This window comes from Talpa occidentalis, unplaced genomic scaffold, assembly GCF_014898055.3.
Source record: "Talpa occidentalis isolate TD23 unplaced genomic scaffold, MPIMG_talOcc4v2.1 talOcc4.11, whole genome shotgun sequence".
Lineage (NCBI taxonomy): Eukaryota > Metazoa > Chordata > Mammalia > Eulipotyphla > Talpidae > Talpa > Talpa occidentalis.
Genome location: NW_023601104.1, coordinates 11,481,781 through 11,591,935, shown reverse-complemented (window position 1 = coordinate 11,591,935; position 110,155 = coordinate 11,481,781). Strand labels below are relative to the sequence as shown.

At 49.5% G+C, this 110,155-nt stretch overlaps 2 protein-coding genes across 2 annotated transcripts in view; both read left to right on the top strand.

Moving 5' to 3' along the window:
- The first annotated feature begins 4,826 nt into the window (after positions 1–4,826).
- On the top strand, positions 4,827–79,373 carry EHD4 (EH domain containing 4). Its single transcript, XM_037502283.2, has 6 exons — positions 4,827–5,072; positions 21,386–21,562; positions 30,304–30,401; positions 60,133–60,545; positions 69,624–69,788; positions 76,946–79,373. The coding sequence occupies exons 1-6, from the start codon at positions 4,837–4,839 to the stop codon at positions 77,480–77,482; spliced, it is 1,626 nt and encodes a 541-aa protein (XP_037358180.1). The 5' UTR covers positions 4,827–4,836; the 3' UTR covers positions 77,483–79,373.
- A 4,431-nt stretch (positions 79,374–83,804) lies between these two features.
- SPTBN5 (spectrin beta, non-erythrocytic 5) overlaps positions 83,805–110,155 on the top strand; it is a 49,005-nt gene continuing 22,654 nt past the window's right edge. The window contains exons 1-23 of the mRNA XM_037504142.1: positions 83,805–83,915; positions 84,171–84,338; positions 92,571–92,687; positions 95,261–95,418; positions 96,573–96,801; positions 97,594–98,225; positions 99,795–99,933; positions 100,015–100,247; positions 100,456–100,609; positions 100,687–100,887; positions 100,975–101,184; positions 103,492–103,692; positions 104,333–104,485; positions 104,716–104,846; positions 105,083–105,322; positions 105,580–105,867; positions 106,891–107,131; positions 107,297–107,436; positions 107,593–107,692; positions 108,332–108,502; positions 108,948–109,112; positions 109,537–109,751; positions 110,124–110,155. The exon at positions 110,124–110,155 is cut by the window's right edge and continues 155 nt beyond it. Of these exons, the coding sequence (XP_037360039.1) occupies positions 83,805–83,915; positions 84,171–84,338; positions 92,571–92,687; positions 95,261–95,418; positions 96,573–96,801; positions 97,594–98,225; positions 99,795–99,933; positions 100,015–100,247; positions 100,456–100,609; positions 100,687–100,887; positions 100,975–101,184; positions 103,492–103,692; positions 104,333–104,485; positions 104,716–104,846; positions 105,083–105,322; positions 105,580–105,867; positions 106,891–107,131; positions 107,297–107,436; positions 107,593–107,692; positions 108,332–108,502; positions 108,948–109,112; positions 109,537–109,751; positions 110,124–110,155 (4,429 nt within the window). The remainder of the gene's footprint in view (positions 83,916–84,170; positions 84,339–92,570; positions 92,688–95,260; positions 95,419–96,572; positions 96,802–97,593; positions 98,226–99,794; positions 99,934–100,014; positions 100,248–100,455; positions 100,610–100,686; positions 100,888–100,974; positions 101,185–103,491; positions 103,693–104,332; positions 104,486–104,715; positions 104,847–105,082; positions 105,323–105,579; positions 105,868–106,890; positions 107,132–107,296; positions 107,437–107,592; positions 107,693–108,331; positions 108,503–108,947; positions 109,113–109,536; positions 109,752–110,123) is intronic.

Here is a 110,155-nt window from a genome sequence, read left to right as displayed (position 1 = left end):
GGCCAGAGGTCCGGTGGCGTGAGAGGATTCACCAGAGATAGAGTGGGGAGCAGAACAGGCGGATCTACTGAAATACACTGCTGAAGGGGGAAGCGGGTGAGACAGGAGAGGTCTGCTGCACCGTGTGGGTCACCTCCCTGGCCAGAGATCAAACCCATGCTGCGGTGGCTGGCGATAGTTTGACAGTGCTGAGACTTTAACTCCTGTGCCACCAGGGAGGCCCCAGTAATGATTTTGATTTTTTTATTTCAGTGTCCAATTGCTCATTTCTAATATTGAAAATGTAACAAGATTTTTGTATATATATTTTATATCCAAGCAAATTTATTAAACTCATCTATTAGTCCTAGTAGCTTATTTTGTAGATTTCACAGAATTTTGTATCTGATGATCATATCTTCTGCAAATAAAGGCAGTTCTACTTCTTCCTAGCTAATCTAGATACCTTTTCTTTTTCTTGACTTGCTGTTCCAGAGGCTAGAACCTCTAGCATGATGTCAAATAGAAGTGGAGGACTAGATATCTTTACTTGTTTCTGATCTCAAAGGAAAATCATTCAGTTATTTCACCATTAAGTAAAATGTTGCAGAAGTCTATTCTGGGCATTTTCATGAATTTTTTTTTTAAAGATTTATTTATACAAGCACTGGGTACAGCCAGAAGCGCGGGAGGGTGAGAGAATTTACCAGAGCCAGAGTGGAGAACAGAACAGGCAGAAGGACCGAAGTACACTGCTCAGGGGAGCAGCAGGTGGCAGGAGAGGTCTGCACGCCATGTGGGTCCCGCGGCTGGGGATTGAACCAGCGCTGCAGAGGCTGCAGGTAGCTTTGCAACCCGGAGTTTAACCGCTGTGCCACTGGGGAGGCCCCCATGAATTTTTTTTAATATTTATTTATTTATACAAGCACTGGGTACAGTCAGAAGTGCAGGAGGATGAGAGAATTCATTGCACCATGAGGGATCCTCAACAGAGGCCGGGGATCGAACCAGCGCTGCAGAGGCTTTGCAGCCCAGCACTCAACCACTGCGCCACCAGGGGAGGCCCAATTTTCATGATTTTTTGATCAGTATGAACTCCAGAAAAGTACCAGCTTACACACCATCATTAGCATTATGTGAAAAGGTACCTTGTTCTATATCCTGACCAACACTAGGCATTTCTAGAAAAATGAGTCTGCAATTCTTAATGTTATCTATTTATTTTAAATTTATATTTATTTTATTATGAATGGAGGTCAGCAACATTTAAAGTTTATTGGCTAATTGTATGTCTTTTATTAGTAACCTAGTTCTACTAGTCCTCTGCTTATTTTTCTTCTTAATTTTGTAATAATTTTTTAAATGTCTAGTGTCCTTAATTAAATATATCTATCATATGTGGCTCTCAATATTTTTCTTTTTAATTTTTTTAAGTTTATCATTTGGCATTTGTTGTCTTTTAAGACTGCCCAGCTGTGTCTATGCAGGTGTTTCTTTTCCCTTTTTCTCTTTTCTTTAATAAACTTGCCATGTGCTGATGAATGGGAAAATCTGTTGAATTCTTTCTCAGATGGACCCAAGACACCCACATATGGAATCTCATCATCTGAACACCATTAAAGGCTCACTATTCAACTTGGAGTCAACAATGGTAACCTACTCAAACCTGTTTCTCTGAGACTTACTGAAACTGTTTCTCTAAACATTCAATTTATGAGGAAGGATGTTCTGATTTTTTAGAAAACTATTTCTGAGTAACTTGTATTCAAAATTATGACAAAAGACATAATTATTAAAAAAATAAAAATAAAGTTTATCGCTTGCCTCATACCTTTGTTTATAGATTTGTTCTTATATATATTATTTTAAAGAGATTTAATTCATTTTTTTAAAGATTTATTTATGCATACAACAACTGGGGTGTAAGCCAGGTGTGTGTGTGAGAGGATTCACCAGAGACAGAGTGGGGAGCATAACAGGCAGATCTACTGAAACACACTGCTGAGGGTTGCTGTGGGTGAGGCAGGAGAGGTCTGCTGCGCCATGTGGGTTGCTCCCTGGCCGGCAGGGGATTGAACTTGGCTGCAGTGGCTGGCAATAGCTTGAAAGCGCTATTTTTAACCCCTGCGCCACCAGGGAGGCTCTTACGGAGATTTTAAAATCAGTCTTAGGTTCATAGCAAAATTGAACATAAAGCAGAGTTTCCCCTGCCTCCCTCTAACACACAGTCTCCCACTATCAATATCCTCCATCAGAGTGGCACATTTGTATAATCAATGAACTTAACCTACACTGGTACATCATGATCACCCCAAATCCATAGTTTGCATTAGGAATTATTCTTGGTAAATTCTAAGGGTTTGGAGTAGTGCATGATGACAAGTATCCACCATTATAGTATCATATGGAATAGTTTCATTGTCCTACAAATCTGTGCTTCTATTTTCCCTTCCTCTTATCCTAACCCTTTGCAATCACTGATCTTTCAAAAGATACCACAGAAGAACCGGGGTATAGGCCAGAGGTACAGGGGGTGAGAGGATTCACCACAGAGAGTAGGGAACAGAACAGGCGGATCTCCTGAAACACACTGCTGAGAGGGGTAGCAGGCGACAAAGGAGAGGTCTGCTGTGCCATGTGGGTCAGCTCCCTGGAAGAGGGTCCAACTACGGCCAGGCCAAAGTGGCTGGCAATAGCTTGATAGTTTTGAGACTTAACTCCTGCACCACCAGGGAGGCCCCATAGATTTGCCTTTTCCAGAATGTTATCATTGCAAGCCTTTTCAGATAATCTTCTCTGGATTCCTTCTCGTCTTTTTAGGGCTTGATAGCTCATTTCTTTTTAACAGTGGATAATATTCCATTGTCTGGATGTATCACAATTTATTTATCCATTCACCTACTGAAGGCTATCTTGGCTGCTTCCAAGTTTTGTCAATTATAATAAAGCTAGAAATATTGGTGGGGGGAGGGTTTGACTGGACATAAATTTGAAACTCCTTTGGGTAAATAGGAGTGCAATTTCTAGATCTGATGATAAGAGTATGTTTATGGTTTGTTTGTTTTTAAAGATTTATTTATTTATGCATACAAGAGCTGGGGTACAAGCCAGAGATGCGGGGATGAGAGGATTCACCAGAGACAGAGTGGGGACCAGAACAGGCAGACTGACTGAAATACACTGCTGAGGGGAGCAGCGGGCGAGGCAGGAGAGGTCTGCTGTGCCATGTGGATTGCTCCCTGGCAGGCTGAGAATAGAACTTGTGCTGCAGAGGCTTCAGATTGCTTCACAGTGCGGTGCTTAACCCCTTGTGCCACCAGGGAGGCCGTGGTTCGGTTTTTACGTGCTTGTAAAAACATAGTTTTAAGCTTTTACTTTTTTGTTCTTAAATTGATCAAACTTTTGTTTCATGATTTCTACCTCTGGTTTTGATTGGAAAGACTTATCCCTTCCAAAATTTTAATCTTCACCTCTACATTCTAATAGAAATCCGCTTGGCTTTCTTTTCATATCCCTAGTTATATAACATTCCTCTACATATTGGCTCTACACCACAACTCCAAAGGAGTTCCCATCTTACAAACAAGGAAGCAGGCAGAGGTAACTCATTGCATTTAAGGTCACATAGCCATTAATTGATAAAGTTAGGATTCAAACCTTGGTCTTTCCTTGTCCTCCTGTCCTCGCTTTACCTCAACCTTCCTGCTCAAAGTATGGGCCCTGGAGAAGCAGTATTAGCAACACCTGGGAGATTTTCAGAAACGCAGTGACTTCAGCCCCACCCCTGAGTTTCTGAGTCATCATATGTGTTTCTAATTACTGTTGTGCATCCCATTTCCCCAAATTTAGGGTATTTCAGAATCACCTGTTGCTCTCCATCCCTCCTCAATATTTTAAGTCAAAAATTCTTGGGCGATGAGCATCCCAGGTTATTCTTATGTAGGCGGCCCCTGGGAAGCCACTTAAGAAATGCTCTAAAACGATTGAGAAATATTCTAAACTGCAATCTAGGACACCATAAATGATGGCTGATTATTTCTCCCAGTCTCAATTTAAAATGTCCTTTTAAAGAGAAATCAGTGCGGTAACAATAACTCTTTCTTATGTCAACACATGGAAATTATTTGTCATGAGAACGATTAAACCCTGAATTTTACAGAAAACCACGAAAAACTGAGGGCAAAAGCCCTTCCATCTATCCAGATTTCAGTGCAGGCGGCAGAGAAGTAGACCGCAAGGAGACTGGCGTCTAATTCCCTCCTCCAAATTTTGTCTATTATGTCTGCGAGTCCAGGTCTGTTCACCAACAAACACCTGCCAGTGGGAAGCCAGAACTTGCTTGTCAACTTTCTGAACTTTTGGACCCAGTATCGCTGCCCATAGGTAAACATGCCGGTCAAGCACGCTCGTACTCCTGCCAGCTCAGAAGTGCCGGGAAGCCGACGCCACCCGGCCAGAGGCGGGGCCCGGGCGACCCGCGCCCTCAGCCCCCTTCACCAGCCCGCGCCCCCGGCCCGGGACACACCCTCTCCCCCGCCCCGTCCCCCGACGACTCCGTCATCAATAATTCACAAGAGCCCCCTCTCCATTGGCTGACACCCGCCGCCGCGCCGGCAGAGACCCAATGAGGAAAGAGTTGAGCGAGCGCTTCTGAATAGTGAGCGCGCTCCCGTGACGTAGAGGCCGGTGATTGGCTACGGCGGCTACGGGGCGGGGCCAGGCCGGGCGGCGGTGCGCGCGGCTGGGGCGGCTCAGAGCGAGCCGGGGCGGGCGGGACGCGCGCGGGTCGGCGCGGCGGGGTGTCGGGCGGGCGCGGACAGGAGGGCGCGCGGCGCGGGGCGGCGGAGCGGCGGCAGAATGTTCAGCTGGATGGGGCGGCAGGCGGGCGGGCGCGAGCGCGCGGGCGGCGCCGACGCGGTGCAGACGGTGACGGGCGGCCTGCGCTCGCTGTACCTGCGCAAGGTGCTGCCGCTGGAGGAGGCGTACCGCTTCCACGAGTTCCACTCGCCCGCGCTGGAGGACGCCGACTTCGACAACAAGCCCATGATCCTGCTGGTGGGCCAGTACAGCACCGGCAAGACCACCTTCATCAGGTGAGCGCCCCTCCCGCCCCCGGCCGCCCACCTGAGCGCCCACCTGGGCGCCCACCTGGGCGCGCCTCCCCACGTGCGCGCGTTGTCGCCGGCGCTCCGCGGGCCGCGCGCCCCCGCCCCGCGGCGCCCCCTTACTTGTGCCGAACCCCTCGGGGCTGCTTCCCGCACCGCCGTCCGCGCGGCCCCAGGTGTGTCCTCCCCGCGCGGTGTCGGGGCGCCCGCAGCTCCCCCCCCCCGCCGGGTCCGCGGCCGCCCGGTGGGGACCGCCTCTGCGCTCGCGGGCTGGGGGCTCCCCGCACCCCTTGTCCACTTACACCGAGCCCCGAAAGGCGTTTCTGACCGACTTTTCCCTGCGCCCCTGGTTTGGGGACCCGGGAAGCTAGCATCTGCCTTATTTTGTTTTTTTCCTTCAAGGTTAACACTTTATTTAATATATTTTAGTTTATGTCATTCTTACATCATTTTTGCACAATGTATGCATTTTCATTTTGGTTCTGTTCCCCGAGCTGGAAGGGATCATGCTCGGCGAAATAAGTCAGAAAGAAAAAGAAAAATACCGGATGGTCTCACTCATAGCAGGAATCTAGAAAACTTAAACAAGGGACCAGGAAAATGAATAACTATAAGAAAGAAAAAATCAAAATCGACAAGCAGCTATGAACCAGAGGCCTCTGCCTTACTGGTGAGCGAGGCCTGCGGCCGGGAATGGGCATAGAGTTATGGGGTTCTCCTGAGTCTCAGGAGAGTTAAGCCCATAACCCAGTTTGCGGAGCACAGCTGTTAATAAACGGAATGAATGGATGAATGAATGGATGGACGGAGTGGAGGACAGTGCCCAGGCGCCTTTCCCTTCAGGTGCTTCCACGTTGCTCCCACCTCCGTGATCCCGCGAATCGGTAGAGAGGCCGCCTTCATTCAGCTCTAGCCCGACCTCCCCGCTGCCCGCCTGGGAGTTAGCTGGGTGGCGGCTGCTCCAGCCTCCTGCGGGTGGAACTGAGGGGAGTGTCGTATTACTGTTGGTTAGTTTCCATTTCCTAGGTGGGTCATTGCCTACTGCTCACCCTTGACAACTGAAAATATTTGTCATGTTCCCTGTGTCTCCGAAAGCAAACAATTACTGTATGTGCCCTAAGGTTCAAGTCATATAGTTTCTTCGGGAGTGAGTGGCTTTTGAGGGAAGATAGTTTACTTCGAAATAGATTGCTATTTGAAGAGACTGTTCTACTTTTTTACTTCTAACGCCGTTGGCATAGTAAGACTCATTTCTTGGATTAGGAGACTTGTTTGCTTGGGGTAAGCCTTGTGTCACTGAAACAAAGTGAACCATCATTTAAGGATTTGTTCTAGTGTTTTGGAGATCATAGCAATCTCTTCGTTGATGTTCAACAGGTGTTTAGAAAACTGCATCTATATTTGGATACATGCCATTTCTATTAAGTGGAGACCTCTTTTTCTACATGCCAGTGACCTAAATAGTTCCTACAAATAGAGTAGTTGTCACTATAGGATATATGTTCAGTCCATGCCTGCAGATATGCTGTGAATGAGTTCAACAAAGCCAATAGTTCTAGACAGTAAATTGAATGTGACAGAAGACCAAAGAAAATAATAACTTTAAGATTGCCTCATTTGGACCTCCCTGGTGATGCAGGGGGTTGAGCTCCTCACTGTGAAGCAGTCCACAGCCTCTGCAGCAGGGCTTTGATCTCAGCTGGCCAGGGAGCTACCCACATGGCACAGCAGACCTCTCCTGTCTCGCCCCTCGCCCGCTGCAACCCTCAGCAGTGTATTTCAATCAGTCTGCCTGTTCTGTTCCCCACTCTGTCTCTGGTGAATCCTTTCACCCTTCCGCATATCTGGCCTGTGCCTGGGTTCTTGTATAAATAAATAAATCTTAAAAAAAAATTAAATAAAATTGCTTCATTTGATGCTTGTTAATAAACTGAAAATAGTATTAAATGTGTCATTCCAGACACTCAAAGTCAGCCACAAGAATAGTATAGTAATTGGTACCTTGAAAGATGGCAGGCAATACATTTAAGGTCTCAGTGATACTAACCATTTTTTAAGTGTAAGAGATAACAAGAGTAGGAGGTGGACCTTTTGACACAAACAGATAAAGGATAAGAAGGGAGTATTTTTATAATAGCTCAGGCATTCACTGTGGTGTGTTCACAGCACTCCAGGCAATTCCTCCTGTCTGTCTAGGCCATGAAGGCTTTATTGTGCCTGTGTGTGGTTAGGGAGCTTCTGTTGATGCTGCAGCAACCTCATGTGCCCTTCCCTGCTCCTGTGGCCTGAGGCAGGAGAACACAACTCAAAAGGACATGAATCAATCTTTTATTCAATTTACTATTTTATCTTATTTTTCACTCTTCGCTATTTCATCATTTGAAGAGAACTTTGTGGAATAGATTAAGCATTGCTTTAAGAAGGATGTTGAGATTTTACTCCTGCTGGCTTCATCCAAGTGGACCACTTGTCAGTAAGCACTGGAGCCAAGTGCAACTCAAGGGTGAGGGAGGAGTCACTTTATTAGGATTGCTCTTGATCGTGAGAGCTTCCTTGTCTAAGTGCCTTTGTCATTAGGCAGCAGGCCCAGAATGGACTTGTGAGGTTGGAGGAAAATCAGGGGAAATGGGAAGCTTGGTGTGAGGTACAGGAGACCTAAGTTTGGTTTCAGAGTGGGAGGTAGGAGGAAGAGATTTAACTCCTGGAAGGGAGACCCCAAACAAAAGGGCAGCTACCCTTTAGAGTTCTGCACTGGGGAGCAAAGGAGTTGACCCCGGAGGCTGATCATCCTGTATCCTGCCTGCATCCATGGCTGTTTTCTCTGAGGATAGTCAGTGTCTGGGTTGAGCACTAGAAGCTCATACTTGGACTGCGGGTTGCACCTGGCCTTGTGGTCAGATTTTTATTCACCTGGCTTCCTGCACTTCCCAAGGGGTCACTGGTGACACTGGGAGAGACCTCTCATTGTAAAGCCAACCAGCAAAGTCTTTGGTGTGCGTCCGTACTCATTCTTGCTTTGGTCTCATGCTTGGGAAGAACTGGGATTCCCACTAATGCATGAGGAACGGGGACATTTTTAGGAGTAGAGAAATAAGTGTGTGCCCTGTTATAATGAAAAGGTGTCTTAGGTCGGGTAGATGAAGAACCTGGGTGTTAAGAAAATATACTCACTCCTGCATAGACGATCACCATGAGGAAGAGGATGAATAGGAGAATCTTGGACCCTCCTCACATGGATCAGAGAGAGACTTATAATGTGAAGGAGATTTTCCTCCAGGTCTCTTGGGAGTGGAGGCAAAGTGGCTGATAAACCTATTGACTCTGAGAATATTACTTCTCAGGAGACAGAGGCTGCGTTGAGAGGAACTCTTGGTGCTCTACCTCTGACTTGCAGGAAAGAATTGGCCAGAGAAAGAGCAGAGATGGACACAGGGAAGTGGCCAAATCATCTTAATCATCTTAGACTCTGTAGATATTGCACTCACCAGACTTGGATCCTAACCCTGAGGAAAACACTTTTCACAGATTCCTCCGGAAAATCCCTGGGCCCAGGTCTGTGAGCAAAGACATTTTCGCTGAGGGGATGGGAAGCTCACTGAAAATTTAAACTACAGGATTGCAACTTTTGACTTTAAGAGCTCCGCTTTCTCTCTTCCGCCTACATGCTGTCCCCTTCACTCTGTATATTTATCCTAATGAGGAAAAAAAGGGGAAGCCACTCAAGAAACTATAATCTTTAAAAGAGCAGGAATCCAGGCATTTAGGCAAGGAAAAGAAATAGAAGGCACCCACTGGAAAGAACTATCTCTCTATTCAAGACGACATAAATTTATTTTCAGTCTCCCAATACTGAGCATCCTATGATTTATTTAAATGGCCATAATTCTGCGTTTAGTGACAGTCAAGTAATTTCTGCATCTGATGCAATAACTTAAAAAACGGATGCCAAAAAAAGTAGAAATAAGCTAATAGAGTGCAAAGGCACAAAGAGAAAACATGAGAAAAAAGGAGCATAAGTAGCCGTCATATAATCCTTATCAGGCTTATTTCCTGTATATTCCTGTCAATGTAGAAACATGTTTATTTTTCCTAGCACTTGAACTTGGTAAAATCAAGGTAAGATGCTTTCCTAGAAAATGCTTTATAAGGGCCTCCCCGGTGGCGCAGCGGTTGAGCGCTGGGTTGCGAAGCTGCCCACGGCCTCTGCAGCGCCAGTTCGATCCCCAGCTGCTCCCCGGCCACCGGAGGAGGGTCCCACATGGCACGCAGACCTCTCCTGCCGCCCGCTGCTCCCCTCAGCAGTGTCCTTCGGTCCTTCTGCCTGCTCTGCTCCCCGCTCTGGCTCTGGTGAATTCTCTCACCCTCCCGCGCTTCTGACTGTACCAATATCAGTGCTTGTATCAATACATAAATAAATAAATAAATAAAAATAAATTAAAAAAAAAAAAAGAAAATGCTTTATAAGGTAATTACATTTGTAAATTTTTACAAATGCCATTTAAATATAGTGTTCCTAGGGAAAGGGGGGGCAGTGGGGCCGTAATCAGGGGAGACGACAAGGCTTGTGGACAGTGTGAGGATAAAGAAGCTGGAGGGACAGCTATCAACAAAGATAAACTCATGCCATTTGCAGCAACATGGATGGAACTGGGAGGGATCATACTCAGTGAAATAAGCCAGAAAAAAAAAAAGAAGAAAAATATCGCATGGTTTCACTTACCGGAGGAACATAGGGGAACTAAATAAGGGATCGGGAAAAAAATTATAATTAAAAAACAAAAGTAACAGGCAACTATAAATCAGAGACACTGCAGGGGAAGGGGCGGGAGAAGGACCCCAACAGGGGTGGGAAGAGCACAAGGGACTGCGGTGATGGTGACAGGTGCACGGGTGGTGGGGTGCACTGGTGGTGGTATTCAGGGGCTACACCTTTTTGTATACATTGTACAAAAAGGGAGAACGATGAAAAATATATATAAAATAAAAAAGCAGCAGCAGCAGCTGGAGTGAACGGACTGAGAGGGCAAAAATGCCTCAGACAATAGAAAAGTCTTCATAAGTTGATTAAAACAAGACAAAAGTGCCAGGAAGTGATAGCCCCCTTGGGCGCTCTTCCTTGGACATTTATAGAAAGCAGAACTACGCAGCTATTCTTTTGTTTCCTCCTTTTCTTTCAGAATCATCCAGAGATGGTAGGAGGGAGCCCAGCCTTGCTAAGGAGGTTCGCACCGGGAGGATGGGAGCTCCCCAGGGCCTGGCACAGACAAGGCGCAGTAAATACCTGGGTGGAGAGGTGTCAGGGAGGCCAAATAGGAAGGACCTTGCAGTTGTGCTCAACAGACTGCATTTGGTGGTTTTTAAGAAACTATGGAGAATATGAAAAGTGTCATAACATTGGAAATAGGCAGATGTCCCAGTTTTTCCAAAAGGGGGGGATGGACTCTACTTAGGAATAAAGCCCTGTTTCATCCTTTAATCAGCTCTATACTCGTTTATTAAAGGCAAGTGAAAACGCTTACTAGGAGGCATCATGGTTTACCCATGAGAAAAACCCCCTTAGGGAAGCACTGTGGGTCTAATGTGCTGGTCCTCACCCTCATTTGTGAGGAGCCCCTGAAACTCAGAGTTGTGTGTGCCAAATGCCAAGCCCTTTGCAGATCGCCTGGAAGACTGAAATACTGCAGTCTGTATGGCAATATGAAATGTACCTATAGACCTTAGTGTCATTATTCAACTAACAATACTGCACTCAGGCCCGGACCTGGCTATGACAGAACTTAGAGTTTCCTGGAGAATATGGAAAAGAATCAACAAATTATGAGAGCTCTGGGTGACCAAGTCAGGCTGTGACACCAGAGGCACAGAGAGGAGGGACCCTTCATGCGGCCTCCCTGAGCCGTGAACAGTGAACCTGAATTAGCTGCCCACAGAGACTAGAAAGCAAGCGCAAGTGTCAAGCGATGAGGCCCGGGTTTCTTGGATAACCAGATGGGTTAGCGCGATCACTGAGCTGGGGACACAGGAAGAGAAAGAGTGGGGTCAAAATTAGGAGTTTGGATTTACACACCCAGGTGGCGAGTCCACTAGAGGTGGTCAGACATGGGTTAGTGGGACATCTTGGCCAGCTATTGGTTTAAGAGTGTGTGTATTTGGTAGTCAAAGCTGGGAGGTAGAAGGTCTCAGGGTCATTTGAGGGAGAAGAGGAGCTTGTGGAAACTGAGGGAGAAGTCACCAGAATAGAGTGATGGCCAGGGCAGAGGGGATGGAGACTCCTAGGGCTCTTTGCTTATAGGTAACAGAAATCCAGCTGAAAAAAGGCCTAAGTAAATGGTGCAACTTTCCTCATAAGACATATCAGACCAGGGTGGGCTGACTTCGGGCATGATCTGGGACCCCAAGGGACACTGTCAGGGCACACTCTCAGCTCTGCTGCCTTCTTCATTTGGTTTCCTTCTCGGGCATTTGTCCCTCATGGGGTAGGCAGTTGGTCATCTCCAGTTCTGCCAGCTCAGCAACACCAATGGGAAAAAAGAACCTTTTTCCCAGCAGTTTTCAGCAGAAGTCTCAGGTATAAATCTCACTGGTCTGACTTTGGCCATCTGCTACCATGAACCAATCCCTGGAGCCAGGGGAAGGAGAGGCCCGTAGCTGAGTAGTATGGTCAGCCCCATACCCCTTACCAAAAATGGGGAAGTAGATGCTCGACAGGTGAAACAGCCGACAGCCCCCACAAAGACCAGGTTGGGACATGAGGGCCCGCGGCAGTGAGATGCTTCTGGGAAAGCATTCAAAGGGAACCTGTGGATTAGCCACCAGGAACCAGGGTGACCTTGGCAAGAGCATGTCAGTAAGTGGTGGTGATGGAAGCCAGGTGGCAGCGGGTTGAGGAATGAGTGGGAGATGAAGTGTCAAATATAGAAAACCCTCAGCGACTGGGCACTAAAGGGGAGGCGATGTGCCCTGGCCACAGACATTCCAAAGGCTTGATTAAAGATGAGCACTGCTCTGCAGAGTTAAAAGTGGATGGGAGGGGCCCATGGAGGAGCAGCTGGTGTGTCAGAGGACTCAGAGGAGGCAGGACTCAGGGCAGGACTGAGCAGGGGGTGGGGTCCAGGGAAGGTTAGGGGTGGCATTGGTGGTGGCAGTCGGCACAGTGAGAATGCAAACTTGGCCTCTTGTCCTGTGTTACGTCATGTACGTCATGTACGTGACAAATGGCAGCAGTGCCAAAGGATTAGGAGGAATGCGGAGGCAGGGGTGGTGGGGGTGGGGAGGAATTTTTTATGATAAAATTCTCTTTCTTAATGAATATCTGAAAGCATACTTTTAAAACACAGTCAGTATACTTTTCAAACTCTTGGAAAATGATGAACCAGAAAGACATGGGTGTTGGAACTGGCTTTGGTCAGAATCACCAGGATTCCTTCAGAAACAGATGTAAGAGCCTCATCCCAGACCCCCCAAGCAGGAATCTCTGTGGTCAAGGCTCAGAAATCTGTTTCTGTTTTGACAACCCACTTCTCACAAAGGTTCTCACACAGCCTTGTCCATGAAACATTTGGGTGCCCCTGACAGGTGAAGAATCAGTGGATGGAATCATGACCACCGAGCCATCAGCTGAAAGAGGGAGGCTCACTTAAGTGGCTCTTCCAAGACATGGGGTCTGCTCACATTTTTAGGAAATGACCTAGATGAAGACAGAAGACATGCTTATAAAGCATGGGATTAGGCAATAAATGCCATTTAAGCAACCTTTTTTCACTTAATGTGATGTGAATTTTTCTCATATTATTAAGTAATCTTCAAAAAATAGCTTAAATGACTGTATCTTATTCTTCAATGGCTCAGAACATTGCTTCTAATGTTAAGCTGTTATGCATAATGGTACGATGTCCATTCTAGGCTATAAATCTTGGCATGTTCAGTTTTTTTCTTAGAGAAGCTGCTTGAGCATGAATTACTACATCAAAAGGTATAAATATTTTTCAAGTTTATATGTTCTGATTATTACATACTTCTGAGTGTGTGTGTGTGTGTGTGTGTGTGTGTCTGTGTTCCTTTTATCCTGAATGTATGTATTTCTTTTCAGAAAAATTATTCTAATATGAATAACTTTTTTCACTAAACTATCAATAAGGCTGAGTACTATTACTAAAAAGAATAAATATGATAGGAAAAATGTTCTTTTAATTTGCCTTTTTTGTTAGTAAAGTTGAACATATATTGTCATCATCTGTATTCTTTGTGACTAGTCCGTGAACTTTACCTGATTTTCTTTCTTTTTTTTTTTTTTTTTGGTAGAAAAACTGGGGTGTAAGCCAGAGGTGCAGGGAATGAGAGGATTCATCAGAGACAGTGGGGAGCAAAACAGGCAGACTGACTGAAGTACACTGCTGAGGGGAGCCGTGGGCGAGATAGGAGAGTCTGCTGCACCATATGTGGGTAGCTCCCTGGCCATGGATAGAGCTCAGGCCATAGTGTTGATAGCAGAGACTTAACCCCTAGGCCACCAGGGAGGCCCACCTTTGCCTGATTCTCATTTGGAGTGTTATCTTTATCACGTAGCTACTATTTAAATATTTTACTCAATAATCCTTAATCCTTTGTCATAGTGTTATAAGTATCATTCCAGTTTGAGGTTTGCCTTTTTGATTTTCATTTTAATTTTGGCTTGCAAACATGAAAATTTATGGTCAAATCTTATCATTTTTCCTTTTTATGATGTACTTATGCCTAGAAAATCATTGTTTTTGCTACTAAAAAGTCTTTAATCCACTTGAAGTAAAATCTGTCTTGAAAGTGTTTGTCTTTTGTTTTTTGCTTTTTAACACTTTATTAAATAATCCTGTCTTTTCCTGCTGACGCATAAGACTGCCTCATATGCTAATTTATCAAATGTTAGGATCCTTCGGGACCTTTCTCTCTTGTTCTGTTAGTAGATACTTAAACCAGCACCCTACGCTCTTAAATGTGATTACTTTGAAACATACTTAGTAAGTGGTAGCCAGTGGCAGTTCCTCTGATGGTTTTTCTTTTTTACAAATACTGTTCACCATCGTTTCCTGTTATTCAGGGGAACTGTAAAGTTGCTTCATTAGAAGCTTCCCAGAAAATGCCATTCTGGGTCCATTTGTGTTGGAACTGCATTAATTTTTTAAACCCTGTCTTGTATTCTCTCTTCCCAGTCAGGAACCTCAGCCTTGCTTTTATGCAGACCTTCATTTATATATTTATTTATAAAATCAGAAAAGTGGTTGATCTAGCCATACAATTCTATATACTCTTTTTACTTTTTATTCCAGGTATTTTATACCTCAGCACTCTTATGAATTAAACTTTTTTTCTCTTTATTTTCTAGCTGGGATACCATTACACAAGCCGTTTCTCTAGATGTTGGCTTGAGAATTTTGAAATAATACTCTTAAAAAACCTCAAATATGTGCCATAATGCTTTTTAGAGTGCCTAATAATTGAATTCCTGCTCAAAAGTCTTAGACTGGTGTATTTGTTAGGAGTCTCAGAACACCTTTCTGTAAATGCTCCTATTGGGAGGCTGACTCGACCTCTCCAGCTCTGATTTAGGGCGAGCAGTGTTCTCATAGGACTGGAAAGAAATCCTAGGTCCTGATAAGCCCTTTCAACGACTTGAGCCTTAGTTTTTTTATCTGTATAATGGGGACAGAGTCCCTAGCATGGCAGGTCTACAGGCTGAAGTATGTTCAGTCGTGTAAAGACCAGCACCTAATGAGTCCTCAAACAACAGGCATATTGCTGAAATAAAAGGTAATGGATTCTCCACTATTCCAAGCGCAAGTATAATCGTCGAACCCCAGACATGGTGCACAGATGGATGCCCTGAGAAGTCAAAGTTTGCAGCTGGAGTTTTGGGTGTCTGTCATTATGCCTCTTAGAGTATTTGTAGTCTTTCTTGAGCCTAGCTTTGAGAAGACGGTGCTTGAGTTTGTTGAGGGGCTTTTAATTATCTGGAAGGTTTTTTCTTTCCCTTATCACAAATGACTTTAGTTTTTTATGATTTAAAAAAAATAAGCCTAAGCAGTGGAAGAAAATAGGCACTGTTACATCCAGCCGTGCATGGAAGCAGTCCCTGAGGCCGCTGTCATGCGCGGGAGCCACCGGGACCAGGCTAACCCGGGGCCCTGGTCTCCCATCCACCCCACCCAGCTGCTTGGAAGCCAAGTGGCTGTCCCTGTTTCTGTTGCTGGCTCGAGACTCTTGGAGCGATGACTGCTAGAATTGGCAGCCCCCTCTGAGAACACAGGAAAAGGGGAGCAAGGTGGAGCCGAGGACAAACCCAAGTCAAATACACAGGATGCCTGTGAGGCAGGCTTGCCAGCTCCGAGCCCTGGTGATTCTTCCCTACGGTCTTCCTGTGAATTCCTTTGAATTCTTCTCATTACAGATAACACCACAGAGTCCCTAGAATTCGTGGCTTTGAGAAAGCCTCTGAGGTGTGGGAAAAAACAGTTTAACACACTGTTGGTGCTTGCGGCTATGTGCTTACCTGTTTTTATTCCCCAGACCGCAGGACCTGCCCCAACTCTTCCTTTCAAGGTTGCTGGTTTTGAACCTTGTAACATACTTCTCACTCCCTTCATGTCAGATCCTCCGTTCTGGTTGTTCTCAGCTCCCTCCCCGCCTTGGCTCGTGCCTGCCTGTCCACCCCCAGCAGTGTTACCTAAGTGTGTCTGATGTTCAGCAATCCCCCATGTCCAAACTCTTCTGGGCCACTGGCTAAGAGTATTTTATATATATATATTTTTTTTTAAAGATTTATTTATTTATTTACACAAGCACTGGGTACAGTCAGAAGCGCGGGAGGGTGAGAGAATTCACCAGAGCCAGAGTGGGTAACAGAGCAGGCAGACTGATGAAATACATTGCCGAGGGGAGCAGCGCAAGCCAGCAGGAGAAGTCTGTGCACCATGTGGGACCCTCGCTGGCCGCCGGGGATCGAACCGGTGCTGCAGAGCCTGTGGGCAGCCTCGCAACCCAGCGCCCAATCGCTGTGCCACCGGGGAGGCCCAAGAGTATTATATATTAACTCATGTATCTGATGGGTCCCTCGTAGGGTGCCAATGAGCTGGGGACTTTGTGGGGACCCAAAACTTCGAGCTTTGTAAGAGCAGAAGCCTCTGGCCAGGAGGGAGGAGCTCAGGTTCTGCGTCCTGCACAGCCACTAGCCGTGGTCGTTTTCCTGCCCTAACCCACACTGTAAAGACTAAGAGACTTTGGGGCTCTACGCTTCTGAGTATATGGAGAACACCCTGCAGGAAATGACAGCCTCTCAGAGGAGAGGAAATTGGCCCACAAGGATCACCAGTTGCTCACCAACATCCAGGGTTCCAATACTAGAAGCTCCACAAGAAAAGGAGAGCCAGGGAGTAGCCACTCAAGAGAGGTCTTAGAGTGATGAGGGAGGACTGCCCTGAAGGAGGTGGCATTTTGTAAAGCGACTTAAAGAATGGATAATAGAAATCATGAGACATGACTCCCCACCAGACAGAGGAGGTGAAGAAGTGAAGACAGGAGCATTTCTGAGACTAATCAAGGAGGCAAGAGGTCCACGCTAGGGGAGGAGCAAGAGCCCAGACCACTAGGTAGAAGGGGGTGGCTTATGGGGTCCACAGGCAGAAGTTTCATGGGCAGGACTGGGTTGTTAGTGAAGGCCAGGTGATGAAGGTGGTGCTTTACCAAAAGAATCTCCACTTCCAGGGCAGGTGGAGGACAGGGAGGCTGGGAGGCAGCTGGGCAGTGTGGAGCCAGCAGAGCCCACATCTTTATCACAGATGAGTGCTAAAGAGGTGGAGAGGGAAGGAGGGCAGAACCTGACTGACAGAGAGAAAGTCAGCCAGTCCAGAGACGAGTTCTGCATCTCCTACGTGCCCGGCACCGTTAGATGCACTGGACACCCAGTGGCGAGCCAGGCAGCCGAGGGCCCCTCTCTGTAGGTATTCCCGGCATTCTGGGATGATAACAGGACAGTCATGTGGGATCTTTCAGAGACTAAGTGCCAAGAGGGGTTGAGGGGAGGGGGGAACAGGGGCGTCAGACAGGCTGGAGAGAGAGCTCTTTTGTCAGGATGCTCCAGGGAAGGTCTCGCTCAGGAAATGCTGTTTGATGTGCAGAGGTCTGGTGCCAGGCAACCCCGAGCTGGAATGGCCTCGGCATATCGGAAAGGCAGTGCAAAGGCCAGTGTGCTTAGACACTTACATTATTGCTCCAAGTGCTTGTTGAGCACTCAAGACATGTGCCCAAGGTTGTTCCAAGCACGTGGAAAGCATCAGTGAGCAGAGAAGACAGAAAGTCCTGCTTCCCAGGCTTTACACTCTACCAGGGGAATAAGTAAGAAAAGTCATAGATTTCTGAATTATAGGATGGTACTTTTATGTTGTGGATAGGAACTCTCAGAAAGAGAACATGCATTTTTCTCCTGATTTTGTTCAGATTGAGGTAGTGCTGCAGTGGATATCTTCATGCAAAAAAAAAATTGGGTTATCCAGGATTTTTCCTATGGATGTATTTCCCCAAGTAGAATTACTCCCATTTTAAAGGCTTTACACGGCGTATCACATAGCTTTTCATTGAAGTTACACCAACTTAGTCTTCCACCAACACAAGGACGCTTATTTCACTGTCCCTTCACCAACATTACTACACAGTTTTAAAATTTATTAATATGCTATCTCTTCAGTGGTATTACTTTGATAATGAAATTGAACATTTAATTTTGGCTTTTTAATTCCTGTGGGAGAAAGTTTTACTAAGCAAAGTCATCATGCAAGCAGTCTATATGATCCAACAATTCATCCTCATTCTGGTTATTCTGTGGCTGGGACCCAGAAATTGAATGACTTTCCAGGGTCACGGTTCAGGGACATCTTTTATTTCAAACTGAGTCACATTAACAGCCTACTTTAAAAATAATTATTAGTTAAAGTTCTGTCTGCCAGGGTTGCTACTTAGGGAATTTTAGCTTCTATTACAGTAAGAGCTGGAAAGAAGCACCTGTTCTTCTTTAAACAGTTTCATATTTTAGGGTTTTCATTGAAACCCACCCTGTTACTCCAAAACGAGTTGGGTGTGCTGTGCTTCTATATAAATGGTCAGAAAGCAATTCAGGCATTTCTTGGCAACAGTGGCCTACCTTAAACACTTTACTTGGGAGTTTTTGCCCTGCGGGGGACTCCCTGCTTAAATACAGCATCCACACCCCTACACCCTTGCCGAATCCCCATAATCACCACCTCACACCTGGGACTGGAGGGCTCCCCTGCCCCCAGAGCCGGTGAAGGTGCTGGGGAAGGGCCTATTGCAGAGAACAGAACGACCCAGCAAGGATCTCAACACTGAGCTCTTTCCCCCGAAAGTTAGTGCTACAGCTCTTGTCTGGCCCCTCCAGTTCACTAGTGTGTGACCCTTTGTAGGCTGTCTTAGCGAACCAGGTGTTGCTGTTAACATTCATTCTACGTGAAAATGCTTGTCAGCTTTCAAACCAACACTTGACCTGAGCCTTCTGTGAGTGGAGGACAGTGTGCTACGGGAAGCCTGCTGACCTTGGCTGCCGTCCTTCCGCACCCCTCTCCCCACTGTCTTCATTTCCTCCGACTCTCCCAGGGGCCTCCTGGCATAGCCTGGCCCAGGGTCCAGGTCGCGGAAACCACCCTGGATGTGGGAGGATTGGGATCTGGATCTGAATCCTCGTTTTGCTGGCGAATGACTCCAGACTTGAGATCCCACATTTACTCGGCTGTAAAACTTAATCTGCCCATTCATCTGTGAACATGAAACCCACACACACGATCTGCACTCTGTGTGCTGGAGATTTGTAAAACGTGAGGTGCTCTCGCAGTATTTTACCCAGTATTTCAAAGATTCACATGGAATATCATAAGAATTTGTAAACATGAACATTTCTGCTTGTGAGGGTACTAGGTGCCTGAAAACGTTTTGAAAGTGAAAAAAAAAAAAAATTGAACATGTTTTGATCAAATAACCTCCTGTCCTCGGCTTTTCTCAGGGAGGATGAGAGCTGGCCCTTCGTGTGCAGGGCAGCCCAACAACTGTGAAGGGGGATAGTGGAGGCTGTTCCCTCACTTTTGACAGAATATGGGGCGTGCGGCCTCCTCTCTGGTGGTCCTGAACTCTCCTCATTTCTGAGCAATCACCTGCTGAACCCGGGTTTAAACGTATCTGGAGACAGCACAAGACTTGGGATCCACTGCCCATGTTCCATTTCCAGTCGAACACTGTGTAACTGTGGGCAAGTTACTTAGCCTTTCTGATGCCTCAGTTTCCCTACTGTAAAATGGGAGTGATGTTAGAACCTGCCTCTGCGTCTTTGGGGATTCAAGGAGACAGTCATGCATGAAAAGGGCTTTTCACCATGTCACGTAGTGAGAACTTGGAAAATGCTTGTGTTATCTGATTTTTCTCCACATTTACTACTCTAAGTCATGTTTAAGTGCTGTTTCTCTTCTGGAGCTCCACAGCTTCACAGAAATGAAGAAACTTAAGGCGAAGTTAAAACTAACAGTGAAAATAGCTAAAGTTTTAGAATATAGCCTGCTAAGGTTGCTAAACAGTTTCAGTTTTATTTATGTAGAAAACAGAGATCTAAAGAGTGGCTTCATTTCGTACTCTTCGAAAGATAGCAGGGTTGTGTGTGGCAATTGAGAGTTCATCCTAGTCCCTCTCTGCCTGGAAATGGAATCACAGATGCTGGGCTGTGGTCAGTCAGGGCATTTTAGAAACAGAGATACAGTTTAGGACCAAACAGAGTGTTAGCTTCAGGAATGAGGAACTAGAGAAAGTTGTGCAGGTTCCTGCCTTTGAACCTCTTCAGCAGGGTGGGGGGTCATCTCCCTTCTGGGCTGGGCCTGGCTGTGCCCTAGTCAGCTCAGACAGGGATTCTCTCCTGCTCTAGGACCTGTTCACAGTCACTATCAAGTGTTCTCTGAAGGTGTTGGTTTTCCACCTCTTGTTTGGCTGTGGGTGGGATATATTCCTTTCTTTATGCTCCCTTGGTTGCAAAGGAAGGAGGAAGCCATCTTTGCCCCCCACTCCATATATACATAAATAAACATGAGCGCAGGTTCTTGCATTATGGGAAGGAAGTCTTGGTGGAGAGGGATGGGCTCTGCATGACCTCAGCTGAATGACATGCTGGCAAGTGCTGCATTAAGACTCAGACACAGAAAGTAGATTTTCCCTCTGCTTTGCCTCTGGCTCCAGTACCCCATCCCAGCCATGTGAGTCAGGGAGTCTTAGCCCCATATCACTTCAGTCTGTCTCCTCAGATCCCTAAATAAGCACTTTCATGGCATTTGCTAGGGCTACTGTATACAGTTGTGCAGATTAAACTACATAAGGCACCTGGGCTCGGTGGGGAGTGGGGCGAGGGTGCGAGGATGGATAAATAAAATCCACCTAGAGTCCTACTTGCCAAGGGGTGAACCGTGTCTGCCTAGAGGAAGGAGCATCTTTTTCCAATTTGCACGAGGGCCAGAGAAGACCCTGGCAAATCTAATCTGAGCCCCTCCCCTTCACCTTAATCCCCTATCGCACCCTCTGTTGCTGCTTAAGACAATCTTTGGAGATTGTCTTCTATGGTCATGACCTCCAGGAGCTCAGGGGAAGCTGTAAAATGCACAAGGGAGTACATGCTGGCCTTACTGATTGTCAGGGAGTGACAAGGAAGGAGATCATTCATTGTCCCACGCACCACACTGAGCACCTCCTGTGGCCAGCACGGTGCTGCGTGCTGGAGGTGTGCATGTAGGCAGACATGGGCTTGCCTGCAGGGGCCCATGCACAGAGAAGTGCAGGACCCTGGTGAGCACATCATGGCCTTGGGATCACAGAGGAGGTGGCCCCCAACACTGGAGGGACAGGTCAATGGTGGGCCTAAACAGGGTCTTCCAGGATGCGCAGGAGCTGGTAGGGTGCACTTCCCTTGGGTGTTGGGGGTCTGTTGCACCAATGGAACCATGAACAAGCATTGCCTGGATGAGCAGTTTCAGAAGGCCCAGTAAGTCTGCAAAAAGCCTGAGCTTTTTCACCAGACTATCTCCACTGGGGGAAAACATAAGTCCATAGATTTTAAGTTTTGAAAATTCTATATTAGCGAAAATATTAATAACAATGCCAATCATTATCCTTTATTTGAGGTTCTGTTTCAAGGTTTTTAAATAATTATGTTCAAAATCGGTGGCCTCAGGAAACTTTCTGGCCTCTTGCTTTGTGACAACATGCTAAGCTTCTTTTTTCTTTCCCTCCCCCAGATACTTACTGGAGCAAGATTTCCCAGGCATGAGGATTGGTCCAGAGCCCACCACTGATTCCTTCATTGCTGTGATGTATGGGGACACCGAGGGCAACACCCCAGGGAATGCTTTAGTCGTGGACCCCAAAAAGCCGTTTCGAAAACTTAGTCGCTTTGGAAATGCTTTCCTGAATCGGTAAGGACCAGCCAACTGCCATCTTTGGTTGGATTATTTAAACCCTTTCTTTGAATTCTTGCCAGTTACATGTAAAGGTGCAAAAACAGAAGATCAGAGTATGTGGGTTCTAGAAGAAGGAACTTATAAAGAATATGCTTATCATTGTCAAATACTTGCAAGAGTAAATAGCATAGAAATGATCATTTATACCTATTCTGAATGGCTTCAGTGGGCAGAGCTAAGGCCCAGGATTGAACATTATAGGCCCCCACAGTATAAAGAACAAATATCTAATATTCTGAGCTGCATAGAAATGGATCCAATTGCCTTGTGAGCATTGTTAAGTGGTGCTGGGTGGCCACAGGGTCAGTGTGCTGGAGCCTCCTGCACAGACAGCTTAGCCCAGCAGCCCCTGAGGTCCCCTGACACCCAGATTCAGTTTGTTTATTATGTCAGGTCACCTCACCTCCCTGGCTGTCCCTTAGGCTTTTTACTGCCATGCCTTCAGCTGCTTCCTAATTCATTAATGCAGAACAGGAGAAAGAGAGTCAAAACAACATAAAAAGTTAATATTGTGACACGGTCATGTGCAGTTGTAGGATATGAGGTTCTGTCTTAATTGGAGATGTTTTATTTTATCACCCAGTAATCTTTCACCGGTTCCCAGAGAAACAGAAGGGTATGGGATCAGAGGACAAGCCTGCAGCTTCTCTTTCAGACAAAATCTGCACCTCTTATCCCCCCTAGCCTCTTTTTAAAGTTCTTTTCTCTTTGGTTTCTGCTCTTCTGTGAGTCTCTCGCTTTAGGCTGGTGGGTTTGGGGGAGTGGGAGGAGCCAGGGAGGGTTCCTCTGAGCCTCCTTCCAGAAGAGGTGGGACGAGAGCTGACAGAGATTTGAACCACACGTCTCCTCTTAGATGTATTAAAAAATAAGGATGGCTCCTCACAGCTGACTGCCATCCCCCCAGAGGCTGAGGTGCCTCACTGCACAACTTCAGGAGGTGCCGCTCACACAGAACGTGGAATGAAATAGATGCCAGTGTGCTGTGTGGTGGCCCTGTCAAGGGTGGCCCAGGAGCCTCCACAGGGGTACTCAGGGAACTCTCCAGGGATCTGGAATCTTCTTTAGGGGCTTTTTCATGCTTCTGTTGCAAATCAAAGAAAGCATCCAGATGGCAGTAGGGTAAATAAAGAGGCACAGGTGATGCAAGTGGAGTTACAGAGGCAGCCATCTTATTGCAGACAGTGATTTGCAGAGTATTACCCAGATGAGCATTTTCATTTTGGGTTTTTTTTTTTTTTTAAGGCTTCCTCAAATCACTTCCTTAATTTTTTTGTGGTGTTTTTTTTGTCTTCAAACTTCTTTAAAATTATGTCTTTTTTATTGAGGTAACATTGGTTTACAACATTGTATATGACTTCGGGATCTAGGGTTACACCTCCTCAGATGGGTTACACACTCTACCCACCACCACATAAACCTCCACCACAGATCACCAGATGAGTTTTCAGCCTTCAGGGTTCTCTTCTTTAAGAGTTCACTCCTCGACTCCAGAGCATCTGGGTTGTTCCAGAGTGTCCCCTGTGAGAGAACGACGGCTTGAGTCCGGGTGGGACAAGTGAACCACAGGGGAAGTGGAACAAGAGACTGCCTCTTCAGGGCCTCCCAGGGAGGGATGATTCCTGGGTAGGCAGCAGCCAGACTTCCAGTCCCAAGGCTGAAATGTCCTGGAGGTGTTGGAAAATGCAGTGCACAGGACCCTTCTCCATGAAATGCTGCTTAGAATTTTGTGGCTTCATTACCCCTGCCCTTAGCCATAGGCTCTTCTTGCCTGACAATAGTTTAAAAAAGAAGGTGCCACTTTTTTCAAGTTCCCATTTTGTGAAGTCCATATTTTACACAGAAAGAACCAGAAAGAGTGACCATTGGCTTGTTTTATTTTGGCAGATGATTCGCTTTTCTAACAATCCTTTCTTTTCACATCTCAAACACACAACAGATGAATATTTACTGTATCAGATACTATTGTAAACTTGTATGTTCTCTGTGAATCCTCACAAAACCCCTGTGACCTGTGCCACTATTATCCCCATTGTAGAGAGGAGGGATTGATGCCTAGAGAGGTTAATTTCACTTCCACAGACTCTCTCAGCTGATAAGTGGCAGCGTTGAGATTGGAACCCGGGCTCTGCTACAGTCCACTACACTGAGCTCAGTGTGGACGAAGAACCATTGCCTGCTGCCTTCTGTTTAACTTAACAGGGCTCGCCTTAATCCACCTCTGTCTCCAACAGTGATGAGGAGGAGGATGATTATATCCCAAGTCATAGATTAATAACTGCATATACACTATGTTTGGGGGGGGTTAATAAGACAGACAGTACTGTGGCCACTTAACAGATGAGAAAACTGAGCACAAAGGAGTACAGTGACTCTCAGGAAGCTGCAGATTCAGGACTAGAGTTAAGGTTTCTTCTTCCCTTCTGCCTACCACCATGCAGCACCTCACAACTCACTGGCACAGAGTTCTGTCCTGACCACTGTGCATACGTGACACACACATATAGGATACAGAGCATGTAAATTAATAGTACACTTAAGAATGAAGTTGTTGCCTGATGAAGTTGTTTCTACACGTCAGTGCTGCTGTTTTGCCCAGCCTTTATGTAAGGAAGGGTGTCCGTGTAGGGCGCGCAAATGTGTGCGTGTAATTATAGCAGCCCTCTGGGAACCGGCGGAGTCAGCTCTAGGCAGGCAAACTCTTTTTACACAGCATAATTTTCTGGGAACTAGGTCAAAATACAATACTTAGTAGGAAAAAGAATTGGTTGTTTGCTATAGAGAACTTTTTCCCCTGGGGTAACCACCAGCCACCCCTGGAATAGGTATCATTACCCTGGCCCTCTCATTACAGGGTATTGGCTTGGGCATCTGCCCTGAGGGGCATCTTTAACATAGTTTAGTACTTTGCAAGATGGTGATGGTAACATAGCCTCAAAGCATTAGGCAAACCTGTGGAGCCTGACTTCTCACCAGCCTTAGAAACCAAGGCTGGTTTCTAAGAAAATAACAGGAAGTCTGTAGTGCATTCTTGGAAATGAAGATAAATTCCCCCAAAAGCAGCTTCAGATGATAGAAATTCCATACTTGAACTTTAAAAGGAGTTGAGTCTAGAACAAAAGCAGTCTATGGAAATGACTCGAGTGTGACATTCTGAAACTCCAGCATGCTTCTTGCCTTTGGAGAGGAATTCCACAGGCTGGCCTGACTTGGAGTTCCTCCAAGGGGAATGTGGTCGTCAAGGTTCCAAAAGTTTGTTATCGAGAGGCAGTTCCATCTTAGAGAGGAGGAGCCGGACATACCCAACAGCACCCTAAGGGCACAGGTCCTGGGGGGGCGCCTGCATAATCTGGTTAATTCCAAGAATGTCTGTGATGGCTTCTGACATTTCCCTCTGTTTTTCAATTGGATGTTGTGTTTTCCTCTCAATCTACTTTTCTAAAAATGGTAGTCTTTTTTTTTTTTTTTTTTTGTACTTCAGATAGTTACACTGGTTTTGGTTTAGAATCTAGTATAATTTTAAATTGTAGTATTCCATTCTTAATCTCATTTGCTTCTTCATTGTCTCTTTTATTTTTTGAAAAATAACTTTAATCACTGACCCAAGGAATTGAAATTTTGAAGTTTCCTCTAGAGTTTGAGGAATCTGAACAGTATTTCTGTTACAGGGCAGGGAGAGGGACACCCCAGAACCCTCAAACCTGCCTGCTCTAAATAGGTTCTGCCATCCACCGCATTAAGACAGAACATGGTAAGACCTTTAATGGAAAGGAACTTTAATACAGTTAGTGTGCAATACAGAAAAGACAGAGAATATAGTTTCCAAATCAAGCGCCCAAAATTAACCATCCCCTCATGGGTAAAAGTCCAGCCAAACAGGATTGGCCCAGAGTAAGGCCCAAAAGCCTGCCACAAGTCTAAAAAGCACCTTCTGGTGGGGACCCACAGAAAAGGGCCAGAAAAAGTCAGACAGGTCTGGGAGGAGAAGAGCGAAATCAAAATAAAAGCTGCCATTGTTATCCTCCCCATGAGCATCTGTTTCAACCAGTCCAGGACCAAAAAGCAAGTGCAGCTTCTTCACATGTCTCCCTGCTCCATGTGCCTCCTCCAGGTCTCCTCATTGCTCTCCATCCTGCTTCCTCCCTTCCTCAGTCTCCTCTCTGCTCAGCTCCACCCTGCCTTGGGCAGGAACCTTTTCCTAGGGACCACTCTGTTGCATTTCCAGCATTCCTGTCATTTGAGCCAGGCAGGAATGACGCTGATGCTGGATCCTACCGCCTTAGGTTTCAGTAAGGATTTAGCAATGAGACTCATGGTTATCCATTGGGACTTACATTTCATTTGCTACCTCTGTGTTTGTAATTAAATAAGGCTTCATTTGGAGTTTTAAGTATTACATAGTCACCTAGTACTATTGGGAATTTTTTAAAAAACAAACCTAATATAAATACACAGCATCAGTCCAAACACCTGCAGCTATTTTAGTTGCAGAGATAAAGGAAAATAGCTCTTGTCAAGAATCACTCTTGATTCACCAGCAAAATTGTTTGTTTGTTTTTTATCTGAGAGAGTAACTTTTTTTTTTTAATGGTGTGTTTATCCATAACAAATTCCCTGAAGTGCATCTCATTAATCTTTAACCTCAGGATTTGTGGAGGGTCCCAGGACATGAAACATTGTTACTTATTGGCAGCTGCCTGTTCCATCCTGGCCCGGACAGTCCAAAAAACTGCTTGATTCCTGGACTCAGACAGACACCTTGCACCACTGTGCTGCACCCAGCATCCCCAGGGCAGTGGGAAGAGAGAGGCTTGATGCAGAAAAGTACATATATAGGTTGAGCAAGATACAATGCCAGTATTCATCTTTTACCTGTAAAAATGGTAATTTTATTAGGATCCCATCTAAGTGGTCACCGTGAACTTAATTTATACTAGATGTGGCGTTAAATTCTTCCTGGGGAGTGGAAGGTTAGATCGGTCATTTATGGTAGGACCAGGTGATAATTATCAAAGTTCGTGGAAAGAGGTGATTTGAAACATACCCTCTGCATCGCAAGCATAGGTTTATTTGAAGCTAATGGCAAACCCGGGGTCCTTGGGCTGGTAGAATTGCTCAGAAACCTGCAGTCTCCCAAGGTGAGGGAGCAAGGGCAACAGCCCAATCTTCACCTCCTGGTCGCCGCTTCACCTGCCCCAGGAGGTAGAAAGCAGGTGGCACAGGGGAGCCTCCTTGGTGGGAGTTCCAGGGACTCCGCACGCCGTTCCTCTGTTTAGATGTTGCCCTCCTGTGAGCTCCACCCAGGGGCAGTTCAAGTGCAGGAAATGGTAGCAACAGCTTGGGGGACAAGCACCTGGGTGCTGCCCTCAGGGGTTAGCACCCCAGCTCCCTCACTTACCTGCCATGTAACTTAGCAAGTTGTGGGGCTGAGCCCTCTGTCTCGTCCTTTGTAAAATGGCAGCACACAGCCCCCCGCTGAGGCTGTGGCCACGATTCAAATAGTTCATGTGTGTGGAGATGCCCCATACCGTAGCTCGTCACTCCGTGCTCCTGCTCCTATGTTATTTTTATTAGCTATCCCTGCATTGTTTGGAAATGAAAAGCACTAGTAAGGTACTGCCTGATTGTTCTAAAATGCCCATCATTGAATGGGAATGTTAGTGTTTGGGGGCAACCTCAGCACCCTCTCGCTCACCTCTCTTTTATTATGCAGAATGACACCCCCCAGTTTTCCTGAGACCTTGTGGTATGGACCACCCTTTCCCCACCACCGTGTTCTACCCCTGAGCCTTCCTTGCTTATGGGGGCGACATGGAATGGGGGTCTAGTATAGGGCTTGATGCCCTTCTCCCCTCCTTTCATCAGAAATAAAAGGTAGTAGGTCATCTCTAGGTGAGGAGACGCTTCCCAAAAGCTAATGTGAGGCTCCTGGGCTTCACCAGTGCAGGTCTTGGTACTTCACGTGGCAGGTAGAAGCAAGTGTGTCCCGCCCTCAGGGGGAGCAGGGTACCCGTCCTGGGACAGCAGACACACTAGTACATGGGAAGACCTGACCCCAGACTGACTGCCATATACCCAATAAAAAAACCTAGCTCTTCACCCTCCTCTCTTCCAGCGTAAAAGTTAAGTGCAGCAGCAGCATCCTAGGGTATTTTTTCTGATTGCAGTATAACTGTAAGTACGTGTGGTTCTAACTGGAGCATGAGCTGTGCCCCCACTTGGGGCCAGAAACTGACTGTGCTCTGTTGCTCACCTCCCAACACCCCCCAGCACACTTTCTGTCAGCAAGTACAGCCCAGCTTTGCACACACAGCCCCGCCCACCCTGTTTTGGGGTGCCCCTGGAGAATTCCCCACTCCCTCCTCTCCCTCCCACTCCCGTGCTCCTCCACCAGCCTCCTCCTCTCCCTCTTGGCCTCCTGCTCGCCCCTTCTCTTTTTGCAGCTGCCCTGGCCCCCGGCCTGCTCCTTGTCTGTTGTGTGGTAACATCCCACATCTTGTCCTGTGTCTCTCTCTGCACAGAGTGAACAGACAACTCCTACATTTTGAATCCTTCTGTGAACTTCACACTGGAATCCAGGGGTTTTGTGTTTTGGAATAATTGCTATTGAGTGTAACTTTGTGTTTGTGAGGAAAGGTTAGCCTCTCAGAGGAATACTTAATGTAAAATAGTTTCACATTTGAACAATTTTTCAATATTGCCAAATGTCTCAAGCCATCTGGTAAAAAGGATGGGGCCTGATGAGACAGAATCACTACTGACATGAGCCCCAGAGGGCCTCGGAACTCTGTCCCTACCCCAAGTCTAGAGAATGGAATGTGCGATTTTCCCTCAGGCACTTGCGTAGAATGCCTAGTGACCCTCCTGTGCTCGTAGACCTACTCTCTTGAGTGTTGGGGAGTGGAGGGGGTTTATTTAAAGGTGAGGGGCAGGAGAAAATTAAAAAATGAGGGGCTTTTCTTTTTCTTTTTTTTTTTATAGAGGCATGTTTTATTTATTTATTTGTTTGTTTGTTTTGTTTATACAAGCACTGGGTACAGTCAGAAGTGCGAGAGGGTGAGAGAATTCACCAGAGCCAGAGCGGGGAGCAGAGCAGGCAGAAGGACCGAAGTACACTGCTGAAGGGAGCAGCGGGCGGCAGGAGAGGTCTGCGCGCCATGTGGGACCCTCCTCCGGTGGCCGGGGAGCAGCCGGGGATCGAACCAGCGCCGAAGAGGCCGCTGGCAGCTTCGCAACCCAGCGCTCAACCGCTGTGCCACCGGGGAGGCGAGGGGCTTTTCTTATATTAGCTTGACCATGTATTTTTAACATTATGAGGTATTTAAATTTGGGGGTTGTGTCTACTCACCTGACATCAGAAATCCCAGTCGTGGTCAGTGGCATGACCTAGAGACGTCATCACTATTTGGTACTCCCAGCTTTTCCAGCTGCAAAATGACCGTGCTATTTCTTTTCTTGCATCTCCCTGGGCTGACTTGAAAATTTAGGAGTGTAAAGCACCTTCAAAGAAAGTTACTCTGAAATGTTGAAATTGCGCCTTTTGCTGGGGGGGGGGGGGCCTGCCCACTGCTGCCCCTGGGGCCACATGGGCCACATGTGGCTGTGAAGGCCGGGCAGTCCTGCATTCCGAGCATTCTTGCTTTCTGAGTAATCCCCACCAGTCCCACTGAATGGAAGAAGTGAGTTTTCACCAAGCATTCTGAAGCTCTCTGCCCGCGTAGATACAGAAGTTGGCCATTTACAATACAGGAAAAGGAGAGCCATTATTTTTTCCACCTTGAGACATACACAGGGCCTAACAGAGCTCCTCCTCAGCTCTGATCCTGGGTGGAAGTCACAAAGTATCTCCTTCTGCTACTCTAGAGTGACACGGTGTTCCAGATAAAACAGTCCATCATCCTTCCCTGAGGTGTTGAGGGGGTGAGGAGGGACTTTCCAGATGCACATAACAACATACTAGCAAAGTCTTGGGGGATGGAGGGGGGCAAATGAGAAGGCATCAAGCAAGTAATAGAAAAGGCAGAAGACTTGGAAAAGCTCAGCCCTGCTCCTTTGTCTGCTCTTAGGGCACCCCTAAGACACTGAAGCACCTGGAAGATTTGTAGTATTGCCCACAGTGCTTGCTCCAACCTGGCCCTGAGGCCATAACAGGCCCCAGGCTGGATGCTGAGTCCCTGGGGCATCAGACAGTAAAACCAGGTCCTGGTACCTCCGCTGTCATACTAGGGATTAGGCAGGAGCTGGATCCTCCAGCCCAGTGAGGCAGTCACCCCAAAAGAGGCATAAGATCCCCTGGGAGGAGAAACCTAAGCTGCTTGGCCCAGGAATAGCATGGAGGAGAGGCAGGTGACATTGATGGGCTTTGGAGTCAATCCGGCCTGGGTTAAGGCCCAGCTTTAACCTCTCTCAGGCTAACCTTCCTTATGAGATTACTTTGAGGAACAAATGGAATGATGTTTGTAAAATACCTAAGTGCTCGTTACATGTTAGCTGACGGTAAGTAGCTGGTGGCAGGTAACTGCAGGTGCCAGGGCATCATCCATAGACCAGTATCCAGTGTCCACAGCACCAGTGGAGGAGCTGTCAGGCTCATTCCATGAGCGCCCAATGTTACAGGCATGTCGTAGCAGAGTCACGGCACTCCTTAGAGCACTCTGGGGGGTGCTGCTTCTGATCCTCCTTTGATCTGTTCCTTCCAGGTTCATGTGCTCCCAGCTGCCCAACCAGGTCCTGAAGAGCATCAGCATCATCGACAGCCCCGGCATCCTGTCTGGGGAGAAGCAGCGCATCAGCCGAGGTCAGTTCCCACCCCGCCTCCACCTGACCGAGGCTCTTCTTGATGATCACGGAAGGTTTCTGTCCCTCTCTACTTCTCTCCTTCCGCCTGGACCTACCCTGTGCCCCATGGCAGCTCCAAGGTCCTGAGCTTAAGTTGCTCCAAGAAACAATCCAAGGTCATAACACCAGAGGTGCTGCCATTTCAACTGGGAAGCTTTCTGTAGTCTTGGCCATAACCTTTTCATCCTTTTAATCACTGTCATCTGCTACCTGTACCCACCTCAGATCAATGTTCAGAGGTTAGGAGGGGGCATATCACCTGCCAGCCATTCACTTAGGGACACATGATAAAAGTACAGGTGGCGCGCTGGTCAGCCAGGGAGAGAAGCCCTCTCAGCTGCACTTCCTCCTCCACATCGCTCCCCCGGCCACCTCTGCAGCATCCTTTCAGATAGCAAGCCTTTGTTGGCATCAAGTTGGCACCAGACCCTGAACTGCACTCTGGGGATGCAGCAAAAACACGTGCAGTTTCTGCACTGGAGGAACTAACATTCTAGTCAGGAAAAGAGGCATTAATCAAGTCGTCAGAGAAATAAATGGAAAATGAGAGTTGGGATACTCGCCCAGACACGCAGGCCTTATGACATGGGACTGTAAAGGGACCCAGCCTGGCCTTGCAGGGTGTGAAAGGCTCCTCAGAGGAAACACTTGAGCCAGTATCAGGGGGTTAAGTAGGAATTACCTGAGCTCGGGTGAGGAAAGAGGGACTGTAAGGCGTTTCAAGGAGATCTACAGAGAATAGAAAATGTTTGTAAAGAAGAGACACATCTGGATGTCTTCAACCTTCAGAAAACAAAGCTGAGGCAGTAACTGTTTCCAGAACCCCTTTGTGGGTAAACGGATGTGCCTGCTGTCTCACCCTCCTTCCTGGAGAAAGGGGCCATTGGTGCAGACCAGAGGACATAGTTCACTTAGAGAGAGGACATTCCTGACCGGGAGCGCATTAGGATGGAGTCCGGTGTTGACAGAGAAGGTCAAGTTCCCCTCACCCTGGCCCTTGAGGGAGTTCTGCATGGCTTTGCTAGGAGGAAGACAATGAAACTGTGAATTGCTGTCAGTTCTCCCTGATAACCCTTTATAACCCCTTGAAAAGCAAGTAAGAAGTAAGTCAAGAAGTTCTGGCGTGTCATTGAACAGTGACCTGGCTGCCGTCATGGCCATGGGTTCTGGCCAGACTGCCCTCCCCCAGCGCTCCTGAAGTAGAAGTCTAGTTACTCAGGCCATCGGGACATGAGCATGCACTCCAGAGCAGGAAGCCCATGACAGGGATAAAGATGTGGGCATTTCAGAGATTCAGACTTAGCAGCCTCTGGGGACTCATTGGTGCTTAGGTCTGCCTTGCTGTGTTTTCTTCCCCCATTCCATCAGAGACTCAGTGAGCCATTAGGCCGCCCCCCAGGCTTCCATGGATATTGCAGTTCTAGAAAAGGGCAGATTAATACTATTCTTTGCTCATAATTATCTTTGTTGGTTTTATTTTTCACTATAAAATTAATAAAAATGTTTGTTATAAAGGATTCACACGGTAAATAAGGTATAAAAATCTCTGTCACAAATAACATTTATCAGTGGTTTTCTCGACTCTCAAAAAGTCTTCCTAGGCTTTGTCTTATACACATACAGATATACCATTTTTAATAGAAATGGAATGAGAATTTTCATCATGACAGTTGACCACAAGTGTCCTGTCATTCATTTTAGCAACTGTGTGGGTTCTATCAAAGGGACATAATGTGGTTTAAGTAACTTGTGGATACTGTGCTTGTTAGTAATTACTCACTCTGCAAATACAGATGGACATCTTTGTGCCTTAGTGCCAGCAGACTTCTCCTTTTTTTAAGGTTTATTTATTTATTTATGCATACAAGAGCTGGGGTGCAGGCCAGAGGTACGGGGGGCAGTGGGGAGGTGAGAGGATTCACCAGAGACAGACTGGGGAGCAGAACAGGCGGATAGTAGACTTTTTTTACAGTCAGTTTGGGGCCATTAATTTGGTCTTATAAAAGTTGGTCTGCATGTAAAATATTTTGTTATAAAAGGAAAGTAAAGCAAACGCATGTTCCACAGCGTTTTCTAGCTACTCCTCTTTCTCTGCTTCTACATCAGACCAAAGTGTGTAAGATATATGTGGTTGATAACAAGTCTTTCTTTTTCCTTCAGAATCTTAAGACATCTAGATTTAGCTTCAACCTTACTCACTTCTTTTTCCTTGGGAGGCCTTTGGCCAATTCTAGTCATCCATTGGTCAGAGTTTCTCCTTTGCTTTGTAATTACAGGTTTCTTTCAAACTGCAGCTCCTTTGCAGCAGGATACCTTGGCATAAGCTTTCAAGGTGCTTTGAAGATCAGTTCCTTTTAATACTTTATAATAATGTGACTCACATCCTGGTCTGACTTAGCATGGCATATGTTACTCACATCCTATGCACAGAAATAGCACATATGATCCCAACTAGTGGGCTGGGCCCTGCCTTCTTGACAGACAGAGCAGCTGGTGGGGAAGGACGGAGAACCATGGCCATGGATCCTGAGCTTGGGTACCATCCAGTCTTTGGGGCACAGTTTGTGGTTGGAGTCACTCAGCAGAGAGACTCAACACATCACCACCTAAGAATGTACATTAAAGCTGCTTCGACTTAAACTGCTCCATTCCCACATGTGCTCATATCTACCTCATCCCTTCATTGTGGGAATCACAGCACCACCTTCACCAGTGATTTATGTCAACATTGGATGATGTCGTAGATACAGATGTGGCCCCCAAAGAATGCTGGAAACATCTGCCATTGACTTTGTTAGTGGGGCTTTGCCTTCTTTACACATATCTTGTCTTCTCCTCATGCCTGATGCTGTTGATGGATTAGCCCTCCATTGGCACGGTCTCATTAAGCAGGTCCCTCTTAAACATTTAGTCTCCCACAAGTTTGTGTCCACCATAGCAGCCTGAGCGCAGCTGCCATTTACTGAGCACTGCTGCCTTCACCGTGCTGATCCTTCAGAGTTTCTTCTTCAGTGAAACCTGCACATGATCACTCGCACACTGACGCTTAGCCCTGGCCAACAAAACCTCCTTTGCCTGCATTTCCCCAGGAGAGTAGAGCCTTCCAGGCATCATGGGAATTCTTGCCCAGCTGCTGTCAGCTGGGTGACAGAGCTTAACATCTAGGAAATGGAAAGAGCAGGAACTTAACAAGGTGCTACTTCTAGAGAGCAGGCTCAGAGGGCAAGTGCTTCAGGCAGTCGCCGAGGGCTGAACCTGCCCTGTGGCCCAGTCCACCCTCCAGCCTGCAGGACTGGACAGCCCTGTCTGAGAGCATTCTGGAGAGAGGTGTAGCTGCAGGAGTGAGTGGTGAGTATGTGGTGACTGCTGCTGAGCTCCAGGAAGGCCCATTGATTGTGCCACACCCAGAGTTCTCCCCATCAGCATTGGACAAGGCAGATGGCAGACTGCTTTGCTGGGGATCTAAAGGAAGGAGGACACTGAGCTGGATGGCTGGCCTCATATTGCCATGGGCAGCCCTCTGCTCCTGGGGCATTGCTCAGCTGTCCCAGAGCTCTGGGGACTAGCTGACCTAGGACGGTGTGTCTCCAGGAAGGAATCCTGGTGGCTTCGTGGGGAAAGCAAAAATGGGGACTCAGAAGCTGAGGTTCAATTACATGCCTCACCCCCTCTGTGGCCCATTCTTCCTTGTTGGTTCTTCTCTCTCCTGACATCATAAGTCTGCCTCCTTTTTCCCTGTGCTGAGCGGAGGGGACCGCTATGATTCTAGGAAGAACATGGGCATTTTGCAATCATTGCTCTTCTAGGCCAGAATGATCTGGTAATGAGAAAAAACACTGGACATTTCTGCATGGTAGTTCCCATTTTGTGGTGTTAGGTTTGAGGAAAACCCACTCTTAAGTTAGAAGTGACCATCACCAATTAGAATGTGTTTTAACACAGCCTTTTCATCAGTGGACTGCTAACACTGACTCTTGACATCAGGTCACTGTACCCCTTGGCCCCCTACTCTGTGTTTCAGAGTAAAACAAGAATGCATAGTCAGCATTTGGGGAAGCGATGTTTTCTAAATCTGTTTGGGAGTACTGTAAATAAAACCCACCGGGATAATTGATTTTGGAGCAATTTTTAGTATACTACTTCATATGGAAACTTTTACCCTTCAAATGTTCCTTAGTTTAATTTGCTTAGCAGAAAATCTTTAGGAACAAAAGATTGAGCTTGGTTATTAAATTGTAGCTTTCTTGCCTGCCATGAAGAATTCCCATCGAGTAGGGATAAAATGTTGATATATTTTTATATACTTATATATTCTCATCAAGTACTACCTAATAGCTACCCAAAGCTCCCACATACTTTTTGAGATTCTCTTCAAATTAAGAGATTAAGATTTTTTAATTTATTTTCTTGAAGTGGGTGGGTCAGATCTGATGTGGGACACTCTTGAGAACATCTTTTGCCCCGATAATGGCATCCAGATTTTCCACCACAATGAGAAAAGAGGTCGCATTTATCTGCACATCCTTATTTGGCTTCTGAACTGTTTGCTTCCTAAAATATTGTTTATTTCATGCTGAACCTAAACATCATCTAGGGTTTATTTCTGGACTTGGCAGGGACACCAGTGCATTCCCCAGCTACACGGTGCAAACCTCTGGGCTCTGGGTTTATAATGTCCCTGTCTGAAAAGGAGAACACTTTGAAAAATTACAATGCGGTAACTGATGTACTCACCCATTCACCTAGCACATAAACCTTGGAAAGGTTTTGTCTTGGTAATTATTTCCATGGTTTCAAAGAGTATGAGGTTTTGTGTAACTTTTAGCAGACTTGACTTTAGTAATAAAAATAGTACCAATTCTCTCTTTTAAAATTTTTAATAACTAGAAGAAAAAAAAAACACTTTTGATCTGAATCTTCCAATACTCTACCTATTCTCCCAGGACCAATAGCTGTCAAATGGAAATGCAAGAACATCTTCTGCTGATGACAAGCCCTTCTCTCTGTAAGCTTTTTGCATTGTAAGTCAATGAATAGAATTGAGAAGATTGAAAAATGAAAGGGCAGAAAATTTCCTGTCAGTGAAAGCAATAAACAATGGTAATATGTGAAACAGAAAGGCTCTAACTGCACTTCAAATAGCGTAAGGACAGTTTTCAAAATAATTGCTCAGTGTTCTAACATTTACATACAGACCTTAGGTTCTCCTGATGTTGACAAGTTCTCAAGAATAAAAACAGCATCTGAATACTGACAGGTAAATGGAAATAGCCTGTTCCAGGGGTCTGCCCACACAGCTCAGGCCTCCAAACGTGATACAATGAAAGAATTGGCAGCCCTGGGGAAAAGGGCCTGGGAATTCAACCTGTCATCATTAAGGGTACAGAAAAAATAAAGGAGGCCTAGACAGACCCTAATTAGGGAAGTACAGGCACATTTACTTGACAAGTTTTTTGAACTTTAAAGACAAAAGACCGGATTTTGAAGGCTGCCTAAGAAAGGGAGAGAACTTTAGAGATGTCCAGATAAGACTGGCTTCCCCTCGCCGGCTTTGGGAAGGAGAAGGCCTGGAGAGGAAAACACACATGTACACAAAGCAATGAGTCTTTTCCCCTAAAAGAACAGGAGGGCGTGGAGCAAGGCTGTAACCAGGCTCTGTAGCAGCAAAGACCATTCTAACAACCCCAGGAGGCCCAGGGCTGAGGAGAAATAAGAGGCCAACAGCCCCAGGCAGACCTTAGGGTAGCCCTCACCTCCAGGGTGTAGGTGTGAGCACTGAACTGCAGGTAGCTTCTGAGAGGGGCCTTTTAATGCCTGGAAGCAAGGAAGTTCAGGCCTTTAATATTACATATTTCTATATGTAGTTTATATATAAATATATAAACATATATATATAAACAGATAAGCCATCAAGTCAATGAGAAGGGGTCAATATATACATATGTAAGTATTTATATGGAGAGAAAGGAATATAAATAATAGAAGGAAATAATAAATATAAAGGGGAGTGAGGCAGCGCTGTTCCCCCCAGCCCCTTTATTCTGCTCACCACCGAATTCCAAATACAGCTCTGGACTCCCCCAGCTTTCCAGCAGCACTGTACACTGCAGTCACCTGAGTTCACCCAACATTAGGACCTTACTCTAGGTGCTGTTACCAACCCTGACTCCCCATCCTGTGACTGGTTCAGGGTTTCTTGATTAATTTTGTTTTGTTCACGCTCACTTAATGACTTTCCCTCTCTGCCATGGCATCCCCAGGTTTCATCAGCCTGCCCTTGTTCTTTCACCCTTGGATCCAAAAGTCCAGCAGTCAGGGCCCAAACAGACTCTCAAGGCACACTAGTAGAGACTGAGGCAAGGTTGGCAGCACTCTGAAGGATCAGGGTCAGGTGAGGTGTATTGATTTCCTCTGTGCTGGTGTCAGCTGGGAACTGGAATGTCAAGATGAACAAGGTACTGCCCCTGCCCAGGAGTTGCTACAGCCAGCCTAGTGTGGTCACACAGCCAGTCATTGGAACACCAAATTGTTCCAGAAGAAAGAGGTCACCTAAACAGATTATTATTCGGTCATCAAACACTAGGCAAAAAGATGACGTGGTTCCTGGTCTTAACAGAATTTACGTCCTAATAGGAGATTCAGACAAAAAAGCAAGTAAACAAATGAATTAAGTCATTGTAAATAGTAATAAGTAACACAAAAGAAAGAGTTAAGACATTGAGTTTAATGAGAAGGGGTGAGGTGGGACAGCCACACACTCAGAAGGCTCAAGGTGCTGGCCTTGCCCAGGATAACACTTCAATAAATGTTAGCTGTTATTCCTTGCACCATCTCATTGTATTGTTGTTGAAGGCCAAGGAGTTTTCAAAGACTGAGTTTTATCTTCTGTTTATATTGAGTTTGTGCTTCTTCAACAGAATTATGTTGAGAAGAGAAGAGAAATACGAGTTATTTGAAATACAGGATTTGTTGTTTACGGCTGAATAAGTGGAGAGTGTTTCTACCTTTTTATCACGTATCTTGGTAATTTTATTGAAGATTAGCTTTTTAATTTTGAAGTCATGTCTCTAGAGGTAGAAAAAAACACACTAGATCATCCTGTTTAAAAATATTTGATGGAGAAAGAATTTTTTTAAAAAACAGATATTGTGTGTGTGTGAGAGAGAGAGATACCTTTTGGGCAATCCTGTATTTTAGAAGTGTATAAAAAAAACTATGGGAAATATTAGGAGTATGCTAGTGACTACTCATTCAACACACGCTTAACTTATACTGATTACCTGCCAGGGGCCAAGCACTGTCCTGGAGGCCCGAATTTAAAAAGAGCAAGACACAGGCCCTGGTCAGCATGCTCCCATTCAGGTGAAGTGGATGGGGCTTCAGATAAGCCACTCTGCCCCTGTGTCTTAGGAGTTCTAATCAAGAAGTACAGTGGGTAGGGAAGCCCAGGTCTGCTACCAGAGGGAGTGCCTCTTCTCTTGAGATCTCAAGAGAAAGATCTCTCTCTCTCTGATTCAGTGGTTTTTAGTCTACTCACAAAGTCCTACCACCATTACCACAGTCAATTTTAGAACATTTTTGTCACCTTATTAGTAATCACTTCCCATTTTCCCTCTCACCCCACCCAGACCCTGAACAACCACTAATCTACTTTCTGTCTCTGTGAATTTGCCTGTTCTGGATATTTCATATAAATGGAATCATCCTTCCATTCGTGTAGCCTTCAGGGTCCATTTTCTTTCAGTTAGCATATTTGCAAGGCTCATTCATGTGGCGTATATATTGTATTGTTCCTTTTTTTTTTTTTTTTTAAAGATTTATTTATTTTATACAAGGACTGGGGTACAGACCAGAAATGCAGGAGGGTGAGCGGATTCATCAGAGACAGAGCGGGGAACAGAACAGGCAGACCACCGAAATGTATTTCTGAGGGGAGCAGCAGGCAAGACAGGAGAGGTCTGCTGCGCCATGGTTATCTCCCTGGCCGGCTGGGAATCGAACCCACACTGCAGAGGCTACAGACAGCTTCACAGCACTGTGCTCAACCCACTGTGCCACCAGAGAAGCCCTGTATTGTTACTTTTATGGGTGAATAGTACTCCCATTGATGGCTAGCCCACATTTCCTTTCTCAACTCTTGGGTTGTTTCCACCTTTTTTTGGCTATTTTGACTAATGCTGCTATGAACATGCATGTACAAGTGTATGTGAAACCATCTATTTTCCTTTTTTTTTTTTTTTTTTTTTTGATAAATACAAATGAATTTCTGGGCTATGTGGCAACTCAATATTTAACATTTTGAGGAACTGCCAGACTGTTTTTCAAGTGGCTGCACCATTTTATACTCCTGTCAGCAGTTCCTCAACACTTGTTATAATATAAGTAATACATTTTGACTAGAGCTATCCTAGTAGCTGTGAAGTGGTATTTGTTGTGGTTTTGGTTTTGATTTGCATTTCTCTAGTGGCTAATGGTGTTGAGCGTCTTTTTACATGCACTGCGTATCTTCTTCAGAGAATATCTATGCAGATCCTTTGCCCATTATTTTAAAATTAGGTTGTCTATGTATTGTTGAGTTGCAGCAATATTTTACATATCCTGTTTACTACTCAGATATATGATCTGCAAGTATTTTACCCCATTTTCTGAGCTGTCTTTTTACTTTCCTTATGGTATCGTCTAAAGCACAAAAATTTCTAACTTTAATGAAATTTAACTTATCTATTTTAATTTCTGTTACTTGTACTTTTGGCATATCTAAGCCTGTCCTCATGAAACCCAACCTCATGAAAATTCACTCATTTTTTTCTTAGAACATTACGGTTTTAACACTTACATTTAGGTTGTTGATCCATTTTAAGTTAATTTTTTGTATATGGTATGAGGTGGGGGGTTCAGCTTGTGCGTGTGGATACACATGTTGAAAAGAAAAAAATATTCCCCCATTGCATTATCTTGGCACCCTTGTTAGAAATCAGTTAGCTAGGGCCTCCCCGGTGGCGCAGCGGTTGAGCGCTGGGTTGCGAAGCTGCCCGCAGCCTCTGTGGCGCCGGTTCGATCCCCGGCTGCTCCCTGGTCACCAGAGGAGGGTCCCACATGGCGCGCAGACCTCTCCTGCCGCCCGCTGCTCCCCTCAGCAGTGTACTTCGGTCCTTCTGCCTGCTCTGCGCCCCGCTCTGGCTCTGGTGAATTCTCTCACCCTCCCGCGCTTCTGACTGTACCCAGTGCATGTATAAACAAAACAAATAAACAAACAAATAAACATGCTTCTATAAAAATTAAAAAAAAAAAGAAAGAAATCAGTTAGCTATAGGAACCTCCCTGGTGGCAGAGGAAGTCTCAGTGCTATCACCACTGCAGCCTGAGTTCAATCCCTGGCCAGGGAGCTACTCCACATGGCGCAGCAGACCGCTCCTGTCTCACCTGCTACTCCCCTCAGCAGTGTATTTCAGTAGATCCGCCTATTCTGTTCCCCACTCTGTCTATGGTGAATCCTCTTATTCCCTGTATCTCTGGCCTGCACCCCAGTTCTTCTTTGCATAAGTGAATAAATAAAAAGAAATCAATTAGCTACGGATATGAAGATTTGTTGCCAGATTCTCATTTCTCTTCATTGATCTATATGTCTGTTTTTATGTAGTGGCTCTTCTTGATCAAAGCCTCTGGATGAATGGGTAACTTCACCAGCTGGTGAGACCATGGCCTTATACGATGGAGCGAAGATAAAGTGAGATGGTGTGATGCTTTTATAACAGTGCCTGTCTGGTATATAGTCAAAGGCATAATAACCGCGGCCACCCTTACCATTGTTATGCTCTCCTAGGCGACAGGAAGTATGTGTGTGAGCTCTGGGCTCTTTGGGGAAATGCAAGTGTGTGTGACCAGAACATTGTCAGGTGCTGGGTGGGATACTAAGGGTATGCTGTGGGTGATGACATGGCAGAGATTTCTATGTAAGTCCCCATGCTCAGGCCATGAAGCTGTTTTTATATTTAGAGCTTGAGTTCAGTGACTTGTCTCTGAGCTGTTTAAATTTGGCAGCAAGAGCAACGTGTCCATCCCCAGGGGCTGGGCCGACCCCTGATCATTCCTTGGCAGATCCTGTTTTCTGACAAGGGCCGAGGTTGAGTTGTGAGGTCCTGGACATCACTCGCTTCTTGGGCCTCCAACAGGAAATCCTGCTTTCTTTTTGTTTGGGGGAAGTTTGCTGACAAACATATTCATAGCTCCTTATCCGCCAGTGCCACGGGAAATTCCACACCACAAGTGTTGCTGCTTCTGCCCCCAATGTGAGCGCGTCATCACCATGATTCAGAGTGGCATCGCCAAGGCCTGGCAGCTATTTTTAGTTTTTGTTAATATTTTAAATGCATCCTTGATCATGAGGAATGACTGTTTTTCTAAACTTTAAATCTACCTAGACTTTTAAATGAAAAGCAATTTTTTTTTTTGGTAGGGAGAATGGTTCTTCTCTTACTTTCCCATATAAAGCAGCTCATGATTATAAAACATTTCATAGGTACTGTTATTAATGAAAGATTTGCTCTTTACTCTTTTAAGTAATAATAATAACAGCCAATACAGATACAGTACATTGTTATATTGTTAGGTGCCTTCCATATATTAATTCATTTGCTCTTTACAAAAGCTCTTTGAGGTAGGAGCCATTATCCCATTTTATTTTTTTTTTTTTTTTTTTTATAGAGGCATGTTTTTTTTATTTATTTATTTGTTTGTTTGTTTTGTTTATACATGCACTGGGTACAGTCAGAAGCGTGGGAGGGTGAGAGAATTCACCAGAGCCAGAGCGGGGAGCAGAGCAGGCAGAAGGACCGAAGTACACTGCTGAGGGGAGCAGCGGGCGGCAGGAGGGGTCTGCGCGCCATGTGGGACCCTCCTCCGGTGGCCGGGGAGCAGCCGGGGATCGAACCGGCGCCCCAGAGGTCGCGGGCAGCTTCGCAACCCAGCGCTCAACCGCTGCGCCACCGGGGAGGCCCCATTATCCCATTTTAAAGGAGAGAAGACTGAGGCACAAAGAGGTTAAGTGTTTCACCCAAAGCCCTAGAGCAAGTGTGTTAGCTAGTCTCAAAGAAGCCTCCTCTTCACACCACTGTGAGCCACACCTCCCAGGGTTTCATGCCCTGCTGTGGTCGCCTCCCCTTGAATCTGTGATGGCCATCTGATCTTTTGGCGAGTGGAATTCAGCAGAACTGCTGCTCCATGACTTCCCACATCTAAGTTATGAGAAGCCCTGCAGGCCCCACCTGGATCTTTGGGTACAACTGCAAGAAGCCATCTGCTGCCTTAAAAGCCCAACTATCCTGGACCACCACACTGTGAGGAAAACCCCTGATAGTTCCATGGAGAGGCCCGGAGGCCCAGGCAGCCTCCAGCTCTCCCAGCCAGCCCTGCTGAGGAGCCAGTGAAGAAGCCACTGGGGACCACCAGTTCAGGGAGCGTTCAGGGGACTCCTGCCACAGCTGCCGCCTGACTCTCACCTCGTGACACACCTCAAATGAGAACCGCGCAACTGGGCCCAGTCACCCACCCCTCGACCAGAGAAACTAAGTTATTGTTTAAGCCACTAAGTTTTCAGGTGACTGATAACCAAAGCAGCTAGTAAGTGGCTAAGCAGGATCACGCCAGACGCCTGTCCAGACCAGCTGCTGTGACCACAGTGAGAGATAAGGAAGCAAACTAGGGTAACACTCCTGCTACTCCTTTTCTCCCTCCCTCTCTCCCTCTCCCCCCCACACATAGACACACACACAGACATACTCACACACTGAAAAGGCAGCACTAGGGAAGGATTTCAAGGGGGGCAAGTTTCCATGTAATCAACGCTTTTCCTCTACAAAGACCAAATCTCCTGGACTTTTTCCTGCAGCAGTTTTTTTTAAAGATTTATCCATTCATGCATGCAAGAGCCAGGGTACAGGCCAGAGCTGGGGCGGGGTGGGGAGGGGGGTGAGAGGATTCACCAGAGACAGAGTGGGGAGCAGATCAGGCAGACTGACGGAAATATACTGCCAAGGGGAGCAGCCAACGAGACAGAGGTCTGTGTGCCACGTGGGTAGCTCCCTGTCTGGCTGGGAATCGAACTTGTGCTATGGATTGCTTCATAGTGCTGTGCTTAACCCTTGCGCCACGAGGGAGGCCCCTCCTGCAGCAATTTTTGATGGTAATCTTTGGCAAGACACTGCCCTCCATTCTTATGCAAAGGACAGTGGGAAGGAGGTCTTCTCACATTGACTATGCCACACACCACCCTCCACCAGTGGCCTCCTGCTTTCTTTTCCTAAGCACCTGTTATATGTCAGGTACCCAGTGCTGTTATTTTAACAGCAGAAAGCTGGACCCTGCCTGTGCCTTCCTGGAGCGTCTGGAGTATATGATGGAGGAGGGAGGTGGATGCGCCAAAATACAAAACAGGTGCAGGTTGAAACAAAAACTCAAAAGGAACAGTTGCCGAGTCCCCAATATGGGGCGTCCCTACTTTAGACGGGGCATAAAGGGTCTCTCTGGTTTTTAGGCTCAGGCATATAGATTGAACGGACTAGCCTGGCAGAGGGTTGGGGAAGGACATTACAGGGAGGACATTGCACTGGTGAAGGCCAGACAGGAGGCAAGACCTGGTGGGCTCTGGGAAGGTTTGCGGCTTGTGAATAGCCTGGAAGTTGTGGGCAGTAAGGTGAGAGGTGGGAGCTGTTGGCCTTAGGAAATCATGTAGGTTTTGTTCTCCAAGGAACAGGAAGCTACTGAAGGATTATCTTTTTTAACTTTCTCTTGATTACTCAGACTTATCATTATGACATCCGGGTGTCTGTGGGTCTGCTGCTCCATTTCCCAGGGTTCGTGGTGGTTTGGTTTTCTCTTCCTTTGATTCCAGACTGCATTCTCAGATCACCCTCTCCCGTCACTACCCACTGCCCAGGAGCCCATGAGGCCATGAAGGGCTCCCTGAAGCCTGCGGCAGTGATTTTGGTCTCATGGGAACTTTGTATGCGCTGCTGCCTGGTCTCAAGCAGACAACTCAGGGAATCTGAGGTGGGACCCCTGAAGCTGCCGACCAGGGGTTTTGAGGCAGGAGTTCCCCACTTTTAGGAATCTGGGGTAGCACTTAGCTCTGCTCCCTTCTGTGCACTCTGCCACCCCCAAAGCAAGTGAAAGAAAAGATGATCACAAACTTGGAAAACCTGCTAAAATGGACGTGTCTCTTTTTCAATGCGTGACTGCTGCCCCCTCAGTGTTCAGAACAAAGGATATAAGTGAGGGGGAGTCTCTGGGTGGGGTGAGGCGCAGCCCAGCTCTGGACTGGGCTCTCTGACTAACCAGCATCCTCCCAGGAAAGGGCTATGAAAGAAAACAAAGGTAACTCTCCCCCACAGCGGTCACAGGGGACTGCTGTTGCTTCAGCCTCGTGGGTATCTGGCGGTCCTGGCCTGCTGCTGTCCTCTGCCTGTGCCTTTACTCCATGTTGGAGCACCCCCAGACCCTTCTAGGCCTCTCTGAAAAGTAGAATTTTTTGAAACCTTTGAAGAAAAATACAGAAGGTACTTTAAAAAGATTTCTCATTTACATTTTCAAATGTTTAATAACTTTATTGCTATAACAGGGACATTATCTTGTTATACAGCCTCAGTCCCTGTTGTGGCAAAGCCCTCTCCCTCCTAATCACTGTCCACCAATGGCGGACTCCCAGACTGGAGGGTGGGAGTGATAGATTGTAAATGCAGACTTCTAGCCAGAAGAGGAGCAGCATCTTGTAGCACAGCACAGGCCTGAGACATTTTCCCGTAGCGCTGATTCTTCTACTTACAACTGGGTGGCTATTTGTTCCACCTCTGTGAGCTTCGGTTTCATCCTCTATAAAATGGGAGGAAAAAGTACTTTCCTGCCCAGGATTGGATCTTGTGAGGGTCTGAATAATCAGTGTAAATACTTTGGTGCTCCATAGATATTAGTGCTGAAGCTAGCATGGGGTGAGAAAAAGAAGAGACAGGCTCCCAAGATCCACAGTGTGGATGGAAGTCAGGCTTCGTCCCTTCGTCCCTCCGTCCCTTGGTGGTCATTTGGAGCCAGTGGATGTAAAAATATACAGAAAATAGCAGTGATGTCAGATCATCAAGAGGTACATGAGGAGATATGGCAAATTCACTCTTGGCCCCCAGGGAAGCTGACCTCCTGGCCCCCATTCTTCACTGTGGGACCCTATGAGCCTCAGTTCATACTTCGATAAAGTGACTGAATTCTCCCTCCCAGGGTTGCTTGACGATAAGGTGACATAACGTGTGTAAACAATTTAATATAGTGTGGTGTGGAATACCTGGTGGACAGTGGTCTTTGTTTATTTCGGGGAACTGAAGTGACCCCAGAATACACTCATCAGGATCAAAGGGTAAGCTCCGCCAAGTGCTCTGGAGCTTTCCAGGGGAGAGTGGGTAGTATCTCAGCCCTGGGACTAAGACAAGGACCTTGTTCTTCCAAGGTCCCCCAAAAAAGAGGGGAACAGAAAGAGAAAGTATTTGGACTTGACTACTTAGGTGTGGAAAACCAGGAGAATGCAGGCCAGGGCTGAGGTTGGGGGACCCAGCTGAAGAGAATGACCCAGAAGGTGTTCTGTGGTGTTCTAGTCACTTTCCCAGTTCTTTTTGCCATAATCCACTTTCTTATATCAGGGGATATTTCTCACACATGCTGTGATGCAGTTTCCTCAAGAAGCCTCCAGTTTGCCTGGATTCCTTCAGTCTCTCTCAAAGCCACCTGCTGTGTGGGTCCAGGGCACTATGCAAAGCACTAGTCAGTGTTTTGATCATTTCACCTTTCTCAAGTGCTCTTCGGTAGTATCGCTGTTTTGTGTACGTGCTTGGGACAAAAACTTTGAGTTACAAAATGCTGGATAGTGAAGGGCGCCTGTCCCACCCACATCCCCATTCCTCTCCCAGAACAAACTCCGTCAGCAGTCTCAGCGTTCCTTCCAGAGTGGGAGGGTCTGCTGCGCCAAGAATTTTCCGCTTAGCAATAATTCTTGGAACATGACCATGTTGGGACTTTAGAGCTGTCTCCTCCTTATTCCATCATAGCGCAGTGCCAGAATTAATAGCTGGCATCCTTTTGATGGATTACATTCAGGTTGTTTCTAATCATTTGCTATTATAAAAAGTGCCACGGTGAATATAGACTGTTTGCTCATACAGCAAAGGTATAGTTTGCATAGAATGTGCTAATGAAACTATGAGATACACTCCTAGTAGTGGAATTGCTGATTCGAAAGGAACTGTGATCTTTTGGCTGGTGCCAGAATGCCCTCTCTAGAAGGTGTACCTGTTTCCCTTCTCACAGCAATACAGAAGTGCCTGCCCCCACATATCTTCCCAGTCTAGGGCAATACCAGTTTTCTTTATCTTTGCGTTCTCTGAGAGGTGCACGCCATTTCCTTCTGATTCCACTTACCATTTCTCATTGTTAGCTGGTTACGTGTGCTTATGGATCTTTTACAAAGTATTTCCTTTCTGGAGGCATTTGACCATTGTGAAATACTACTGGTAACTACGTGGACTTTTACTTAGTAAAATAAGTAAGTCATTTTATTTTTTTTTAAGATTTATTTATTTATGCATACAAGAGCTGGGGTACAGGCCAGAGATGCGGGGGGTGAGAGGAACCACCAGAGACAGAGTGGGGAACAGAACAGGCAGACTAACCAAAATACACTGCTGAGGGGAGCAGCGGGTGAGACAGGAGAGGTCTGCTGCGCCGTGTGGGTTGCTCCCTGGCAGGCCAGGGATCAAACTTGTGCTGAGGAGGCTTCAGATTGCTTCATAGTGCTGTGCTTAACCCGTTGTACCACCAGGGAGGCCCAAGTAAGTCATTTTAAAAAAATAAAGGAACCCAGTGTGGATTCACGTCATTCCTACTGACTTGGTCTGTCTTTCCATCTGTGACATAACCTGGAAATAACTATCTCTGAGTAACAGTTTGTCTTCAGGGCTGTGTTAGCTGATAACTGTCGCTGGGGCTGGGTTTCCCGCCTGGCTGTTGTCCACATGCTCGCAGAGCTCGCAGACAAAGCTGGGAATGTTTGAAAGGAGGAATAGGGCAGGGCAGGGGACAAGGGCGCAGAAATTGCTTTTAAGCCCTTCGCTGATCCCAAAGTTGTCATCCTCTTGGTTTAGCATTTCTTTTTAAAAAATTATGACTTGAAGACACATTGTCTTTTTGTCCTCCTGAACCGCCAAATGACAAGCAGCATTGTCAAGGTTGAAGTCTTGTTTGTAAATATTTGCCCTCATCACACTTGGGTGGAGTCTGTATTCCATTGGCATTTTGCCTCAAGAAAAACCAATACAAATACAAACTGACTGTCTGATTTATAGACATATTGTATGCCGCATTCCTGCCTGAGGTACACAAGGCTCATTTGAAAAATGAGAGATGGGCTATTTCCATGTGCGTGACTCTCCATTCCCAGGTCCTATTAATTTTGATATTAGAATGTAGAATCTGATGACCTCTTATGCATCTTTAAAAGTCTCAAATTCTGTGACTTTTCCTCTAATAATTTTTGCAGCCTAGTTGTTTAGAATTAGATGACAAGAAAGTTAAACTTGCAAGGCAGCTATCTACCCCCATGGAGACATGCAAGGACATTCAAATCAGTTCCAAATGCTGCAGCACATGAGTCTAGTGGAAGGAAAATAATAAAAATAATAAAATGAACTTGTTGCCTGATAATTTTGTTAGAGTCACTCATCAAGTATTGCTGAAGCCACCCAAACAGGTTTACATTCTTATGCTGGTTCTAACTAGTTGCTATCTATACTATGCAGACCCTGAGGGAAATTGATTTTCCCGAGAATTTGACTTTTTATTTCAGAAAATCCTTAGAAGTCAGAACTTCCATCTATAGTTGTAACTCAAGATCTAGAAAAAATTCTTATGGACCATCCGACCCATCTGATAGATGCAGCAACGGAGGCCCAGCACGGTGAAATGGCCGAGTCAGGCTCCAAGACTTGCAGGCTTTTCTTGGTAGATTTTCACCAACTTCTCTCTCCAGCAAAGAGCTGAAAATGCTGTGTAATTTTGCTGTCTTTATCCAGAGCTCAGTCCTCTTTAAATGGACCTGCTTCTTTTTTTTTTTTTTTTTTTTTTTAAGATTTATTTATTTATTTATTTATACAAGCACTGGGTACAGAGAGAAGTGCGGGAGGGTGAGAGAATTCACCAGAGCCAGAGCGGGGAGCAGAGCAGGCAGAAGGACCGAAGTACGCTGCTGAGGGGAGCAGCGGGCGGCAGGAGAGGTCTGCGCGCCATGTGGGACCCTCCTCCGGTGGCCGGGGAGCAGCCGGGGATCGAACCGGCGCTGCAGAGGCTGCGGGAGCTTTGCAACCCAGCGCTTAACCGCTGCGCCACCGGGGAGGCCCTGGACCTGCTTCTTAACCTAATTTTTAATCTGGTAGAAAATGAGATATGAAACCCGATTTTTCCCTTGACATGGTCACATGACCAGAAGCAGCGGCATTAATCAGGCTAAATATTCAAATAAAGCCATTCTCTGTCTCCCATCCCTGGGTGGTGTGACTCAGTGATGCATGGGGACTTTGGGGTATTGTGGCCCCATCTGTTCCATCATTATCTTCACAACATCTCTCTAGGAAGGAGATACAGGCTGTGAGGTTAGCTTATTTATTTTAGGAGGAAACAGACACAGGCAAAATAATTCACAGGGTCTTGGACTAAATTCCAAAGGGAGGACGGACTGCGGCGAGGAGATAAAGGATAAACAATGCCAAGCCCATCCAAGGACAGATTCGACCTTGGTTTTACTTAAGCTGTGGTATGTTCAGTAGCCAAGCCCCCTCAGGCTGGGCGGCGAGGCAGGAACTCTGTAACTGCAGGAATTTTCCCAGCCGATGACATTCTCCCAAGAAGTGGCTACAGCCAAGGTATGCATGTCCCGGGTGAATGTGCTTTGAATCTCTACAAAAAAAAAGCTTCTGCACAGATACAGAGGCTGCAGTGTGTCCGCTCTGGGCAGTCTTGTTGAATCTCCAGGTCAGGGTTTAGTACCAGCCGCTCCCCACATTCAGTAGGAGTCTGGGTGCCCCCATCCCCACCCAATAGCCTGTTCGGCTGAGAGGAAGAGTAAGGGGCCAGAGAAGAACAGAGGGGCAGAAAAGGCTGTAGGTGTGAAACGTCTGTGACTTACTTTCACACAGGCTGTACCCATTGTTCTGGCAAACAGATTGGGGGTGGCCTTCCCCCCTGGGGCTATGTAGTTGCCCTTGGAACTTCTTAAGGCGGTTATAGAAAATGCTAGAAAGGGCCTTCCTGGTGGTACAAGGGGTTAAGTCTCAGCACTGTGAAGCTATCACCAGCTGCTGTAGCACTAGTTCGATCCCTGACTAGGGAGCTGACCCACATGGCAGAGCAGACCTCTCCTGTCTCACCTGCTCCTCCCTCAGCAGTGTATTTCAGTAGATCTGCCTGTTCTGCTCCCCACTCAGTCTCTAGTGAATCCCCTCACCCCTGCCCCCATACCTCTGGCTTACACCCCAGCTCTTATATGCATTAATAAAATAAGTCTTTAATAAAAGAAAAAGAAAATGCTAGAAAGCCAGAACCTAGGTATAAACACCATTATAGAGTATAGGAACATCCTCATCAATAATATTGTCAGCCCAGTCTGGGGAACGTGATTTTTACGATGTGCTTATCTTTTTTCATATGAAAATAGTATATGTGTGTTGTAGAACACTTAGGAAACTACTGTTAAAAATCAGTAAAGAGAAACTAGAAATCACCTTGAGTCCTACCAGCCTAGTAACTTAGGGTCCAGTGCAGTGAATAAAAAGCACAGGCTTTGGGATTAGGATGCCTGGGCTCCCTTGATAAATAGCTCTGTGACTCTGGGTATGATAATAACCTCCCCGAAGCTCTGTATCCTCACCTGGGATAGGAACAGTCCCTGCCTGAGGATTATTGTGAAAATCACAGTTGGTTGTATTGATAAAAAGCACTCGAGGGCCTCCCCGGTGGCGCAGCGGTTGAGCGCTGGGTTGCGAAGCTGCCCACAGCCTCTGCGGCGCCGGTTCGATCCCCGGCTGCTCCCCGGCCCCGGAGGAGGATCCCACATGGTGCGCAGACCTCTCCTGCCACCCGCTGCTCCCCTCAGCAGTGTGCTTCGGTCCTTCTGCCTGTTCTGCTCCCCGCTCTGGCTCTGGTGAATTCTCTCACCCTCCCGCGCTTCTGACTGTACCCAGTGCATGTATAAACAAAACAAACAAACAAATATAATAAATAAATAAATAAAAACATGCCTCTATTAAAAAAAAAAAAAACTATAAAAAAAAAAAAGTACTCGAGGCGTGGTGGGAATGCTGAGAGAGCTCAGCGTTTGCTGTAGTTATTTATAGCTGTCATCCTGTACCTAACCCCAGTAACATTGTCAGAAACAGTCATTTCCAGTTGCAAAGTAAACTCAGCCTGGAAACAATACAAGGACGCCTTGCACAGGTTTAAGTGAAGTAGCTGTTATTGTTAACTCAAGAGACTATTTTTGAAAATACATATTTAACACCTGAGCAAGTCCAGATATTTGATGTTTATTTTAAGATTATTTGCACTTCCTACAATTAATAACAGTCCTTTTTTAAAAAGAAACTCACAGCACTATTTAAGCTCATACTTGCTAAAAATCAGTTACACATCTTGTTCAAATCAATTTACTGCACTAAACTAAATTTGTTTTATTTATCTTATTGTGGTAAGAACACTTAACGTGATTTTTACCCTCTTAAAATTTTGAGTGTACAGTGCAGTATCCCTAACTACGGGCACAATGTTGTGCAGCAGATCTCTAGAACTTACTCCTCTTATATAACCGAAGCTTTGTGCCCACTGTTTAGTAACCCCCCCTTTTCCCCCGCCCCAAAGTCCCTGGCAGCCTCCATCCCATTCTCTGAGTCTAGTGAATTTCACAATTTTAGATTCCTCATATACATGATACCATGCCGTATTTCCCTGCTATGACTGGCTTGTTTCAGTTAGCATAATGTATCAAGTTTCATCCATACTTCCTATTGCAGAATTTCTTTTTTAAGGCAGTATAATATTCCATTGTATCTATACACCATGTTTTCTTTCTCCATTCACCTACCAAGGGACATTTAGGTTGTCAACACATAGTGCTGGGGGTACTAATATCTCCTCTGGCTCCCAATTTAAAGATCTTTTGGGTACACAGTGGTGAACAGAATGAGAAGTGGAGGGCCTCCCCGGTGGCGCAGCGGTTGAGCGCTGGGTTGCGAAGCTAACCGGCCTCTGCAGCACCAGTTCGATCCCCGGCTGCTCCCCGGCCACCGGAGGAGGGTCCCACATGGCGCGCAGACCTCTCCTGCCGCCCGCTGCTCCCCTCAGCAGTGTACTTCAGTCCTTCTGCCTGCTCTGCTCCCCGCTCTGGCTCTGGTGAATTCTCTCACCCTCCCGCGCTTCTGACTGTACCCAGTGCATGTATAAACAAAACAAACAAACAAACAAACAAATAAATAAATAACATGCCTCTATAAAAAAAAAAAAAAAATTTAAAAAAAAAAAAAAAGAATGAGAAGTGGAATCTCTGCCTTCAGACAATTTCTGTCTTACAATCACCAAATAGGCACATAATTTGAGTATAGTGGTATGGGAAAAAAATCATCAGCACTATGAGAATATATCACAGGGAGCCTGGCCTGGTATATCTAGTGAAAAGCATTCTGTAATGGGCTTGGGATTCTGACATGAGAAAGACTTGGCCCCTGCCCTCAGACTGCTTTTATTCTAGTCTGGTGGAGGGACTATGACAGGAAACAGAACTTCTTAAAGAGGATTGGGCCAAGAGATTCATTTCCTCCCAATGGGGAAGACCTTCTGGAGGAAAATGACCCCGGAGGCTGGGAAGTTGGAGAGGGAAAGAAGGGAAGGCTACTCCAGGCCGGGGGAAACCCCGGGCGCAGATGCAGAGGCAGCAGGTGCAGGATGCTTCTGAGGAACAGCCACGAGCCCGCTGTGGTGTATGGGGTGGGAAAGGTGGGATTTTGTAAGAACTGTGATTGAAAAAAAGCTAGAGAGGTAGGTGGGGCTAATCAAGGAGAATTTGTTCTGTAAACATTTATTCTAGAAATAATCAGGGTACTTGCTGTTTGGGACATTATCTCTGAGTTCTCAGAAAGGATGTGGGTCATTTGAATGCTGATTGGAGCCAGTTAAGGGGCATCTCCAGCAATCTCTTACGGCCTCTCTGGACAGTCTGTGCTGGACAATCGACTGGGTGCTAGAGGGACACAGAGATGGACATGATGTCTAGGAGACCCCCGGGAGAGAGGCTGCTGTGACCCAAACAAATTAGCACAGTAAGAGCTGGGGTAGGACGCAAATGCCCTGGCATGGAACAAGAGCTGCCAGTGCCAGGACAACAGAGGTCTGAGAGAGTCTTGGGCCACAGCCCTCCCTCCCCAAGAATGGGTGAGGGGCGTGGGCCAGGAGAACTGGCACTCAGTCCTGACTGCTTCTGTTATCTCGAATCCTTTTATTGATAGGCATCTTGTTTAAAACTCATGTAATTAGAAACTTGGCTCTGGAAAGAAATTTAAGTATATTTTTTCTATTAAAAATAGACTGCCAAATTTGCTTCCTCAGGGCTCTCGCCCTGTATTTACCTGAGCCAGGGGACACTGTTCTAACCTCAGTGCCATTTCCTGGTGGGTTTCCCTTCAGAGGGCTGGAGACCATAGTTTCCAGGGGACTGTGACGGGAAGCCCCTGATTGGGTGGAAGGAGCCCCTTCCTTCCTGCCCCCTCCCTTTGTTCCCAGAACATGGAGCCAGGAATGCCAAACTGAGATCTTCCGCAGTTCCCAAAGTTACACAGCTTTTGGATTCTTTGCAAAGATAAAAACTATGTACCCCAGTTCTTGTATGCATAAATAAATAAATCTTTAAAAAAAAAAAAACCCAACTATGTTTTTAAGCATTTGAACTGATTAAATCTCAGTTTTGTTTCAGACCAATAGAAGTTCTATTGGAAGGTCTAATAGAAGTGTCTATATTTGAATGAATGCACTTTAAAAATATATTGAATACCTTGGGGACAGTTTTGTTATTGTGTTGATTCCCCTGCCCTTCACACATGCATACATGCACTGCACCCACATGCATCTCATGGGCGTGTACATGCTTGTACACATCCTTATTGCCCCAGGCTGTGTTACATTCTGCCTGGTTGGAATCAGTTCTCATAAATGCAGGGCAGTCTTCTCCCTGCTCACTGACAGAGGGTCTCTTACCCACCTTGGCCTCTAGGTAGGATGCTTGTGAGATGACACGACTCTCAAAATTCTAGTAGAGGAACCAAATTATACATTAACCTCTTCAGTTCAGCCTGATTTAGAGGAAAGTGTAGGGCTCCTTCCTTAACTAAATCCAACTCCTTATCAGCCAGATTCGTCACATAGTTGCTTTGATGAACAGATTTCAGTTCCTGGTCTAGTGACCGGTCTGTGAGATGTGTATCTTTAAACAAGTTTAACAGCCTTGAGTTCTTGTTTTGTTTCCTCCCTCGTTCCTTTTCTTCCTCCCTCTCTCCTTTCTTCTTTCTTATCTCCCTACTTCTAAGTCAATTTTATTGTATAGCATATAGCATATATTAATGCATTCATTTTAATTGTACAGCTCAATGAGTTTTCACAAATTTGCGCATTCTGTAAACACTGCCATCACCAAGAAATAGAAACGTTAAGCCACCATGAGAATTTCCTTCTTTGTGCCACTTGGTAGTCAGTCCTAATCCCACCCTCAGCCAGAGGCAACACTGATCTGCTCTCTATCACTGTAGCTTAACTTCGCCTGTTCTAGAATTTAATATAAATGGAATTGTACGGAATGTACTCTTTGGTGTCTGGCTTCTCTTACTCAGCAAAAGGTTTCTGAGATTCTTCCATGTGGTTGTTGGTGTCAGCTCATTCCTTTCAATACTGGGTGGTATTCCACTTTAAAAATACCAGTTTATTCAGTCACCTGTCGAGAGACACTTGAACTGTTTCCAGTTTGGGGGTATTAAAGGTAAATCTAACAACCTTAGTTTTATGAGAGTTATGTACCTCAGCTACAGTTCCAGCCCATCCTAGACTCTTGGTAATTACTGTTTTTTTCTGTCTTTTACTTTTATAATTGAAATGTCTTGTTATATTCTGAGAGGTTTAATGTGAATCTATTTTTGTGCAGACTGAGAGGTACCCTGAGACCCCCAACTTGCACGCTCTGAATGGATTCTGCCATTCACCATGTAAAGACAAAGCACATTCTTAGTGTGAAAGATCTTTAATAAGATTAGTGCACAAGAGAAGAAAGGATAGTAGTTTTCCAATAAGACATCCTAAGCTACCCATCCCCTCATGGGTAAATACCTAAAAAGGGTTGTCCCAGGGGCCTCCCTGGTGGCTCAAGGGGTTAAATCTCAGCACTGTGAAGCTATTGCAAGCCATTGCAGCACAAGTTCAATCCCCGGCTAGAGAGGTGACCCACATGGCTCAGGAGACCACTCCTTTCTAGCCCGCTACTCCCCTCAGCAGTGGATTTCAGTCAATCCGCCTCTTCTGCTCCCCACTTTGTCTCTGGTGAATCCTCTCACCTCCCGCATCTCTGGCCTATACTCCAGCTGTTATATGTATAAATAAATAAATCTTTTTTTAAAGGGGCGGGGGTTGGCCCAAAGCAGGGCCACTGGGGCCTGAAAACTTGCCACAAGTCTAAGGCACCTTCTGTCAGGGAACCACAGGAAAGGAGCAGAAGGGGCCAGACAAGTCTGGGACAAAAGGCTTCCAGTTTCCAGACAGATATGTTCCAAAATACTATTTAATGCCAGCCCTGGGAATTTGAAACACATTTTCCCACAGATAATTTAATCCTTCAGGAAATATTGACTGAGGTGAGGCCTGCACTTGGTGAGTGCTATTCCGGCCGAAAGAACAAGCAGGGTGAGGAGGACGTTCACAGCCCAGTGGAGCCATACCTGTGAGCTCACACAGCACTGTGGGACCGTCACCCTGTAGAGCATGGGGAAGCTGAGCGCAGCTTCTCAGAAGACACAGTTTGGCCGCAAACGCTAAGTCAGAGCATGAAGACCACTCAGAAATGGGTACCAGATATTGGACACATGTGTCCTGGGGAGTCTGTGAGACCCTAGTGCGTGTCTGGACCAACGACAGGCAGCTCAAAATTAAAGACACCATGTAAGCCAAACAAAACACTGCTGAGGGGAGAAGTGGGCGAGACGGGAGAGGTCTGCTGCGCCATGTGGGTTAGCTCCCTGGCCGAGGAGCGAACTCAGGCTGTAGAGGTGATAGCGCTGAGTGAGACTCAATCCCTACATCACCAAGGAAGTTCCAGTTGTTTGGGTTTTTTACCTCTTTTTAAGTGGTATCTCCGATACACAATACTTAGCAGGGTTAATATGGACCTGACAACCCTCTGTAACAGAATCTTTGGGGAAATGCATTGTCCCTTCTCCTGGTGTGCAAATGTATGCCTTGAGTTATCCGGCCAATCTGTATGCCTGGGAAGTGTCTGATGAGAATCATAGCTTTATTTTAGGCACACTGGGATCTTTTAAGACCAAGGGAGGACTCCATCCATTTCACAAGCACGAAGAAAGCCTTTGTGCATGCACTAGCTCTATTTATAAATACATGTAGTTCTCTATTCAGTCTCCATTGGCTTTTTACCGGCACTCGTTCTTGACTTGGCTCCAGCATCATTGTATTGTCACCTTTACCCTAATTAATTTTAAGAAATTTGGCCCTGGCCAGGCATCCTACAACAAACATTTATCGCATCCCCACCTGCACCAAACACTGGATCAAAGATTCTGAAAATAACGAGTAGGTAACATTTTGCAGAGTTTTCTAGGTACCAAGATGTATCTAAATGCTTCACATATATTAACTGCACAGTTTCCTGTGTATGTAGACATTAGCATTAGGCTCATTTTACAGATGAGGGAATGAGGCACAGAGTTGTTAAATAACTTCCCCAAGGTCACAGAACTAGTAAGTCATGGAACAGGAGGAAAGCCGAGGCAGCCTGGGGCCAAGCCTACCTGTGCATTCATCTGATTATAATACCCTGTGCAGAGTGGTATGAGAGGAGAGCAAGAAAAAGGTTCTTGATAGGCCTCCCTGGTGGCGCAGGGGTTAAACACACGCTATCAAGCTGTCGCCAGCCACTGCAGCACGAGTTTGATTCCCCTGCCTGGCCAAGGAGGTGACCCACATGGCACAACAGATCTCTCCTGTTTCACACACGGCTCCCCTCAGCTGTGTAATTCAGTAGATCTGCCTGTTCTGCTCCCTACTCTGTGTCTGGTGAATCCTCTCATCCCCTGCACCTCTGGCCCGCACCCCAGTTCTTGTATGCATAAATAAATAAATCTTTAAAAATAGAAAAAAAAGAAAAGGCTTTTGAAACTCAGAAGAGACTGGGTTGAAGTTTCTTAAAATTAATGAGTGGCACTGGAGCCAACTTTAGGAAGTTTACCCATGGAGGGGAAGGAGACAAAATTGATAATAGTTTACACTTATTAAAAATTTAAGAAGTTGGGCCTCCCCGGTGGCGCAGCGGTTGAGCGCTGGGTTGTGAAGCTGCCCGCAGCCTCTGCAACGCCGGTTCGATTCCCGGCTGCTCCCCGGCCACCAGAGAAGGGTCCCACATGGTGCGCAGACCTCTCCTGCCGCCCGCTGCTCCCCTCAGCAGTGTACTTCGGTCCTTCTGCCTGCTCTGCTCCCTGCTCTGGCTCTGGTGAATTCTCTCACCCTCCCGCGCTTCTGACTGTACCCAGTGCATGTATAAACGAAACAAACGAACAAACAAACAAATAAATAAATTATTAAAAAAAAAAACATGCCTCTATAAAAAAAAAAGTTTAAAAAAATAAATAAAATAAAAATTTAAGAAGTCACAGCATTGTATTGAGTATATTTAAAGCATTTTCTCATATGACTCAATAACCAATTTTAACAGTGAGGAAAATAGGAGCTTAAAGTAGTTACATAATATATGACTTAATCCAGGTTCACCCAGGTGTTAGGACAGTGACAGGACTTGGGCTAGATCCTGGGTCCTAAACCAGAGGGAAAGGCTTGCCTGGCCCAGCAATGAGCTAAAAAAAGGAGAGCTTTCTTACGTTGTAAAATCCATCTTCAAATAAGCGGATTCAAATTGTTTCCTCATTTCTAAGATTAACATCTCGCCATCTGTTGGTAAATTTTTTGAATAAAGATAAACTAAGTGTATTTTATTTTGTTTTGCCAACCAGAATTAACACTCATATCTCACTCTCAGCACCTGTGATACTATACAGGCCAACCCCTGACCCAAGTGGCTCTTGAAGGAAGGGGTGTGCCTGCGTAACTGAGTTTACACCCGTGGTGACAGCTGTGGGGGTGGCAAGTGTCTTTGGACTCTGATTGTAAAAAGCATCCAGAGTTCAGAATGTTTAAACGTGGGAAAAATTATTTGCCAATCGTGGTTCTTGGTAGCACACCAAAAAAGCTAATTCAGGCTAACATAAACAGAAGAGGGTTTTTTCAGAGATGAGGTTGTTCACAGAATTGGTAGGAAGGTCAGAGAACTACTTTCAATAGCTGGTTAGGAAACCACCACCACTAAATCCTCAACGATTTGTGCCATCAATGGATTCTCAGTTTCCCTGTTCCTATCTCATCCTCCTCAAGATTCAGCACCCTGTCCTGGTGGAAGGAGATGCTTTTCTGATTGTGGATCTCTCCCCTCACCCCAACCTGCTAACAAATGGGGCAAGGACTCTGCCACACCTATAGCTTTGATGGCCCACGAGGCACCCCCTCCCCAAACAGAAAGGATGTTCAGCAAAATATAATTTGTATCCCCAATAGAGCATCTTCTTTCATCTGTTTCTAAGCCTTCAGTTACCCAATTTAGGTCACAAAGGAGACCAAGTCTGGGTCAGGGAAATAAGAAGAAAATCCCCACTGGAAAAGCAAGTCCAATGCAGATGGTGGGTGTTTACAAAGCGCCTCCTTGTTTCCCTGAGGCACAGTGCCTTCATCCCCCGCCCCCTACCCCTTGCTGAGGAGCTGACACCTGAGGGCAGCCTGTACAGTCTGGACGACAGAACCACCTGCTATTGCCTGGGGCAGCAGGTTTTTCTGGCCTTCCAGGGACAGAACTCAGTGCAATCTTGACTCTAAATCTTACGATACCCCTGGTATGGTCCCTGGGAGACTCGTTCAGTAGGTCTTTCCTCTGTACTAAACTGGCTGCAGTCATGAAAATAAAGTTCTGGCCATGTTATGAGAACTGCCTTTGTCCTCCTTGTCCCCAAGAAATCAAGGAGCGCCACAGTGAAACAGAATAGAGAAGAAAAAGCACAAACTGGAAGCATACAGACATGACCATAAACACATTTGGGCCGTGGGTTCCTCTGGGGAGGAGGTTGAGGAAGGCCTTGGGAGGGGGTGTCCAGGGGTGTCAGAATCTCTGAATCTACTGTCTTTGTTAAAAATGCACCTGAATCCAGTTTGTTGTTCAACTACTGCCCTTACACCTGTTCTTCAAATTCATGGCAACTTTAGTCCATGGACCCTCCCCTTTATTTTTATTTATTTATTTTATATATATTTTACATTGTTCTTCCTTTTTGTACAATACATGGTTTCTCCTTTCAGGTGTAGTCCCTGCAAAATTCTTATCACCTATTCACCCGTGCACCATCGCCATAGAGGCGCAATCGGTGACACGCAGTACTTAAAGACCCCCTTTATTTTTGCCTGTTGGATTCTTCTCTAGACACCTCCTCATCTACCTTAAATCCCTCACTCCCTCCACCCCTGAAGTCAACCGGTACCCCAGAATTAGTGTTAATGTTTTTGTGTGTGTCATAATATGCATCCAGAGTCTGTTGAGTATTGGCTTTGTTTGTTTGGTTTTTTGTTTTTTTTTTTAATTATAAATTTTATTTTTATATTCCCCATACAATTGCGACCCCCTATTTTGACCCCAATCCCTCCCCTCCCTGCCACCCCACCCCTCATAGAGTGTCTCTGATTCATAGTTGTTTGTTGATTTTGATTTTCACTTTCTTATAGTTATTCTTTTTCCTGGTCCCTTATTTAAGGTTTCTAGATTCCTGCTATGAGTGAGACCATCCGGTATTTTTCTTTTTCTTTCGTATTTCACTGAGCATGATCCCTTCCAGCGCCATCCATGTTGCTGCAAATGGCATGTGTTTATCTTTTTTGAATGCTGAGTAATATTCCATGGTGTATATGGACCACATCTTCTTGATCCAGTCATCTATTTTTGGGCATTTGGGCTGTTTCCAGAGCTTAGCTATTGTAAACAGTGCTGCTATCTCTTTTGAAATGGATTTTTTACTCACCAATCTTTTTGAGATTTACTTGTGTTGGCAAATGAGAATCCAGTTCATCCTCACTGCTCTATAGTATTTGACTTCATAAATAAACTACACTTACATTTATAAAAGTACCTAAGCAAGAAAATGTATATTCATGCACTGGAACCCTAATCAGCATTAAAGGGACAAACTACTAATACATGTAACAACATGGATGGATTTCAAAACATTACATTAAATAAGAGTAGTGGGGGAAAAAAGTACCTAAGACCATTGTGAAAATTTATTAAAAGTAGGAGGTAAAAAAAAAAAAAAAAGTAGGAGGTAATCAGCATTCATTGTATTATTCTCTAGACTTTCATTTATGTTTGGAAGTTTTTGAGATCTAAAATCAGCTGTGTGGGAGTCACAAAAGGCACCATCTCTGCTCTGATGGGGCAGCACTGAGCCTTTGATTCCACAGCCAATCAGACTGAGAGTGTAGAGGAACCACATGGGGGTGGCCTCCTCTTGCTTGCTGTTCCTGGGAGCCGGCCTCCCTGGAGAAATGCCTGAAAGCCTTGACCACAGGCTGAGAGGAGTGTTTATCTAGCTGCGCAGTTCGGGGCCCAGTGGTACAGAGCCAAGGCGAACTAAACAGAATTTGTCGTAGGCTGAGCCTTTTTTTTTTTTTTAAGTACTGGCAAGAGACCATTTTACAGAACGGCTGTCAGACAGATTTTTTCTAAGTATTTTTAACATGCTTAAGATATAAATAGCTCCAGTGATAAATGCTTGTCACAGTTTTGGCCAGGTCCCTTTGACCCTAACACTTAAAATGTTGGGTTCACAGAAGGCGATCCCTCTTCCATTGTGTTTCCTGGACACCCCAGGGGACTCCACATGGCGTCCAGGTTTTCTTCCTTCTCTATTGCTGGTTCTTTCAGAAAAGTGAGGCTTTGACAGAAGTAAGAACTTTACACCCATGGCCTGTGGTTTTTATAGAGACTTTGATCAGTGTTGCCGTTGATCTGAGGGACTGTAAGTGAAGTAAGAGACTTTCTTACTGGCACCCTTTCTCCTGGGACCCTAGCACTGACTCAGTGCATCCAGCCCACGGGTCCACTGGAAATGATTTTCAGGCCATGAAGCCTCCGCTGTCTCCAGCCTAGAGCTGGGACTCTCTTCCCAGGCAGCTGCAGGAGAGCCAGATGGCCCCGAGCCCTCGCAGCGGCCATGTCTCTTGAGCAATGACCACACTGATGCGTTCTTCTCTCCACCCAGGGTATGACTTCTGCCAGGTCCTACAGTGGTTCGCCGAGCGGGTGGACAGGATCATCCTGCTCTTCGATGCTCACAAACTAGACATCTCCGATGAGTTCTCAGAGGCCATCAAGGCCTTTCGAGGCCAGGATGACAAGATCCGCGTCGTGCTGAACAAGGCCGACCAGGTGGACACGCAGCAGCTGATGCGCGTCTATGGGGCCCTCATGTGGTCCCTGGGCAAGGTCATCAACACGCCTGAGGTGCTGAGGGTCTATATCGGCTCCTTCTGGGCACAGCCGCTGCAGAACACTGACAACCGCCGACTCTTTGAGGCCGAGGCCCAGGACCTCTTCAGAGACATCCAGAGCCTGCCCCAGAAGGCAGCTGTTCGCAAACTCAATGACCTCATCAAGCGAGCAAGACTGGCCAAGGTGAGTGGGAAGATGCCCCAGGAGGCCTCGGGCAGGAAACCCTCCTGCTCTCGCCCCTCTTAGGAAGACTGGGCGTGGGGAGGCTCCACATCAGGAGCCTGAGGAAATGGAACATGGAATAAGTTAGAAGAGAATCTCACAATCAGTATTCCTCTTTAATTCTGGCTCTCAGCTTTGTGGCAAATGACAGCCCTTCCACATTTTTTCTAACCCATAAAATGGAGCCTGTGACAGGGTTCTTGTGAGGATTCAGTATCGCCACGCTTAGAGCTTGGTGTGGCCTCAAGCACACAGGGAGGGGTCAGTGCCCTTACCACCTGGAACCTGCTGTTGTGAGTGGACAATGGGAATGTGGCCGCTTGGACAGGTGACATTGGTGGGGCTGGTGGGCTGCTGAGATGTCCCCATGGTCATCCTTTGCCTAAGGCACAGAAGCTGATGTCCTAGAGGAGTCCCAGCAGGAAGCTGGCTCAGCCTCGCCTGCTGATTGTGTTGGCTTGAGGGTCATACCCTGGGAGCATCCCAGGGCTCCCACTTCCCCACCTCACACTCACCCTTCCACAGCCCCAGAAGTGTGCCCAACAGGGATGAGCAGGCGTCTGTTGACGCTTCTTAAGTAGGACAGACAATTCTGTCACATCTCTGAAGAGAGAAAAGCATGTGACTTCTCTAAGAAAAAGAATAGAAAAAAATTATCCTTTAAAAATTCATGTACAGGGCCTCCCTCGTGGCCTAGGGGTTAAATCTCAGCTCTATCACTGAGAGTTCAATCCCCAGCCACGGAGCAGACCCACATGGCACAGCAGGCCTCTCCTGTCTCGCCCACTGCTCCCCTCAGCAGTGGACTTCAGTCAATCTGCCTGTTCTGCTCCCCACTCTTTCTGGTGAATTCTCTCACCCCCCCCCTCACCTCTGGCCTATATCCCAGTTCTTGTACCCAAAATAAATAAAAACATTTTTTTAAAAGTCCATTAAAATATACATGTACTTTTCATCAAGTCATTGCCCCCTAATGCTGGCAGTGCCTCCAGAGCATGTCTAGTGCCAGTGATCATCAGGAGTGCCCAGAGCTTTAACTAATGTAAATTCTCAGACCCTGCCCCAGAGATTCTGATTCAGGTGCCTGGATGCATGTCCCTGTGTGTACTTGTGCATGTGTGAAGCTCCTAAGGTGATTCTAATATTCAGTCACTGACTCACTTATTTTACAAGAACCAGGTCTGTCCTGACTCATTTATTTTACAAGGACAAGGATGATAAGTGCTTTTGCCAGAGTCACCTGATCCATTAGTGACACATCCAGGAGTAAAAGACAGTCCTCCTGGCTCCCAGTCTGGCCTGCTGCTTCGGCCTCATCACTTTAGCTAAAATCAGTTCTCAGGCCTGCCTCTCCACATCCACTGGTACCCTGGTCAGGAAGCGAGGCCAGCTCACTTCCCCTTTGTCTTCTGGTGGTAAAGAACCCATGTCCCCGCCCACTTCCTCTTACTGCCCAGTGAGTAGCTCCTAGTCTGGCCTTGGAGCCTAGCAGGCCAGCCTTCTGGGGTCCACCACCACTCATACAGTCTGATTCAGTGTATAGCTGCTCAGTACTCCTGAGCCAGAACTTAGGAGGAAGGTGCTGGGCTCCAAACCCCCCACTATAGAATGGTGAGCTGTGTGCCAGTTGGAGTATGAGAATGCTACTCTGCAGAGGAAAGACAGACGATTTCACTGAGGCTGACATCAGCAGTGAGGGGAGCAGTCTTTAACACCTCCTCATCACCCCTGCAGCCTCTGTCCCAGGCTGCTGTGCTCACAGCAGCCTCTCTCCTCTGGCAAGAAAAACGCCTCCCTGCTGCCAGGGACCTGTGTATCATGCCTCCCCCTGCTCTTTTCCTCTCTGCTTGACTCCCAGCGGTGCTCATGCACCCCTCCCATATTGCTCAGCTAATCTAATCCGCAGTCACCAGCGCGCCTGTGAGTCACTGCTCCTTCTCCTTTCTTCCTGGTACAAGATGCTTCCTTTCCGGAGCGACTGCTGCCTTTGTCCCAGTTCTATAAAGCAGTTGTGCCAACCGGTTTGTAAGTCCACTTACTTGCAGCTCTCCTGAAATGACTTCTCTCTCCTGCTTGTCCTGGGTCTAATGCCCGAAGGCAGGAACCCTGTTTCTGCCCATTCAGGGACCCCTTGGCTTGTGGTGTTTCTCTTCTCCGGATGGTAGAGCCGAAATTAACCTTCTGAGTATACGCCACCCACTATGTTCTCATCACCAAGGCTAGTAAATCATGTCATCATCTTTGCAGATTTCAAGATATGCCAAACTCTTGAATGCCTAGGGACATTTTAAATTTACCAGTCATTGCTGAGGGCCTAGTGATCAAGACACACCCGTACTCAGCCTTACATGTTATAAAGAGCAGCGAGTTCACTAGAGGGCCGGCCGCATGGCACTTCCCTGCTGTCCTTGAGCATTGGGGCTTCTGACCGGGCCAGCGGAGCCTGGGGTCAGGGAGGCACAGAGTGCAGCTCTGTACTCTGGCTGGGAATAATGCAGGCCCTTGTGTGGGTGTGGGGGTCAGCGGGTGGGCAACTTGCTGAGCTTACTTCTAGGAAAAAAGGCTGGTCTTTTTTCCTTCCTAAGAATAGTTTCTGGCTTGTTCCTTTTCATGAAAGAAAATGTTTGCAGTATGGTTGTTTTCAGCCTGAGCTTCTCGGTGCCAGTGTGCTCCTGGGGCAGCACCGTGCTGGAGCGGGCAGGAAGCTGACTGTGGATAAGAAGCAAAGCTCAGCACAACCACCTGAGCCACTGAGCCTGCCTTCGTCATCAGCAGTTCTGTGGCCACTTGTGACCGGTTGCTTAAATGGACAGGAGCCGTCTGAGTTGTTCTCTTTGTAGTGCTTATAGTTCATAAAATGCGCCTTCATTTTTGGTTTATTAATCTTTGTTTCTCTTGACCCAGTTTTCCTTCTGTAAACTAGCCCTACCTGTGGGTCAGCCATTTTCCAGATATGCTACAGCTTGCGTGATATGAGTTATTTTGTGTGATCCTGATCTCAGAAATGGAGGTCAGTAAGGTGAGGTGACTTACTCAAGGCCTCACAGCCTGTGAGTTGCAAAATAGAGATTCATACCCCAGTCTGTCTGACTCCTGGGTCTGGATAACATTCACCTGAAATCCAGAGTGGACAGCAGACCCAGTTGCTCCTTACTGGGTCTTTGTTTCCTGCATTAGTCTATTATTCTATTTATTCTACAAAATTCTCCATCCACAGAAACTCCACAAAGTTTAGAGGCTTATCAAGCTGACATTTTATAAGGATATATTTTCAGATAGCATCAAACAGGTGTCAGGTCTGAGTTGGGTGTGGAGTGTGTCTATTTATAGAACCCCGTCATCAGGCAGAATTCCGGCCTACCAGAAATAAAACGAGTGCATTGTGAATGACCTGCCAAGTGCTACAATAATCAAACTCAAGATGTCATAAAAGCGGCACTCTTACCAAAGATTCATGGTTCCTCTACTTTATTTTTTCCCCCACAACTCTGAAGCAACAGAAGACCTTTAGAGTTGGGGGCGGGGGGAGTAGTAAGCATGCTTAGTCTTAAAGATCACATCTTAATGTATCAGTAGACATCCTTTATGAAGTTACAATCTGAGGTGCCAGTCAAGTTTCATTTCATGATTTTTTAGAGCAAATTTTGGGGGGAAGCCCCAAAAAGGGGTTTAGAAAATATCATTTAGTTTCATTCAGCCATACCTAAAATAGCCAATGTAATGATGCCAGGCTCCTGCAAGTCCCAAGAAAGAGCACTTACAGTCTAAAGGAACAGAAGTGAAAAGCAAGGCGAGGTCACCCTCAGGCCCCACCCTTTGAGAACAGTGCCCAGAAATAGGAGTGTCCCGCCCATGTGGAGCTCTTGGCTCTACAAAAAATGAGTCAACATTTGAGGAAGAAACAGCTGAAAATGAGGAGGAAAAGTCAGTGTTTTGGGAGGTTCACTAGAGTTCTGAGGAATTTCGTTTATCTTCAAAGCGTGTTCTCCCCGTAGTCACATGCCGCGCACGGGGCCTGCCTTTCCGGTCTGTTTGCGCTGTCAGTTCCTGCTCTGGAAAAGCGAGACGTCTTGAATTTCACCAAATGGACCCAGGCTAAGGCTGCGGGTGTGAGACTCGTCCTGCAGGGGCTGCTGACAGCCCTTAAATGCCCAGCCTGCCACGGGACTTTTAAAACCAGCTCAGTTGGCAGCCCTAGCTGCTGTGGAAGCACATGTCAGGGCTTGAGGCAAGGTAGGAAGTCTGTCGTCTTGAAGGCTGACCGCAGAGGGCTGGGCGGCCCCCTCCAGTCCCCTTTAAGGCTCTTCCAGATCAGCAGAATAGCAATCCTGCCCGAGTGGGAATCAGTCAGTTGCTTTCCTCTGTCCCTTGCCTTCTCACGCTCTCCCTGTCCCACGGGTTCATCTTTCAGGTCATTATTAACAATTTTTTATAAGCACACTTTTAAAATGTGCTGATCACCCAACCTTAAATGTGCAGTACAAGTTTCCAGCTGAGCATGCGAAGTTCTCCAGCTCATGGTGTTAAGCTTGCAGATGAGGTTGTACAGTGTAGAACTGTTTTCCTGGTATGGCTCCCCTTAAACTGTTCCCCAGTATCCAGATTCCATGAGCATTTCCATACCTCTAACTACCTGGGGAGGCCTTCGACATCCAGTGGGATGGTATCCAGTAGCACTCTGAGAACATGCTTCTCACTCTTGGATGTCTTATATACACTTCTCTTGGGACATAATTAATGAGATCATCCCAGAGCGTTTATGTGAACTGTGTATAAATTTGTGTTCTTTTTTTTTTTTTTTAAGATTTATTTATTTATTTTATACAAGCACTGGGTACAGTCAGAAGCGCAGGAGGGTGAGAGAATTCACCAGAGCCAGAGCGGGGAGCAGAGATGGGAGACTGATGAAATACACTGCTGAGGGGAGCAGTGGACGCGGCTGGAGAGGTCTGCGCGCCATGTGGGACCCTTGCCAGGGGCCAGGGATCGAACCGGCGCTGCAGAAGCTGTGGACAGCTTCGCAGCCCAGTGCTCAACCGCTGCACCACCGACGAGGCCCAAATTTGTGTTCATTTAAAGGAGAGGGCCTCTTTCTGCTTACTGAGTTATTGGCCCAGAGAATAGATGACACTGTCATCCCTTTGATTTTACCCCTAGTACCCACTTTGGGTGATTTGGGGCTTTTCCAGTTTCACACAAGGAAAAGGATGAATTGGACAAAATAAGAATGTTCAAAAGTCCCCAGGGTTCAACATCATTTGCTTGTGAAAGAAGCACTTGGAACCCAAATTCATCACATCATTCAAATATATGAAGTTCATAATTATTCCGCCATGAGCAGTCTCTGCCATTCCTGCCCCACCGACTGAGTCTCTAGCCATTGATCAATAGTAACATTTTTACTCCTTGTTCAGTGAACAAAGTACATTCAGATCCACGATCTCCTTTGATTCCCGTGAATCAACCCTGTGAATCAGTGCCTGGGTCCATTTTGCAGATGAGCAAGCTGAGGCATCAGACAACTCACCTGGGGTTGCTCAGTGGCCACAGTGTGGTGGGGCCTGCTTCTGCCTCCCTTCTCTCTCCTCTTCCTCTTCTTGGTGAGCTGTCACGTATTAGAAGTAACGAAAAGTCCTAGACTATTTCCACCTCCTCTGCAAAGACCATCACAGGTCTCAGTCTGGCCATTTATTTGGAGAGACGTCTGTGCCACACAAAGGCAGGAGTGAGCTTTTGAAGCTGACTGGGGATTTCAGCCATTTGGGCCATTCCCTCTGTTTACCAAGAGTCCTCAGAAATGACAAGGTGCCATCCTGCAGAAAATTGCAGCCTTCACCCTCAGCCTTTGTGTTCTCCACTGTGCTTTGTGTGCCTTAATGTAGCCCTTCTTGTATGTTTGGAAAATGACCTTTCAAAGCTTCTCTGGGGATTGTTCCCTGGGAACAAATCAGATGCCAAACCTCAAATCAAATTTTCCATGCTGCTGTTCTGTGGGGCACAGTTAATTTTGAATTTCATATTTTCATCAGTTTCAGTAAGATTTTTCATTCATACAACACAGAACGCAATTAACCCCATAAGGACAGGAAGGAGGCAGTTGAATGCTGTGCTGCATCGCCTGCCTCATTGACTGTGTAACCTTGAGTCAGTCATAGGAGTTTCCTGGAACCAGGAGTTCAAGGAAATTCAAGGAGTCCCTTCCAGATTTAATATTCCATGATTCGAAGAACTGCAATCATAAATTGATATGCTTCTGGGCCTCCCCGGTGGCGCAGCGGTTGAGCGCTGGGTTGCGAAGTTGCCTGCAGCCTCTGCAGCGCCGGTTCGATCCCCGGCTGCTCCCCGGCCACCGGAGGAGGGTCCCACATGGCGCGCAGACCTCTCCTGCCGCCCGCTGCTCCCCTCAGCAGTGTACTTCGGTCCTTCTGCCTGCTCTGCTCCCGGCTCTGGCTCTGGTGAATTCTCTCACCCTCCCGCGCTTCTGACTGTACCCAGTGCTTGTATTAAAAAAATAAATAAATAAATAAATAGATAGATAGATAAATAAATAAAAAAAACATGCCTCTATAAAAAAAAATAATAATAAGTTGATATGCTTCTTAGAGGCAGAGCCCATCTGTCTCAGGATGTCCAGCGTGGGGCAGAGGGGACAGCCATGCAGACAGCATAACAGGCGCCTTCCACAGGCCAGGCCAGTGGATCTTCCTGGAAGTAGAGGCTGAGGCCGAGAGCAGCTTGCAGCATGAGCAGGTCACCTGAGGGTCATGACTCAGATTGCACCAGCCAGGTGGGAGGAGGGAGTTGAGACCTGGCACAAGAACTGCCCGGGTTACGTGAGGACACTGGAGGCGTCTTGTCCAAGAGCAGCCCATTATCCAGCAGCCTTAGGCATCAGCCAGTGAACACAACGAAGATTGCACCGAGGAAGTAGGTGCCAGACGGTGAGTGGAGAGCGGTGGCAGATGCGTATCAGTCCAGGTAAAGCAGGCCCCTGGGTACCAAGCAGTGTTCAGGAACAGGGTTCCACTCCTAGGAGGCCAGGTGGGGTGAGGAGTCAGCTTCCCCTGAGCAGGGACCTGCAGCCTCCCCAGGCCTGGCCTCTGGGAAGGGGTTCTCAGTACGAAGCCCTTGTGAGCGGGAGGCAAGTATGGCACCCCTCAGAGTCCTGTGCAGTCCTGGAACCCCTGCCCACTCAAATCAAGCCATGCTTTCACCCTCCAAGGAAATTTCTCATCTTCCCACTGAGTCATCTTACAGAAGTGCAGTCACGGCGCATTGTTCTAAAGAAAGGATTCCCAAACTTTGGGTTTCTGTAGTTATTTTGAAGGACCATGTAAATATTTTGTTTCCTTTGAAAAATAAGTAAACAAGTTCACTAGTCACACAAGGTTTAAAATCCTCTCTCCCCAATTGCCCTCAGCAGGAGCTGCGAGCACAACAGAAGCGTGTGTGAAAGTGCCCTCTGGGTAGAGGGGCCCTTAGGTGCCTGGCCCTCCAGCCACTGGGCACTTGGCGCCGTGCGCAGATCTCAGCCGTGTTTGGGACTGTGCGTCCATACCGGGGTTCTCGGCTGAACTATGACTGTATCTGCTCACCCCCCTTTATTTAATTTCCATTCTCCCACAAGATTATAGTAGAAGTCTGTTTTCTTTAATAAGATTTTCCATAGCTGCATAGTCATTTTCTTTCCTAATCATGGCTCTGTTCTTTATCCTTTCTTATTTTAGCTATTTTCTTGACTTATAAATTAGTCTGTAGAAATACAAAGAAAATACAAAGAAAACTTTTGTGAGGAACATTTCTTAATGTCTTCAAGTTAGAAGCCAGTGGAAAGGTGGAAATAGTAAGGAGGGGGTGCGGCAGCCTGCCAGAGCCCTCCTGCAGGATGCACCCACCCCCAGGGAAGAGTCTCAGGCCTGCTGACCCCCTGATGCTCAGGGCCGGGCGCCTCCCCTTCATGTGCCCAGGTCCCTCTCCCAGAGGGAGCTTCTGTAGAGATCTTGAGTTTAAAACTATCAGGGGCGGGCGGTGGGGGGGGCCTGACACTTCTCATCTCACTGTTCCTGGGCCCAGGTTTCCACACAGATCAATTCTCTCGTTTTGTCCCTGGTATTCCCAGGCGCTGGCCTTGGTGAAACCTACTCTTAGGCCCTCTATTAATCACCAGAACCAAGATCTTTCCTCCCACGTGCCCCTCATACCGCTTGCTCCTTACAGACACAGAATAGCCACTCAGAGGCACAACTCAGCTGTGGCCATAGAACATCCCCAGAACAGGGTCCCCTGGGCATTGTTCCTGCACACCTTGTCCCCAGCCAGGCATCACCAGCCCACCTGGAAAGGAGGGAGCTCTTGGCATGGTGGCCTTTCTGGTGCCCGATATTATCAGGTTAGCAAAGACTCTTTCTAAATCCTCCACTGGCTCCTGGGCCCTCCTAGCAGGATCTAATGCAGCCCCCCGGCCCCACTTTCCAAGCCTGGCTGCAACCACATACATGGCCCTGCCCCCAGCACACCCCACCGCTTGTCACCTCCACATCTCTGTCCTTGTTCTTCCCTTTCTGGGCCGCCTCCTCTGCCCTCGTGCACACAGCCTACCTGTTCTTCAAAGCCCAACGCAGATGCCACTGCTTTCCTGAATCTGTCTTCCCACAGCCCTTACTCTGTCACATTTCACCTTCCAGGGTCGTCTTCTGGCTCCTCCTGGCCCTGGATGGTGGGGTTTTTCTGCTCCCTTTCCCCAGTGGTCTCATCACCCTCGCACCTGGCACCACCTCTACTCCAGCTCTCAAACCTTCCATCCAGGCGAGCTCTGGGAGCTTGGGGCCTACTTTCCAGACATCCCCAAACAGCCCCCTCCAGGTGTCCATGTGTGGCACATTGTCCGCACCTAGAATCCGGCTTGTAACGTCTCCCCCTCCTCCCCTCCTGTCCTGAGGACCGTGATTCTGCGCGAGTGCCTGTTACGTGTTAGGATGCGTGTAAGATGCCATCATGTTCGTCCTCGGGTGTGGTTATACATGACATCTACTCCTTCAGGTACATGCCTACATCATCAGCCACCTGAAGAAGGAGATGCCGAGTATGTTTGGAAAGGAAAACAAGAAGAGAGAGCTTATCAGCAGGTTGCCAGAAATCTACATTCAGCTGCAGCGAGAATACCAGATCTCTGCAGGGGACTTCCCCGAGGTCAAGGCAATGCAGGTACTGGAAGCCCACTGCAGGGTTGGGGGGCGGGGGGTGCTGGTCGGAGAGGCGCCGCCCTTGGGTTGCTGGTTGCTGGGTTCACAGGAAAGTTTCATGGGGGACAGTGCAATGAATTCATCCTGCTGGTGGAATCCATGAGGATAGGGTCCTGTGAGTAAAGCAGAAATTATCTGCTTCCTGAAACATTTAAACAAAAGGGAACACATTTCATGAAGTAAAATTAACTAGCTGGATGAGCTGCCCTCATAAGCTATGCTCAAGGTTGTTTTTCTTGTTGAGGCAACACCTATTTTTTGGAATCAGAGCCTTAAAGGAGTTAGAGCTATGAGTGACCTTGGAAGTCTCGCCTCAAGAGGCCTGCCTGGCACTGTGGGATTATGAGCCCAGGTAGCACTGCTGCTGTGTGTGTGTGTGGGGGGGGGGGGGGGCGCCAGTCAGATGCCATGGGCCTCCTTGGATGTAGTAAACCATGCTTCCTGAGGATTTTGCTTGAAAGTCAGTGGTGGACAGCCTTTGCCTGACTTCAGGGTCTCCAGGAGTTGTGTCTAGGCAGCCCCAGAAGAGCTTAAGTGGGTCCTGCATTCAGCTGCCTGGCCTGACCAGCACGAATGCCCCCTGCATGCCTCCGGTGGTGTCAGGTGAGCGCACCAATGCTGACACTTCCTCTCGAGCAAGGCCACTACCCCAGGCTTCTCACAGAACCAGAGGGACCATCTTCTTGTCCAGTGCAAGAACCCGCCTGTACTGGAGGCCTTAGTCCTCTCTGGAAGGCGGTACCAGCTCAGATGCCTGCAGCCCCCAGGCGATGACCTGAGCACATGAGGCAGGCCAGGTGAGAGGAACCCAGTACCCTCTCTGACAACCTGGTTTTTCCCACATTTGAGAGATGTGGGTTCCAAGAATCATGTCTCTACCACAAGTGCAGTGAGAACTGGTAGGTGGCCCACAGTGGAGGCAGAGTAGGGAGTGCATGCCTGCCTCACTGGGGAACCCTGTCCTGCCTGCTGGGCTCTGCCCAGTGGGAATCTGGGCCCTGGATGGTTCACAAGAAGCTGGAAATCTGGATGTGTATGTGAAGTCTCCTGGTTTTCAGATTTTGACCGAAACTTCCAAATACAAACAGCATGCCTGCTTCGTAGCTGCTCCCTAGAGACCTCCAGTTACTGCCCTGATCCAGTCTTCTGCCCTGATCCACAGAGAGGAAATGCTGAAGTGAATGCGCAGCTGAAGTCTGGGCCTGTGCGCTGCCTGCCTACCTCAGGGGAAAGGCAGGGGAGGAGGCAAGGTTGAGAGTGACAGCAGAGACCTGCAGGCAGCAGGAGGAGAAGCTTCAGTCCTAAGGGGTTTCTTAATGTAAACTTTCTATACTCACGCACTCCAGCAGGAGGGGCTAGTTACTGTTTTGAGAGCAGGGCCCAGGGTGAGTGCATCTGCTAGTGTCAATCTGGTCAAATATTCAGCCGGCTTCAAAATAAGTACAGAAACATCTTTTTTCTTCAGAAATGAATAGGTATTCCCCTACTCAGAGGATCAGTTGGGTTCTTTTCTGGTCACAAGTTGGCTAATTTGAGGGCTGCTGGGGTTTCTTAGAGCCAACTTCCGGAGCTGGTTCCCCTTTCACACTCTAGGGTTACACTGTGCATCCCATGACCAAGCCATAGGATAATTGTTTCCTTACATCCTTTGACTATCTTTGAGGGGAGATTGGTGTCTTGACCGAGGTGAGAGCTGTAAGGAAATACACAGGGAGTATGTTGGCCCAGTGGGGCTTCTGTGCCTTGTTAACTTGATGAGGTGACCGCAGTGCCCACCCCCCAAAACATGCTGCTCCCTGGACCTAAGGCACCACTGAGCCCATGAAGGGGACTTACAGGTGGCTCCTGGCCAGGTCAGAGGACACCAGGCCTCCCAGAGCTGAGGCAAAGGGGCAGTCTCCAGGGAAGAAAACAAATAGTCACATTGCCCGCCCCACCTGGAGACCCAGGTGAGGGAAGAACCCCCAGCCTTTGTTAGTATGGCCAGACCCCTCCCCAGGTGGGCCTCAGTGAACACCTGAGTGCCCTGAGACAGAGAAAAATCCCCCTCCCCAACAAATGCCCCATTCAGCTGTGTTCATTTAGTCATTTATCCAAGAAATATTAATTTCTCCTGCTATGGCCCGGCACTCTTCTAGGCCCCTGAAATAAAGCAGGGAGCAAACAGTTAAAATTCTTGCCCCTCGAGGGCATCCATTCTGAGTTACAGTCTTTGCATTTTGACCTTGTCTGGTAATGAAGTTTTTGGCAGCAGAGCCCCTTGTTGGGGCTTGGGCTTCTTGTTATGACAACGCAGCGCTGTTGTTCAGAGTCTCGCTGCCTCATAAGGCTGTGACTCCATGAGACAGTGGCCCGGGCCCGTTGGCTCCCATATCTCCAGATATATCTCCAGATATATATATCCCAGCACCTGGGATGTGGCAGGTGCTCAGCGAGTGCTGCTGAATGAATGGGTTAGTATTTAGTGGATGTTTGCACCAGCAGGCTCTACGGCAGTGAGTTTCCCAGAGGCGCCCCAGCCTTGACTCCTGCAGGACTGTTAGACCCTCCGTTCCCAGGACAAACTCCTGGAAACAGCTGAAAATTCCTCCTTGGGAAGCCGGCCAGCCCTGATCACCGCGCCCCTGTCCCTCCAGGGACTCTGCAGGGGTGAGGCAGGCCTGGAGCCTGTTGGGCATGCTCAGTCTCCTTAGACTTCAGCTGGTTTGCTGTCACACAAGAAACTCGGGGTCAGGGTGTGGGTCGGGCTGCCTCCCTCCCTGAGTCTGTGGAGCGTTTACCCTTCTCCCACACAGGGTTCAGCCTTCTCGCACTGGCTGCAGCTGGGGCAGTGGCGAGTGGGGACATAAGCTTGAAGATGACTTTATTAATGATCTTTGCAAACCTCAGGGTCGTGCACTGCCAGCTGTGAGTCTGTTCCCCTCTGCTCTCATGGACCAAGCTAGTCAGGGTGACTCTTAGCTGTGGGCAGTATGTTTTAAAGGCTTTTATCCCTTTCTAGGAGAGGCAGGGGATGTGAAGCCGCCTGTGTCTGCCCTGCACCCTTTAACCACCTCCACGCGTCCACACTGCAGGATGGGAGCACATTAGCAAGGCCACCCTGATTGCTGACTCGGTTGTCCTCTGAGCGTTCGGCCCCGCGGCCGATGAGTTGGCGGTGTTTCAGCAGCAGGGAGCAGCAGAGCCAACCCCATGTGGCCCCCTCGCCCCTGGATTCAAAAACTGCTCCTGGTGAGGGCGGGGAGTGAGTGAGTGGGCATCCCAGCCAGGCCAGCGGAGAGCTGGCTGTGAGCTGACCTTTGTCTCTTGGAGGGGACAGTCCAGGATTCTGGGCTTGGTGGCTTTAATGGCTACAACTGTTGATGAATCTTTAAATTCCCCAGCATGTATTCACCCCAATAAAAAAAACTCCTGTGTTAGAGCCGCCCTCGTGGGGGCAGGGGTGGCCATGGGTTAACTCGCAGCCCTGACTCCGGGTGGGGCACAGCGGCCAGCACCCGGGGCTGAAAGTGCAGGGTCTGTTCCTGTGTGCCCTCCAGGGCGGGGATGGCTGCTGCCGCTGCTTCCTCTCCACCCCTGCAAGTATGTGCCCATTTCCGCTCGCCAGTGTCCCAGAACTTTGTAGCGGGCATCTGCGTCGCGCGGGCGGGTGAGCAGTTTGGGCGTCCCCACCCTCGTTTGTCCGCGCCAGACACAGGGCTCTGTGTGTGCTCAGAGCTCGGGCTCGTTCATGAGGAACAGGGGTAGGTGTCCGTGCACCCAGGGGAATCCAGACTTGTTTATCCCTGCAGCGCTGGCATTTTTGTGTGGGCTGCCCGCTCCCCTCCTCCTTGGCTTTCTCTGCTCAGTCCCCGGCGCTGGCTGAGAGGGTGGCCGCAGGACCCCAAAGTGCTGGACTGCTGGGGTGACTCTCAGGTGACCTCAGCCTGTCAGTGAGGACGGGGGCACACAGACTGAAGGTGTGGGTGGAAGTCAGGCCCGCACGGCCCTGCCCGGTGTGGCTCGAGGGCCAGCGCCAGCGCAGAGTGTGCTCCGAGCAGCGGCGCCCCTCTGGAGGTCTGCTGGGATGCTTAGCTTTCGCTCTGTGTCCCCTGCGCCGCACACTCAGGGCTCCACTTCCACGTGCCCTCAGAGAATGTCTGCCCACCTGTCACCCTGAGACTGCAGTCTTGGTTTCCCATTGGAAACAACCTGAAGTGCCACTCCGTTGTCACATCCCGGGGCAGATCAAGAAGGGCCCGGCTGCACACCTACTGAGTGTGTGGCCGTTAAGAATAAGATGTCTAGGGCCTCCGCGGTGGCGCAGCGGTTGAGCGCTGGGTTGCGAAGCTGCCCGCAGCCTCTGCAGTGCTGGATCAATCCCCGGCTGCTCCCCGGCCACCAGAGGAGGGTCCCGCATGGCGCGCAGACCTCTCCTGCCGCCCGCTGCTCCCCTCAGCAGTGTACTTCGGTCCTTCTGCCTGCTCTGCTCCCCGCTCTGGCTCTGGTGAATTCTCTCACCCTCCCGCGCTTCTGACTGTACCCAGTGCATGTATAAACAAACAAGCAAACAAATAAATAAATAAAAAATAAAAAAAAAAAGAATAAGATGTCTAGGAATTGATATCATGGAAAGATATGACACAGTATTTCTTTTTAAGTGTGGGTTGATAAAGTGTGGTCTTGTTTCAGTTAAAGAGAGTGTGTGTGTGTGTGCGTGTGTGTGTGTATGTGGTCTTGATTCAGTTAAAGAGAGTGTGTGTATGTGTGTGTGTGTGTAAATGTAGACCCAAAAATGTTGGCACAGGTTTCTGCTGGGTGATGGGATTATAAGTGAATTAACATTTTTTCTTTTATTTAGCAGGTTTTTCTCAAATTTTTACAATAAAAGTATGATGTTTATGATAGCCGCAAGGTTTTTCCCCGTCTGTCACCTTACTTCTGCCCAGAACAGCCAGGGCTGAGGGATCGGCCCTCTCTTCCTTGAGAGCCTCCTGCCTCATCTCCAGAAAGTTGCACACCTGGATGAGCCCTTGTTAACCCTCTAGAACTGTCCAAAAAGAAATATTTCACGTGGAGTTGACAGAAAACCTCCCGTTCATGAAGTTTTCTGCATTTGGCAAAACTGCTCTTGAATACATTTTTCATTAGATCATCAAGGCCCCTTATGAAAAGCTCTAGGGAACTTCAGTTCAGGACCAAAGAAAGTTCATCTCTTGTGATAGAGGTGGTTTCTCCCCTCAGACAGTGAGAGGGGGTGAGGCCCTGGGGCCCAGCCCGGGGCAGCTGAGGAGCTGTGGCTATTGATGTGACCAGCAGTTAACTGATACTATGATTCCCTTCTCCTTTTTCTTTGTTAAAGATTTATTTTTTTATGCATACAAGAATTGGGGTACAGGGGCCTCCCCAGTGGTGCAGCGGTTGAGCGCTGGGTTGCGAAGCTGCCCGCGATCTCTGCAGTGCCGGTTCGATCCCCGGCTGCTCCCCAGCCACCAGAGGAGGGTCCCACATGGCGCGCAGACCTCTCCTGCCACCCGCTGCTCCCCTCAGCAGTGTACTTCGGTCCTTCTGCCTGCTCTGCTCCCGCTCTGGCTCTGGTGAATTCTCTCACCCTCCCGCGCTTCTGACTGTACCCAGTGCATGTATAAACAAACAAACAAACAAACAAACAAATAAATAAATAAATAACATGCCTCTATAAAAAAAAAAAATTAAAAAAAAAGAATTGGGGTACAGGCCACAAGTGCGGGGGATGAGAGGAGACAGAGTGGGGAACAGAGACAGAGTGGGGAACAGAACTGGCAGAAATTGACTGAAATACACTGCTGAAGGGAGCTGGATGAGACAGGAGAGGTCTGCCGCACCATGTGGGTAGCTCCCTGGCTGGCCAGGATTGAACTTGTGCTGCAGAGGCTGCGGACAGCTTCACAGCGCTGTGCTTAACCCCCTGCGCCACCAGGGAGGCCCCTTCCACTCCTTTTTAATTAGTTGGCTCTCCCTTTTCAAATGACCTTCTCCTATGTCTTGTTATTTTTTCCCTGTAAGCTAAGTCAAGCCCTTTTTGAAAGTAAACAGGAACTGGAAATCTAGAGTGTCCTTCCTCTATTACAGCATAAGCTCCCTGAGGGCAGTGACTGTGCTTTTTGTATTTATACCCCCAGGCCTCATGACAAGGTCTGGCCAATGAATGTTGGATGGACGGATGCAGGAAGGAGGGAGACAGGGAAAAGGATAAGTGGATAAAGGGAGGGCAGCTGGGCGGACAGAGGGGTGGAGATGGAGATGGTTGATGGCTGGTTGCATGGAAGGGTGATGAGTAACCAAGGAGACCAAGGTAAGATGCACTGTGTCCACAGAGCGCTCCAAAGAGCCTCCGTAACCTCCACAGTCGCCTCCCACTGTGGCCAGGCAGCTCTGTCTCCAGGGACCGCTCCCAGCCTGTGCTCCTGCTGCTGATCCTGCTGAGGGGCCCGTTGTCCTGGGAGGTGGAGTCCAGATGTGCTGCCCAACCAAGGACGCTCAGCTCTCCGTCTGGACTTATGCGTCCAGACTGCACCGTCGCTACACGCCCTTCCCAGTTTTAACTTGAACTTTTAGTGCCCTGACTACATTTTTTTTAACCGATTGAAAAGCATCCTTAAATAATTGATTCCCAAATGCCTCTGTCACAGCTTCGTGCTACAGCGTGATGAGCGCTAGTCAAGAGGCGAGAGACGTGGGCTTTAGCACGCGCACTGGCTGTGAAATGGGGTTATTTATATATCCCTGCCCTTCTTACTTCCAGGGTTGTTGTGAAGCATGACATAAAATCACCTAAAGATCAATCTCTAAGCACTAAAAAAAAATTTATTTTAAAGGCAGGTGAAGGAAATTCTCCAAGTCCCAGCCGCTGTCCCTCACACAGCCGCCAGCAGGGATTAGCTGCTGTGGGGCACTGTTGCATGCCAGGCATCTTGTTTCTTATTCTAAAAGCCTCTCCTGTTTCTGGCAAGTGGAGGTTGGGGCTCCACCAAAGAGAGCTCTGGAACAGCCAAGGGATGGGGTATCTGCCTTCAGGAGACTTCACTTCCCTCCGGCCACCCCTCCAGTTTGCTTCCTGACGAGAGGGCAGTAACCACGCCTGTGTCCCTCCTTTTGCAGGAACAGCTTGAGAACTACGACTTCACCAAATTCCACTCGCTGAAGCCCAAGCTGATCGAGGCTGTGGACAACATGCTGAGCAACAAGATCTCGTCCCTGATGAACCTCATCAGCCAGGAGGAGATCAGCACGCCCACGCAGCTCGTGCAGGGCGGCGCCTTCGACGGCACCACCGAGGGCCCCTTCAACCAGGGCTACGGGGAGGGCGCCAAGGAGGGCGCCGACGAGGAGGAGTGGGTGGTGGCCAAAGACAAGCCCGTCTACGACGAGCTCTTCTACACCCTCTCTCCCATCAATGGCAAGATCTCGGGCGTCAACGCCAAGAAGGAGATGGTGACCTCCAAGCTGCCCAACAGCGTCCTGGGCAAGATCTGGAAGCTGGCTGACTGCGACTGCGACGGCATGCTGGACGAGGAGGAGTTCGCGCTGGCCAAGCACCTCATCAAGATCAAGCTGGATGGCTACGAGCTGCCCAGCAGCCTGCCCCCCCACCTCGTGCCCCCGTCTCACAGGAAGTCCCTGCCCAAGGCCGACTGAGGGGCAGGCCACCGCAGGGCAGGCGGGGCGGGGCGGGGTGGGGGTTGGGGACCCGGGCCTGAGGCCACTCTGCCACGGACTCCTGAGCGGCCTTGGGCGAGGCACTGCCGCTCGGCCTCGCGCTCCCATCTGTAGGCTGGCGGGAGGGCAGGCACTGTAACCTAGATCAGGTCCTTTCATGCCTACCATTCCCTGGGTTTCTGTTAAAATCTTGGCGGGAGGGGACGATAAGGAGAGTGGTATTGAGAAGGGAAGATGCCCAGGGTGCACTGAGAGACCTGGTGAGACCGAGACGGGGAGCCCCGGGGAGCGAGCAGGACTCCTGGAGCAGTTGAGTCGGCTCGGCATCGTGGACCAGCCCGTAGCCCCTGCCCATCCTCAGAGGGCACGGGCGGTGGGCCAAGGTTACCTTGCGTGTCTCCTGCTCTATGTGGAGTGCGGCCAAAGCGGAGCAGAGCGACCTCCTAGTCTCTCCCAACTGCCAAAGAGAAGACAGCTGCCCAGGCTTGAGGGGACGCGCCAGGCCTGTGTCCCGCCCACCTGGAGGCCCCAGCAGGTCAGGTGCCAGGCCAGCAGGGCACCTGCCCCAGCTCCCACTGACCAGCCCTCCCAGGGCACCCCCCTCCCCGGGGGCCTTCCCAGCAACATTGTATTGGGTTCGGGGCTTGGAATTCACGGCCTTTATTAACCCCAGGCAAGGTTTCTAGTCTTCATTTCACGTCATGTTAAAATCTGAAGATTCATTTTTCTTACTGGTCTGTGTGATAATTTGTAGCGAAGTCTATTTATCATGCCTAAACTAGAGTCAGGGAAAGACGGGTTCTTCATCCTCATCCCTCTGGCCTTCCACATGCTCCCCAGGCCGCTCGGTCGGCTACAGGATTTGAATTCGGCGAAAACATGTCTTGGTGCATGTGGCGTCCCAGGCCCTGGGAAGGAGATGGGAAGGAGAGGCCAGCTCTTCTGACTGTCGGCTGGAAGGGATCAGTCTACTAGCATAAGAGTCTATTTTTGTACAAACAGGCATTTTCGTTATGTCTAGGTTTTTTTTTTTCTTATAGGATAAAAAGCCTTTGTGCAGAAACAGGATGCACTCTGTCATCAAAAGGCTTTCTTCAAAAGGGAGCTCGGTTTGTGCAGTGAAGGCCCATCACGAGGCGGGATCGGGTACCTTCCGTACATTGGCTCCTGACTGGTCTCTCCCACGTCCCGTGCAACCCTCTCTGGGGACACCCAGGTGCCTGTGCCCGGGAGGGGGCCAGTGCTCACCGCCACCCTCCCAAGCAGGTTTCAGCTCCGGGACGCAGGTGCCTTCACCCTATTAACGCAATACGGGCCACCCGGACTGATGAAGCCTGCATTGCATGGGGCCCTGCCAGCGCCAGAAGTAAATAAAATTCATATAGTCCCACCTGAGCCTTATAAAGTCCACGTTTTTCCCTGATATCACCTATGACATCAGGGTCAGAACTGCAGACTTAAGAGAAACTCTTACTTTAGAGAAGTATTTATCCAAATGCCAGCCCTCACACTTCCTAGCTTACTCTAAATATTAATTTAGTTTTCAGAGAACTAGATGCCTAATATGGATTTTAATCTTAATGAGCACTTTTAAATGAATTAGACACACAGAAGAGGGGTATTTATTCCAGGACTGCGACATGAGCAGGTGGTTCTGTGAACGTGAATGCCCCAGTGTCTTAGCACAGTGGAGTCCACCAAAGGGCAAGATTGAGAGAGGAGCTTATCTGTCCAAAGCTTTAGAGATGCCAAGGCTTGCTGCTTTTCCTTTCAGACTTTTTAACTCCTGCTTGTTAACTCTGCTCAATTGTCATATATAAAGATAAATTTATGCAAATGTAAGTGCTACCCCAGTATGTTATTTTTTGACCCTTGTCGGTGTGAATGTGTGTAGATACAGCCTGGTTCTGTCTACATGGGAACAGAGGACTCCTGTCTCGGCGGGGCGGCTCACTGGGGCTTCTGCCTTCTCCATGGAAGCTTCTCGGCACTGTGATCTCTGCTGCGGTGCCCTCAGGTGGGGGACCATCTAGCAGCTGGATCCTTTCCCTGCTGAGACCTGGTGGCATTGTTTAAAACAATATATCAGGTCTACTTTTCTTGATATCTTAACTCATCAAGTCATTCATGAAAAGCTGGTTGAAAGAAAAACACTGAAAACTACTTGGTTGGGGGGTGGGGGGTGGCCAAGTGGGAATCTGCACAAAGTTACTTGAGTTTGCCTCCTAAACACCCCGTATCTCCCCGCACCTACACAGGCAGTAGCGACTTCAAACAGCGGAACCCCCGGGGTCTGTTCCGCTTGACCATCCTGCCTTGACACCACCCCAGCTTACCCCCTTCCAGGGTGTTCCCAGATGCCAGGTGGTGGAAGTAGGTAAACTAGAAATACGAAACTATGTTAGCGCCCTCCATGATGCCACAGAAGAAAATCTAAGAATTGGGAATCTATTTTCCGCACAGCACATAGTATCTCATGACACAAACTTCTGCCATTGAGTTTAGAGGGATAATGGAAACTTCAGCCTACCCCTCCCAAAGTCAGCTTCCAAGAGTTAGCCTGCTCAGGAGCCCCCCTGAACGCTCTGTAAGAAGCGGCACTAAGTCGCCGGCTCCCTGGCAGTGGGGGTGTCTAACCTACTTCAGCCCCTGCGCCAGCCCAGAGTCTACTTGATTCTTGGCTCACCCACACACTCAGGTGGCCCCGGGGTCACGGCCACTTCTGGCTTTGGCTTCTACCATGTTCTCTGGAACTCTTGTCATTATTCAGCAACGGCCCTTGGGCCTGGGGCTGTGGGTCCTCTCTCAGAATGGGGGGCCTTGAGGAGCTGAACCCTTACTCTGTCCGGGGACCAGGTGTCAGGTGGGTCACAGCATGTGGGGCCAGGCGCGGGGTGGGGTTGAACCTCTACCTGGGCCTTCCCACTGCCCCTTTACCCGCCTGCCTTATACTCCAAGTGTCTCTACAGGAGGCGTTTAAGAGAGGCTGTTTCTTCCATGGAAGCTGTGGCCCAAAAATACTGTGGAAGATTAAGGTTCTTAGGATAGACAGATAACCACTAAGTTTCATTTGGGTAAACATGGGCCTAATTTAAGAGAGTGTCGTGGTTACATGTCAATTAGCCAATGCAGTTAATACACAATGCTAGGGGTTTTTTGTCATCTTTAGAGATGTCAAAAAAGACACCATCTACTGACCAATAAACTGGGAAAAAATCGCTCTCCCATTGCCTCTGGTTTTCCAGTCACTGAGTGCCCACTGTCTCTGAGTGAAGCGGGGGTCCCCTGGATCCATTCTGAAACGAGGCAGAAGAGCTGGGGAGAGGGTGTGCCTCTTCTGCATGCTACCCCTCTCACCCCTCACTCTTCTTCCTCTCTAGGTGAAAGGCTCCCAAAATGGGGCTTCTTCAAAAGGAAATAGGCTGCATCTACTTGGAACAGAGGCCGGGTTTGGGAACAGGCCCCAAGGAGAAGCTCAAACCCCAACTGAGAGAGTAACTGGGGGCCATGGGGGTGGGGCCTTTCTGGGAATGGCGACAGGGCGTCACTGAGCACTCTCCAAGGAGTGGGTCTCTGTCCAGAACCAAAGCAGGCCTTGCACCTGCAGGTACAGCAGTGCTAGGTGGGGCCGCACCTCAAGGTGTGCTCGGCCCAAAGTAGACAACGGGGTTCCCACTGCCACCCACCTGCCTTTGGATGGTCCAGCCTGGAATTTCCTTTGCAGACCACTTCCCCACCCTCAGTCTGAGCCATGAGCTTTGGGTGAAAGAGATGCCACCCCCTTTTTTCCGGGTAGGTCCTGATTGACTTGAAATCAGAGGATTTAGTCTCCCTTGTCACAGAAATTGTTCAGGACACATGGCCCAGTGCAAACCTGTGTGAGCCAGGCCTGACTTGACTTCAGCTCTTAGGAGAGAGGCTGTCTCTTCTCTGAACCATGCAGCATGAAGCTGTGCGCTTTTTGGTGCAACAAAATGAGCAGCACTGAGAGGAATGCCCAGAGTTGCTGGGGGCAGGGCGCCAAGATTAGGCTGGCAGCTGCCACCCCAAGGAGCATGACGATGAAGAGACATCAAGAAAGGGAACCCAGTCCTGTGGGGGCATCATTTGAGCTGCTAGATCAAGACACACCTAATTCCCTCCTGCCAGACTTTCCAGTCTGCGAGCCAATACCTCGTATTGCTTTAACCCATTGGACTTGAGATTTCAGTCACTGGCAATGGAAATAATCCAAAGCTATATACTAGCCAATGGGATTGTGACTCGGGAGCTACAGTCACAGCCAAAGAGGAGGCAGGTGTGTGCAGTGACTGGCGGCAGCTGAGCTATGAAGAAACAGACCAGCCTCACTCAGTCGCTTCAAATACCACACCCTCTGCTGAGACCTGTGTGCGAAGCTCCACGCAGCTCCACGCAGCTCCACGCACCCCTGTCCTCTGCTGGTCCCATCACACAAGCCGCCCTGGGCCTAGGGTCTTAATAGGAGGAGGGCCCAGCTTATGGGGTGGAAAGGTTGGAGAAAATTGAGTGATAGAGAGGTGGGGAGAACAAACTTCCTAAAAGAAGCAGGATTTTCACTGGGACTGATAGGATGGGTGAGTGTGGGCAGCAGGGGATAGAGGGACATTTTCAGCTGAGAGAACAGGTGAAGCCCAGATGCAGACGGGAAAGCTCTGGTCTTGTCCAAGCAGTGGGGCATCTTCACAGGCCTGAGCAGAGCTGTGCTCTGGGAATATAAATGGAGAGGAGGGGGACTTGTGCAGGTTCGGTGCCCAGCTCTGGAGGGCAGGCTGTAGCGCCGCTCTATTCGGGGGGGGCCGGGAGGACTGTCAGGGAGGACTGTCAGGGATGCCTCCCTGAGGGGTGTTGCATCTCCTCTAGGAATTGCCAGGGCTGCTGAGTGGATGAACCTGCAGGTATACAGCTCAGGCTAGCGACCTACCCAAGTTTACTCAGACCACCTGTGAAACCACCTGAATTAGAACTCGCTCTGCCTCTGGGGTGCAGTTCAAGGTTGCTCCGGGAAGGGAAGAGAGACTTCGGGTCCCTCTGCCGCCCTTGCCTCCCTCCAAGGCCGCTCTGTGGGGGTGCTGGTGCTGGGCGTCTCACCATGGAGCTCCAAAGAGTTAGCCCCGCATCTTTGTCTTCAGGGGAGATTGTATTCCACAGTCTTTGCAGCTCCAGGTTACAAGCCCTTGCCGCCCACTTCAAAAAGTAGCTGCTCCCACTGCTAGCGTGAGGGAGCACCTGCCCTGGAGTCCTGGACCAGACTGCGTTTCTGTCAGAGTCTGGAAAACCAAGCCTGGGGTCTGCTATTCCCCTCCATCATCGGGGTGTTCCCCAGGAGAGCATGAGTGGGCCACAACCCAGGGTGCTCCCTACACTCCTTGCTCATGGGGGGCTCACAAAAAGCCCTGGAGAGGTGAAGAAGGGCTGTCCCAGACTAAGAAGTTGATCCAGAAGCTTCTGACCATTCTGTGTCTTTTACCCAGATGATAGCATCCCATGGCACCCCCACTCAGAGCCAACATGACACCATCTCATGGCCTCTGTCTTGGGTGCCTGCAGGGAGGGTTTGCTGAGAATGGGGATGAGGAAGGAGCAGATCCTGGAGCAATGCTCTGGAGCATTCTTGAGTCGCCCCCTCCCAGTCTGGGCCACGCCCTGAGGCAGGTGGGAGGACAATGCAGGCTGTGTGCAGACACCCCTGCCTGAGAGGAGGGCCTTGGCCTAGTCCCAGCTCCAGTCTCAGCCTCTCCTGCTAGCTCGGTCTCTCCACACAGCCCCTGCAGTCTGCCATCTCCATCCCTCTAGCCGGTCTCCTCAGCCGGACATTGCCAAGGTGAGCAGTTTCCTGTTTACCTCCCACCTGCCCTATTAAGGGAGAGCAGCCAATCCCCATGGCCCAGAACATCTAGCGGCAGGTGCTCTGAAAAGAATCTGGGAAGTGGGGTGGCGCAAGAGGGATCCTGAGCCATCCAAGTGCAGGGCAGGAGCCAGGAGCACCAAGACATTACCTGGCTAGGCCCAAGCCACACAGTGCAGGGTGGGGGGGACATCTGGCTGAAGGGCCCCCTAGCCATCCCCAGGGAGTCAGCCATAGCCATACTCCTCCCCCACCGCTTGCCCCCAACTTCTCCAGCTTAGGACAAGGTTCAGTGGCCCTTCATCCCCAAAAGGCTGCGGGCCTGAAAGCTGGTCAGCCCTGAAACCCCCAGCAGCTTCTTGGGGCTACAGGGCACCTGAGGCAGGAAACCAGCCAGGGAGACCGGGGCGGCTCGCCCAGCCCGCCGCCGCCACCATGGACTCTGCCTACGAGATGGGCCACGTTCGCAAGCTGCAGGCGCAGCACACGCGGATGCAGGAAAAGACCTTCACCAACTGGATCAACAACATCTTCCAGCACAGCCGGGTGAGTTTCGTCCCACAGGCCCCCTGCAGCCCCTTGCATGCCCTCCAGCTCCCCGGCCAGTGGACCCCAGCTCCGGCTTCACTGCCCCACCCCCAAGCCCAGCTGAGGCCACGTCTCTAGACCTGGAAGCACAGCTGAGACTCATGTTCCTCCCTCTCTGCAACTCCGGGGCTGCGCCTCCCAGGGTCAGGGCCCACAGGTGAAGCTGGCCCTGCAGGGCTGACCCCGCGCTCCCCGCCCCCATGCCTCCCCCAGGTGGGCATCAAGATCCACAACTTGTACGCAGAGCTGGCGGATGGCATCCACCTGCTGCGGCTGCTGGAGCTCATCTCCGGAGAGCCCCTGCCACCCCCCAGCCGGGGCCGCATGCGCGTGCACTTTCTGGAAAACAACAGCCGGGCCCTGGCCTTCCTCCGGACCAAGGTGGGCACTGGGGAGCGGGCTTCTGGGCGTGGTGCTGGGCTGGCAGCCTGGAACAAGCTGGAGGACCAGCTCATCCTTTCTGAGCAGGATTTGGGGCCCAGTTCCAGGGAAGCAGCTGGGACACCGAGGTCCAGGAAGCCACGCCTCTCTGCACAGAACCCCTGGCTTAGGGGGCACCGCCCGGGGGAGTGGGAACCGCCATCGTCCCTAGGGGGACCAAATTATGCCTTTGACTGTCATGAAAGACTCACGGGGTTCTAAGGTGAAAGAATCTTAGTGTGCTCGTAACCTTTTCACTTCAAAAATAAGGAAAATATTGGCGGGGCAAGACCCGCAGTGAAGTGGCCATGCGAGCAGGCTCGAGGAGTTGCAGGAGGCAGGCTGGGGCTGCAACAGGAGGGGAAGGGGTGCAGGGTCTAGCCTCAGAGAAGCTGAACCCCCAGCAGGAAGGAGCCCTTAAAGGGCCAGGCCAAAGAAACAGGCACTGAAAGGAGCACCAGGAATAAGGAGGGACCCTCGTGGACATTGTCAGGGGCCTGTGCAGGGGCCGTTTATACCGAGAACCAGGAATTCTGTCCTGGAATGGAGGAAACAGTCAGCCCCTGGGAGCCTGGCATCCTAGAGGGAAACCAAGGAGGTAAGAAACCGACGCCAGCAATCAGGGACCTGCAGTCCCCAAGGACACAGCAGCACAGAAAGCTGCCAGCGGCCGGAATGCCAGGTCTGACTTGGTCCCAGGGACAATGGCCCTGTGAACCAGACACGCCCCTCTGGGAATTTGGGAAGGGTTTGAGCCCCAGGGCCTTCTGGGTATAACGGAGACAAGGATCGAGCCTTCACGAGCTACATGTCATGACCCGCTATGCATCCAGGGGAACTGAGCGCCTCTGGCAAGGCAAATATTCGTTCTATGCATATATCCCATTGCTCACTGTAGGCCACGTTGGAGCTTGGGAGACATCAGGAGCAAAAGCAAAAGCAAAATCCCCACCCGAGCAGGGCAAGGGATGAAGCGTGCACGATTGGGAAAGGAATAACCCTCAGGGTTTCAATGTTTAAAGTCAGCTGGGGTAGGTTGCAAAGTGGCACCTGAATCAACTTGAGAAGAAAACAGCCATGTGGATGGCTAGGGGGTACTAGCTCCAGACAGCAGGCACCATTAGAACAGAGCGCCAGGCCTATGCTTTGACTCCCAACTACAAGAGTCCCTGGGCCCTGGAGCCCTGTGATCCAGAAGAGGAAGGCGGAGCCAGAGGGTGAGAGTCGTGGACAGCTTTGACATTTCTTCTATTCCTTTCTCCCCTCGATTCACGCTCCTTTCCGTTCTAGTGGCAAGATCCAGGGCAGCCGCTTCTCAACTGCAGCACCCAGAGAGACCCAGGCCCCAAGTTTTCTCTCATGCATAGCCCTGGGCCCCGGCCCGAGAGAGTCCAATTGAGGACCTGATTGTTTTCATTTACGTATCATCAGCATACGACATCATTTTAGTGTCAGGCACACGACATAATGACTTGACGTTGGTATACATGATGAGGGGAGCTTTATAATAGATGATGTACTGTCTTCCTTAAGCAACTTTGCAACTTGCCATACCTTAGTCCGGATTGTAGTCCCCAAGCTGTGTGTCGCAGCCCCGCAGCTTATTTGTTTTGCAACTGGAAGTTTGCATCTCTCCATCCCCTTCACCCGTTTTGCCTACCCCTCAAACCTCCACTTATTGCCTGTTTCCGGTCTCTATGATTTTAGTTCTGTGTTGTTTCTAGATTCCATATATAGGTGAAATAATGTATTTGCCTCTGTGTGACTTATTCAGCTTAGTCTAATGCCTTCAGGATCCATGCATGTGGTTAAAAATAAAAGATTCCGTTCTCTTTCATGGCTGAGGAGTAGTCCAGGGTTGGGGGTGGGGGCAGTGGGGGTATGTATACAGACTATAGTCATGTACTGCTTTTTTTTTTTAATATTTATTTATGCATACAAGAGCTGGGGCACAGACCAGAGGTTCAGAGGGTGAGCGGATTCACCAGAGACAGAGTGGGGAGAAGAACAGGCAGATCTACTGAAATACACTGCTGAGGGGCGCAGCGGGTGAGTCAGGAGAGGTCTGCTGTGCCATGTGGGTTGCTCCCTGGTTGCCCGGGAATTGAACTCGTGATGCAGTGGCTGTGGACAGCTTCATAGGTTGTGTCTTAACCCCTGCGCCACCAGGGAGGCCCCTGCCATGCACTGCTTTAAAAAACATTTCCATCATTGTTCATTTTTAAACAATATTTGCTTCCCCCCACCCCTCAGGTGTAGTCCCCAGAGAATTTCCTTCCCCAATGCACCTGTGCACCATCACCTCAGTCCCCTGTGCTCCTCCCTCCCTCCCGCTGACCCCTCTCCCTCCTCCTCCCCTGCAGCATGTCTGATTTATAATTGTCCGTTTTTGCTTTGTTGTGTTTTGTACTGTTATTATTTTTTTACACGGATGTCTTATTGGGTTCCCCTATATTCCTGCTATAAGTGAAACCATCTGATATATTGTTTTCATTTACGTATCATCAGCATACGACATCATTTTAGTGTCAGGCACACGACATAATGACTTGACGTTGGTATACATGATGAGGGGAGCTTTATAATAGATGATGTACAGTCTTCCTTAAGCAACTTTGCAACTTGCCATACCTTAGTCCGGATTGTAGTCCCCAAGCTGTGTGTCGTGTCCCTCTGGCTTATTTCACTGAGCATAATTACTTCTAGTTCCATCCACATTGCTACGAATGGCATGAGTTTATCTTTTTTGATTGCTGAGTAATATTCCATGGTGTATATGTACCACATCTTCTTGATCCAGTCATCTATTTTTGGGCATTTGGGTTGTAATGTAAAATATTAAAAAAAAATTTGTTTAAAGATGAAAAAAATAAAGTCAAGCCAGAAGGGAGAAAAAAAAAGAAAAAGAAAAAAAAAAGGTTGTTTTGATTGTCAAAAAACATTTTTTTAGGGCCTCCCTGGTGGCGCAGCGATTGAGCGCTGGGTTGCAAAGCTGCCCGCAGCCTCTGCAGCGCCGGTTCAATCCCCGGCTGCTCCCCGGCCACCGGAGGAGGGTCCCACATGGCGCGCAGACCTCTCCTGCCGCCCGCTGCTCCCCTCAGCAGTGTACTTCGGTCCTTCTGCCTGCTCTGCTCCCCGCTCTGGCTCTGGTGAATTCTCTCACCCTCCTGCGCTTCTGACTGTACCCAATGCTTGTATAAATAAATAAATAAACATAAATAAATAAATCTTTTAAAAAATATATATTAAAAAAATTTTTTTAAATAAAAAATGTTTCCATCAATGACAACTATATATACAACAGTGGTCCCAGTAGCTACACTATATAGCCTATGTGTATATTCTGCTGTATCAGTTTGTGAAATTACACCTTATGGCACTAGCACAACAATGAAAACACCTAATAAAACATTTCTCATTGTATGCCCCTGCCATTAAGCACCCTGTGACTTTACACATCATCCATCAGGGGACACTCGGGTGGCTTCCACAACTTGGCTATTGTAAATAATGCTGCAATGGACATAAAGGCACATATACTTTTTGAATTAGAGTCCTCATTTTATTTGAGCAAATACCCATAAATGAAATGGCTGAATCATCCGATAATTCTATTTTTAATTTTTGAGGAAACATCACGCTGCATGGTATAGCAGCTGCACCAACTTACATCCCCACCAGCAATGTGCAGTGTTCCCTTTTCTCCACATCTGTGTCTGCACTTCTTTTTTTTTTATATTTTATTTTGTATAATTCTTACAACATTTTTCATTTTTGCACAATGTATGCATTTTCATTTTGGTTATATTCCCCATACAATTGCAGCCCCCCTAATTTTGACCCTAATCTTTCCTCTCCCTGCCTGCACCCCGCCCCATAGTGAGTCTCTGGTTTATAGTTGCTTGTTGATTTTGATTTTTACTTTGTATTAATTAGTCTTTTTCCTGGTTCCTTGTTTAGGTTTTCTAAATTCCTGCTCTGAGTGAGACCATCCGGTATTTTTCTTTTTCTTTCTGGCTTATTTCGCTGAGCATGATCTCTTCCAGCGCCATCCATGTTGCTGCAAACTACATGTGTTTATCTTTTTTGAATGCTGAGTAATATTCCATGGTGTATATGGACCACATCTTCTTGATCCAGTCATCTATTTTTGGGTATTTGGGTTGTTTCCAAAGCTTAGCTATTGTAAATAGTGCTGCTTTAAACATAGGGGTGCAGGTGCTCTTTGGAATTAATGTGCTTCTTATTTCTTGTCTTTTGAGGATATTGATTCCAACACGTGAGATGATAACTCACAGTGGTTTCAATTTGCATCTCCCTGATGATACATTGAGTATCTTTCCCTGTGCCTGTTTGCCATCTGTAAGTCTTCTTTAGAAAAATGTCTATTAACTTCTTCAGCCTATTTTTAAATCTGATTTTTAAAAATTGAATTGTGTGACTTCTTAGTATATTTTAGATATTAACCGTTATGGATACAGGATTTGTGAATATCTTCTCCCATTCAGTAGATTGTGCTTTCCTTTTTTGTTGCTGGTTTGCTTCTTGGTGTAAAACTTTTTAATTTCATATAGTCCCTTTTGTTGCCCTTGTCTTTGGAGTCAGAAAAATATTGCTAACACCAATGCCAAGGAGCATATGTTTTTTCCCTCTAGGAATTTTATGGCTTCAGCTGTACAGTCTTGTCTTTAATCATTGCGTCTTTTTTTTTTTTTTTTTTTTTTTTTGTAGAAGGTAAGATACTGGTCCAGTTTCATTCTTTTGCATGTGACTGTCCTGTTTTCTCAATATCATTGATTGAAGAGATTCTTTTCCCCATTGTATTTTTTTGCCTCTTTTGTTCTAAATTAGTTGCTGTATATGCATAGATTCCTTTCTATGCTTGCTTCTGTTTTATTGATCTATGTTTCTTTGTTTAAATGCTAATACCAAAAGTTTTCAATTAGTATAACTTTGTAATCTAATTTGAAATCAGGGAACATGATGCCGGGGATCGAACCTATGCTGCAATGGCTGCGGACAGATTCATAGGTTGCATCTTAACCCCTTGCGCCACCAGGGAGGCTCTAGCTTTATTCTTCTTTCTCAAAATTACTTTGGCTGTTTGGGATCTTTTGTGGGTCCATACAATTTTTTTTAAGATTTATTTGTGTATACAAGACCTGGGGTACAGGCCAGAGATGTAGGGGGGTGAGAGGATTCACCAGAGACAGAGTGGGGAGCAGAACAGGTGGATTGACTAAAACACACTGCTGAGGGGAGCAGCGGGTGAGACAGGAGAGGTCTGCTGTGCCATGTGGGTCACCTCCCTGGCCAGGGATCAAACTTGTGCTGCAGTGGCTGTGGATAGCTTCATAATGCTGCGTCTTAACCCCTTGCACCACCAGGGAGGCTCTGGTTCCATGCAACTTTTGGGGTTGTTTATTTCTGTGGAAAATGCCATTGGAATTTTGGTGCAGATTGCACTGAACCTGTAGATTGCTGTGGGTAATGTCAGTGTTTTAACAATATTAACTCCTGCAGTGTATGAGCATGGAATTCCTTCTATTTTTTTGTCTTCAATTTATTAATATTCTCATTATACAGGTCTTTCACTTACTTGATTACACTTATCCCTAGATATTTTATTCTTTTTGATGCATCATAAATTGGGTTGTTTTCTTAATTTTTCTTTCTGATACTTCATTCCTGGTTATAGACACAGAGCCAATTTTTGTATATTGATTTTGTATCCTACAACTGTACTGAATTCACTTATTAGATCTCACAGTTTTTTAGGTGGGCTCTTCAGGATTTTCTGCTATATGAAATCAGGTCATATGCAAATAGTAACAGTTTCACGTCTTCCTTTCCAATTTGAATACTTTTTATTTATTACTTAATTTGTTTTGCCTTTTTTTTTTTTCCTTGCCCAATTGCTCTGGGCAGGACTATGTTGAATAAAAGCTGTGAGAGTAAGAATCATTGTATTATTCTCAATCTTAGAGGAAAGGCATTCAGCTTTTCATAATTGAATGTAATGTTAGCTGTGGGCTTGTCACATATGACTTTTGTTATATTGAGCTATGTAGTGCCTCTATGCCCATTTTGTAGAGATTTTTATCACACCAATGCTGTCAAAAGCTTTTTCTGCATTCATTGATAGGATTTTTTTCCTACATTTTGTTGCTGTGATATATCATGATTGTTTCGCAAATATTATATACCATCCTTCCATCATTGGAATGAATTGCTTTTGCTCATTTTATATGATCCTCTTCAATGTATTATTGAATTCAGTTTGCTAATATTTTGTTGAGAATTTTTGCTTCTGTCTTCATTGGGGATTTTGATCTGAGATTTTCTTTCTTTTCTAAGGTTCACATATAGCATCCTTTCTATATATCATTCTATCTCAAAGTAATAGCAACTTAATTTTGAACTCATTCTAAAATTCTACATTCCTCCCCTGGATCTTATGTTTTTTATTTCACATTTTACATCCTTTTGTGTCTCTTTTACTACTATAGTTTTAGTTATTATTGCCACTTTTGTTCTTGTATGCATAAACAAATAAATCTTTAAAAAAAAAACAACACTCAGACTCCAGGGGTGGTTCAAGATGGTGATGCAGCAAGTTACTGGACTCATCAATAAATTTTTTTTAAATGTTTTAAAAGGTAGCATCCCTGGCCTGCATTCCCTAAGAGAGCCTCAGGCTTCAGTGGTGCCAAGACAGCCAGCGCTGGGACTGTTGATAACCTGGCTGCACTCAGCAGCACAGCAGGCTGGTGTTGGGAGTAGGGGAGAGAGCATGGAGACTCCAGTGGCTCTAGTAATATAAGGAGAATGCTAACATGGCTCTCTCCAAAGCTGGTGCCATAAGGTGGCATGCAAGTACAAAAATAATGTGTGCCACTGGCTCCATCCTCATAGTTCCAGCAAAACCTTGCCTCTGAGATACTTTGAATTAACTAATGAGTCTTTTTTCATGACTTGGATGCTTTTCAAATGGCTACTTTTGCACTGGGTCCTGGTATGAGTGAGTCTGTGTGTTTGTCCTTTATGAGCAGACTCTCTGTTCCCCACTGCCTTTGGGGTCTCCTGGTCACAAGCCCCATTGGCTTTAAAAGCTAGGTGTTTGGGGGAACCTGTCTCTCCAGTGCAGATTGGAAGGAATGGATTACCTGATATGGGGCACATGACCCTCATTTCTCAGGATAGCTGCCTATTTGTCAGATGTTTCCTAACTTGGGCACACTGCATCTGGAGAGGGGCGTTTCTCAGCAAGACCACATCTCTATTGCACCAACCCATTTTGATATCATCCTCCTGTCTTTTTAAGATTTACTTTTTTTATTTATGCATACAAGAACTGGGGTGTATTTAGGCCAGAGGTGCAGGGGTGAGAGGATTCACCAGAGACAGTGGGGAGCAGAACAGGCAGATGGACCAGAAGCACCCCTGAGGGGAGCAGCAGGCGAGTCAGGACAGGTCTGCTGCACCATGTGGGTGGGGATCGAACCCACACCTGGCCGGGGATCGAACTTGTGCTGCAGTGACTGCTGATAGCTTCATAGTGCTGAGACTTAACCCCTGCACCACCAGGGATGCCCATGTCCTTTTGTCCCTTAGGGTGGAGGAGCTGTTCAGCTCTTTCTCAGATATTTTTCCAGAAGAATTTGTCCATATATAGCTGTATATTTGGTGTGTCCATGGGAGTTGAATCCAGTAACTTGCTACATCACCATCTTGAACCACCGCTCGAGTCTAGGTTTTTAATAGGATATGGAACACTGATGAAGACAACTGAGATTCGAGTATGAGTCAGAGACCCAGGGAGTCCCTGGAGACTGTGTGAGGTGGAGGTAAACAGTTGCTGTTGTCACTTGAGCACACATCTTGCTATCGAGTGTCCTTGTTTCCATGGCCCATAACTGAACCACTGACCTTGGTCTGGGTTCACCTGTCGCCTACATAGGCGGAGTCTTGCCAGCCCAAGGGTTGACCCCATTTCACCAGATTGGAACTTGACCCAGGTGAGCTTGGGACCAAAGCCCCAACCACTTAGAAAGCCTTCACTTGACCAATCCTGTGCCCTGCCTGCCTCTGCCTTAGGGGTTTCCTGGCTAGAGGAGGGATCCCAGGACCCTCCCATCTAACCGTCAGCCTCCTGCAGGCCTCAGGGCTGAGCACAGCCAACTATTCCCACAGGTGACAATACCCTTCATTGGGCCAGAGAACATCGTGGATGGAGACCAGACGCTCATCCTGGGACTGATCTGGGTCATCATTCTACGTTTCCAGATCTCTCACATCTCCCTGGACAGGGTATGTCAGTGCCCAGGGCCCAGTTATCCAGCCCAGTCCGGCCCTGGCCTCACCTAGTTCCCTAGGGACAGGGCTGTTCCCCTTGCCTTCTCTGATCCCTGCAGTAGATCCTTGGCATCATGCGGGCAGTACCCACTGTTCAGCCATAGCCAGGAAGCCAGACTGTCAGAGACTGTGATATGCTGAAGTGAGAAACAGACTCATGGGCTTTCTTTTTTTTTTTTAAAGATTTATTTATTCACGCATATGAGAGCTGGGGTATAGGCCAGATGTGTGGGAGGGTGAGAGGATTCACCAGAGACAGTGCGGGGAATGGAACAGGCAGACTGACTGACATACATTGCCGAGGGGAGCAGCGGGCGAGACGGGAGAGGTCTGCTGCGCCATGTGGGTAGCTCCCCGGCCGGCCGGGATCACACCTGTGCTGCAGAGGCTGCGAACAGCTTCATAGCACTGTGCTTATTCAACCGCCTGCACCGCCAGGGAGGCCCAGACTCATGGGCTTTCAACCTGCTCTGAGACAGTCATTTCCTGGTGAGGGGTCAGGGTGACTCCCCAGCGCCTGCCTGTCACATCCAATTTATTGTTCCCTCATGGGTACTGAAAACCTGTAAGTTTCATTGTACCTAATTGGGGGAAATTAAACATATGAGGGCATCCCACCCTGGAGGTTCCCTCATCCCCAGGATCCTGAAGACCAAAGAGATGCTCCCCCATATTCTTCCTTTCTATGTCTTATTTTCCTACAATTGTGTCAGAAAGAGCAAAAACAGGGCCTCCCCGGTGGTGCAGCGGTTGAGCGCTGGGTTGCGAAGCTGCCCGCAGCTTCAAACCGCAGCGCCGGTTCGATCCCTGGCTGCTCCCCGGCCACCGGAGGAGGGTCCCACATGGCGCGCAGACCTCTCCTGCCGCCCGCTGCTCCCCTCAGCAGTGTACTTCTGTCCTTCTGCCTGTTCTGCTCCCCGCTCTGGCTCTGGTGAATTCTCTCACCCTCCTGCGCTTCTGACTGTGCCCAGTGCTTGTATAAATAAATAAATAAATAAATAAATAAATAAATAAATAAATAAATAAATCTTTAAAAAAAAGAAAGAGCAAAAACATACAGTCCTGACACTGATCAATTTTCATAGCTTAATGGTTTCCAAAACATCACCTAAGGCTGCATTCCAGTAGGCTAGGGAAGCCACCCTGGAGAAGGCCTCGTGAGAAGAAGTCACAGACACGGCTCCCGTCCAGAAGGGCCCTTGAGTTCCCCACGCGGCTGTGAGCCCCCGAGAGCAGGGCGCCTGCCCGCCTGTGTCCACAGCGCCTAAGGCCCCCGTGTGAGCAAAGGACGGGTGACTTTCTGACAGCGAGCCCGCCCAGCAAACGACACTACCCTCCTCCGCCCGCGGAGGGCCGGCCGTGCCTGCCTCTCTCTCCTGGAGGGCAGCAGGTCTCCCTCACTGGCTGGCCAGCCACCCTCCTCCCTGTGGCGCTGCTTGTCTGCAGCCATCGCGGGTCCTGCTCCCTGCAAGCGCCTGCGGCCAGGCTGCCCCCACTCCCTGCCTTGCCCATCCACCAAATTTCTCCCAGTTAGCATCTGCCAGCCCAGCCCAGCTGCTCGGGGCATCCAGGTAGCCTCACTGTGCCAGAGGCTGGTCCCCAGGCCTTGGGGGCCCCCTCCCCTCCACCTTACCCCATCCCTCCCCGCTCTGCTGCCTCTAGGTCCTTCCTACCCAAGCTCTGGGGCCCAAAGGGCAGGGGAGGAAATGCAGGCTGCAGTGCTTGCACATTTTGAGTTTATAAACAGGAATTGGTGGGGAGGAGAACATAGGAGAGAATAAAGAAGGGGGGAGCAGAAGGGAGCCTTTGGGGTGTGAGGGTAAGGGAGGGAGTGGATGGAAGGAGAGAACACCGCCTTGAGAAGGACAGGGACTGGGGCTAGAAGGCAGTGGGAGGCCAGGGGTGGCAGAACAGATGGTATTAAAGGAACAAGCAGGGATGGGGATTGGAACCAGATAGAGTCATTCACCAGCCTGAAGAAACAGCACTTCTGCCCTCAGGCAGCCATGGAGGTGGTACAGATGGGCTCGCACTCAGGTGGGGGCCCCTCCCCCTAGCAGTGGCGGGACCTGCACCTGGTCATGTCATCCCAGGATGTGAATATAATAGTAGCCGCGTGGTAGGAGAGCCACGGTGCACAGGCCGGCGCCTGGGAGGCAGAAAGCCTGTACGGGGGGATGGGGAGCAGGCCGTTCGCGACTGTGTGCACCCAGGGTGACTTAGCACAATGCCGCAGACAGAGAGACAGGAGCCACTGCTGCTGTTGTCACCAGGTGCAGCTCAAAGCCAGCTGCTTGGAGATGACAGCTTTTAAGCACCCGGTTTCCTTAGAAAGACAATTTCTCTCATCCCCAATCTCTACCCACCATAGATAAAATCCCAAAACCAGTTTCTCTGAAAAGAGGGGAGTCAGCACCCACTTTTAGGTAGGGGAGCGAATCAAAATCATGCCGGGCCCTTGAGACCTGCAGGTTCTGTGTCCCCCCAACCCCTGGCCCTGCATGGTGACCCACAGCCTGTCCTGCCAGGAGGAGTTTGGGGCCAGTGCAGTCCTGCTGTCCACCAAGGAAGCTCTGCTGGTCTGGTGCCAGCGGAAGACAGCCAGTTATGCCAACGTCAATATCACTGACTTCTCCCGCAGCTGGAGCGACGGGCTTGGCTTTGGGGCGCTCATCCACGCCCACAGGTATGTATGAGGGAACCACACCCAGCATCCCCTGCCCTGACCTGGCCTGAGGCAGGCCTCAGCCTTCTTCCTAGAGGCCTCCTCCACTGAGTCTGGTGCTCCAGGGCTTGCTTCTTAACCTGCCCCTTCCCCCACACCCCTCTCGCCCCTGTACCCTAAGGACGGGAATGGGCACAGAAATACAGAGGGCTGCTACCTGAGGCCCTGCTCCATGACCATCCTCTCCCTACCTGTCCTAGGAAATTGCATGGAGTTGGCCTGCTTTGCCTTTGACCTGCCTTTCTCCGCTTTCTCTGTCCCTCTTGTCTCTTCTTAGTTTTCTCCCTGGCAAGTGCCTGCTCTTTGGGAGCTTTCCCCAACCCTGGGGCCTGGCCCCTGAGCCAATCAGCTTTACCCCCTATCAGAGCCCCATTCCTCAAACCAGGGTCTCAGAGGACTGGCAGGGGGCAGCTGGTTCACAGCAAGTATAACTGCCTTTTGGTGTAAATGACCAATTGGAGCTTGTCTGCATTTTTAACAAGTCTACCTAAACCAAAGTGTTACAGGGCAGGGAGAGGGACACCCCAGGACCCCCAAACCTGCCTGCTCTAAATAGGTTCTGCCATCTGCTGCATTAAGACAGAACATATAAGACCTTCAATGGAAAGGAACTTTAATACAGTTAGTGTGCGATACAGACAAGACAAAGAATAGAGTTTCTAAAGCTGGCACCCAGAGTTACCCATCCCCTCGTGTGTAAATGTCCAGCCAAAGAGGATTGGCCCAGAGCAAGGCCCAAAAACCTGCCACGATTCTAAAGCACTTTTCGGCAGGGACCCACAGAAAAGGGTCAGAAACAACAAGACAAGTCTGAGGGAAAAGAGCAAAGCCGAAATCAAGATAAAAGCTGCCATTGTCACCTCCCCACGGGTCTCTCACCCACATCTGTGTCACCCAGTCCAGGACCAAAAGGCAAGCGCAGTTTCTTCACATGTCTCTCTGCTCCACATGCCTCCTCCAGGTCTCCTCCTGGCTCCATCCTGCTTCCTCCCTTCTCAGTCTCCTCTGCAGCTTCTCCTCCCTGCTCAGCTCCACCCTCACCTTCTCCTGGGGACCACACTCTTACAAAAGCAGTAGATTGTTCTGCTGAGGAGCCCTGCCTGCTCTCTGTCCAGGCCAGACCTGCTGGACTACCACTCTCTGCACCCCGACCGGCCTCTGCACAACCTCTGCCTTGCTTTCCGAGTGGCTGAGCAGGAACTGGGCATTGCTCAGCTGCTGGACCCCGAAGACATGGCGGCCCCACAGCCCGATGAGCGCTCCATCATGACCTACATCTCCTTCTACTACCACCACTTCTCCCGCCTGCACCAGGGGCAGACTCTCCAGAGGAGACTCGCTAAGGTTGGTGATAAAGGGAAAGCGGCGTCCAGGTGAGGGGGCGGTGAGCCTGGGCTCCAGAGTCAGGCATACCTGGGTTTGGTGCCTGCCTGTGCCACTCCCTAGCTGTGTGGCCTTGGCCTTGTCACCCCCCCTCGCTGTGCTCTGGCTGTGAAGTGGAGATGGCAGCACCAGCGCAGCAGCAGGCCGCGTGAGCACAGTGCCCGGCAGCAGGGAAAGTCGGGTGGGCTGCGTCCCCTACAGCCCCTGCCCGCCCTTCTTCTCGCAGGTGGTTAAACTCCTCATGGGGTTAAAAAGGCTTTGAGAACTGAGTGTCTGAAGCGGCTGGGCTGGGCCGAGCCCGGGTCTGGGGCTTCCCTTTACTGTGGGCATGCTGGTGCGGCTGAGACGAGGGGCAGCTGCTCTCAGGGTTGGTGTCTCAGCTGAGCATGGGGCGCACTGAGTCAGACCAAGGGCTCTGAACTGCTTTAGGGGAGACGGGACCTCAGGGGAGGAAGAGCAGGCTCGGAAAAAGAACAGCCTTATGTGCCTCAACCCCCAGAGATGAGGCCAAATGGGGTGAAATAAGACCGAGGGAGCCCCCCACACCCTCAGTTTGAGTGGGCAATACAGGCAGACCTGCTCCTCTCGGGGCTGGGAGGGCCCCCACTTCAGAGCATCCTCAGCTACAGGAAGGAGTTACTGCCCAGCTGGGCAACCCTGGCTGGGAACTGGCGGTAACCCCTGCCCTGGCTCAGTGCCCAAAAGGAGAGCGTCCCCATTCCAGGCCTGAGCCCTTCCCATGTCCTCCACCAGACCCTGCGGCAGCTCCAGGAGACAGAGGAGCTGCAGGCCCAGTACGAGCAGCTGGCGACCGACCTGCTGTGCTGGGTTGCAAAGACGCAGGCCCAGCTGGAGGCGAGGGATTTCCCCGACGCCGTGCCAGCCATGCGCCACCTACTGGCAGCCTTTGCCTCCTTCCGCGCTCAGGAGAAGCCACCCCGGCTGCACCAGCGAGGAGCCGCGGAGGCCCTACTCTTCCGGCTGCAGACTGCACTCCGGGCCCAGAACCGCAGGCCCTTCCTGCCTCGGGAGGGCCTGGGCCCTGTGGTGCTGTCCCAGCGCTGGGCAGACCTGGAGCGGGCAGAAGCCTTGCGGAGCCAGGCCCTGCAGCGGAGGCTATTGCAGCTAGAGCGGCTGGAAACTCTGGCCCGGCGCTTCCAGCGCAAGGCAGCCCTCAGGGAGAACTTCCTGGCAAACACAGAGCAGGTGCTGGACCAGGCTGCAGCCCTGCCGGCCAGCCCAGTCACGGTGGAAGCAGCTGCCCAGAGGCTGGGCATGCTGGAGGCAGGTGTCCTGCCCCAGGACGGGCGCTTCCAGGCCCTGGCTGAGATAGCCGACATCCTCCGGCAGGAGCAGTACCATGACTGGGCCGGCGTGGCCCAGAGGTGAGACCCGGGCACTTGAACCGCCCCCAAATTAGGCTAAGGCCTTCCTTCTACACCTCTGTCTTTGTCTATGTCCACTCCTGTTCACAGAGAAAAGGGGTTATTTTTGGGTTCAGGTATCCCTTTAAGAAGATCCAGCTCCCACTGATGCCTGAAATTCCACCACCCATACTTTACCCCTTTGGTAAAGTAGTTGGATCTTCATTCATTTACCAAACAAGCATTTGTTGAGTGACTACTATGTCCCAAGCACAGTCCTGGCTGCCAGAGACTTAGCATGATGAGGACAAACAGAAACCCTCTCTTTATGGAACTTCACATTACTGAGGAAAATGCTAGATACAAAAAATATCTAGCATGTGAGATCATGGTTTTAAAAAAGGAGAGTAAGTCAGGAGAGGTGACCGGACAGGGAAAGGTGGGGGCGGGTTAGATTGGTGGCCAGAGGAGGGTTACTTTTGAGCAGAGACCAGAAAGGAGTGAGGGCAGTGGCCGTATGGACATGGGGACCGACTGCACGAGCAGAGGGAACAGGTGGGGCAGTGTCCTCAGGTGGGCGCATGCCTGGCCTGTTTGAAAAATAACCTGGAGCCAGTATTGGCCAAAGTGAGCAAGGCACAGTTGAAGTCAGGGAGGTGCATGCAAAAAATGGGGGCATAGGTCACGCTGAAACCCCCAGGGCACAGTAACAACTTGGATTTTTTTTTTTACCGATTTTTAAAAAAATATTTATTTACTTTTATACAAGAACTGGGGTACAGGCCAAAGACGTGGGAGGGTGAGAGGATTCATCAGAGACAGAGCAGGGAACAGGCAGACTGACTGAAATACATTGCTGAGGGGAGCAGCGGGTGAGTCTGCCATGCCATGTGGGTATCTCCCTGGCCGGCTGGCATTGAACCTGCGCTGCAGAAGCTGCGGAGATCTTCAAAGCTCCGCATTCAACCCGCTGCATGACTGGGGAGGCCCATTATTTGGATTTTACTCAGAAAAAGATGGGGAATCACTGGAGGGTCACAATCTAACTTTTGTTTCATGATGATCACTCTGGGTGCCAGGCAGGGTATAGACTAAAGGGGCAAAGGCAGAAGCAGAGAGACCAGTCACCCAGCTGTGGCTACCATCCAGGCCGGGGAAGCAATAGAGGTGATGAGAAATGGTGAGGGTCTGAATGAATTCTGAATCCAAGAGGATTGGTAACCCATGGGTGCAATAGATCAGATGCTGGGTATGAGAAAGTGACTTAACAAGATTTTAGTTTGAGTACCTAGAAGGTTGGAGTTGCCATCCACTGAGGAAGGGACTGAAAAGAAGTTTAGGGGGCACTGTGAAGGCCAAAACCTCCAGGCCCTTCTGGGATCACTGCCTGTTTCTAAGCGGTAGGGACAGCCTGCCCTATGCACCCCAAGCTATGCCCTATGTACCCCAAGCTATGCTGTTCAGGCCCACACACTCTGCCCACTAGCTTGGGCTCCACCAGGGCATCCAAGTCTCCCCACTAGCTGAAACCCCAAGGCAACATCCCTGCCCCAGCCCCGTGGAGACCACCCTTATTCTCCTGTCCTCCAGGCAGTTGGAGATCACCCAGCGCTGGGAGCAGCTCCTTCAACGTCTCCAAGGGCAGAGGAAACAGGTGGCAGGCCTGCAGGCTGTGCTGAGCCTGTTGCAGGAGGTTGAGGTTGTCTCCAACCAGCTCAAGGAGCTGCAGGTGGGCCCTGGACAGCAGGATGTGCTGGCACCCATGGAGACCCAGCTCTTCAGGATTGCAGTGACCACTTATCCCTTTCAGGTGCTGGCCAGTTCCCCAGCCTGTGGGCAGCAGCTGGCAGAGGTGGCGGCACTGCTACAGGGGCAGGAGGTGCTGGAGGCCCAGGTCTCGGCCCACAGAGCCCATGTGAACCGCCTTGCCCACCAGACTGTGGGGCTGGACTCCTCTCTGGGCGTCAGTGTGGAGGCGCTGCAGGCCAAGGCCCCAGAACTGCTGCAGTTCCACCAGAGCCTAGGGGCTCTTGTCAGGGCCCGGTAAGAGCCCACCCTAACTGCCCTGCCTTCTGCAGAACTTTTCTGGGATCCAAATTTCCTCCTGCCCAGGTTAAAAGATCGCTGGCTTGGCAACTTCCTCTTCACTGACCCTCACTGCTAAGGCCTCTGTCTTCTATGTAGAGTCATCCAGGGAAAACTCCTAAGTGGGAGTGTCTGACCCCACTCAGCAAGCCTTGTTTTTCCTCAGGAGGGCCCAGCTGGAGCTGAGCCTGCAGAGGGCAGAATTCCTGCACAGCTGTGAGGAGGAGGAAGTTTGGCTGAGGACGCGCAGAGAGCTGATGGAGAACGTGGCCCTGGGCCAGAGTCTCAGTGAGAGCGCAGTGGCCCTGCGGAAACACAAGGTGCCTGCCGTCGCCCAAGTCCCCACCTCCCTGCCCACCTACTCTGTCCCCTCACTTCTGCACTTCTGCTCTCCCAGGTTCTGGAAGCTGAGTTACACAGCCACCAGGCTGTGTTAGCCCCTCTAATGCGGACGGCCTACGACCTAGCGGCCCGCGGGCCCCCAATACAGCCAGACCCCCGAGAGCAAGCCGAGGCGGTGCAGGGCGCGTGGCAGCAGCTCCGGGCCTGGGCAGCCGGTCGGGGAGTCCGGTTTCATGCAGCCCTGCTCCTTCAGCAGGTAGCGGGACCTGGCAGCTGTGGCTGGACCAGTAGCGTCCCACCCCTCTAGCCCCCCACAAACTCCCAGCCTGCTCTCCACCTGCAGTACTTGGCTGATGCAGCGGAGGCGGCGGCGTGGCTGTGTGCGCAGCGGTCCGGGCTGGAGAGGGCACCCTGCGAGCAGGACCCGTTGGCGGCCCAAGCCCTGCTGCAGAGTCACCTGCGGCTGGAGAGCTCAGTCTGCGCCTTTGCTGAGGAGCTGGGTTGGCTGGACCAGCAGGCTCGGGCAGCCACCAGGGCAGCGCTCACCTTGAGGGTAAGTACTAGGTGCTGGAAGGCGACCCAGAATCACAGGCCTCTGGAGCCAAACATGCCCGTGGCCTCAGGGTCTCATAACCACACAGGGTGGAACAGGGGGAGTTCTGTGGCCCCTGTTCCTGGAATCTTAACCATCCCTTGACTTGGGGGGGGGGCGCTCACTCCCCACCCCCACCCCTTCCTAAGCAACCTCTCACCTTGCCCAAGTCCGGAGTTAGTGGGGTCCTGTCAGCCCAGAGGTGTGGGTCTTTCAAGTACAGTCTGTGCCAGCTCTAATCGCGGGGTGTGGGCCAAGGTGCAGGGGTGGCTTCCCTCTCTGCTCAGCTGTCAGGTGATAATCAGTTTCCTCCAGGAAGGTCTCTACTTTCTCAGCCAGCCCTCGGGTAACCTTTCACCCTTAAGCCTTGTTTGACTCTCTCCTGACGGGGCCTTGGTAGGTCTGGGGTGACCTAGTTACCACTTCAGACTGCTTTCCTGATCCACCCATCAGCTCACTCACCACCCAGTTTTTTAAAAAACACGTGCAGGGTTTGCAGCCCCCTTTCCAGACACTGTGCGCAACTCAGATGTATAACTCCTGTAAATCCCTGGTTCCTCCATCCTCATCCCGGAGGACCCTCCATGCCCCAGACCCAGGGCTGTGCCCAGCCACTTCCCGCGCACCCTCTGAGTTATAACTCGGGTCCTCCTGTCAGGGAGGCGGCCTGGCTGGGAAGTCAGCCGCTGGGTGGAAATGAGGCTGCTGGGTTCCGTCCCCGCCTGCACTGACCATTTCTGTGGCACCCGGCATGACCAGGTCAGAACCCCTGTGGTGCCAGCTCAGCCGAGGTCATTCTCTCCCTTTCGCCTCGTCTTCCCGGGGCCACAGAACTAGCGGGTTATGAAAACAGATCCACGGCCTGTGAGCGGCTGTCTGGTCCAGCGCCCTCGCTCGGCAGGGAGCTAACGAAGGCTCAGAGAGGCCAGATGACTCCCAGGGACCCGCCCTGTGGGGGAGACCCCCCAGCTGCCCTCCTGGCCGTTTCGCCCTCATCCCTCACCATGTGTTTAACCCCAGCTCGCATCATCTTAACATGCTGCCTCACGCCCTCCTGCTGTGTGCGGCTTCTTCAGTTGAGTTGTTTAAACAGGTGACTTGGAGTTGCCTCCCCCTTATTCTGTGTCCTCCACTGTCCTCCAGCCCTGGCATTGCTGGAGGGGTGTGCCTGCTCCTTGGCATTTTCAGATCCTTGCTTTGCCCAGTAGTGCTGGATAGGGGGTGCAAAGGAACCCCTTACACTAGGGGCAGGAGCCACTTTGGCCACTAAACACAGACTTCCTCCGTAGAGGGAGTCCCCGGAAGGCTGGAGCAGGGCTGGTGAGGGCATCACCGGGACCCAAGTCTTCACAGCTTCGGGCAGCCGGCACCCACGCCCACAGGACCAGATGTGCCACATCTGCCGAGGTACAGGCCCAGGCCCGTGTGAGCCCGAACATGCTGTCATGAATAAAGGGCTTAGGTTTTTCTGTGTAGCTCCCTGAGGCATCCACAGTCTGAAGATGAGGATGCAGGAAGGCCATTTTGGGCTCTGAAGAAAGAGGGACTTGGAGCTGCCTGAAATTCTGAGTCTTCCTCCTCCCGCTCCCTACGTCTTTGTTTTCTCCCCTTCCAGTCTGTGTCTGTACCTGTTTCTCTTCAGTCCCCTCAGCCCAATGCTGAGCCAGCCTGACTGTTCCTGCTCTGTCTGACCCTTGCCTGGGGCCAGATGCCCAGAAGGGCAGAGACAAGGTGCTCGCCCACCCCCCATGAGAAGCACCCCCATCCACGCCAGCTCCAGAGCAAATGCTGCTCTTCTGGCGAGGCCCGCTGAGGCACCCCTTGTCCTTGAAACCTTTTCTAACAGACTGGCCGTTTCGCCCTGATAGCCGTAGCAGGCACATCTGCTCACCCTATGTCCTGCTCGGGTCTCAGAAGATCACAGGCCCCTCAGTGGGGGTCCAGCCTTCTTGCCCAGTGCCCAAGGCTAGCAAGGGAAGCAGCGAGTCACAAATACTCCCCCCACCTACCCCCTCTGGCAAGCTTCTGGGTGGAGCAAAAAAGCAGGGCCTGAGCAGTCCCAAAATTGCCCTAGGGACAAGCTGGCTGCCAGGAAAGGCCCCAGAGCCAGTGCACCAGACGGGCCCTGAAGCCTGGGAGCCGAAGGACTGGGAGGCACCCCCCAGCCCTGTCAAGGAGCAGGAGCCCCAGGTATGACCTCTGGCCCCACCCTGTCGAGGCCATTGCTGCTGGGGGGAGCCCCTGACACGCTGCCCTCTGTCAGCACAGGTGCTGCCTGCCCTGAGCTCTCCAAGGGAAGGCCGGAGGAACCCAGGGGCCTGGTCTGAGGCTTCTTGCCACTCTGGCCCCTGGGGCACCTGGAAGATGACCCCTTCAGCTGAGCCTGACCCCGACTTTGACCCTGACACCATACTTCAGACACAGGCCCGCTTGAGCCAGGACTACGAGGCCCTACGGGCCCTGGCAGAGGTAATGCTCCTCGCTAAAGACTTGTTCAGGGAGCACTTGTCCTGTGCGAGACCCCGCGCCTTGAACCCAGGGACAGAGCAGTGACTCGATGTGCCCCTGCCCTCAAGGAGCTTTCATCACAGCAGAGGAGACGCGGGCCAAGTCACGAAGTGGATGTGGGTGTGATGGGAGCGTAGAGAGGGAGGCCAGCCAGGCCGGGGAGGGCATCTCTGAGGAAAGGAAAGGCTGAGACTTGAGCAAGTAGCGGAGTGTGGGCAAAACTGGGGAGATGGCAGGGAGACCATGCTGCACCCATGCAAAGGAGGGCCCGAGGCCCAGTGGAAGAGGGACGGCCTGGAGCACAGAGGCAGCTGGGGATAGGGAGAAGTTAGAGGGGGGCCTGGGGAGGAGGCGGGTGGCAGGAGGAGGCAGGCCCCATGGCACAGAGTGTAACGTGCTTGTCAGACCCTTTACCCCACCACCCCCTCAGTGCTTGCCAGCTCCCTCCCCGTGACCTCTCATATGGGCACTGGGCCCAGTAATGGGACAGGCACCACTATTGTGGGGCCTCTGCTGGTATGGGTTGAGGGGTGCAGGGGTGATGGGGACCTGAGTGCCCTGTGGGGCGCCGACCTTCACCTGTAGGCTGGTCTCTCCGCAGCTCCGGCAGGCCCAGCTGCAAGAGGCTGTGGCCTTGTTTGACTTCTCTGACCTGTGTGGGGAGCTCCAGTCCTGGCTAGAGAACCAGACTTTGCTGCTTCAAACAGTGCAGCCCCAGGCTGACAACTTGGAGGCCATGCAGCTCAAATATGAGGTACTAGCCCCTCAGAGTTGAAGGGGTTCTGCCTGGGGAGCTGGGATCTGGTCTTAAGTGTCTAAAGAGCCCTCCCAGCGCTGTGAGGACACTGACCCTGTCCTTCCAGAGGGATGCAGTGTGCAGAGGGATGCTCTCCACAGCAGAGCCTGTCAGGGGTCATCTGTAGTCTCAAAGGCACTGTGGGAAGAGAAAAAAGGCCCCTCAAGACCTGGGTCCTCTTTCCCCAGAACTTCCTTGCTGCCCTGGCTGTGGGGAAGGGCCACTGGGCAGAGATAAGAAGCTCCGCTGAGCAGCTAAAGCAGAGAGGTCCTGGGGACGCCACCAAAATCCAGCAGTGGCAGGAGGAACTGAAGAGGAGGTGAGAATAAGGCGGGCTTGCAGGTTCTGGGTACAGGCCAGACATAGTGCCCAGGCCTGAACCTGCACACCTGCCTCCGGAGAGGCCAAGGGAAGGACTGGCCATGCCAGAGACAGGGAGGAGAGACCATGGGGATGGCCAGCCTGGCAGCTTCTGTTGTGGGAGGCTCTGGCCAAGGCCCCAGGGTGGACAGGGAAGCAGCGCGTGGTGGAACCATCCCTGTAACCTCTGGCCAGGTGGGGGCAGCTGGAGGCCCTGAAGAAAGAGAAGGAGCTGCAGCTGGCATGCACAGTGGATGTGTGCAGTTTCCTGCAGGAATGCGGACCCACACAGGTCCAACTGCAAGATTTGCTACTCCAGCTGGAAACCCTGGAGCCAGGGTGCTCAGGGCACAGCCCCCGTGTCCTGAAGCTGGCCCAGTGGAAGATGCCAGCCCTGGAGAGGAGCATCCACAACCTGGAAAGTGTGGCCATGAAGTATGACCCCGATACAGCAGGATGGTGATAACCTGGGAGGAAAGGCCTGGGCGGTATTACAGAAGGAAGAAGGGACAGAAAGGCGGGGGAGAGAGGGGATGGGCAGGGGAGGAGGGAACCATGAGAAAAGGCTCATGGGAGAAGGAGGAGCCCCATGTGCTTGCTGCTCCAGGTCAAGAAAGGTGGGAGTTGAGTCACCATCACTTTCCTTGGGGGCCCCACCTGGGTGCCAGCTGGATGGTGGGCCTGTCTCCCAGAGTCGAGAAGGCAGGCCCAGCCGCCAGCCGGTCCCTGAGAGAACAGGTGGAGGCGCTGCAGGGGCTGCTGAAGCAAGTGCGGGAGAGAGTGGCCCACCTCGCCCAGGTCCAGGCTGAGGCTCAGGCCCAGCAGAGCTTCCTGCAGGAAAGCCGGCGGCTGCTGCTGTGGACAGAGGGCGTCCAGGCTCAGCTGCACAGTGAGGAGGAGGCGGGGGATGTGGCCTCAGCCCAACAGCTACTGGCGCAGCACGGAGACCTGCTGGAGGAGATCCACCTGCAGCAGGAGAGGTCAGGACTGGAGGGTGTACAGGGCACATTTTGAACACGTTTGACCCTCAGAGATGGGGACACTAGAAAGGGGGAGGCCAAAAGCAGTGTATCACTCAGGGAGGGGCCCGGGGGGCCCGGGCTGGTGTCAGGCATAGTGCTTTTGAGGCAGGTGGCTGGAACCTGGACTGGGTCAGCTGTTCTGCGTACTTCAGGGAGAGCCAAGGCAAAGACTGAACTGCCTGGAAGGTTCTATCCAGTCCAGGCTGGGCCACATGCTATCCCGGTGAGCCTGATTGCTGTTGTCAGGACAGCCTTGCCTCTCCAGCTTTTCTGGGCAATGTAGACCCCACTTGCCCTTGGAGGCAACAGCATGGGGCTGAGATGCCCACCTCCTCAGTGTGGTGATGCCTCTCCTCCCGTGGGGTAATGTACAGGCCTGTCCACCTGGCAGGGGCCCTGATACAACCGGTAGATCACACCACACACCGGAGAGCCTGGCAGATGGCCAAGTGGGCACTGAAATCCGTCCCATCTTCTCAGACTCCTAGTTCAGGGCTGCATCAGCTCTGATGCTCCAAGGAAGTGGAGCCTCGTTCTAATTCACACATAGGCATGAGCTGTTCCTAGGCTGTGTGCCGCTGGGCCACCCGCAGCTAAAAGGGATGCCCTTTCTCATTGCCCAAGTCTCCAATGGGCTCATGTTCCCTGCAGTCAGGCACGGATGGCATTTGAGTCGTTTCTCTGTGCTGTGCAGTGCACCTCCTGGCCGGGGCATCAACCATTGGCGTGGCCAGCTGGGACAAGGAGCTCGGGCCCTGTTGGGTCCTGACACTGGTCTGGCCTGTTGCATTCAGTGTCACGCTAGTCCCCGGGGCAGAGCTAGCCCACAGAGTGACCAAGCCAGCTAGGCTCACCTGCCTCACAGCCCCTGCCGGTCAACCTCACGTCAGGCTGCAAAATGACTGACCCTGGAGGCAAACGAGGAAGAGGCTGGTGAGGGGAGAGGAAGAGGTGTGACCCTCTGTCTGTCCTTGTGGCCAGGCTGCGGCAACTGGAGGCTCACGGCCAGCTCGTGGCAGCCTTGGACTCCCCAGAGTCCCGAGAGGTGACCAGCACTCTGAGTCTCCTTGGGCAGCAAGGCCAGGAGCTGAAGGCTGCCTGGGAGCAGAGAAAGCAGCGGCTGCAGGAGGAGCAGGAGCTGCAGAGATTTAGCCGAGAAGTGGACGGTTTCACTGCCACCTGTGCCAGCCACGGGGCCTTCCTGCAGCTGACTCAGCTTGGGGTAGGGGCCGGGATGCACCTCTGGGCTGCTGCTTCCCCGGCACTGGAGGAAGCTCTTCGTGGACCCAGAAGGCAGGCTGGGCGGGAGGCCCCTGTGCCTGCAGCGGGTGAGATGGTGCTGCTCCCGAAGCGCCCGGGCACTGACGGCCTATCTCTGGGCGCCCAGGAAGATGTGGGGGAGGCCCAGCTCCTACTGCAGCGGCACCACGAGTTTGGGAAGCTCCTGGATTCCCTGGGTCCTCGGATGGAGGCTCTGCAGGCCCGTGGGCAGAAGCTGGCTCAAAGCCAACCCCCCACAGCTCTCAGGTGCGCCTGCTCTTCCTCAGACTGCCCGGCTGGTGCCCTGAGGCTAGGAGAGTAGGCGGGGAGTGAGGCTGAGGTGTGCATCCTACATGGTAGGCCGCATCTTTGGGGGTCAGTAGAGTGTCCCCCACACGCTGTCCCCCTCCTCCTGCCCTCCAGAGTCAGAGAGCAGCTGCAGCGCACCCAGGCGCAGTGGACCGCGGTCCAGGGGAGGAGTGAACAGAGGCGGAGACAGCTGCTGGCTTCCCTCCAGCTCCAGGTGAGGGCCCGGTGCAGGCAGGCTCCCCAAGGGGAGCGCCTAGTCCCTGTGTATGGACGCCAGTGCGCTGTGGGGAACTTCACAGCGTACACAGCGTGCTCTCGCCTGTTGTGTCCTAGACCCTCACGGCACCTCTGTGCCTCTGATGTTTCCAGATGAGGAAAGTGGAGGCTCAGGCCGCAGGCTTGCTGAGGCAGAGCTGGAGCCAAATCTTTGGCTTCTTGACTAAATCCCTCACCCTTTCTCATCTGGCTGCTCCCCTAGTTCTGGCCACACTCTGGTTCTGGCGTGCGCCGAGCTCTAGACCTTGGCTTTGTCAGGTATTTGTTGGAACCATAGAAGGCCTCAGACCAGGGCCAAGCCACACTACAGGCCTGTTTGGAGAGAGATGGCCTCAGACGCAGGTGGGAGTAGTAGGGGTTCCTTCTCTCCGGGTACACGATGCCGTGGAGCCTAGGCCCTGACTCCGCAATGTTCCCCTCTCAAGCTTCCCCTGGCCCCACCTGGTAGCAGTAACCCCAGGCCCCACCTCTCATGCACCCCAGAGTTGGCTCTGGGTTCTGGTCTTTCCAGGGGGGTCTCTGAGACTCCCTCCCCACCCCTGGTCTGTGAGACCCACTTTCTCTGGTTCTTGAGCAGGAATGGAAGCAGGATGTGGCAGCGCTGATGCTGTGGCTGGAGGAGAAGGGGCTGGTGGTGGCAGAGCAGCCCCCCTACCAGCCCAGCCGCATCCCGCCGAAGCTCAGGTGGCACGCAGCAGTGGAGAGGGAGCTGCTGGCATCCAGTGGGCACGTGGAGCGGCTGCAGCAGGTGGGGAACACTGGGCAGAGTGTGGACCTACTCGTCTTCAAACCCCAGCCCAATGGCGTATTTCATGGGACACACCCACTGAAGGAAGACTCAGCCTCAGTTATCACAGAATTAGGGTGCCCTAGCTCCCCCTTTGCTCAGCCAGGAAGCCCCTGGTCTTGACATCCAAACCCGCCCAGAAAGTTTCCATTGTCTTTCTCTCAAGTCCCACCATCTCGCCCTGAACACAGCCTTCCCCAGCCACCCACGCCAGGCACTGCTCACCCTGTACTACTTCTGTGGCATCAAAGAAAAGCCCTCCCACCTCTGCCCACAGATTTGGGGTCACAGGAACAGCTTGAGCCATGCAGCCTAGGAATGTAGCTCACAGCTGGCCACCCCACCTCTGCCTCTCGGCTGCGGTTGCTGCAGCTCCAAAAAGCTCTGCTCTTTGTCTCCACTGCAGGCCGGGACAGAGCTGCTGAGCAGCGGGTGCCATGCCCAGGAGGACGTGCAGGCTGTGCTCCAGGGCCTGAGCAGCAAGTGGGAAGAGCTGAACCGCAAGATGGCAGAGTGTGGGGATGCGCTCCGGCAGGCGAGGCAGCAGGAGCAGCTCCTGGGACTGCTGCAGGTGGGCCTGAGGATGCTGGAAGGAGCCTCAGCCTCGGCTGGGCTGGGCTGGGAACGGGCAGGATGGGGGTGGGAGGCGGGGTCTAGGTGTTCTGATGACTCTGTGGCCCTGGGAAGTCCTGCAGCCCGTGATGGCCTCTGGCCTATGGCGCGTTGAGTCGCCTTCCCGCCCCCAGCAGGCCAACGCAGGACCAGCTCCTCGGTGCCAGAGGGCAGTCAGCCCAGTTGAGCTATAGTGGGATGGGGTCTTAAGAGGTTCTGGGGGAAGACCTGGGCACTGTTGGGAGGGGGTAGACAGCAGCGGGCCCAGAGGCCCCCGTGGCCCTTTGGATCAGGAGGGCTGTGAGCACTACAGTCTTCGAGATGAAGGGCTGCTTGCGGGCCTGTGTGGAGAGCCTGGGGCAGCGCCCTGTGTGCCTCCCCAGGAAGCCAAGGGGAAGACGGAGCAGCTCGAGGGGGTCCTGCAGAGTGCAGAAATGGAGTGGGATCTGTGCTCCAGCCGGGAGCTGTTGAGACAACAGCGCCAGCTGGAGGGAGAGAGCCAGGCTCTGGCCGGCAAGGTGGCAGCCCTCAAGTCCCGGGCCCACCAGGGGGTCAGTTCCCAGGCCATCATGGAGGAGATCCAAAAATACTTGCAAAGGTATTCGCCCACGCCGTCTTCGCCCCACTGTGCATGTTTCCCCCCCATGGGAACGTGGCAGCTCGTCACCTGGTGAGCCCAGCAGGGCGGCAGCTGCAGGACCTGAAGTCCAAATCTCCTTCCCTCCTGAATACTCATTCCAGGGCTGGAAAGGCCAGCAATCCCAGTGGGGTGTCCCAAGCACCCACAGTGTGAAGTCGGGTGGGTCACTGTTCACCAGGTTGGGCCCTGGGCCCTTTCTGGCTGCCTCCCCTTCCTCAGATGAGCTCCCCCCACCCCCTCCTTGTTCCTCATGACTCCCTGGCCAGGCTGAGAAAAATGACTGAGCCTCAACTGTCCCCAGCCTCTCCCCTCTCTTTGGCCTACACCCAGATATGAGTCCCTGCAAGTACATCTGGAGGCCA

Bases quoted from the DNA above. Each gene is read 5' to 3' on its own strand.
- EHD4 (XM_037502283.2), top strand. From the start codon at position 4,837: ATGTTCAGCTGGATGGGGCGGCAGGCGGGCGGGCGCGAGCGCGCGGGC. The intron at 5,073-21,385 runs GTGAGCGCCCCT...TCCCTCCCCCAG, and splicing joins GGCAAGACCACCTTCATCAG to ATACTTACTGGAGCAAGATT. The intron at 30,402-60,132 runs GTCAGTTCCCAC...CTCTCCACCCAG, and splicing joins GAAGCAGCGCATCAGCCGAG to GGTATGACTTCTGCCAGGTC.